The sequence below is a fragment of the Schistocerca nitens genome, chromosome 2, assembly GCF_023898315.1.
Source record: "Schistocerca nitens isolate TAMUIC-IGC-003100 chromosome 2, iqSchNite1.1, whole genome shotgun sequence".
Lineage (NCBI taxonomy): Eukaryota > Metazoa > Arthropoda > Insecta > Orthoptera > Acrididae > Schistocerca > Schistocerca nitens.
Genome location: NC_064615.1, coordinates 974,382,139 through 974,526,317, shown reverse-complemented (window position 1 = coordinate 974,526,317; position 144,179 = coordinate 974,382,139). Strand labels below are relative to the sequence as shown.

General features: G+C 39.6%; 1 protein-coding gene across 1 annotated transcript; it reads right to left on the bottom strand.

Annotated features, from left to right (window-relative positions):
- Positions 1–77,426: 77,426 nt before the first annotated feature.
- Positions 77,427–143,173, bottom strand: LOC126237301 (zinc finger E-box-binding homeobox 1). Its single transcript, XM_049947260.1, has 4 exons — positions 142,735–143,173; positions 141,802–141,960; positions 103,281–103,609; positions 77,427–79,652 (listed from the first exon to the last, which is right to left on the bottom strand). Exons 1-4 carry the CDS (start codon positions 142,867–142,869, stop codon positions 78,623–78,625), a joined length of 1,653 nt encoding a protein of 550 aa, XP_049803217.1. The 5' UTR covers positions 142,870–143,173; the 3' UTR covers positions 77,427–78,622.
- Positions 143,174–144,179: the final 1,006 nt, after the last annotated feature.

Sequence of the window (144,179 nt, the reverse complement as noted above, 5' to 3'; positions counted from 1 at the left end):
CCTCACCTTTTTACCTACTTGATCCTCTGCTGCCTTCACTATTTCATCTCTTAAAGATACCCGTTTTCTTCTACTGTATTTCTTGGCCCCATTCTTGTCAACTGTTTCCTTATGCTCTTTCTGAAACTCTCTACAACCTCTGGTTCTGTCAGTTTATCCAGGTCCCATCTCCTCAAATTCCCACCTTTTTTCAGTTTCTTCATTTTTAATATACAGTTCATAACCAACAGAGTGTGGTCAGAGTCCACATGTGCCCCTGGAAATGTTTTACAATTTAAAACCTGGTTCCTAAAATCTGTCTTACCATTATACAATCTATCTGAAACCCTCTAGTATCTCCAGGCCTCTTCCATGTATACAACCTTCTTTCATGATTCTTGAACCAGGTGTTAGCTATGATTAAGTTACGCTCTGTGCAAAATTCTACCAGGCGGCTTGCTATTTCATTTTTTACCCCCATTCCATATTCGCCTACTACGTTTCCTTCTCTTCCTTTTCCTACTACCGAATTCCAGTCACCCATGACTATTAAATTTTCGTCTCCCTTCATTATCTGAATAATTTCTTTTATCTCATCATACATTTCATCAATCTCTTCATTAGCTCCGGAGCTTGTACTACTGTGGTAGTCGTGGGCTTCGTATCTATCTTGGCTACAATAATGCGTTCACTATGCTGTTTATAGTAGCTTACCCGCATTCCTATTTTTTTATTCATTATAAAGCCTACTCCTGCATTACCACTGTTAGATTTTGTATTTATAACCCTGTATTCACCTGACCAGAAGTCTTGTTCCTCCTGCCACCGAACTTCACTAATTCCCACTATATCCAACTTTAACCTATCCATTTCCCTTTTTAAATTTTCTTACCTACCTCCCTGATTAAGGGGTCTGACATTCCACGCTCCGATCCGTAGAATGCCAGTTTTCTTTCTCCTGATAACGACGTCCTCCTGAGTATTCCCCGCCAGGAGATCCGAAAGGGGGACTATTTTACTCCGGAATATTTTACGCAAGAGGACGCCATCATCATTTAACCATACAGTAAAGCTGCATGCCCCTGGGAAAAATTACGGCGGTAGTTTCCCCTTGCTTTCAACCGTCCGCAGTACCAGCACAGCAAGGCCGTTTTGGTTACTTTTACAAGGCCAGATCAGGCAATCACCCAGACTGTTGCCCCTGCAACTACTGAAAAGGCTGCTGCCCCTCTTCAGGAACCACACGTTTGTCTGGGCTCTCAACAGATACCCCTCCGTTGTGGTTGCAGCTGCGGTACGGCTATCTGTATCGCTGAGGCACGCAAGCCTCCCCACCAAAGGCAAGGTCCATGGTTCATGTGGGGTATAAATTAGTATATACATGGTATGGAACATCTGATTTGCTACTCTAAAAATATTTCAACATGCAAAGATTTCACAAACTTTTTTGATAACAATTACAACATCTGTGTGAACAGCAGTTCGTAATATTTATAGCAAATGACGAATTAAGGTTAACCACACTCCTTTTTACTGGTCAGATTCAGATATGGCTTCTTGTGACACACACTCCTCGCAAATAAGAACACTGGCTGCTGTATGTTCTTTACAGATAGGACTGAAACAATGATGAAAGCGATGCTGTGTGAATCTGTTTATCCTTTTACGGCGTTAGTGACATCTTGTTTTTTCTCTTGATCCATTTTCTTCTTTAGCTGTCGGTAGCTTGCAAATGTGTGCAACACCTTTTATTTCCTCCTTCAAGCGAAATGATATCCGCGGAATCGACATGCGTTTCATCATGTGAGCTTTTGTAAGCTTCATACGCAATTCTATGATGAATCTTCTCCGTGGAATTAAGTCATTTGTATTTACCTTATATATTGTTTGAGCATTTATTGCTTCGATGTTCAAAAAGCTGAAAAACAGTGAAGAGTCAAGTGGTTGCTTATTCTTGAAACCGAATGTTCATTCGACAACATCTACACCTCCTTTTGTGAGATTTGGGTTGTTTTGGGGAAGGAAACCAGACTGCGAGGTCATCGGTCTCATCGGATTACGGAAGGACGGGGAAGGAAGTCGGCCGTGCCCTTTCAAAGGAACCATCCCGGCATTTGCCTGGAGCGATTTAGGGAAATCACGGAAAACCTAAATCAGGATGGCCGGACGCGGGATTGAACCGTCGTCCTCCCGAATGCGAGTCCAGTGAGCTAACCACTGCGCCACCTCGCTCGGTTTTTGTGAGATTGTAAAATGTAATGACATCAGGTTTGTTCGCTTCGTCACTGTCAGCGTCTATAGCATCGTCACCGTGAATGACGAATAACATTAGAACATTCTTTTTCTGTTTCTTTTTTGGCAAATCAAGCAGTTGTTGCTAGGCTTTTCTCCAAATGCGAATATGGTGCTCTTTAGTTGCCTATATCTTACGTCCAGACGTTACGGTGGAATTTCTCTTTTATTCTTCCGAAAAGTATGTATTACTGTGAGTCGACGATTGGCGTACATTTTGTTAACAAATGGTGTAGATGTAAAATAATTGTCCATCGTCACGTCTCTGCCTGTTTTGTCTATCGTTCGAATCAATCGTAACACCACATTCTCGGCATCACTGGGCACTTGATATGGCCCAGTAGGGTGTTTGCCTGCATTTACTTCCATATTTAGCATACAAAACGTTCTGTCATCACAGAGTGCATATACCTTGATGCCATATTTTGCAGGTTTGCTTGCTATATACTGCCTGAATTTGCAACGTCCACGGAATGCTTCTAACATCTCGTCTGTCGTTGTCAATGCACCGGCACTATAGCTCTTCTTGCAAACATACCCAAATTCGTCAATTTTTTCTTTAATAGGTGCCAGATTATCTGTTTCCTTTCTCTGAGCACTCGTAAATTTGTCGTCAAAACGTATAGCTTGGAGAAGTGTGTGGAACGTTCGTTTGCTCATCGATGCAACTCTTCAAAATCTGTCCGTGGGTAGTCTCAAGCACTCCTTGAATAAGATGCTGTCATTCTGTCAGGCTACTCGTTTGTGTATTCCACAATGCCACCAATTACACTATGTGGAAAAAATAATTTACAGCATTCCAAAATTTTCAAACTTTTTGCAACACCCTTCACACCTGGAAGCTGTGTTACAGTATTCTGACAGGCAGTTTTTGCTGGAGGAGCGTGTTTCTTCAGTCATTCTGTTATTCCATCCCTACCAAGAAAGGTTTCACGATCTGTATATTGAGAAACAGCTGTAGCTGAAGTATCAGATTCGCTGACTGACTGATCTGTTGCGGTACTGATCTCCTCATACTCAGAGGGTGCGTCAGTATCTAATGACACTCTATGCAAATATCCTCGTCTAGTGGTTCATCAAGTCACATCATAATCTGTTCCTCTGACATGACTTCTTCCCTGAAAAGTTTTATATATTTTCATATCCGACAGAGAATGTCATGTACTCTGAATAAACAATTGCTTCATTCAGTTCGTAAAACCCAATAAGGATACTTACTTTTCTTATAAAAGACGTAACATACGCTGAACACTTTCAGGAGAAAACAAACGAATACAGCCGCATGTTACAGGTAGAAGAAACAGACTAAAAGTGAAGCAAGGGGGTATTCCACGAAAGGCGTAGTAATTGTTATGTAAAGCCTCCCGTGTTAGAAAAAATCTAACACTGAGCACCACTTCAAATAATGCCACAGCTAGTAAGCTATTGTTGAAATTTGAGTGTCAAATGGTTCAAATGGCTCTGAGCACTACAGGACTTAACATCTGATGTCATCAGTCCCCTAGAACTTAGAACTACTTAAACCTAACTAACCTGAGGACATCACACACATCCATGCCCGAGGCATGATTCGAACCTGCGACCGTAGCAGTCGCGCGGTTCCGGTCTGAAGCGCCTAGAACCGCTCGGCCACAGCGGCCGGCTATTTGAGTGTTGAGTCACAGATTAATTGAAGCACGGAATATGAAAGAAAGCATTTCTAGATCGTCAGTTTATTAGCTTTGAAATGTGCTGGAATATTTAACTAAAATCATAAATATTAGATTGTTTCTAAGAACGCGAGTGATCGTGGGTTAATTATAATAACTCTGTATATATCAATACTTTCCGGAAAAAGTATCTATATATCGATATTTTATCAAGAATCCTACTCGCAAACCACTTAATTCGTTTACGGGAATGGACGTGGGTAAAATTCCAAGGTTAGCCCAACAAGACGGCGTCAGCGTTCTTCACACGGAAGAGACGACCACTCCTACGCTTCCCACTGCGGGTGTTGGGGCAACCCATTCCCCGACTGCCGTGTACGAAATAGTAGCAGTTGTCATGGACTAGTCAGTAACGTTTATGCTTCACACGCGATAGTGGATGACAGCCACGAATTAAATGGTACACGCCTTAATCCCATTATTTGTCAGTAAGGATCTTAATGCCAAGACGAAATTGCAGCTCCATAAGCCGACAACGCAGCCAAAATTTCTGTATGAATATGCAGTGTGGAGGATCAACTGTGATTCCACCATTAAATCCCTACACACAATCCGAAACCGGTGCCAGAGGTGGACGCTGGGGGTGCCACGTTGGACAAGAACACGAGAAATTCACAACGCATTTCATGAACGAAACGTAATGGACAACATAACAAACTATGCCACCAAGTTATTCACCAAGATCGACAAGCCACGATGCTTAGTACGACAGCTACGCCTGGTCAGAACGATACGCCCACAACACTGACATAACGTTCCAACGGCCTTGGTGCGCTGGCGCCCACATTGACTCCGCTCTCATACTGGAAGAAGGACGCTTAAAGTGTGGTCTACTTTCGAATCAATAATCAACATCCTACTGATCTACCACCCGATGTTTTACATTTAGCCATTTTGTGTGCCCCAGTTTCCTTTAAAAGTGAAATTAATAAATAAAGAGAACATTTTGTATCTGTACCTTTCACCCAACAAGAAAAAGCCCTCAGAGAGAGTCAGTCTTGTGTCCGTAGCACACACACGAAAAACGTTATCTCTATTTTAATGCACATTATCCCCCTTTTCCATATGCTAGTCATGTTCTTCTGTCTGTAATATACAAAAATAAAAACTTCAATAACCAAGAACATGTCATAAGACAAATCGGTAAGTCCCACGTCCGGTCAGTAAGGAATAAATTTATAAAACTTCACAAAATTGGAAAAACTCACTCCTTACAGAACACCCTCTTACATTTATATAAAATCTTATATTACTGAAAATATTTCCATTAATTTAATAAGAAAGTCCCACAGTCTCTTAGAAACGCGAAGATGGAAAAAAAACTTGATACAGCAAGACGTGAACCCACTACACATTGTTTCACAACTCCGCACCTCATCTGACTACGCTACGGTGAACTCTGATAACAAACGACATTGTATTATGTGCTACTATCTTCTGAAGGATTTAATCGCCGATATATTATTAATTAACATTTAATTATAACAAATACTATCAAGAACGACTCCTTTTTTATAAATCTACAATGTATGGTTACCTTAAAACAACGTACTTCCATAACACGCGAGCTATAACACGAAACTAGCTAAATACGAAAATTCTTTAACCGCCATTGTGACGTTTCCCGTCATTTTATTACAACAGATCAAACCAATAAATATGCGTTTTCGAGAGATCCTCAGTGGTGCTTAGGAAAAGGATATATTCATAGTCTGTAAGTTATAAAATAAGACCCACAAAATATGGGCTTCAACTGAAAGCGACAAATACAATATGGCTTCAGTGAAGTTCTGCTTGTGACGTAGAGAGCCCTCTTGCCGCTTACTGAGTCAACCTTTGGTCGCACGTTACCGAAACATCGCAGAACCTACTTCATGTTTCACGTGAAGCAATGGCTCCTCAACGTGGCATAACAGGAAGTGGCGTCACAGCTCCAAGTCTCGTGTGAAGACGGCTTTAAGGCTAGGTGCACGCAGCGCAGCGCAGGGAAAACTGAAGATGCAGTAAGATCGCGACTGAGAGAAATTTTCTATTCTAGTCGTCGCGAAAACAGACAGGTCAAGGTCAACTCCCCATCTAATAGAATTGTCAGTTGTAGGTAATTTCAGATGTTAGTAAAAATTCCCGAAAAAATATTGGACATTCTGTTTTTAGCCCAGAATATCATGGAGTGCTCTCCAAAAGAAGATTACTGCCAGTCGTTACGAAAAAAATAAAAATTAACGTTACAAGAAATTTTCGAGAAAAATAATTTTGTTACGTCAACCTATGGAAAAAACAGAACCACTAACATATTTGGACTAAAAATATTTCTGAGCTTTCTCTGACTTTATAGATGCATGTGATACATATTTTATCCAGAAGACATAAAAGTATTCTGAGATAGAAAACAAAATTATGTAAGAGAGGTAAAACTGTTTCGCCTGAGTAACATAAAACGTCATCGCTGATGAATTTGCGTTCTGTTGAACTTCATGGCATCTTCCAGCGAGAAGGTTCTTAAGAATACTATAAACGTAGTTATGGTAACCTTGACATATTACGTTTCAGTTACGAGAGACAAGGTGCGCGCCAGCGCGAGAGTACTTGTAAACCGCCGCCAAGATTACGACCTAGAATATGCACTAGCTTCCAAAAAATTTTTCATTTGCAGCTGTTACAGGCCCTTCCTCACTGCACCCAAAACGTCGATGTACACCATACAGAAGTAACTATAGATGGCCGGCCGAAGTGGCCGTGCGGTTAAAGGCGCTGCAGTCTGGAACCGCAAGACCGCTCCGGTCGCAGGTTCGAATCCTGCCTCGGGCATGGATGTTTGTGATGTCCTTAGGTTAGTTAGGTTTAACTAGTTCTAAGTTCTAGGGGACTAATGACCTCAGCAGTTGAGTCCCATAGTGCTCAGAGCCATTTGAACCATTTAACTATAGATATTTTCAGGCCACTATTTCCGTTGAGGTCGAGAAAAATATGTTTGTTTTATAGCTTTATTTATGCAAGTGTGCCACAACCCTCTTGTCCTTAGCACGCAATAAGTGCATTTTACACAAAAACTTCGTTCTTGCCGCTGCAATGTCTCTGATTTTCATTAAAAATTTTCGTCAATCGTTACACTTTCTGAATATGAAACCAAGTGAGCGAGAAGAAGAAGGACGCATGTCTCTGAGCCAGAATAATTAATTTTTTCACGGAGATCACCCTGTATTTTTCAACCTGCCGGATACTCTCCTCTGTCGTAATGACCCGGTACAGTTCTACGCATTAACTTTTTGTTAAAATCATCAAATTCCACGCATTTCCGTCCTCGTTTGTATCCCTTTCTTGGAGAATCGAAACGCGAGCTCACATCTGGATATTCTGCCGATGTTACTGCACTGTTAATAAGCACACAGTTTGTTCGGAAATACCGTAAGTTTTTTCTGTCAGTTTATGAATAAGCACAAAATTTGTGTTATTCCTGGCCTCTTCACTGTTGGCCAGAGCAGTAAAAAAGCTTCAATACGTTCGACACGACAATTTTAGTTTGTTTTCGAATGTCTAATCATCCTTTATGTACATCGACTGGTGTAGTATTACAAGTAGACCCTTGCTTCTGCATTACGCTCACTAAAAATCCACAGATGACTGAAGCACCCGTGAACACACGATGTCGCACGGGAAACTGAACCCATACACTATGTGATCAAAAGTATCCGGACACCTGGCTGAAAATGACTTACAAGTTCGTGGCGCCCTCTATCGGTAATTCTGGAATTCAATATGGTGTTAGTCCACCCTTAGCCTTGATGACAGCTTCCACTCTCGCAGACATACGTTCAATCGGGTGCTGGAAGGTCCCTTGGGGAATGGCAGCCCATTCTTCATGGAGTGCTGCACTGAGGAGAGGTATCGATGTCGGTCGGTGAGGCCTGGCACGAAGTCTGTGTTCCAAACCAACCCAGAGGTGTTCTGTAGGATTCAGGGCAGGACTCTGTGCAGGCCAGCCCATTACAGGGACGTTATTGTCGTGTAACCAATCCGCCACAGGTAGTGCATTAAGAACAGGTGCTCGATCGTGTAGAAAGATGCAGTCGCCATCCCCGAATTGCTCTTCAACAGTGGGAAGCAAGAAGGTGCTTAAAACATCAATGTAGGCCGGTGCTGTGACAGTGCCACGCAAAACAACAAAGGGTGCAAACCCCCTCCATGAAAGACGCGACCACACCATAACACTACCGCCTTCGAATTTTGCTATTGGCACTACACACGCTGGCAGATGACATTCACCGGGCTTTCCCCATACCCACACCCTGCCATCGGATCGCCACAGTGTGTACCGTGATTCGTCACTCCATACAACGTTTTTCCACTGTCCAATCGTCCAATGTTTACGCTCCTTACACCAAGCGAGGTGTCATTTGGCATATACCGGCGTGATGTGTGGTTTATGAGCAGCCGCTCGACCATGAAATCCAAGTTTTCTCACCTACCGCCAAACTGTCACAGTACTTGCAGTGGACCCTGACACAGTTTGGAATTCCTGTATGATGGTCTGGATAGATGTCTGCCTATTACACATTACGAGCCTCTTCAACTGTCGGTGGTCTCTGTCAGTCAATAGACGAGGTCGGCCTGTACGCTTTCATTCTGTACGTGTCCCTTCACGTTTCCACTTCACTATCACATCGGAAACAGTGGACCTAGGGATGCTTAGGAGTGTGGAAATCTCGCGTACAGACGTATGACACAAGTGACACCCAATCACCTGACCACGTCCGAAGTCGGTGAGTTCCGCGGAGTGCCCCATTCTGCTCTCTCACGATGTCTAATGACTACTGAGGTCGCTGATGTGGAGTACCTGGCAGTAGGCGGCAGCAATATGCACCTAATATGAAAAATGTATGTTTTTGGGGGTGTCCGGATACTTTTGATCACATAGTGTAGCTGTGCAAAGCTGTGAAGCGGACAAATCACAGCACTTCACACCTGAAGATATCATGCAGTGGGTATGACCTTGAGCTGCTTATTTTCGTGAAAGCCACTACTGCACTCAGTTCGGAGTTGGATTCCGATGAGCAAATGGACATCGTTAATGTTATTATGTGACACTGTATAACGGTAAAATTCAGAATGGATTGATGTCTTAAGTTTTCTGATACAAGATTCACTGAATACGTCCATTGACGTCGGAGTCAATTGCCTAAGCCTCATGAGCTTCTGTGGAACTTTATCTTTTGTGAACGTTGTAATGCCGTAATGCCAAGTGGGAACGGAAAATACTGGTTGTTTTCTTGAGATACCTTTAGATTCGAATTATTTTCCTAAGGGAAAAGAAAACAATTACGTCAGTAGCTTGAGCAAATGAAGTAGGAAAGCTGTTGATAATGTTTAAGGTAAAGTCCAGCATCAGGATATCCAGGGAGTAATTAACAAGTGCCAAGTGTGTACTGCTATCTTCTGCAGAGTAATGGAGAACTGTTGCGTCGTAAGGTAAGACTGTTCAGGATTCTTGAACTGGAGGACACTGAATGCTCAGGAGAGAATTTTCAGTTTGCGAAAAGTGCGCACGTTGAAGAGGCGCGGTACTGTACTGTGCTCCGCTGTAAATCAACTCAAGTTGCGGGATCGACAGAAATGTGTGCTAATCATAAAAACACTTCCTGTGCTGCACTGCCCTAGCCTGAGCCCCACTGTGCGTCTGGTCTAATGGAGGCTGCAAAGATTCCTACCACGAGTACGGTGCTGCGGCAGAGGCTCCCGCAAACACCTTCATTAGCGGAGCACGACTGGAAACTTGCCGTTTATAATCTGTGCCACGTAAAGAATATTACGAATAAGGTCGCTTCGATTTTCAAACAGACTAGTGGTATCTAACAAAACGAAGTCTCAGTTTTGATTACATTTTGATTTATTCAATAAATAATCATTTTCGTCTTTATAGTCATCGGGTCTTAAAGAGAGCGGCGACGCAGGGAAAGCGTAGTCCTAGCCGTAAGCAGTTTATGAGTAAGCTTCCTGTGTATCGTTATTCTTTTTAACGTTATCTGTCCAAATAAATCAAAACGTGGTCAAGAATGTCAATTCTTCAGTTTGTTTGGAAGGAATTTTAATGATTACGACTGTGTCAGCGGTATAACAGATACAGGTGTCACGCGATGGAATTAGACTGTCACAAACTTATCGATTCATCTATCTTTACTGCACGGCTGTGAAAGTTAACTTCAGATATCCGATTTCTATTATCCATACGCAGTCAGCACCGAGATCGATTCTGTCTTCCGTTTTCTTTCACAGAAACGCTTCACAACGCTCAGACGATTACTACACTGACATGACAAAGTCATGGGCCAGCGATATACACATATACGGATGGCGGTAATACGGCGTACAAAAGGAATAAAAGGGCAGTGCGTTGGCGGAGCCGACATTCGTGCTCAAGGTGGATGAAAAAATGGTACCAATGGCTCTGAGCACTATGGGAGTAAACATCTGAGGTCAACAGTCCCCTAGAACTTAAATCTACTTAAACCTAACTAACCTAAGGACATCACACACGTCCATGCCCGAGGCAGGATTCGAACCTGCGACCGTAGCGGTCGCGCGGTTCCAGACTGAAGCGCCTAGAACCGCTCGGTCACTGCAGCCGGCCAAGGTGGATGATATAAAAAAGTTACCGACGAGATTATGGCCACACGACGGAAATTAACAGAGTTTGAACGAGGAATAGGAGTTGGAGCTATACGCATAAGACAGTCCATTACGGAAATCGTTAGAGGATTTAATATTCCGAGACCCAGTGTCAAGAATGTGCTGAAAACAGCAAAGTTCACGCATTACCTATCACCACGGACAACGCACAAGCCGATGGTCTTCACTTAACGATCGGGAGCAGCGGCGTTTGTGTAGGGTTGTCAGTGCTAACAGACAACCAACACTGCGTGAAACAACCGCGGAAATCAATGTGGGGCTTACAACGAACATATCCGTTGTGACAGTGCGGCAAAATCCGGCATTAATGGGCTACGGCAGCAGACGACCGACGCGAGTGTCTTTGGTAACAGTACGACATCGCCTGCAGCGCCTCTCCTGGGCTCGTGACCACATCGGCTGGATCCTAGACGCCTGAAAAACCGTGACCTCGTTATATGAGTCCCGATTTCAGTTCGTAAGAGCTGGTAGTAGCGCACACCCCACGAAGCCACAGACCCTAGCTGCCAACAACGCAATGTGCAAGCTGGTCGTGGCTCCGTAATGGTGTGGACAGTGTTTGCAAGGAATAGACGGAGTCTTCTGCTCCATCTGAACCGATAATTCACTGTAAGTTGTTATGTTCGGCTACTTGGAGAGCATTTGAGCCATTCATGGACTTCATGTTCCCAAACAACGATGGAATTTTTGTGAACGGCAATGCGCCATGTCAGCGGACCACAATTGTTCGTGATCGATTTGAAGAACACTCAGGAAAATTCGAGCAATGATTTGGCCACCCTGGTTGTCCGATATGTTACATAATCGAGGGGAGGTGGCGAGGGCACAAGAGAGGGGCCAGGCGGTTGGGATAAACATACACTTACTTGCTACTACAACGACGAAGTTTCGTGTTACATCTACTTCCCATTACCTTATCTACACGTCTTTCAGAAGAACTGTCTATGGAGATAAAAGAATTTGTTATCTCAAAGCAATGTTTCCATTCATATATGTTTAGGTATGCCTACGGTTGTCAATGCCAATACATTTTGAGGGCTTGACTATCCATGATCGAAAACTTGTCTTGTTCTGTATCACAATAATGCTACAGGTACTGACCGAATAAAGGTATTTTTTAATATTTTCCCAGCCAAATAGCTTTGTAGACTGTGGTAAGAAGCCTGCATAATAACGGGTGTTTTTGGGAACAGCTCTAGCGGAGACATCTCCCCATGAAATCTTATAGATGGAATGTAAGATGTGGGTTATTCACGAATTTTCTGCGTACAAATAGTTACGTGAAATAAAATGTTAAAATACTGTATTTCAGTTTAAGTCGTGCCTTGGATGCTTTGAATGAAATCATTTCTAATTCGTGTCAGGTGCAGCACAGACTAATTATTTAAAAACATTCAGTCAACACTACTAGCTTTCGAAACGCGTCTTATAAGCACACCAACGCATTTAAAAGAATTCCATCAAAGAATAATGTACAAGTGTAAAACATTTTCAAAACAAAAAAATAATGGCAAATTTATCAGAAGAGGTACCGAGTAGCGGTGAGAAAACCTAAACAAACGCTCGGCTCTCATACCCATTCACTCGCAGTTATGAAACTATCTGCTGCAAAACGCGTTCACCATTCATTGATTGTAATAAACATTGGTAAGTTAATTCTATTATAATTTTAGCCAATTAAAACAAACAGATTTATACCTTTTCATGCTTCCCTTCATTGAAATGTGACTCGTCCATAAATACACACATCAAAATAAGTTTTGCATCACCCCGGTTCCCAGAACTCCTGAAGACAGACGTTGACTGTGCATATTGTACCACAGACACAGTCCCTTTGACTGTTCAGAGACGTCACTAAACCCGCATAAGATGTAAGCAACCATGCATGAGCAGCGCCTATTAGACGGAGGGGGTCCGACAGCCGATCAGTTCCAGTCAATCCACCAGGAAAGACGTACACGACTCTTGTCTGTAGTTCAATCATGCCTAGACGGTCAGTACCGCGTTTGTATCGCGTCCGCATTGTTACTTTGTGCCAGGAAGGGCTCTCTACAAGGGAAGTGTCCAGGCGTCTCGGAGTGAACCAAAGCGATGTTGTTCGAACATGGAGGAGATATAGGGAGACAGGAACTGTCGATGACATGCCTCGCTCAGGCCGCCCAAGGGCTACTACTGCAGTGGATGACCGCTACCTATGGATTATCGGATTATGGCTCGGAGGAACCCTGACAGCAACCGCCACCATGTTGAATAATGTTTTTCGTGCGGTCACAGGACGTCGTGTTACGACTCAAAATGTGCGCAATAGGCTCCATGATGCGCAACTTCACTCCCAATTTCCATGGCGATATTCATCTTTGCAATCACGACACTATGCAGAGCGGTACAGATGGGGCCAACAACATGCCGAATGGACCGCTCACGGATGACATCACGTTCTCTTCACCGACGAGTGTCGCACATGCCTTCAACCAGACAATCGTCGGAGACGTGTTTGGAGGCAACCCGGTCAGGCTGAACGCCTTAGACACACTGTCCAGCGAGTGCAGCAAGGTGGAGGTTCCCTGCTGTTTTGGGATGGCATTATGTGGTGCCGATGTACACCGTTTGTGGTCATGGAAGGCGCCATAACGGCTGTACGATACGTGAATGCCATCCTCCGACCGATAGTGCAACCATATCGGCAGCATATTGGCGAGGCATTCGTCTTCATGGACGACAATTCGCGCCTCCATCGTGCACATCTTGTGAATGACTTCCTTCAGGATAACGACATCGCTCGACTAGAGTGGCCAGAATATTGTTCAGACATGAACCTTATCGACCACGCCTGGGATAGATTGAAAAGGTCTGTTTATGGACGGCGTGACCCACCAACCACTCTGAGAGATCTACACCGAATTGCCGTTGAGGAGTGGGATAATATGGACCAACAATGCCTTGATGAACTTGTGGATAGTATGCCAAGACGAATACAGGCATACATCAAAGTAAGAAGATGTGTTATTGGGTATTAGAGGTACCGTTGTCCACAGCAATTTGGACCACCACCTCTGAAGGTCTCGCTGTATGGTGGTACAACATGCAATGTGTGGTTTCCATGAGCAATAAAATGGGCGGAAATGATGTTTATGTTGATCTCTATTCCAATTTTCTGTACAGGTTCCGGAACTCACGGAACCGAGGTGATGCAAAACTTTTTTTAAGTGTTTATTATTCTGTATAGCGATTCATTTCAAGTGGCTGGTCGAGAAACAAAATATGTGACATTACAATTGTCTCGAAGTAAAATCTTGATGAATATTATTTATTACATTATTTTGTTTAGTGATTTAAAGAGCCCCACACACGAGCGATGGATCGCACACTGCAACCGGTCGTTCGTGTCAGGTTACGCGAACGCCATCCCGACTTCCAAAAATTAAGCGCTTTTTGTGATTTATTTATTTATTATCATTACATCGTTACAATATAACATCTTTACAACAATACATGAACAAATGGTTCAAATGGCTCTGAGCACTATGGGACTTAACATCTGAGGTCATCAGTCCCCAGAACTTAGAACTACTTAAACCTAACTAACCTAAGGACATCACACACGTCCATGCCCGAGGCATGATTCGAACCTGCGACCGTAGCGGTCGCGCGGTTCCAAACTTAAGCGCCTAGAACCGCTCGGCCACCGCGGCCGTCTACATGAACAGAAATGTAATTGTGAGTAGCAGGTCAATATTAAACAGAATCGAAATCCTTTAAAGAAAACAGAATTAAAAACAAAAACATAAACGATTGAAAAGAGTGACAAATTATTCACAGAGTGCTTTTGGTAACAATCCTTAAAGAAATGTGAATGAGTTGTGAAATTGAAACAAATTGAAATAAGTGTATCATGTAATAAAGTAAAGGAAAATGGAAAAATCTAATGAAAAATGGGAAACAAAATGGATACTTCTAGCGAAGGTATTCACTGCAACTGAAACATCCTCTGATAACCATACAATAACGCAACTGATAAACTGTTGGAAAAATGTTCACTGTACTTCGGTGAACGTCACAGTCATTGATGACTTTCCCACAGGTAGACCATGTACTGCACGGCGTCACTCTGTTGTAACTCAAAAATAGCGTAGGCAGTGTGTCCCAGTAGCCAGGCCAAGGCGTTGCTCTTCGTTCTTTAATGCACTTTAAAGTCAAGAAAGGGAATCCACGTTTGTGTCACACTGGAAGGCGCAGTTTGGTTGATAAGCCCCACCATCAATCGGCATAACTCCCATACTTTCCACACGTAGCGGCACTCTATACGGTGGTCTCTGGCGTCGGCATCTCCACACTGGCTGCATTCGTTCGTTTGACTAAGGTGAATGTCTGCTAGTCGCTGCTTAGTCAGAAAGGTGTCAGTGACTACCCTGTACCACAGCGAACTGAGGTCCGATGGCAGGAACGGGTTGTTAATATTAGCCCATACCTGCTTCCAGACGACCGTTGGCATCCGTATTTCCAGTTTGTGCGCTGGTGGACAGCCTAGGAGAGCTTCAAAGATCCGTCGAGCCGACGTATTCCGATCTGTAGCCGCCTCCAAGACGTAACTGCGTGCAAGGTAAAATTCCCTGACGCAGGACATCTTAAAAGGGATGCCCGCTATTGAAACTGGAGCGCGCTGTGACTGAGGCCGCTATCGGTCCAATATGGCTGCTGTAGTCCCGTCCGGGTGGTCGGTTTGTAGCTTCGCTGTTCGGTCGATGAGGAGTGCTGTGCACTTCCGTCGGAAGTCGATCAATCCCAGTCCTCCAAATGATCGATCGAGGACGCAGGTGGTGGTTCGCACTTTGAAGATGGAGTGTCTCCACAACATCCAGTACACTGCTTTCACAATCGAATTACCCAGAAGTTTCGGGGCAGTCAGTAGCTGGGCGACATACCACGCCTTGACGAGTCTCGTCGTGTTAAATGACCAACACCGCCTGGTGGAGGTTCAGACGCCGGTTGGTATGGCAACAGCACAATCCTCTGACGGTGTTGAGGAGTGGTCTCCACGTGACTGTTTGCATTTTCTGAGGGCAGGCACACACCTGCAGTCCCAGCATTTTGTGCTCGTGGTCGATCTTGTACCATCGACGTTCGTCATCAAGAAGGTGGAGACCGAGTGGAAGCAGGACAGTTTTACGTTGGTTAATTGCAGCTCCAGATGTACGTTCATAGATATTTAACACTTGGCGTGTGGTTTCTACGTCTCTCGTGTCGGCCTGAAAGAGGCCAACGTCGTCCGCGTAGGCGACGCAGCGAAGAGTGATGTTGTGAAGAGGTACTCCAGTGACTGCATTTCCTAAGGCCCTCAATAGCGGGTCGATAGCCAGCACAAAGAAGAACATCTATAAAGGGCATCCCTGACGTACAGAGCGACGTATCGGAATAGAAGGGGTACAAAACGGTTCAAATGGCTCTGAGCACTATGGGACTTAACTTCTAAGGTCATCAGTCCCCTAGAACTTAGAACTACTTAAACCTAACTAACCTAAGGACATCACACACATCCATGCCCGAGGCTGGATTCGAACCTGCGGCCGTAGCGATCACGCGGTTCCAGACTGAAGGGCCTAGGACCGCACGGCCACACCGGCCGGCTCCGTCGGGTCCTGGTGACGTTTTTAAAACAGAGGTGATGTCTTCTGTAGAGAGTTCTTCTACTAATTGCTGACGATCCAAGTCATCGAGGCTACTATGAAGACTGTGCAACAGGTCGCTCGTGGCCGGTGGGTCATCGTCGAGGGCACTGAAGGTCGAGGTAAAATAGTCGGTAAGGTACGTGACAATATCATCTCTTTCAGTGAGTTAGACTCCTGCATCTGTCAGCAGACACTCCACGCGGTTTCGTTTCGCCATCCGCTTTTCCCTAGTGAGGTGGTATACCGAGGCATCTTCATCATTTAACATACTTGTGGGACGACTACATATCAACAGTCCTTTCGCCTGTTCACGGTGGAGACGCAGGACATGGTTTTTGATTTTGTTAAGCCTCAGACGGAGGTGAGCGTAATCTTGAACAGGCGCTACAAATGCATCCATAAGGCACTGTTGATAAAACTCCAGTGTCTTTCTCTTCCAATATGCAGCCTCCCTACAGTACCGTTTCACAGCTGTTCGTAGCTCCGGTTTTGCTACGGCGATCCACCAGGCGAGAGTCAAAGGGTAGGTATTTATATTCTGAAGACACTGCCGCCACACAAATAGTAATTCGTTGCAGAGGTTCGCCGCGTCCAGGTGGGCGGTGTTTAGTTTCCAATAATGCGTAGAGGCCGCCGCCCTTGACCCCGCCACACACATGCTATTTGCCAAGCAAACTTAACCAGTATTACGAACGTCACTGTGTCAAGCAGTTCCGCTACGGAAAACGAACTTCTACGTATCGCAGCAGTGTCAGTTGATCTCCGCAGCTTCACGAATACTTGCAAAAAATAAATCCAAAAGAAACAGGAATCGTGTAATTTATTACAGTTGTTTCGAAACGCGCTTCTTGGAAACTGTAGGTCAATTTACATTTTTCACCGACGCCAACAGGGCTGCGTACATCTTTCGGTTGTGCTAATATAATTCGATTTATGTTTACTAGTCCTCAATTACTTTTTCATTCGTTGTCTTATAGTTTAACGCAAGCAATATTTTGTTGACACCGACTTAAATAGGGAAGAACGATCACAAAGATAAAATAAGGGAAATCATAGCTCGTACGGAAAGATATAGGTGTTCATTCTTCCCGCCCGCTATGAGAGGTTGGAATAATAGAGAATTGTGAAGGCACTTAAATGTGATTTGCAGAGTATCCATGTAGATGTAGATTTCCACGATTTGTTTTGCAATCTCGACGTGTATAGAAATTTTGTCAATAGTAGCACTTCTAATTGCTACTACTCTTATTATAAATTGTATGAGGGAGAATTAGATTATATGAAACTACCATTGCGCCCGCTGCTTCGCTTGTGTAGACTGTATGTCCTGTGCAGATTTTTTTTTCTTTTGGCCGAATTTTTATGTTGTTTACAAAGTGCAGCAACTTATAAATTTCTCACGCTAATTAACACGAAATGAGCATGGACTTTCCTGAATGTACGTCTGACGAAAAAGCGATTCTGATAGCTCGAGTCTAAGATTTCCGTGAATCATGCCTTTTGCGTGGTTGTGGTGAAATCTGCTTAAAAACTTTCATTCCTTAACAGATATTTCTCTATATCTAACCGAGAAGTTAAAATACCAATTTTCATAGTTTTAACTTTAACTTTTTTTAATATAAATAAATATTTTCTTAAAAATTTTCATCCCGTTTCACCTACATAGGGGTTGAATTTCCAGAAACAGTGACATGAACTTTTTTTATTTTAACAAAGAAGCCAAAAACAAATTTTCATAGATTCAGCTTCAAAAATGCTTGCATAACGAAATATTTCCTCGAAGAGTTTCATCCCTTATTTCACCCTCATAGGAACTGAATTTTCAAAAACAGTGACACACAATTATTTCTCTAAACGAAAAGCCAAATGCAAATTTTCATAGATTTAACTTTGAAAATGCGTTCATGATGAAATATTTCATAAGAATTTAAATTCCTGTTTCACTCCCTTAGGGGTTGAATTTCCAAAGACACCGAAACACTTATTTCTTACTTATAACTGAGAAGTCAAATGCCAATTATCACAGATGTAGCTTAAAAAATACTTTAGAAGTTCTTTAGTAATGATTTATTTTCAAAAAAACTTTAGTCCACTGTTTCACCGCCGTTGGGATTAAATTTACAAAAATTCTGAAACACATATTTATTTATTTCTGAACAGGAAACCAAATACTGAAACACATATTTATTTACTTCTGAACAGGAAACCAAACACCAGTTTTCGTCGGTCTGGCTTCAAAATTACCTTAATAGCAACATATTTTTAAAAAAATTCACCCTCACAGGGCTGGAATTTCGAAAATTTCCTTCTTAAACGACGCCAACAGATTAGATAAACACCCTCTCCAAATTTCAAGTTTTTCTGTCCTCAGCGATTTGGACTGGGCGGTGATGAGTCAGTGAGCCAGTCAATCGGGACGTTGCCTATTATGTACAGAGATAGCAAGCTGCTTCAGTACAGCTTTATTACAGATATGACCTGATCAATACTACAGTACATCATTCTATTTATAAATTAAAAACTTTAATAATGAGTGTAATGATTTCGTGAGTAACTCAAAATCATAAGATGGAGCCCAGTGTACTGCGACTATTAATTCTACTTCTAAAGCATTAGCTTCAAAATGCTAGTCACTGCAAAATCGGAGGGTTAAAACGTCCCCTTTGAACAATTATACAAGACTATGCTTAAACTGACACACAATATTTTTAGCGCAACGCAATCTGACTTTCAAAAATCCCTACAAAAGAATGGCCCTGACTAACATTAACCTATACCTTTCACAAATCACTTACCTCACCAAACATCTTCGTTACTCGAACTACTGCAGTACAGCGAGCGCCACTACTGCCAGCTAAATAAAAGATTCAAACTACTGAAGGCACTAACTACTGATAGGCATACTTAGCAAATGAAAGATTTTGATAGAGAACAAACAATGTATTTACCTTAATAGTCATAATATATATAGCACTTCATGATATCCAGTATTACAAATTTCAAAACTCCGCCATCTCTCTCCCCACATCCACCACTGCTGGCGGCTCACCTCCAACTGCGCAACGCTACGCGCTGTTCACATCCAGCTGCCCAACACTACAATGGCAGACAACAATGCAAACTAGCCACAGACTGCACACAGCACAGCCAGTGATTTTCATACAGAGCGCTACGTAACGTTGCCAATAAGAAAACATAAACAGCCTACTTACATAGCCCCCATGCTCACCACAAAAAAATTTTACAAATTGTTTTGGGTAGTGGCCAATAATGATTTGATAAAATTTTTCATAATTACAATAACAAAGATAAATGTTGGTCAAAAGCTAAAATTTTCTCACAGTCCATAAAGACCCTTGATAATAATTATTTTGGTTCCCATATTGTCTGTTTCTCTGATTGTCTCTGTGATAGTCATTACCGCGGAGAGGTGATCTTTCCCTGTAATATTACTACTCTGCCAACGGTTGTCATACGGGTGTTGTCTGTTATGGTCACGATTTACGTTGAAAGAATAGCCTTGTCGTGTATTATTTCTGTCATCGTGGAATTGTGACGGATGTGATCTGTAATTGTTGTGCTCCTGTTTTAGCGTTCCGCGATTGTCAGTGTCAATTTCCAGTTCTTGTAACAGTCCCTGAAAAGCTTCAATGTCGTCTTTGCAACGTCCTGCTAAAATAATATGTCGTAAATGTTCAGGCAGTTTGATTAAGCAAATGCGGATGAGTTCTGAGGGGCTGTATGGGTTTGACAGGTACTGATTCTTGTGCAACATGTCTTCAAAATATTTCACAAGACTGGAAAATTCAGATTGTTCGAAATGTTTCATCATTATGATGCTATGTTTTACTCGGTCTTGTGTAGCTTGAGACCAATATGCTGAGAGGAAGGCATGATAAAAATCTCCTTCACTGTGACAATCGTGAATGACCGATTGCATTCTTACAGCTGGTTCATTCTCCAAGTAGCCACACATAAATTCTAACCTGTGCTCCAATGACCAGTTGAGAGGAAAACAATGAGAGAATTGATGGAGCCACGCTTGTGGATGAATGTCGTTGGCAGAATTCTTAAACGTTTTGAATTTACGTGTAGTAATGAACAGCTTATAGTCAAAATCATCGTGTCGGCGAGTAGCATATCGGTCATTGTTACGTCGTGTCGGCGGTTCCATCTCAAAATTCGGTGCACCTTGCCAATTTCTTTCATAATTTCCGAAATGCCCTGTGTTATTATTTTGTGGCTTTTCCGTATTTCTAAGTTCCTCTTCCCGTGTTGGAGCGCGAGTGTCATCTGAAATATGAAATTTTTGTATTACTTGTGCCAACTGATCTTGTACTTCCCGGATTTCTCTTTTGTATTGCGTATTAATTTGATTCTCATTTTCTTTGAATTTCTTAATTTGTTCATACTCTTCTGTGTCAGTGATGGCTACAGGTCTTGTGTCATTCAGATCATCATCTACCTTTGCAGATAAGTTAGTGAACTGATCCGAAAGTTCGGCTACTTTCTCCGATAGTGTACTTATTTCCTCAGTTTGTTTTTCTGAACCAAGTTTCAGAATGTCCATTTGTGTTGAAATCGTATCTACTGTGTCCTTTAAGTTTTCTTGAGTTTTTGCAAGTTGCGTAACCGAATCGGTAGATGCAACTCAGTCAATTCTAGCTTGCAAGGAGTCATGATTTTCATGAACAATAGTTTGCAGTTGTTTTATGGCTGCTTCGTGATTCTGTATTGCATTTTCATGACGCGAAAAAGTAAGTTGGAAATGCTCACAAATTTGTGTTTTTACGTCATTACAGACTTTTTGACATTTCGATTCGATGTTATGTAACTCAGTAGTTAAATCTTCACGTGTTTGTTCAAGCGTGGTGTCTAACTTTTGAAGCCTTTGTCCCATTTGTTGCATTAACTGTAATAACAATGCATTAGTGTCTGGAATCTGTTCCTCTACGCTTTTCGGCAGTGCATTTGCACCGGCAACATTCACATTTTGACAAGCAGGAAATGTGTCTTGACTTATTTGAGAAAACGGCGAGGACGCAAAACCTGAAACTACAGTATTTGCAAGATTGTGTCCTGTCATTTCGGATTCCTGAGGCGAGCTGTTGCCGACCGATCGATCGATAATGCTTCCCTGTTCACTACCAGTTTCACTGTCTACACCATTATTTGCCGCCCGCTCCATTTCCCTATGAACAGTTACCAAATTACTACTTCGAATGTCTGTTAATTCATTACAAAGTGGTGCTGATAAGCTACGCTCGTCGTCGCTATTATTCCTCAGTTTACTTTGGAGCCTAGTGTTACGTTTCTCACACGCCATTATTGTCACAATATTTCACACGATAACACAGAAAAGTACAATTTGAAGAGCAAAAATAAGAGAACACATTAACATAGCACTGAAAATAATATGTAGTTAATTGCAAGCGCAGCTGCGAAATACTTGGTGCAAATCTACATGCATGCCACAACTGTTTTACTGTACAACCATGAAAGACTGCAACTACAAAGGAGATTCTCTCTACAATTACGCGCTAGCAATAAGCAATAGCTACACTAATTACACAAACTACAAGAAAAAAATCAGAAGATTCCAGTGAGGTATCCTCGGCTAAGGGTCGACATATAGAACGTCCCCTTTGAACAATTATACAAGACTATGCTTAAACTGACACACAATATTTTTAGCGCAACGCAATCTGACTTTCAAAAATCCCTACAAAAGAATGACCCTGACTAACATTAACCTATACCTTTCACAAATCACTTACCTCACCAAACATCTTCGTTACTCGAACTACTGCAATACAGCGAGCGCCACTACTGCCAGCTAAATAAAAGATTCAAACTACTGAAGGCACTAACTACTGATAGGCATACTTAGCAAATGAAAGATTTTGATAGAGAACAAACAATGTATTTACCTTGATATCATCATATACATAGCAGTTCATGACAAATTACAAAAATAATAGTCATAATATATATAGCACTTCATGATATCCAGTATTACAAATTTCGAAACTCCGCCATCTCTCTCCCCACATCCACCACTGCTGGCGGCTCACCTCCAACTGCGTAACGCTACGCGCTGTTCACATCCAGCTGCCCAACACTACAATGGCAGACAACAATGCAAACTAGCCACAGACTGCACACAGCACAGCCAATGATTTTCATACAGAGCGCTACGTAACGTTGCCAATAAGAAAACATAAACAGCCTACTTACAGGGTGTATTTTGTGTTACTTGATATAAATAGCAATTCCGACCTCAGCTTCACTTCCTAGAGTGGTTTCCGGTACCTGAATAACGATAAATTTTAACGTAAAGCCCTCACTCAACGTGGGCAACACGAAACGAAACAAAACTGCATAACCATGTCTAATAACTAAACAAATCGTCACAACCAAGCAACCACACTGGCACACTTTGTGAGCAATTCATGAGATTGCCTGGAATTTCCATGCGATCAGCACCGTATAGCTGCGATTTGTCTACACATGTGCGATCTACGAAGCGATCACATGCCCATGCGACGTATCACTGTGATTCGTCACTCATGCGTCGTGCCCTTAAGAAAGGTCACATGTTTTGGCTCGAACTACCTCAAATCACAAAAACTTCACTAGCTTGAAAGTACTTTGACATTCACTTACCAAGAATGTGCTGTTTTAATAACTGGAAGCTTGATTCAGACGATGTACGGCAATCCCAGACCTCTGTACAGTCAAATAAACCGATTACTTGCTGCAAGATATTCAAAATAAAGAAACCAAGTAAAACTGATGAATTATTACTTACAACAGAATACAAAGTTCTTTCTGTGCAACTCCTCAGTATCAGCACCAAATCATTCTAATGAGACTCTTGAAAATTTCAAGCAGACTTTGTTTTTACATTTATATTGAACCTGTGGAGCACGAAACGCTTTCTCCTTTGCAGGTAGATGCGTGTATATGGACCGTCAGCCTTTTCATGAAAGCACAGAGCAAACAGGAAACACGTGATGTTTCCACACGACACACATAGGTTACAGTATAAACTGTTACCGTTTTTTAACTTCCAGACAGTTAGGGGGATCTACAGGATACAAGCGTACATATATTTGAAAGAAGCATAAACAGGAGGCAGAAGTGTACACGTGTGGGCTAATTACCTATTATTTGTTCTTGTTGTATAATGAGCGTGAGGAGAAAGCCTTCTGAAAGCTCGGTTTCAAAGTTGACTAACACGCATTACCGGAAATCTTGCACTGCTCCAAACCTGTCCATGAGTTATATGTAATAAAGAACAAGATAAACTATTCACTCAGTAGAATTTGAGAATCGCTATATGACTTACAGACGCAAACTTCGTCTTTGTTTCATCATATTTTATACTTTTTGACGTTTTCATTCTTCGCTCAATTTTTGTGTTTTTGTGCCATTTTGTCAAGACAGACTTATCTGAGGATGATCGCAACTGGTCAACTATTAATCACACAAAATATAAAAACTCCTTGCGACTACACACTCACACAAATTCTACAAATCCAAACACTGCATCTCTATACCCATCATTGTGATCACGCCACGTTTCGTCACATAATCAACGTACTCCATGCGCTGGGCTATAGTTTGTGTGAGCGTACATCCCGACTCAGTACTCATCCTCTATCGATTGCTGGTGTGGTATCAATTACTTTACGATGCGTTTTTTTTAGGGCGCAAAAACAAGTGAGGTCACAAGCGCTCATGTCATAGCGTTACATTTCCAATGAGTAAAAAAAAGTTAAAAGTGAATAGACGCTAAGCCCAAGGGAAGAGAGCTAAAAACAAGGACTTCCCCGTGGAGAAAGGTCCACAAAATACGGCGTAGAGACAGCCGAGGTCCCTAACCAAAGATTAAATGACCTTCGCCATATTGCTACGATGGATAATATGTAAAACGCAATCGACAGCCTCCACATCGTTCGCTAAAAAGGCCAATAACTCAGACGGCAAAACACACTGAAACGCAAGCGTTTAAACAAAAGGCAGTAGGTCAGAAAATGTCGACGCGTTAAAGGTTGATGACAATGAGCACAAAGTAGTAGGGCATCACCACTTAACATATGGTGATGGCTAAAAGACAGTGCCCAATTAGCAACCTATTTAAAATTATCTCCTCGCGACGAGAGTGCCAAGAGCAGATCAGTCAAGACGATGGGAGAGGTTTAATTCCCCGGTGCTTGTTCCCATGAAGAGAAGATCAGTGGATGGCATAGTGACACCGTCTGCAGATGGGAATACGGAGATCATCCGAAGGAATGGAAGAACTAGCACACCGAGGTAGGAGGACTGCAGCGTTGGCAGGAGCATCAGCAGCCTCATTTCCCGTCAGACCGACATAACTAGGAACCCACATGAACATCACAGTGACTCCCTCAACAGCGAACAAGTAGAAGCTTTCTTGGACTCGTTGAACTGCGGGAAGGACTGTATGCACACAAAGAGACTCTGAAGGGCACTGATAGAATCGGAGCATATGACAAAATTAAAAAACCTCTGTCGCCAGATGTACTGGGTGGCCTGAAAGAGGGTGAAGAGCTTTGCTGTGACAGCAAAGCAGTGTTCTGGAAGCCAATATCAAAAATGGTCGGTGCCAATGACGAAGGCACACCAAACACCACAGACGGTTTTAGAGCCATCAGTGTACACGAAAGTGGTGTCACTATGTGATGCGAAGGTCGAGAAACTTACAGCGATAGATCGAATCTGGAGTAGTGTACTTGGAAAGCGAATGAAGTCCAAGATGAACACAGATCGCTGCACGAAGCCAAGGCAGTCAGCAGTTCACACCAATTGTGAATGTGGCAGGTAGCATGAAGTTAAGCTACTAGAGAAGATGGGCACACCCCATACTGGCGGTCGGGAGTCATCGGAAAAGGAGCCATAGCATGGGTGGCCGGGCATGGAAGATAAACGGCATGTGTGTCCCCTGAAGAGAACATCACATCGGTATGACAGTGGTAATTTGGCAGCTTCTGCATAGAGACTCTCAACCAGGATAACGTAAAAGGCACCAGTGGTCAAACATATTCCGTGAAGGTGTACACCATAAGATGGACAGATGTACAAATGAATAAACGAATCACTCAGAGTCTAGTTTCGAATGGACAAGGGATCGATATAAATGAAGGACGGTGGTCAGATCCACTTCCCAGGAAGGATATGTACGACAATTGAGGGACCAGGTACAGTATGCAGCCAGGTAAGACACGTGGTAGAACGAAGAAAGTTTCCTAGTTTCGTAGTTTCAACGAATGGAAGAGCAACAGTCCCAAGATGTAAGGACAGTGGAAAAAACCTATTGCGCAGCCAGAAATTCATACAAAAGGTTTTGTCAGTGGAAAATCGAAAGCCATTGCCGATGATCTACGTGTAAAGAGGATCGAGTCATTGCTGAAGACGCCGCTCGAGGAAGCAAGTCACTGGAGAACTACAGTAGATCGCAAAGTCGACGGCGAAAAGGGAACTGGAGGTGCCTGGCGGGAGACAAGCCATAATAGGATTAATGGCTATAGCAAAGAGGACTATGCTCAGGATGAAGTCTTGAAGCACCCCATTCTCCTCGTAAAGGTGTCCGACAAGGCCAAGCCCACAGGAATCTTGAAAACGTGGCCTTTTAAAAATTTCTGAAGGAAACGAGGCAGGCAGTCTCAGAAGCCCCACGTGTAGAGAATTTGGAGGATTCCAGTCCTCCAGCAGGTGTTACAGCCTTTCTCCAAACCCAAAAACATGGCCACAGTCTGGTATTTCTGCAGTAAACAGTTCATGACATGGGTTGATAAAGTGACTAGATGGTCTTCTGCAGAACGGCGCACACGAAATGCACGTTGGACAGTGATTAGTAGACTGCGAAACTCGAGCCACCATACCAGCTGGCCATGAATCATGCTTTCCATTGGCGGTAGATGGAAGCAAGGTGCCTGTCCTTAGCGAGCTTAGGTATGGATCTGACAGTGGCCTCACGCCAGCTCTGGGAAACGTGCTATCAGGCCAAATTCTGTTGTACATATGAAGGAGGAAGTGCTTGCCCACAGGAGAGAGGTTCTGCAACATCTGAATCTGAACATCATCTGGCCCTGGGACGGAAGACGAGGATGAGGTGAGGGCATCATCAATATCCCTCATAGTAAAGGCGGCATTGTAGCAGCCACGATTCTGAGAGAAGAAAGACATCACCTGAGCGTCCTCCACTCGTTTCCAAGAAAGGACGGCGGGGTGATAGTGGGTGGAGCTCTAAATCTCCGCAAAAAACACCCAAGGTGTTGGAGATAGCAGTAGGGTCCACGGTGACACTGAAATAGGTACATACACTGAAAATTGTAAATTTTAACGTATTATCCAAGAGCATAAGTGATATATCGATTACGAAGACGTACATATGAAAGAACACTACGAGTCAGCTATCGCTGAGGCAGAGTATATGTAACAAACAGCTTATGTTACGTCGCAAATAGTGGGCAGTTGTTGCTCGAAAGTAGCAGTAGTAGTGCGCAAGAGGCTGGCAGTGTCTGTTGCGATGCTCCAAAGAGGGCAGTCGCTTAGTATTAAATATTCAGTGTAATATGTTCAGTGTTGTGTATTAATGATTTATGGAAGAAATAAGATTTGAAGTAAAATTAATTAAGAAAATGCTACAAATTACGAGCACAATGCTACAATTACGAGCAACTTAAATTGGAAAGATCACATAGATAATATTGTGGGGAAAGCGAAACAAAGACTGTGCTTTGTTGGAAAAACACTTAGAAGATGCGACAAATCCACTAAAGAGATAGCCTACATTACTCTTGTCTGTCCTTTACTGGAATATTGCTGCACTGTGTGGGATCCTTACCAGGTAGGATTGACGGAGGACATAGAAAAAGTGCAAAGAAGGGCAGCCCGTTTCGTGTTACCGCGCAATAGGGGTGAGAGTGTCACTGATATGATACACGAGTTGGGGTGGCAGCCACTGAAACAAAGTGGAAGTCTGAAATCACCAGGAGAGCTGACCAAATGGGAAAACTAGCACACATATTGTAATTGCTAGCTCCACCGCAGCAGAGCATGTGAGAATTGCCAGCATATATACTACACATTTCTTGCAGCTGTCCTCTGGAGGTGGAGACTATGTCAGGTGACCCTTTGTGCAGCTATGCCATCAACCTGCTGGCGTACTGGAGGCCTGACCACCAGGGACAAGAAGCAGTTCACCATCTACCATTAACAGAGGCAGCCCTGTTGCTGCAGGTTACACTAATGCTGCCAGTCTCTGTCTCCTAACTGGAGGCCTCAGGTTGAACTATACATGGCAGGCTGGACACGTGTCTTTGATGTCAATGAGAGTGCTTTGGTGATCAGCTTGCAGAGCTGCTGTCCATCATTGTCCAGCAAGGGGTGTGTCAGCTATGACACCAAAGTGGACACAGGCTGGCAGTGATGTAATCGCTGTTACACAAGTCATTCACTGCACAACAGTAATACCAGGCAGATGCATCTGCTACTACTGATGGGGTCCGCACATGACTGGCCTGACTGAGCTGCCTGCACCCTGGGACAATAGTCCTGTATTTGTATATGTCACTGTGAATAATGTTTCCTTGGCACTCTCAAGCATAAACAGGTCATCATCACTTCACCCCGTGTGACACATTCCTGATGGCTGTAGGGGTCTTGGACTGGACCCTTATATCTGGTGTCAGCAAGTGGTTACCACTGGTTGATGCCTATGCCTGGTGCCACACCCACACATCTGCAGCAGCAGCTGCCGACATCATATGTGCACCTCTGCTGTAAGCTCAATGGCTATGGATTGCAGACTGCCATGATATGGCATGATGAGAGTATGATATTCATTGGCCTTCTTCCTGTGTCATTTGTAGTGGCCACATTGAGCAGTAGGGACATCCACATTATGTTAAAAGCATTGTTTGTTAGGCTACAAGACAAATCTGTAGAGATTTGTCTTTGTTCTGTGGAAATGCTAGGAAGGTTTACTTGCAGCTTTGAGATGTTTGTACTGTAATTTGTCCAGACATGCCATGCCATTTGTTTAGGCTGTGTTAGCTACATGAAGCATGTGTAGAGGGTTTGGTCATAAGGCACAGCAGTGTACAGAGTCCCATTGAACCATGATATGGTGCAAAGGTTAAGTGCAATTTTGTACTTATTTGTGTATTGGGTGTATTGTTCCCTTAGATTTCTTTTTTTAATTGCAGATGAAGGCTACAAAAATACCAGACATATGGGCAGTGACTTCGAATGAATGGTGGAAGCCCTGAAGGAGCAAATGGCTGCATTATCAGAGGCTCAGTTCCAATTAAAAATATACCTATTCAAAAAAGCAAATAAAAATTCACTTGATGCTGTCATGAGAGACAATCTCCACTCCTTCCAAATTAACAATATACCACAGTAAGTGTAGACCAGGTGTGGCTTGAGTTCAAAGAAATAGTACTGACAACAGTTGAGAGATTTGTACCAAGTAGATTAACAAACGATGTAGCTGATCCCCCTTGGTACACAAAATGGGTCAGAACACTGTTGTAGAAACAATGAAAACAGGGGACCACATTTAAACAAATGCAAAATCTCAAACATTGGCAATGTTGTACAGAAGTGCAAGATTTAGCTCAGACTTCAATGTGAGATGCTTTAATAGTTTCCACAACGAAACTTTGTCTTGAGACCTGGCAGAAAATCCAAAGAAATTCTGGTCATATGTAAAGTATGCTATCGGCAAGACCCAATCAGTGCAATGGAAATACTGTTGATGACAGTGCTGTTAAATCAGAGTTACTAAATACAGTCTTCCTAAATTCCTTCACCAAAGAAGATGAAGAAATATTCCAGAATTCAACTCAAGAATAGTTGCCAACATTAGTAGCTTAGAACTAGATATCCTCTGAGTAATGAAGCAACTTAAAACACTCAATAAAGACTAGTCTTCTGATCCAGACTTTATACCAGTTAGGTTCCTTTCAGAGTATCCTGATGCAATAGCTCCATACGTAACAATCATATACAACCACTCACTCGACAAAAGATCCATACCCAAAGACTGGAAAGTTGCACCGGTCACACCAATAGTCAAGAAAGGAAGAAGCAGAAATCCATTAAATTACAGGCCCATATCATTAACATCGATAGGCAACAGGGTTTTGGAACATATATAGTGTTCAGAAATTATGAATTACATCAAAAGATGTTTGAACAGTCAACACTGATTTAGAAAACATCATTAGTGCTAAACATAACAAGTTCTTTACTCACATGAAATTTTGAGTGTTATTGACAAGGGATTTTGAACTGGTTCCATATTTCTAGATTTTTCAGAAGGCTTTAGACATTGTACCTCACAAGCGGCTTTTAGTCAAATTGCGTGCTTATGGAATGTTGTCCAGAGGTGACAGTTCGTAGTAACTGATCGAAAGTCATTGAGTAAAACAAAATTGATTTATGGTGTTCGAAAGGATAGTATATATGCCCCTTGTTGCCCCTTATCTATGTAAACGATTTAGGAGACAATCTGAGTATCTGTCTTAGGCTGTTTGAGATGATGTTGTCATTTATCATTTAATAAAGTCATTAGAAGGTCGAAACAAATTGCAAAATGATTTGAAAAAGATATCTGTGTGGTGTGATAATTGCTAATTGACCCCAAATAATGAAAAGTGTGAGGGCATCCTCATGAGTGCTATAAGGAATCCGTTAAACTTTGGTTACATGATAAATCAGTCAAATCCAAAGGCTGTAAATTCAACTAAATACCTGGGAATTACAATTATGAAGAACTTAAATGGCAAAGAACATATAGAAAATGTTGTGGGTAAGGCACACCAAAGACTGTCTTTTATTGGCAGAACACTTAGAAGATGCAACAGATCTAATAAAGAAATTGGCTACATTACTCTTGTCTGTCCTCTTTTGGAGTACTGTTGCATGGTGTGGGATCCTTGCCAAATAGGATTAACGGAGTTTATAGAGAAAGTTCAAAGAAGAGTAGCACATTTTGTATTATCAAGAAATAGGGGAGAGTGTGGTACCGACATGATACAGGATTTGGAGTGGACATCATTTAAAAAAAAAAAAAAGGGCATTTTTCAAGGTGGCAGAATCTTCTTACAAAATTTCATTCACCAACATTCTCCTCTGAATGCAAAAATATTTTGTTGACGCTGATCTACATAGGGAGAAATTATCATTATAATAAAATAAGGGAAATCAGAGTTCACACAGAAAGATATAGGTGTTCATTTTTCCCACACGCCGCTCGAGATCGGAGGCACAGAGAATTATTCTGAAGGTAGTTCGATGAACCCTCTGCCAGGCACTTAATTGTTGTTTGCAGTGTGTCCATGTAGATTTTTATGAATGTAAGCAGGACAAGAAGACATTGCATAGTGGGGAATAGGAATGGGAAGCTGCTGTTGGTTTTTCTTTCTGTTTTAGGAGAGACTAAAATACTGTTGAGTGTACCAGCCTCTTCCATCAATCCCACACCAGGTAAACTTATGGGGCTAATTTCAGAAAAATCAACTGTTGGTGTATCTGATTTAAATGCTGATGAAAGTTTGCTGCTGAATTGAAATCATGGTTGGAGGAAACAGTCTTGAATATGGCTAAATTGTCATTAGTAGGTGATGCAAAAAAAGTATGTTACTTACCACTAGACATTTGATTAAGTGGATAATGACCTCATACAGCGTTATAATAAGCAGAACAGTGCTAGACTTTGCAGAGATAAAAATTAAGCAGACCGTCATAGAAACAAAGTTATCAGTAGCATTTATCTCTTGACAAAAATAGGAAACTGAATGTGCAAATGAATGAGCTAATGCACAATGTGGAGGCCATCAGTTGTTCTCTGTGAGGCAGAGAAAAGGGCTCTGGATGTTTTTGTAAGAGGTATTTCTGCTGATACACCAAGGAGAATCAAAATAGAGACTCCAAATGATTTATCTCCTGCCATTAGGATCACCACACAAATGGAGGAAACCAACATTGCTATATGGAGGCAGAGTGACCATGGTGTTTTATCCTCTGAGGTGAAGTGTTAAAGATGTGGGCTTATGGACTGCATCAGGAAGCTATGTTGTCAGCTGGAATGTTATGAATATGGGGAGGTGGCCTCAAGACATGATTGCCAGAAGAAAATGTGGGACAAGCATAATCTGAATAACTGGCTGTTAAACAGGAATGGGGCTGTCTCAATGGTCAGATGGCATTCCCAGTAGAACATGAGAATTCAAAAACAGATACAGAGATGGAATGCTGTTTGTCAGACAAAGTGGATGGTAAGGAACATAAATTCCCAGAGGCTGTGGTGGTTCATGTCAGTTATCAGTCTGTATCACTAGAGCAGAAAGAGACTGCAATGTCCATGGTATAGGTTGCATCAGGTGGGCAATAATGCCATGAGGTCATTAGGGACAACACTGCTCAATTTGAGTGTGGGAATCAAACATTTTTGGGAGAAAGTGAAAATGTTGCCCTGTGTTAGGGAAGGGTACTGTGCAATCCTGGGACTCTACTTTCTTGTTAAACATCATGAAAAAATTGACCTCTCACAGCATACAATTGAACTTGATGGGATATTGTTTCCCCTTTGGCAACAGCTGCAAGTGTTATGATGTCATGAAATTCTGATTTGATTTCATTTGATTTTTTATGGGTCCAGTTTTATCATGTAGCACAAATTGTGCAATTGATATTGGACAGGTCAAAGATAAGTTACAATAGTACATAGTATCATCATAATAGTAGGCAAATTAAAATTAGGTACCTATTACAATTAACTTTGTTAGTTATTCAGAAATTCTCTGACAGAATAGAAACAGTGCTTTATTAGAAATGCCTTTAGTTTAGCTTTAAATATTGGATGAGTAGTATTTTTTATTTCCTCTGGTATCTTATTGTGTAGTATTACACCAATGTTAATTATGCTCCTCTGAAAGGTGGTTGTTCTGTGATATTTTGGATGTATATTTGATTCCCTTCTGGTTCTGTAGCAGTTTGCCTGTTTTCAGGAGGTAGTCCCTAGTGAACAAGATAGTTTCATAAATGAATAAACTTGGAACATTTAGAACACCAAGCTCAGTAAAATGGGTTTCACAGGACTCCATCTTTTTAAGGCCACAAATTATTCTTATAGCTCTTTTTTGTATTCTAAAAACCTTCACACTGTGAGTTGAGTATCCCCAGAAAATGATCCCATATCGGATTAGTGAGTGGAACTGAGCATAGTATGCCTGCAGTACTGTTGGTTTGCTTGTTGTAGCCTTTAAAATTCTTAGGCCATAGCACACAGATGATAGTTTTCTACACAAGTTATTTATATGTGTGTCCCACTCTAAGTCTTGCTCAACCCAAAGACCCAAGAATTTTGTGACACTTACATTTTCTAGGGGATCATTTTTTAATTGGGCTTGAATAGACATTTTATTAGTTGGAGGAATCAAATGAAAATCGACACACACAGTTTTTTCAGTATTTATAATGAGTTTGTTTTTTGTGAACCACTCAGAAAGTCTTTTCATAGAACTTTCTGCTGTGGACCGCAAAGTTTCTGGACTGGATCCAGTGAGCAATATGCTGGTGTCATCAGCAAACAGGATAGTTTTTGTGGGTCTCATATATTCAACTAAGTCCTTGACAGTGTACTTGAATGAGGTCTTCGGCTAGTGAAGTGAAGTGTTCATTGAATTTTGAGCCTTTTAGTGTTAATGATAACATTCTTTTTCTTTGGCACTGAACTACAAGTTTCTTTCTTTATAACTCTCCACATGGAGCTCATTTTGTTAGATGAGTTTCTTATCAAATTGTCATTCCACATTTGACTACTCTACCATAGATTCTTTTGTAGGCTTTTGAATAATCTGTGAATTCTTGGGTTACTCTATATTTCCTACAAGAGTACTGCAGAAATCTGTTTCTCTCACTAGAAATTTTTATGCCTTTAGTTACCCATTGCTTATTATTGTTAGGTTTTACTGTTTTTACTACTTTTGGAAATGCTACATTAAAATAGTGAAGAAAGATGCTCTGAAAACTCATGTACATGCTATCAACATTGTTCTGAGTGGCGATGCTTTCCCAGTTTTCCTTCGCGAGTAAGAGATTAAAAATTCTAATGTTATCTTCAGAAAAGGTTACTTTTTCAACTACTTTTCCAGAACTGCTACTACTTGTTGGCATTTGCATACACAGCAGCTGTGCCTCATGATCACTATAACCCATGCTCAGTACTCTGCTTGTGAATCTGTAAGTTGTTTCTGAGATGAATATTTGGTCAATAATGGAATTTGTGCATTCTGTTAATCTTGTTGGACAGTGTATTTTGGGGATCATATTGAACGTGTTGGTCATATTTATCAAAGCATCTCTGGTGCTGCTTTCTTTTGAAAAATCAATATTGAAATCTCCACAAAGCACTATCTTCATATTTAGTGTACTGATCCTGTTCACCAGAACCTCTAGTTTATTCATAAAGAGTGACAGGTTTCCACTTGGTGCTCTATATATGTTAATAACTGTTTTCAATTGAGTCAATGTAACTTTTACTGACATCACAGAACTTTGTTCTTTAACAAAGATAGCAGAGCCACCATGTTTGGAAAACTCTCGGCTAAAATGACTTGCTAATCTATATCCTGAGATTGAGGTTAATTTTACTTCATCATTTTGCAGCCAATGTTCAGTAATGCAAATTATGTCTATGTTTAGTGCATACTGGAGTAGTGCTTCCAACGTGGAAATTTTACATGTGAGTGACTGAACGTTATGGTGTAGTATAGCAAAATCTGGGTATTTAGTAACTTTAGTTGAAACAGTTTCTGATTCTTTATCTAATGGCATTTCTAATACAGCACTTACCCTAAAAAAATTTCTGTATCTTTCCTGTGTGTGGCTTCTGTTCGCTGGTGGCAATCAGCAGGTGAGTTAACTTCTGGAGCTTGTATAAGTTTTGCTTCATCCACATCTGTCCTCTTTGGTTTGAACCATTTCGTAATTTTCGTTTGGCTGACGACTTGATTGATTGTTTCTTGCCTAATCGGTTTAAACCACGGTAATTTGCGTTTGGCCGATGGCACAGCTTGTAACGCGTATAAAGCACTTCTTAATCCCCGTTTGTTTGTCACTTATACTTTTTTCTTCACTCTTCTTCGAAATGCGAGTACATATTTTTTCGGCTAGTAATTTATTTCCTGGCGTATTTAAATGAAGTCCATGGACTGCATGGAACCTTCGCTCCAATCTGTTTATATCTACAATATCGACATTCTTAATGTTAGTGCATATTTCAGTGATACACACGTTTGCAACATTAATTTCGCGGTTCACACACGACCAGGGTGGTAAATCATGACGATGCGGGATGTTCACAATGAGTACATTTGTGTGGGTTAAATTATTTAAACATTTCCTCATTTCTGTAACCACCTTGTATGTCTCGTTTCTATAGACGTCGTTTGATCCTCCTATTAACACGGCGAAATCGTCTTTATTCAAACTAGCTACGGTACGTCAGTTGATGTTGTTAGGGCTGTTATTTCACTCAATGGAGCCCCTGGCTTTATGAAACCAGATGCCTTGAAACTACTTGTTCTCATCAACACTGCAGAAATTTCAATGCCGTGACTATCACCTAACACACAGATTGTTTTCTGTTTCACACTTTTTGTAATCGGAGGATTTCAGGTTCTTCTTCTCACCTGATTAGTGTTGTTTTTTTTTTTTTTGCCGCACGTAAATGTTCTTCAGTTTGCAGTTTCGCTGGAGATACGTTTTTTAACGTAGTTTCCTTTGTTGCATTGAAGTCTGTGGTAGTGTAGGTGTGCGCACTTATTTTCGGAGTTTTTAGAATATCTCCTGACGCATTATTTTCACTGTTTGACCTTACAACGAGCAACGGTTTGCCTACTTTGTTTTCCAACTTTTCAACTTTTTCCGGCGTGTTCACTGAATCCATGGCAGAAAGCACTTCAAAAGAGTTTTTTGCACTAAATTTTCACTGTCTTTCACATCTTTTACCTTCTGAGTACAACTTCCTTCAGTCATTCTCTTCCATTTTTCCGAGACCGAGTCTTCTTTCTTCATTAGCGTCTCACGTTTTTCAGATTGTAGTTTACTTATTTCCACCTTTTGAGCGTGGTTGTAAACTGTAGACTGGATATCCGTTCGTTCAGCTTCTGTATTTCATTCTTACAACTTGCACACGTTTTCCTTTTACTGGCGAAATTTACGTTTTTTCGTGGAGGCACATTGTACACTTTCAACTTGGACTCCATTTTGAAGAAGGTGATACCAAATAAACTGCAACACAGACTCTAAAGACTAGTTTGCATGATAGAATACAACACAGTGCAGGGAAGTTGATACAGGTTATTACAGGTACAGACTTACACAAAGGTTTATTATGTGTTGTAAGGCCATTGGAAACTAATGAAGAATTGGGTAAGTCACATGGTTCCATATGCAGAAGTATATCATGCATTAGGGATCTTGAAAAAGATTTTATGGTTCCTGTGTGTCTTGATAATCTTGGCGTGGACAAAGTAAGCCTGCTAAAGGGTTTTTTGATTATTAATTTGGATATTTTAGAGGAAGAAGGCATGGATAGGTCAAGTGAAGACCTAGCAAACTGTCAACGCACTTACATTATAAGAAAAAGTAAAACATTTATAAGGAAATGATAGGAATGCAGTGGGAACTTTGTTACTGCTGTTCACAAATTTAGTTAATCTGAGTGGTCCTTTACCACAATGCCAGTCATGCAGCACTATTGTAAAGTATGTAACTGTTAATGGAAGATTTAATCAGTCAACAACTAGTACATGGTATTATTGAACAGACTGTTAGCCTGTAAGCAGCACCTGTCATTTCTGTTCCAAATAAGTCACCAAATGGCGCTAGAAAATACAGATTTAGCTATAACTACTGATACCTTAATGTACAAACCATCACTATGCATACACCATACCTAATGTAACAGAGACTTTGGAGAACTAGGGTCAGTATAAATACTTCTCCACCATTGGCTGATACAGTGGGTACCTTCAATTGGAGATAGCACTGGAGGATTGGCTGAAGACAGGTTTTTCCATCCCCTGGGGCCATTTTCAGTACCATTCAAAGCCATTCAGACTCAAGAATGTACCTGCCACTTTTGAAAGATTATTGAATGGGACACTTAGAGGACTGAAGACGAGAAAGTATATGGTTTATCTCGATGACATCATAGTGGACATTGAAGAATGTGTACAAAGTTGGAGGAAGTGTTCAAAAGATCAAGAACAACATGACTAATTCGAAGCATTGATAAATGTTATTTTGCAGCAACATAACTAAATTATCTTATACATGTGAATAGTTATAAAGGTGTGAGAACAGATCCACTCTGAACTTCAGCAGTTCAGAACTCCTCATTAATACAGACAGTTAAACAGTTGCAATATCTTTTTGGTCTCTGAAATTATCATCATAGATCTTAAGAACTTCTTTAAAACTGCCAAACCTTTAAACCATTTATAACATAAAGGAGAAAAATTTGAATGTCAAACAACGTTTGGTACTTTGAAACAAGCTTTGACATCAAGTCCAGTTTTGATATTTCCAAATTTTGAAAAAGAATTTATTCTGTCTCATGATGCAAGCAACAGAGTGGTTTTTTGTGTCCTTGGTCAGAATATAGATAGTAAAGAACATCCTGTAGCATATGCTTCCTAACAGTTGAACAAAACACAGCAAAATTATTGCACGATTGAGAATTAAATGTTGGCTGTTATCTGTGGTATTTCTTACTTCTGCTGTTATTTAAATGGAAAAAAGTGTAAAGAAATTATGGATTGTGCCACGATAAAATGGTTGCAAGGACTGAAGAGTGACAAGTTGGTCATATGATTGAGCAAATTTTGTTACAAAGAAGTGCACAAGCCAGAGAAGAGGCATACCAATGCAGAGTGTTTGAGTAGGAAAACTGTAGTTGTACAAGAAGTGGACAGGAACATCCTGAATGGCAGAAGACCCAGGCATACTATGCTGACTATTATGTGATCAAGTCGCAATCACAGTTTGTCATGTTTGAAGCAGCTTGCAGAGGAGAACGATAAAGTGAGGACTATGTGTGATAGTGCTCACAGTGTTTCAGAGGGAAATTTTAAGACAGGCATATGACCATCTGTTGGCAGACCATGGTGGATAGAAAGGCAACGTATCGATTGTTGCTAGGAAATTTTGATCAAGGACCATAAAACTACATGGCCAACAATATGTCAAGAGCTGTGTACTGTGTGCATCTTACGTACTGACTGATTCCATCACAAAGACTACCAGAAACATCTCTACTACTTCAAATAATACAGATGTGTATTTTAGGCCGATTTAAAACGACACTAGCAGAAAATAGCTACATACTAACTATAAGAGTCCATTTCTCATGACTCATGATAAATTGTGGTGATTGCAGTCACAGATCGACAAGCAAGTACAGTTGCCCAAGCAATGGTGAACAACTGGTTGCTGACATTTTGTGTTCTTGATACTCTGATCACGTATCATGGTACTAATTTTATCTCAGAACTGATGAAGTAATTGTGTTGACTGTTCCACATTCACCAACCTGTGGACAAGCCCCTTTCACCTTCACACATGATTTTATTTGAATCATTTGATTTATTATTGGTCCTGTAGATCATACAATTTCTACAGCAAAGCACATCATGATATAGGACAAGTCAATTTGAAAAATTATGTTAAGATGGTATGTGATGAGAGATGACAGTAGTGGTACATAACTCACATAGCAGAATACATACAGGATATATAGACAAAATATTAAAAAGGTGGTGTGTGATGAGAGATGACAGTGGCGCATACTGCACATAGCAGAATACATATAAGAGATACAGACAGAGTAGGACTAACAAACAATAATGAAATTATCTTACGAAGTAGAAATATCTACTAGTGAATATACAGCTTATTACAAGTAATTAAAATATTGTGGTACATAGTTCACATAGCAGAATACATATATGAGATACAGACAGAACATGAGTAACAAACAATAGTTAAATTATCTTACTAACAAGGGAACCTCCCCATCGCACCCCCCTCAGATTTAGTTATAAGTTGGCACAGTGGATAGGCCTTGAAAAACGGAACACAGATCAATCGAGAAAACAGGAAGAAGTTGTGTGAAAATATGAAAAAAATAAGCAAAATATACAAACTGAGTAGTCCATGCAGAACATAGGCAACATCAAGGACAGTGTAGGATAAGGAGCGCTGTGGTCCCGTTATACACTTGGCAGGGTAACTGTTCATTTTCTTCTACAATTTCTTGAACATTAACAGAAAACTCCTTAGCAGCTGCAGCATCGGCAGATAGTCCTTCACCGGAAATGGAAACAAATCGGACACCATGACGAGTTTTCCAACGATGCATCCAGCCTACACTGGCAGCAAATTTAGTTTTGGCTTCCAGTATTTTGTGCAAATCTACTGCTTTATCTTTGAGAATTGGCCTGGATATTGGAGTTCCTTTCCTTCTTTCTTGACAAAACCACATCCACAATGCGTTATCAAGTAGTTTCAAGTTTAGGCTTTTTTAATGTTTTGCGAGTCTTCAGAGTGTTTTCACCATCAATCGTTAACTGTATAGGATTCGAAGTCTTTCCGATTCTTCCTCCAATTCTTAATTGTCGCAACACCTATACTCAATTCCTTCGCAATTTTTTGGAGCCATTCTCCTTCGTCCAGCCTTTGTAGCACTGCTAATTTTTCAGTTAGTGAAAGAGTTACATGTTTACGTTTGAATCCAGACATGTTGAAAAATAGACAACTGTACACACAATGAATCTACAGTAATAAGTACTGTAGAGAACACGGAATAAAGTAGTGGTGGGCAGGAAATCGCGTATCTGTTAGAAATCGCAGTGACTGAGAAGTCACAGATATCACAGTAGCAACTTTACAGAATCTAACTGCGATTTCAGTCACAGTTAGCAGTCGCAAGTAGCATTTCACATTCAAAGACGTGAGCCATCTATTGGTCTAATTTAGCACTGCTTTCTGCGATTTCAGTGACAAGTCGCAACTAAGAGTCGCAAGTAGCAACTAAAAAGCGCGGTTAACAGTGGCATCTGTTGGCCGAAGTTCGTACTACGTCCATCTCTGCGGTACGCTATGGAGTCTAACTGCGATTTCCGTGACAAGTCGCAACTAAGAGTCGCAAGTAGCAACTAAAAAGCGCGGTTAACAGTGGCATCTGTTGGCCGAAGTTCGTACTACGTCCATCTCTGCGGTACGCTATGGAGTCTAACTGCGATTTCCGTGACAAGTCGCAACTAAGAGTCGCAAGTAGCAACTAGAAAGCGCGGTTAACAGTGCCATCTGTGGGTCAAAGTTCGTACTACGCCCATCTCTGCGGTACGCTATGGAGTCTAACTGCGATTTCCGTGACCAGTCGCAACTAAGAGTCGCAAGTAGCAACTAAAAAGCGCAGTTAGCACTGCCATCTGTTGAGCAAAGTTCATACTACGCTATTCGCTACCGAGTTAAACTGCGATTTCTGTGACAAATCGCAACTAAGAGTCGCAAGTAGCAACTAAAAAGCGCAGTTAACATACTTTTCCTAGTGTCATCTGTTGACCGACGTACGTACTTCGTTATGAGAGCCTTGTGCCTCACGAGATCGATGTGCTGTGTGTGCATATGAAGGGCTTATTTCAATAGTGGTACAAGTCCATTTTTGTTAATTTTGAGATATAGAGTCGTAAAGTTAAATGAGCGCTGAAAAATCTGCAGTTGAGATACCAGAAATATTCAAGCATATGGCTTCTTGCTAGAGATGAACCTTTATTTATGTTTGTTTGGATCACTAATTTCAGAAGCATTATAGACAGAAAAGTGTAGGTAATGGACTTGTACCACTATTGAAATAAGCCCTTCATATTATATGACGACATGCACATTCAGCATCAGTTATGGTTGGTCAAATACTGCTGTGACTCTGAATGTATTATATTAATAAGAAGCAACATTGCCTTTTTCTCCTGAAAATATCAAGTAACGTAACAGATGTGTTTGATTCTGCTTCCAATATGACAGTTTTGGTTAATACTCCACATGCCTACAGGACTTTGCAATGTTAACACAGCAGAACTCAGACATCTGTATAAGTGTAGAGAAATGAAAACAGTCATATGAATGCCTCACTTTTGTTCAGACACAGTTCAAGACTCGGGAGAAAAGTTTTACACCTGGTGTTCTACATGGCAACTTCACACAGAACTTTTTGCCGACACTACTACCACCTACATAAGTAAGCTTTTCCTGTGTCACTTTCAAGTAATGCACTTAAGCTATTCCTGATTTAACTGGAAGTTCTGTACTTCCCACTTTCATATCAACAGCCTCAAAATGCATATTGTAGACTTCGGGATATGTTACAGGTCAGTGTCACACCAAGATTGTGGAGAAAGGGGGGGGGGGGGCGGCACGTCGGTATCCAACAAGTGTTTACCAATAAATAAGTGGCGGAAAATTACGGGTATAGAACGGCTTAACATGTGGAAAATGAGATTTTTATTATTCACTCAATGTATTTAACATTTGTTATTCCTTTAAAATCGCACAACAACTTCAATAAAACACTTTAATCAGTCACACACTTATTTCATAATTATTTCCCTTTTAAACTGCAAATCCTCTAAGAGCTGTCTTGAATCTTCACGAGTCTCTCTCAACAGTCTTGATGTGGATAGATATGTACAGCAACCAGTAATCAGTCAGAACTGCGTCTGCAAAAACACAAGGATTATTAAACAATTTTTGCTGTCACTAATTACTAGCAATATAATTGACAGAGTAGATTGCTAATATTTGCTATATCACATTTGCTAATATTTGCTATATCACATTCGCAAGAACGATCTCACTGAAGTAATTAAGTCCATCAAAACGCTTAGAAACTAACCTCTCGTCTGACGAAAACGGTCTAAAGATTGGCAATTTCTTCAGATCTGTTGACAATGATATTTTGAATTATCACTTTACTGAGTGACTGAAATGTAGTTCAGGTACCTATGAACATAACAATATGTTAGAATTCATTTTCTAAACACGAACTATTACGGTACTGTGCGGCTACTTACATATTAATTACACTATTAATATTTTCACAGTTGTTTCTTTAATACAAAATTAAAGCCAACGGAAGAATAAACGTAAAACATACTTACCAATGACAGGTTTATTGAGATGCAATTTTCTGTGTGGACAGATGTAACTTTTTCATATGGTGGTACGTCGCAGAAATCGCAGGAGTCACAGAAATCGCAGAAGTAGCAGAAGTAGCAGAAATCCCAGAAGTAGCAGAAATCGCAGAAGTAGCAGAAGTCTCAGAAATCGCGGAAGTAGCAGAAATAGCAGTGGCGGAGGGATACGCGACTTAGGTTCCTTAACTGCGACTCTTAACTGCGACAAGTCACAGTTAAGAATAACAGATACTGAAAAGTAGCATTCACAGAAATCACTGATATCGGAAAATCGCAGTTTAGCACATCACTAGAATAAAGCAAATGACGTTTTTTAATCCCAACAAAGGATAAAACTGCACAATAACGTACAGTTTAACAATATGCACAGCGATAGATACCGCAACAATGGCTCGACAAGTGTCAGTCAGTGACAAGTCGGCACAGGCTCGCGAACCTGAGCATGGTGAATAGTGTTTTATTCGTCTCATAACATACAATTTCTAATCATATGATTAGTGTACAGGAGACAAGTCAAAAAATGGATAACACAACTTAGGCCTAATTCGTACAAAGAATTTTAACATTAATATAAACTTTTATTTTTCTTTCCTCCCTTTTGTGAAGGAGAGCTACATTTACACACAAGACTATATGTAAATTTATCCTTCTCAAATGTTCAGTTCATCTTTCATGAACTCCTCAACAGTGTATTAGCACCGTTTGACAAGTATATCATATAGCTTTGTTTTCAGTGTCTCTAGGTTCATACTCAGAACATTCTTTCCTTTTAGTTTGTTATGAATTTTCATTGCGCATATAGGTTTAAGCGATGAGTGGGGAGCATAAAATTGGTTTCTCGTGTTATATGCGTGATTGAAACAGTTTTTCTCGAATAACTCTAAATTGCTATGTAGAGAGCTGATAATATCATAGATGTATAAGGAGGGAACTGTTAATAACTGTTGTTTTTCAAATAGTGGGCGACATGATGTCCTTGGATGGGCAGTACACATGTTCCTTATTATTCTTTTCTGTAGCTTTAGTACGCGCAATATATTGCTTGAATTTCCCCAAAAAATAATTCCATGCCTTACAACTGATTGAAAGTAGCTGTGGTACGCAATTTTCCTTGTATTCATGTCTGTTGCACCAGCTAATATTTGCATAGCAAATGCAAAGCTACATAATTTGTTTAACAGGTAGTCAACATGTTTATTCCAATTTAAATGTTTATCTAGGTTTAACCCTAAAAACTTTACAGAATCTACTTCTTCTATATCCTGATTTTTATGAGTTATTTTAATTTCTTGGGGCTTTGACTGTTTTGTTCTGAACTGGACCATGTGGGTTTTGGGGATGTTCAATCTTAATCCATTCAGTTGGAACCATGTTTCTAGTTTGTTCATTGTGTTTATTATGTAGAGAGGGATGTTTTCTGGCTCCTGGTTTTCAATTAATACAGATGTGTCATCTGCAAATAAAATCGATGGAGCATTTATATTCTTCGGTAAATCATTAACATAGAACAAAAACAACATAGGTCCTAAAATCGAGCCTTGAGGGACACCTTGGGCTACTGTTTTCCATTTTGAATAGTAATTTGCTGCATTTGATGAGGCAATCACTCTGTTTCCTATTTGATAAGTATGAAGTAAGCCAATTTAGAACATTACCCTTGATCCCATACTTGTCAAGCTTATAGATAAGCAATGCATGATTTACAGAGTCAAAGGCTTTTGTGAGGTCATAAAAGATTCATCCAACTTTATTATGGTTGTCTAATGATGTGCTGATCTTGTCGATAAACTTGTTAATTGAATCAGTAGTACTTTTGCCACGCTGGAAACCAAATTGGTTTTCCGTAATAATATCATATTTCTCGATAAAATTTCGAATCTGCATAGCAGCAGCACTTTCAAAGATTTTTGAAAGGACTGGAAGGAGGGAGATGGGACGATAATTCCCCATATCCTCTCTTGACCCTTTTTTGAGCAACAGTTTTACTTCCGCATACTTCAGCACCTCTGGGAAGCTTCCTTGTTCAAAGGATTGGTTAATTATTTTAGATAGTGGGTATCTTATTATTTTATACACATATTTAAGGGCTTTTGCTGGTATTCCATCCCAACCTGCAGAATTTTTGTTTTTTAGTTTTAATATAATTTTTTCTACATCTATTGTTGAAACTGTTTTGAATTTTGTGACACATTCAGAATTATGATTTAGTCCAAAGGGACATACATTGTTCTCATAATCTGCAACATTAACCTCTGGTTTCACTACATTAATGAAGAACTCATTGAAACATTCTGAAATTTGAGCCGGATTTACAATGGTCTCATCTTCAAGCTTAATTGTACTAATTCCATGTCTAGAGGCTTTGATACCTAATTCGTGTTTTACAACTGACCACACTGCCTTTGATTTATTCTCATGTTTTAAGATTGATTTATTGTTTGTCATTTGCTTTGACAACTTTCTTAAATGTACTTTTGTATAGTTTAACATATTCAATTTTTTTATTTTGTCTTAGTTCCTTATGTAGCTGCCTTTTCTTAGCACTGGAGATTTTTATACCTTTAGTGATCCATTTTAATTTTGTCATTTTATTAAAATAAGTTTTTTGTGGAAACATTTCATTGCAAACACTTAGAAAATCCCTTAGAAATGCTTCAAAATTTGCTGTGCATGAATTATTTTTATCAAAGTGCCATTCTGTCTCCTTGAGCTTATCATGGAATAGAGTCAAAGTTTGTTGGTTGGAGATCCTTTTTACATAAGCTTTTTTACATGGGACTTCTCTACCTGCTCTGGGTAGCTCAATGAATAATGCTCAATGATCAGAAATTCCTAGATCTAGACAAAATTTATATCCATCTTCAAATACGTAATTTGTTAAAATATTGTCAATGCATGTAGCTGCCTGAGCATTTTCTCTTGTAGATTCAGAAAAATTTAATTTGAAGCCATATTTTTTTTATCAAGTCTGTAAATTTTGATACCTCACGTTTCATTCAACACATTGATGTTGAAATCAGCAGCAACCACAATTTTTTTCCTCTTTTCTTTACTGACGTATTCTAACAAACACTGAAATTTACGTAGGAAATGCTCAGTTGTCACCTTCCCTACGAGTCTACAAATTGATATTATAACAACATTTAAGTCTTTAACTCAACACAGCAGCTTTCAAAAATACACTCTTCATTAAAACAATTGAAGTTACATCTTACATGGTAATCTAAATCAGAATGAATGAGTATGCATGAACCACCTCATGACTTATTTATCCTACAAAAGCTGGTAGCTACCTCGAAATTTTATTGAAGATTTTTATGGTATCACTACTAAGCCAGTGCTCATTTAAACAAATTACTTTAACACTTACAAATTCAGATAAAAAAACTTGTAGCTCATCTAACTTAGAGCTTCTGTCACATGAGTATTCAGCACTTAAACCATTTATATTACAATGCATTATATTGTTACTACTAAGATCATCAATTTTATTTTTTAAATACCTAATATTTAATAATGAGCCATCCTCACAAAAGGGTAGGTCTGGATTCTTCTGTAGCAGCCCATCACCTTGCTCACTTGGCTTGTACATTTCTTTGTCACTTTGATATTGTGTACTTACATTCATAGTTACATTCTTGATGGCACCTGGATCTGGATGGTGGTTAAGTGATTTCCCTGGTGCCAGCCATAAAAAAATCACTGTTCCTCTCTGGAGCTTTCCTTGTTCTGGAAGACACACGTACAGCAGCTTGTTTGTCTTCCAGTATTTTTGGAGCTTGCAAAATTTGTGCATTTCTTTTTGGCTTGAACCATTTCGTAATTTGAGTTTTGTTTCCCAGCTTGAATGTTACTTTCTGGCCTATTGGTTTTAAACCATTTCGTGATTTGACACTGATTGATGGCTAACCGGAGTGACAGACCATCCAAGGTCGAATTAGAGGGGTTCTACTGTAATTAAGCCTATATAGCTCCAGCAGTGTTTATATATTCTGGACAATAAATAGCAGAAAGCTATTGTGTTATCGAATTTTTCTATACTTTTTTCCCCATAAAGGCCATCCTCCTAAAATGTGACATCTTTTGACATTTCGAGTATTCTCTACAGTTACTTCGAAGTTTGAAGAATATTACATTCATTGTGCTTAATTTGCAATATTTGTCAATTGCTCTAACACATTCCTTGGTACTTGATCACCTTATTTTTGAAACTAGAAAACAATTTATCTAACTGACCTCTTTTGCCCACCTTTGCTTTGTTTTTCAGTTGGGATGAATGTATTTTTCATATTAACTATTGTTTGGATCTGGAATTCAGAATTATGACAGATGTTCAATGGAAAACTTCAAATTTAAGTTCAGTGGTAATGATTGTGATAGTAGCTGCACTTACTGCAACTGAATAGCACAACTTATCGTCTTAAAGTAACCTCCATTTTCATGTAGCATGAGATGTAGTCACTACAATTACCCATGCAATTGAGTAGTGTGCTTTGCACTGCAGTAGCAAGAAAGTCACATTGTTTCTCATTTGTCTACAATAGCTGTTGAAAATGAACATTCAATCATAAAATACTATCTATTGGGAAATCCATTCTGTAATTTGGCTTTAAGTGGTAAAAAAATCACAAAGCTGTTGACATTCACAGCAAAATTTGAGCCATATACAGACTACATGTAATGACATGTGCATTATGACAACATATTAAACAACATATATGTTCAGGATGAACTGGCCACTTTGGATGTCTCTTTAATGCTGCACCCCCAAATAAGTCCAGGGCATGAACAGTAAATTTTTAAAGTGTAATTCCAGCCATGGGCAGCAGTAAAGGCCGGCTTGGGTGGTGTGCTAATCAAGTAGGCCACTAGACTGTATTGTTGACATTACATCAAAACATTCCAGGCAGACAGAGTTGCTACTCATCACAGCTGAGGTGTGTAGATCCACTAATGCCGCAACTCTGTGTGACCCAAGGATGAAGTACCATTTTGGAACTCAGAACACTTGCATGCTACTGAGGAACTCACACTTTCGAGATTAGCCCCAGCTATCAACCGATGCTTGGATCGGAGTGAGCTTGGAAAAGCTGACACAGAAAGTATATGGCAAACCTGCTCATTTGCTTCCAGTAGGATTACATCAGAAGCATAGCTGTAAAGGTATAAATAATTGAGCTTAAGGTCAGAAGTCATTCAGTTGTGCCGCCATTCTGTCTGGATCTAGAAACGGGAAGAATGACAGGCTTTTGAGTTTCAGAGGAACCATGGCTACCATTTTGGTGATGAAGATTGGCTGGTAACCTGTCCACTCATTAACTCACCAAGTTCCAGCAAAAGGCATGCCATACCTACAGCATGGCAGCTGTGAGACTGGGAGAAATTGCACTGATGTGAGGAACTGATTTCCAGCCAGCCTCTGTACTCTGACCGACAGACTGAAAAGCCATCTACAAATCGGAAGGGGGAGATGCACTCTCATGGCCCCCTAGCTAACTAGCTGTCATCAGCCATCCTGGTGGGGATCCACATGGTGTCGCAGCAGCTACCATCGCGGCCCAGGACAACGGACATCACTAGTTTGATTGGGGCGACTGTGCATTCCATAACTGCTTCTGCATGCTCACATTGAAGCTCTGAAACAGGTGGGAGTGCTATGCAAGGCTACATGAATAAATATCTGCCAATACTATCACTGGCTGACTACACATTCTGGCATGAATCTGACCTCTCCCTCACAATTTCTTTTGTCCAAGCTGCTGCTTAGCATGTCAGAATAGACCAGGTTGGTGCAGTAAAGTTTATTTCATTTATAATATAGACTCATTTATCTTTTGTAAATGGTTCAGGTACACTTCATTATAAAGTGTGTTTCATCACTGAAAACAACGGAATTAACAAAAGGTATCAAAAACAATGGAATTAACAGAAGGTATCAAAATGGAAAGTGCTCAGCATCAACTTTCTGGTATACTACCCAAAGAAATGATTAAGCTATGATTCACCACATTAATGAGTTAAGGCAGTTTCACACAAAAAATTTGACAATGTGCTTCACACTTCCAGAGCAAACTGGCTAAAAACATTGTTCTATCACATTGGGGTTGAATGCAAAAGGCCTGAACAACCACTATTTGCAGTGTGGACCACTGCGAGCTGTGCAGGAAGTGTGTCAATGAGGTTCTGGAAGGCGCCAACAGGGGTGTGGAGGCCTGTCGACTCCAGTGAAACAGCCAGCTACACAAGGTTTCTCAGATCCACGGCGTGAATGGCCCAGTCAATGAGGTCCCACAGGGATTCGCAATTAGATTTAACTCCAGGGAGTTTGGGGGCCAGGGAAGTACTGTAAACTCATCCTGGTACTCTCTGAATCACGCACGTACACTGCAAGCTGTTACATGCTGCATTGTAATGCTGGTAGGTGCCATCATGGTGAGGAAAAACAATCTGCCTTTAGTGGTGCATACAGGGTGTTACAAAAAGCTACAGCCAAACTTTCAGGAAACATTCCTCACACACAAATAAAGAAAAGATGTTATGTGGACATGTGTCCGGAAACGCTTAATTTCCATGTTAGAGTTCATTTTAGTTTCGTCAGTATGTACTGTACTTCCTTGATTCACCGCCAGTTGGCCCAATTGAAGGAAGGTAATGTTGACTTCGGTGCTTGTGTTGACATGCGACTCATTGCTCTACAGTACTCGCATCAAGCACATCAGTACGTAGCATGAACAGGTTAGTTAGTGTTCATCACGAACATGGTTTTGCAGTCAGCGCAATGTTTACAAATGCGGAGTTTGCAGATGCCCATTTGATGTATGGATTAGCACGGGCAATAGCCGTGGCGCAGTACGTTTGTATCGAGACAGATTTCCAGAACGAAGATTTCCCGACAGGAAGACGTTCAAAGCAATTGATCGGCGTCTTATTCCAGCCTATGACTCGCGACTGGGGAAGACCTAGAACGATGAGGACACCTGCAATGGACGAGGCAATTCTTCATGCAGTTGACGATAACCCTAATGTCAGAGTCAGAGAAGTTGCTGCTGTACAAGGTAACGTTGACCACGTCACTGTATGGAGAGTGCTACGGAAGAACCAGTTGTGTCCGTACCATGTACAGCGTGTGCAGGCACTATCAACAGCTGATTGGCCTCCATGGGTACACTTCTGCGAATGGTTCATCCAACGATGTGTCAGTGCAAATGTTCTCTTTACGGATGAGGCTTCATTCCAACATGATCAAATTGTAAATTTTCACAATCAACATGTGTGTGGGCTAACGAGAATCTGCACGCAATTGTGCAATCACGTCATCAACACAGATTTTCTGTGAACATTTGGGCAGGCATTGTTGGTGAAGTCTTGATTGGGCCCCATGTTCTTCCACCTATGCTCAATGGAGCATGTTATCATGATTTCATACGGGATACTCTACCTGTGCTGCTAGAACATGTGCCTTTACAAGTACGACACAACATGTGGTTTATGCACGATGGAGCTCCTGCACATTTCAGTCGAAGTGTTCGTATGCTTCTCAATAACAGATTCAGTGACCGATGGATTGGTAGAGGCGGACCAATTCCATGGCTTCCACACTCTCCTGACCTCAACCCTCTTGACTTTCATTTATGGGGGCATTTGAAAGCTCTTTACTACACAACCCCGGTATCAAATGTAGAGACTCTTCATGCTCGTATTGTGGACGGCTGTGATACAATACGCCATTCTCCAGGGCTGCATCAGCGCATCAGGGATTCCATGCAACGGAGGGTGGATGCATGAATCCTCGCTAACGGAGGACATTTTGAACATTCCCTGTAACAAAGTGTTTGAAGTCACGCTGGTACATTCTGTTGCTGCGTGTTTCCATTTGATGATTAATGTGATTTGAAGAGAAGTAATAAAATGAGCTCTAACATGGAAAGTAAGTGTTTCTGGACACATGTCCACATAACATCTTTTCTTTATTTGTGTGTGAGGAATGTTTCCTGAAAGTTTGGCCGTACCTTTTTGTAACACCCTGTATAGTCCCAAAGGATAGATGGATACTTGTGATGATCCATTGTGCCTTCCAGAATGAGCAGATCACCCTGTGAATCCCACACACATTCCAAGACTGTAATGTTCCCTCCTCCAGCCTGTACTCTTTGAATGATTGTTGCAGAGCATCTGCTTTCAGACGTTTCACACGATTCATCTGGAAAGGCCACCTGTCGCCACACGGTGGATATCCAACTGCGGTACTGGCATGCTATTCGAGCTTTCATCACTGGTGAACAGCACTCACATGGGTGCATGAACCAGGCACCTGTGGTGGAGGCCCATAAGCAGCAACACTCGCTGAATAGTCATTGACAACATACTGTAGGTAGCCCTTCAGTTCATGTGAACACGTCAGTTGCTCAACAACTGCATGCTTATTCGACCACACACATATCTGCAACCATTTTTCAACCCTGTTATCTATGGCCTATGGTGCACTGCAGTTTCCTCGGTGCTTGTTTTGCGTAGCACCATTTGGCCATGCACAGTATGCTTTAACCACAGTGGCGCACACACACAGTTTGCAAACTTAATAATTTCAGAAATGCTTCTACCCTTGGCCTGAAATCAAATGGTCACGTCCTTTCGTGATGTCAGATAGATCACTCCATTTCCACATTAGAACAAGTTTTCCATACCCTCAACAGGCTTTATATACTCTCCCCACTGCTAGTAGTTATCTGTGAGTAGTTATTGCACATTGATGTTGACCACTGGTGGTGGTCACAATGTGACCGGACTGTGTATTTATGTAGATTGATCACAATGGAATGAAAAACAAAACTGTATGAACCATGTACTGTACCTTCTGGAAACAATATTCTTATGAAAATTGCAATCAACTTGTCACACAGTGATTGGCACTGTTGCGGAAGGTATCAAACGACAACATCAAGGCTATCTAGAAATTATACGTATCTTGGCAAGAAAACAAATCTACGAGTTCTCTCAGAGTTGGCACCTGGAGTGCCAAGTTCTGGCCAAGTACTAATAATGAAGCATCCAGTTATTAGGAATCAGGTCCCAGCATTCTTACTCTGAAGTATGTTGAAGATTCAAGACAATGCCATTCTTGAACCTACAGTGAAGGCTGCTCAATGTACAAAGTGAGTCATTTACAAACATTTAGGATTACCTAATGTTATTTTATCTCAGAAAATGGCTAGTAATAAGAGCAAATTGAGAAATATAGTAATCTAAAATTCTTACCAAAGAATTAGCACGAGATTAGATATGTTTTCCTTCGAACAACCAGAAACTACAATTTATCAGTTTCTAGAAAAAAAGTAGTGATTGTTGAAGGAAGTAATGGTAGTAATAAAGCTAGAGCACAACGCAGGTTTCATGCTACATCCATCACTCAAGAGCGTCAGTAACAAAACAACATAAAGCATTTACTTGACAGAGAAAACATTATGATCATGATACAACTGCCTGAATAATAAATATAATAATAAATAAATAACAATAATAAATATAATAATCATAATAACAATAATAATAAATAAAAGCTTGCAGCCACTTATTGACACTGTGTGGAGGGAAAGACTGATGTCAAACTTTACTGAAATCAGCCCGTGTCAAAATCCTGCATTTCTAGTGATCACCACGCTCTGCGACAAGTGCTAGTAAATGGGCAAGCTAGCACATGGAGTATACTAAAGAATGATCTACCTTAGGAAGCACTCCCAGTCCCTATTCTATTTTAACCTATATCCATGACATGCCTGACATGAACACAAAATTCCAGTATCCAGACGACTTAGTATTAGTCTCCCGAGCAATGATATTATGCACTGTGAGAATACACTAACAAATGATCTGAGGAAACTGAGCAATTACTTCCACACATGCACACTTTAGTGTAACCGAATAAAGTTGATGTTACTGCATTCCTCCTAAATAATAAAGAAGTCCATAGGAAGCAATATGTGACTTTTAATGGAATTGAAGTACTCCATAATTACAATACATTTAGGAACAATTCTAGTTTGGTCCTTTTTTTAAAGAAACATGGGTCAACCTACTTCACATGATTGCCAGAAGCAACTGGAATGCAGACACCAATAGTATACATTCTGCTGCACACAGAGCTGTGCTTTCTGCTTGTGGATATTGTGTCCCTGTGTGGGAAAACAGTACCCACACATGTTATAAAATTCATCTATAGGTAATGATGCCACGAGAGTTATTGACGATACTTTACATTCAGTGGCTACTTGGTCTATCTAATATGAACAACTCTCCCTTGTATGATGCTCCACGAGATCCACCAATAACTTATCTGAAATGATGCAAACCACCCTGGATTGATTCAGAAAAGTATCAGTTCTTGTGATGTGACCTTTATGTGGTGACAAACTAAAATGGACCTCCACCCACCAGTGCTCACCTGGTTCAAGACTCCACTAAGATCGTTGGATCCAAACTGCTTCGTCAAACCTGGTTTGAAACTGAACTGCATTGGATCAGGTAGACATAGGTATAATTACACCTTGAGAAAGTCTGATTTCCATACATCTGCTCACTGAAGAGCAAACAATGTAACATGTTGTTAATTAGCGCCCATTTCCAGCTTTGATGATGATCTGAAGATGCTACATCTAGTAACTCACAGTGCTCTAGAGTGGTTGTCAAATTTGACATTTCCAGTGTATTGTAGATACTTTCGTGTACTTGTCAAAACACACACACACACACACACACACACACACACACACACACACACACACACACACACACACAATCTAGGGGTAACAGATTACATAATGATCAGGGGGAACAAATTTTGTTACAGACAAAATGTGTGTCGACATTAAGAAAGCTTGTATTATTATTATTCATGCAGGCATAGATATTCTGCAGTGCGTCTCTGCAATGTGTGTGGCCTAACATCCAGTATCTGCTCCCCAAGAAAAAGGTTAGGCCGATCAAAATTACAGTTCCTGATTTGCTTCTAAAATATCTTTCTCTACTAAGAGATACTGGTTTTAATATTTTCTTGTTGAAAATGATTCTCAAATTACTGGAAAGTAGTATGCAGATGCAGCACACCTCGTTATTAGATCCTTGTAGTTCGGTGAAATCTCATCGTCCCAGGGCTGGCAAATTCAATAAAGGGATGCCTAGCTTTGCCGGGAAGTCAGCCAATGTTCAGTCTCTTATAAAAGTTGTTCCCCACGACATAATTTCTCACTTCATGGACATCTGATGTGAAACATCTTGTATGTATACACTGAGGTGGCTAAAGTCATGGGATAGCATTATGTGCAAATACAGTTTGCAGTAGTCATCTGTACACAAGGTATAAAAGGGCAGTGCATTGGTAGAGCTGTAATTTGTATCAGGTGATTCATGTGAAACGGTTTCTGATGTGAAACTTCCTGGCAGATTAAAACTGTGTGCCCGACCGAGACTCGAACTCGGGACCTTTGCCTTTCGCGGGCAAGTGCTCTACCATCTGAGCTACCGAAGCACGACTCATGCCCGGTACTCACAGCTTTACTTCTGCCAGTATCTCGTCTCCTACCTTCCAAACTTTACAGAAGCTCTCCTTGCAGAACTAGCACTCCTCAAAGAAAGGATATAGCGGAGACGTGGCTTAGCCACAGCCTGGGGGAGTGCTAGTTCTGCAATGTTCGCATGAGAGCTTCTGTAAAGTTTGGAAGGTAAGAGACGAGATACTGGCAGACGTAAAGCTGAGAGTACCGGGCGTGAGTCGTGCTTCGGTAGCTCAGATGGTAGAGCACTTGCCCGCGAAAGGCAAAGGTCCCGAGTTCGAGTCTCGGTCGGGCACACAGTTTTAATCTGCCAGGAAGTTTCTTATCAGCGCACACTCTGCTGCAGAGTGAAAATCTCATTCTGGTTTCTGATGTGATCATGGCTGCACGATGGGAATTAATGGACATTGAACACGGAATGGTAACTGGAGCTAAATGCATGCAACATGCCATTTTGAAAACTGTAACATAATTCAATATTCCGACATCCACAGTGTACAGTGTCAAGAGTATGCTGAGAACACCATATTCCAGGGATTACCTCTCACCACGAACACAGTGGCTGACAGCCTTTGCTTAACAACCGAGAGCAGCGGTGTTTGAATAGTTGTCAGTGCTACACTCAAGCAACACTGCGTGAAATAGCTGCAGAAATCAATTTGGGCTTCTGAATATAGCAGGTGAACTAAATAGAAACCTAGTCCCAACAGGGAATCATATAGCGCTCGTAGAAAAAAGTGTTCCGAGACTGTTACCTGAAATGCTCCTCCATGATACTGACAAGAGGGAGATTGAGTTAATAATTAAATCACTAAAGACCAAGAACTCTCATGGATATGACAGGCTATCTAGCAGAATACTGAAGTATTGTTCTATGTATGTTAGCCCAGTACTTAGCCATATCTGTAACTTTTCCTTTAGGAGTGGTCGGTTTCCTGACCGATTAAAGTACTCGGTAGTGAAGCCCCTTTATAAAAAGGGAGACAGGGATAATATTGACAATTATAGACCTATTTCTATGCCATCAGTGTTTGCTCAAGTTATCGAGAGGGTTGTATATACAAAGTTACTGGAGCATTTAAATTCACATAATTTGCTGTCAAATGTACTGTTTGGTTTTAGAAATGGTTTAACAACTGAAAATGCTACATTCCCTTTTCTCTGAGGTTTTGGATGGATTAAATAAAAGGTTGCGAACGCTAGGTGTTTTCTTTGATTTAACGAAGGCTTTTGACTGTGTTGACCACAAAATATTACTGCAGAAGTTGGACCATTATGGAGTAAGGGGAGTAGCATAAAATTGGTTCGCCTATTTAAGAACAGAAAGCAGAAGGTAATTCTCCGCAATATTGAAAGTGGTGGTTATGTTCAGTCCCAATGGGGCACTGTTAAGTGGGGCGTTCCCCAAGGGTCGGTGCTGGGGCCACTGCTGTTTCTTATTTATATAAATGATATGCCTTCTAGTATTACAGGTGATTCAAAAATATTTCTGTTTGCTGATGACACCAGCTTGGTAGTGAAGGATCTTGTGTGTAATATTGAAACAGTATCAAGTAATGTAGTTCATGAAATAAGTTCGTGGCTTGTGGAAAATTATTTGATGCTAAATCACAGTAAGACTCAGTTTTTACAGTTTCTAACTCACAATTCAACAAGAACCGATATTTTGATCAGACAGAATGGGCATATTATAAGCGAGATGGAACAGTTGAAGTTCCTAGGTGTTTGGATAGATAGTAAGCTGTTGTGGAAAGCCGATGTTCAGGATCTTGTTCAGAAACTAAATGCTGCTTTATTTACCATTAGAACAGTATCTGAAATAAGTGACAGTTCAACACGAAAAGTAGTCTACTTCGCATGTTTTCATATGCTTATGTCACTTGGTATTATTTTTTGGGGTAATTCTTCCGATTCAAAAAGGGTATTTTTGGCTCAAAAACGGGCTGTTCGAGCTGTGTGTGGTGTTAAGTTCAAGAACCTCTTGTCGACCACTATTCAATAGTCTGGGAATTCTTACATTGCCCTCACATTATATATTTTCTTTAATGTCATTTGTTGTTAGCAATATTAGCTTATTTCCAAGAGTTAGCACCTTTCACTCAGTTAATACTAGACAGAAATCAAATCTGTATGTGGAATGCACTTCCTTGACTCTTGTGCAGAAAGGAGTGCAGTATTCTGCTGCATCCATTTTCAATAACCTACCACAAGAACTCAAAAATCTCAGCAGTAGCCCAAACACTTTTAAGTCTAAACTGAAGAGTTTCCTCATGGCTCACTCCTTCTATTCTGTCAAGGAGCTCCTGGAAGAGCTGAAAAATTAAGCAAATTCAAGTGTTACATTGTTGATTTTCTTTATTTAAACTTATGAATTGTCGCCTGAATATGTGACTTATATTTCATTTTATCTGTTTCTACTATCGTGTTATAATTTCATGTATTGACTCGTCCCATGACCATGGAGACTTCTGCTTAATTTGGTCCCACGGAACAATAAATAAACTAACATATCTGTTACAACAGTGTAGTGAAATTTGGCATTAATGAGCTATGGCAGCAGATGACCGAAGCCCGTGCCTTTACTAACAGCTTGACACCGTCTGCAGTGCCTCTCCTGGGCTTGTGACCGTATTGGTTGGACCAGAGATGACTGGAAAACCATGGCCTAGTCAGAAAGTCTCAACTGCAGTTGGTATGAGATGATGGTTGGCTTTGAGTGTGGCATAGATGTCATCAATTCGTGGATCCAAACTGTCAACAAGACACTGTGCAATCTGCTGGAGGCTCCATAATAGTGTGGGCTGTGTTTACATTGAATGGCCCGGATCCTCTTGTACAACTGAACTGATCATTGACTGGAAATGGTTATGTTCGGCTGCTTTGAGACCAAATTTGCAGCCTTTCAAGGACTTTGTGTTTCCAAATAATGATGGATATTTTATGAATGACAATGCGCCACGTCACAGGGCCACAACTGGTTTGAGGAACATTCTGGACAATTCGAGCAAATGTTTTGCCACCCAGATCACCCATCATGAATCGCAATGAATGTTTATGGAACTTAACTGTACACAAAATCCCATGACTTTTGTCACTCCAGTGTATAGAGAGGATTAGTTTTACTGCAGAAAACAGCATTCAAATGTTGCATTTGAAGTAACATTATACAATGGATCTTACTTTATGTTGCTTTATCCTCGGTCCATAAATAAAAGTTCTCTCGTGTCACAACAATATGACTTACAACATTCACAACCTTCAATTTCTATGCTTTCTGTAGCAAGTGTTTTGATATCTGTCTATAAGGCAATATGCTGAAGTTTTACTGCACAGGATAGTGCATTAAATATGAAGCTAGTGCTTTGTGATGATTTCAACATCGATTTTTCAGAAGACACGAATGAGGGAGTTGCTTTTATACACATGACCAACTGATTCACTGTAAACCCCACAAGACATTATCCAACAATATCAATAGAGTGTACAAATTCCATCATTGACCAAATACTCATCAATACACAAGCTGCTAATTCACAGGCAGTTTACTGAGCATGGGTTATAGCTACTATGTATACAGATGGGAACATATAGTATTGCTCTGAATGTTCCATGTTTATTCTTTTATGGAACTATCTTATTCGCCTCTTGAAGACATGAAAATTGCTGCAGAACAAGAATGTACGCAACTACTGTACCACGGGCAATTGTGTATGCATCAAAAATATTCCTAATCATCTCCTATCACAGAAGCATAATTAACTTTATTGTCATACTACACAATAAGATACCAAAGGAAATAAAAATGCTACACATCCAATTTTTAAAACAAAACTGAAGTCATTTCTGATAAAGCACTGATTCTATTCTTACAAGAATTTCTGCACATGTAAAAATAAATATTACTGAAACAATTACTGATAAATTTAGATTGTAAGAGTGAGCATGTAATTTTAATTTTCCTATTGTTTTATTGGTGCTACATATTGCTGTATCCTTATTTTGACCTGTTCTTAAACTATTACTGATAAATTCTAATTTATATACAGTGAAACATCTATATAACGTTTTTCAAGGGACCACAAATTCTGAACACTGTATAGAGGAAAACACTATAAAGAGGAAGGCTTCCAAATAATAACTATAGGGCATTACTGAAGATCGGGATATCACTAATCAGCTTTGACAAATGGTGCCATAGATGACATTTTAAATTTTCACAACACTGTAATATGATATTCATTTCAAATGATCAATGTATCAAATGATTAGTTTTTTGTAATTAAAACATGGGGCTCAGTAGGTGGATGGGTGAAAGTAAATGGCGCCAAAAAGATCGCAAGCAGAATGTGTGTCACATCACGAGACCAGGTTCTTCCGCTGACATATGAAACACGCTGAGCATGGGCTTTCCGAGCCGGTGCAAACTGTGAATCCACAGAATGGAAAACGATGCGTCTACATCCAGTCACTTAAACGTTATAAAGAGGTAAATAATTGACCAGAGTTCCAAAAGTATGAGCATTACATGGAGGAAATTGTAACATAGAGGAAACACAGTAAAGAGGAAAATTTAACAATGGTTATATGGGCTTTTAGTCGGGACCGAAAAAAACAGATGTAACATAGAGGAAAACATTATATGGAGGAAAGTTATAAAGAGGTTTCACTGTATACACTTTCATGCCCTTTTTGCTGATACTAAATGTAACTGCATGCTTATTTTAGCCTGCCCAATATCAACTGTACAATTTGTGCTGAATGATAAAAGCAGACCAATAAAAATCCAATTCAAATTAACTCTCAGCTGGCACACCTCAAGCACATGACTGCTACCAATAGCCTCTGTGTAAAGACTGTTCAATAGTCTAACCAGATCTGCCAGAAATCGCAGTTGTCTGCGTGAGTCATGCCTGCATTTTTGAGTGTGTGTGTGTGTGCGCGTGTTTTTGCCTTTCTTTCCTGAACGAGGCTTTGGTTGAAAACTCAAAGTGCAACAATCTTTTTGTTGCGCTTGTCTACAATTCAATGTGTCATCTTTAATGTGAGTAGCAATGTAACCTACTCATAATTGTTAACACACAATTTATTCACATACATGTTTCCATAATTAAGTCTCTAAAAGTCCCTGTCTTCTGATGCCCAGCTACTGTCTCACTTGACATGAAAAAAATTTAACTATCTGTATTTCACCAGACAAAGTGTTGGTTCAACACTGAAGACCCAATAGATGATTATTGGCCTTGAATGTTAATGAATCTCAGGAGTATATGTAGTTAATGAATTATATATACCAAAAAGCAAGCAGTATCACTTGTATGTTAAATGAATGCAATTCTTTTTGATTTCTTCATTGGTGTTTGGTAAAAATTAACAAAAAGGAAGATTAAATTAAAGAGTAGTTTATTTTTCATTCTGAGTGCACCACTTGTTTTAGACCTGACAAAACTTTATGAGAGGTGTCCTGCTTATTAATATGTACAAGAAAACGGAAGCAGGTTCGCAAGAATGTGGCCATCACAGGCATAGTAAATGCTCTGAAAGGAGAAGAATGGAAAAGGAAATTTCAGTGTTCTCTTCAAAGGAACTGTATCAACATAAATCTTCAAAGATTTCAAAAAACCCAAAATCTAGATGATCTGCAGGTGATTTGAATCTATTCTTCCCAAATGCAAGTCAGCCATCTCACTTGAATATCGAAGAACAAGCCTCATTACAATTTAAGGACATATTTTTGCAGCACAAAATAAAAGAACAAGAATCAAGCCATACTTAAGGGAAATATGTGATGCTCGTTCAAAGATTGTTTAAGAGATTTTGACTCATTGAGATCTTGTTTCTATATGCTCCAAAGATTTTTCCTGAAAATTAGTTTAGCACTTTTGAGTCTTAAAAGTCATGTGCTTGTCTTTCATACTCACTTTTGATATCAGCATTTGATCTTTGCTTTCCAATCCACTCTTTAATATAGGGATGTCTTGTTTCGATCCATAAATGTTGTAGCTAAACTGTAACAATGCCATTGGAATGGGCAGTTGTTTTCATGGTTGCAAAAAACCAATGAGTATGTTTGTATTTACTGTTTTTGTAGATACCTCCAATACTCAATTCTTGCTGAAGCTGATCATTTCGCTAAGAATCAGACAGAACCCCTTTAAAGATATCATGGACAAGCAAATTTTGAGAAATAAAGGCAATTGTGGCTATAAAGGAAGATATGTGGGGAATAATTTTCCACAATTCTTCCACAGATGAAAGGCCATTACATGGGTCTCTCTGAAGCTGGTGATACATCAAGATGCAAGTTTAACACAACAAAAGTGAGATGAGTCCTAGTCACATACATATAGTTTTCCTACAGCTGAAAATGGTGCAATAAAGCCCAACCTGCCGAAAGATTGTTTTTCCATGGGCAGACACAAAATCCAATGACTTGGAATCTACCAAAAACTCTTCTTGTAGGTATGTAGACATTTAAACAGGTGCTCATGATGATAATCTCGCCTGTAACTGTGGAAATACGTAAGTATTAAAAGCAATAAAAATTAGGGATCATTTCTGATGAGAATATAGTCTTGGGTCTTTGTCACTCTGATTAACTGCAGATTGCATAATGGTGAAATGTTTCTGACAGACATGGCGAAGTATGCAAGACAGGTGATTAGATTATGTTAAAGAAAGCCACAAGATACACTAGATGCAAAACACAAACTGTATGCTGCAGACAGCTTTTAATCATCTGTAAGCTTTAAAAGGCACCTCTTTTTTTTAATGGCATTTTCCCAGGACCAACATCTTTTATTAGAATTGTCCTTTTTTCTCCACAACTATTAAAGACAAAATAGTGAAATTGTGGATGCTTCTAAACTGTAGGCATCCTCAACTATGGAACCCAACAGAAAATGAAATTTCCCTTTAGTTTCTCCTCAATTACAAATTAATAAAATAAGGTGTCAATTCCTGATCCTTCATATCTAACACAGCACTTTTTTTTAAATTATGCAACTTGAACAACATATTTCAGGTTCAGTATAATACCTAATCCACTACAGACAACAGAAATAATATTGCTATGTATTCAATACGCTTTTTACACATGGGGCAAATATTTAATGTAAAATTAGTGTGGTCTGTAAAGAGAAATACACATCATGTATTCTAATGGTGAGGAACTAAGAAGGCTTATGTATGAAGAATTCTGCACAGTGAAGGATGGAGTATACTTCGAGACAGCAGGGCTAGTGTGCTCTTTGTCCTATTCCACACCACATGTTCCAGCCACTGCCTATCCTGATAATTGGCAATGCTGGGGTAAGTGCCACACCAGGTTTCTGCTTATGACTCTCCCTAGAACACTTTATATGCTAATAAAACTATCACTGTCACTTCTTAAAGTAATACTTCTTGTCTGGTTTATGCCCCCCCCCCCCCCACATATTTAACACTACAGTGACCGAATGCCCTTACCATACATGAAGACTGTCATGAAAATCACACTGTCTTATGCACACCCTGAAGCAAAACCTACAGACCTGGCAGAACAACAATGTTGACTAGTGTGTGTCACGTGGTACAGTGCTCCTTGATAAAGTTCATTGACCTGTCACCCAACTTTTTTGTGCACGTCACTACTATGGTAGGTGTTAATGTTGCCAAGCAAAAAGGACAAATATTCCTCTCCAATGTGTATTTGCACAATCCTTTGTGTTTACCTTCAGTACCTTTTTTATCCTGAGATAAACCAAATAAGGCAGAATACTAACTTAGCTTTGATGGAAAATTTTGGAAAGTCATCTATTCCACATAATAATTATATTTGTTACATTTATTCTACAACAGTAAAAAAAATTCTGAATGAGAATTATTATTATGCTTTACAATACAAATACAAAAACAGCAATTGCATAAGAAATATGAGAATACTGCACTGATTTTGAACATGTAATGATCATCATCATCTGACAAATTGTGTACCCAAACCTTGCACTGCTACTGACAGTAACTGATGTAAGGCTTTGCCTTACACAGGACGGATACTGTATTTCTGTTATATAACTGTATATAATACCTAATAAATAAATACTGAAAAAGTATGTATGTTACACACCGAAGAAAAATAATCTCTAGGTGAAAAATAAATTTTCAATTTCTGCTTGCAGTGCATAGGTAGCATCGTAAAGACACAAACATTTCCAGTCTCTCACATCATTGCAGGTGGAACATTTTACCAACACATGCTATTTATTTTCCATTATGAACTACGATAAAGATGAAACCTGTCCTCTAACATAAGCCTCTAGGAAACTACAGAGCTTCATCAAGTTTAAGAATGAATGAAGGACACATCACAAAAAATAAGCTTATGATTAAGAGTATATTTTCATTAGAAATATGACAATCAATAAGGACATATTAATATGCTACCTGTACATGGGGGTGATTAATACAACCACAATCATACAATGAACAGAGTACTCTCAACAAAATCAACAAACACAAATACACAATTTGTACTACATTTTCTTCAGAGGCAAATGACATTCCTGAGACACTATTTTCGGTACAGTGGGTACACGGTTTCAAGGCCATATATCTTAGACATTTACGTAAGAAACTGAACTGTTCTAGAAACCACACTCTAATACTACACAAATATTCTTAACATGTTTATGATCTCTCTCTTCTCTCTCTCCACACACACACGGCAGAATACAATAACAAAGATAAAGGTACCTTCAATGATAAAATACATAAAAAAGACATATATAAAATGTAAATACAACTGTCTACATTGTGTGCAATAGATCGTACCCTACTTGCCAACCAATGAAAATAGCACACAGGTTGAGCAGTAAAAGCTTGAGAACAAACCAATAATTCATGAACCAAATGACTTTTCTTACAGAACTTAAAGGGGGGGGGGGGGGGTAGGAACATAGTAAACCAGTACACAGAACCTCGTACTCCTGTAACTGTTTCCCGAGCAATGTAGAACGTCAAGGCTTCAGTATAAAGATATGATTTGATTTTACATCGATAGCAGGGAGTTATTAAGATATTTGTACAACCCTGGAGATTACAATATAAACGAATAGGTGGTCACACATGCTATTCTACCTCTTCTATTTATAATACAGAACAGGTCTTACACAGAATTAATTTCTATGTTCATGTTCGCCAATACAAGGAATATGTCAGTCAGATGACTTCTGCTGTAGGTGAGCAATTTTATAACCTCACCATTAAATCAAAAACAAAGCTTGATCTTCCACTGCATCAGAGCACAAAGGAGTGAGATCTGTAACTCAAATCAACTTTCAAACTTCATCCGATTACACTTTCTATCTTTCTCACTAGTTGTCTTGTTAGATAATGATCATTAATGACTCTATGAAGCAGGTATCTTTCAGCAGAGTCACACAAGAAAAGGTGGACACTAATTCTGGTGACAAAGAGAACAATTGTCTAAGGATAAATAAATAAATGACTGTCTTGGGGATGATCCAACTGTGTATAACTTTCGCTGCATACTTATTATACTTATTAAAGCAGCTTCTCATTTTGCATTACATGACTGAGCAGATCTTGTTCCAGTGGCAATGAGTGGAATGTTTTCATCCAAATGTTTGCTTGTAATCCAAAAAACCTAATTAAAGTATCTGCTGCTTAGAATATTTTGAATGTGTGGTGGATGTTCTTATAAGTCGGTCAACAAACACAGTGCTGCAATCACTGGATGCAGATAGTCACACATCAATTTTACAGCTTCCTGTATCCTGATTCAGCATGTGACATCTCATATCTGCCATCTTTGACAAAATGACACTATTGTGTGTACATAAAGGGCATTATGAAATCTCTGAATGAAGTATTTCCTGAATATGACATCACCAACATAGAAAAAAATCCTATCTGTTCATTCAACTGGTCATATTGCTTGTAACTGGATTATTTGTGCTGCTTAATAAGAACATTTTATAACAAAAATACATCAGAGTTGACAGCCCAAAGAACGTATCTACTGAGATTAACACAACACTAGAATACAATATTACTATAGGTTATTTTACACTTCAAAATAATGTTACAAAAGTATGACACACAAAGGACATCATTCTCAGAAAGATATATTAACAATTAATTTGTCCTTTTGCACCTGTGAGTGGTCTCAACAACATTCATACAGCTATTTATATAAAAAAAATTATAACAAGGGAGTCGACAGATCTTTTAGTCAGATCTTGGGGACTATCACTAACAGTGGAATATAAACTTCTATCTTAAAATTTCAGAAAGGTCTATAGCCTAAAATATCAATTACACATTCATCATGACAGCAGAGTCCCACTGTTGCTTGGAAAAATTTGACAATAATCACTAGGAGAAAATATTGTTTTATTTTCTGCAGCATTTTGTTTTCTTAGTAGCCTCTGTGGTGAACTTCACAGAAATGCCTGAACCTCGCTGCACAAGTTCTTTTGCATTTTGGTCAGGCTCTTGATACCCCCAAAGTCCAAGTGCCGTATTTTTATTGTATTACATCATAATGCTGATCTTATGAAACTTCAGTTGCATATGTAAATACCCCTTTCCAATATCACAGTAATGCACCTGCTGTATTATTTTTGATCCTATACAAAACTTTACAAAGTATAAACAAATAGCCACAAAAGCATTTTATTAAGTCTTGTAGGTCAGCACTCTTGTTCATTTGCACGTTTACTGACTATCATTTCTAACCCCTGACGATCTTCTTATCAATGACACATCACTGCCTATTAAAGAATTTGAAATTGCATCACTGGATTCCAATGTTTACGTTAATTTCCCCTTTCCTTCACCATGTCTTCTTCATTTGGGTTTCTAATTTTTTTTTTTTAGATCTCTCCCTCGTCATCTCTGCCACATATCATTTTCTACGTCATTAACCCTCAAGTTGGTGCATCTCTGTATAACATGTGCTCATCGCAAGTAACATTATCTTGTACCATTCCATTGCTTTACGTTTTGAGACTATAGCTATTCCTTCATCATTGCTTCAGTTAACACAATGATTAGTTGCATTTTCACACGTCCAAGTGAGCAGAAGTAATACAAAATAAACAGTGAGCTAGATGAGGAAAAAAATGCATGATCTGTACAAGAAAATGACCAGATTCTGAGCTAGCAGTACAATCCCACAATGATCCAGTTATCTAAGAGACAATTAGTAATCAAATAAGATGTTGGCATGAATATGATGCAACTGCACTTTTTAATGCTTCGAGTGGGTCATTACTATTAAGTAAAAAACACTTGATGTGGCAGCAGAGTGATGTAATTAAAATTTATTTTATTATTTTTTAATCAAGCAGTGATTTAGCTTATATAATGGTTTATTTAATCACTGTTTAGTTAAACTAAGATTATTTTATGATTTTGCTCAGACATACTTAATTTAGCAAAATGAAGGCAGCTATTCATCAAATGTACAAAGTACACTGTGCACCTACTCGAGGGTTAACAAAAAATCAAATTGTCACAGTTACAAATTAGCCTCAGAATTACATCAAAATGTGTCACTACATATTGAAGTATAAACGGGAAAAAAATCTTATATTACAAAAAACACAACACATCACAGACTCCACAACTGCTCATAAGTACCTATTACTACTCTAACTTGTTAAACATTGCCATCAATTCACATAGAAAGCTAATATTAATACAATCCAACTTATGAATTTATTTTAAGGCAAATCCACAATAAACATTCGCACAACTGATATATGAATCTGTAATGAATCATGTCTGCTCCAATACACATACAACTTTTCTGTACACTTTCTCTCTTCAGTCAAATACAAACGAACTCCAGAACTCTAGCACACAAAGTAAGTAACATTCAACACATGTAAAGCATCTGTCACCTAAAATAAAGAAATCTACTGCCTTCAAAATGATTACTTTTAATCTGCAGGAGAAAAAAAAAAAAAAAAAGAGAAAAAAAAAATCACAAAGTCTTCCTATGAATTCACAACTAAATCTTGGTTTTTCAAAAATATTCGTTTATAAGTTGAAGGATACTGTGCTTAACAATTCAAATTAGTTTTATATTTTACACACAACTATCACCGGTAAATACATTACGACTTACACTAACCATACCTGAAACTTGATGCCTGACGGTGAATCACAAACTTCCGGTTTTCGATAGTAGCATTACTTCAGTGAAATATTTTGTATAATAGATTCATAGGTCACAATAATAATAATAATAATAATAATAATAATAATAACAACAACGACTTATTATAAGAGAGCAATCAAAAAGTTTTCATACGAGAGCATTGCTGCAACGTATGTATAACATAGTACAACACCATTGTGGATATATAAGCACCAACATGCAGCCAAAGGATTAGTGTGGCATTCATGTCTTTCTGACACACGTGTACTAAATGCGTAAACTTGACATATGGTAATGTTATTACCAAATGAATCCAACTGTTTTATTGGCTGGTGAATGACAAATACCAGCAGACATCCTCCACAGAATGAAGAATGTGTAAAAACCAACTGTGACAACTGGTGCTGCTGCTTGATGATAACACACATCCACATATCTCAAATGTCATTAATGTAGAAGTTGTACCAACTGAAATGGGAGACTCTCGAGTGCTCGTCCTATAGACCTGATCTCTCCCCACGCGATCATAATGCCATCAGTCCCTTAAGAGGGGCCTTGAACAGTTGACACTTCCTGTCGAGGAGGATGTGCAACAGGCAGTTATCAACTTCTTTATGCAGCAGGACACGAAGTTTTACCAATCAGGTGTCTTCAATCTTGCGCCATCAGTGGGATGATTGTCTCAATGTTCACAATGATTTGTACATTATCAGCATACCGATTCTGGAGTATACGGCCATCAAATGGAAACTTTTTCATCCCCCTTTACGTTTTCCAAGAGTTTGTGATTTCCAATACAGAGGACTCCTGTGATAAACAATACAACTGATAATGACTCACGCTTGGCCTAAGTGAAGATTCTGAGTAAGTTTTTTAGGAGCACCACCCTATTTGAAGTATCAAACCTTAAAGCTGCCGAGCTAAATTTAGATACACACTCTCTTCAAGTCTTTCTTCCCAATATCAGGTACACTTTCAGATTTCAAATTTTAAACACTGTGATTAATGTAAGCAATGGAAACGAAGACTAGATTTATTAGTATGACACTTTTGGATGATTAAGTGTGTCGAGCACAACTAACAAAATTCAGACATCGAAGTGTATTTCACTATCTGGCACAAAGTCCTTGGTTGCTGATATGAAAGCAATATTAGCATAAACTCTACATTTAATAAATTATTTCATCTAAAATAATTATTTTTCAGCAATAAGTCATTACAATAGTGAACGGTTTTAATACTGTTATTAACTTGAATTTAACTATATCTGAGATTCATATAAACTATCAAATTTTCCCAAAAGACAGAGGCTTAATTTGCACAGATATACTGTGATGTTAAAAAACCACAAACCCTAATATATTTGAGCACAGTTCGCAAGTGAAAGGTATACCATTTCAAAATTTATAAACCAATGTTCACTTTACTTTTTTTTAAAAAAAAAAAGAGAGAGAAAGAAGAACTCACAAATGGCAGACGTTGAACAACAGTTGTCCAAAATGACAACAACTGTCAAAAAAATGATAGGATTGGCAGCGTAAACCTTCATCTGCGGCGCGCGTGCGTGCCCTCACACACACACACACACACACACACACACACACACACACAGAGAGAGAGAGAGAGAGAGAGAGAGAGAGAGAGAGAGAGAGAGAGAGTTATACTGTAAACAAAACTGCAAGACTTTCATTGTTGGAAGACAAACAGGTTTACAAAATACCTCACTGGAGAACACACTCTGTAACTCAGATGGAGGGGAAGCAATGCAGATCAAATCAATTTCTATGATCAAAGACTGGGGAACGTTCATATGTAGTAAACTGATCTGACACACTGTCTGTATGATGTACCAAATCAGATGAAGGAATTGTGTAAATGCAAATGAACATAATTTATGTTCATATCATCTTTGAAAATACCTACAGTACTGAGTGAATAGGCAGCATACAATCAGAAGTGATGGGGAGTAGTTATAATGCAATAGTGTAGTAGATGTTAAATTAATTAGCTTTATAGACTGTGACAACTATTGTAACACGCATGCAACTGCAAATGAATTGTAGATTAAGCTCGTATTTCGTGTAGGAAAGTTAATCTGTGCATTAATATTAGACAGATCATAAATCCAATACAACTGCCTTCACTTCTCAGTCACATTAATTGGGCGATGTTTCAGACAATGTAACTACTGGGGTTTAGCATTAGTAATTTCAATTAGAGATTTTTATACACAAGAAGCTAGCAACAGTGAGGAGCATATACCTAACATGTTAATGTTATGAAGTTGATGAGAGATATATTACCAGGAATTAGTTAAAACAGGTAAACTAACACAATAACATTGGAAGGGCTGTTAGCAGTGAGAATTAAGAGGAAAATGTATAACAACGAAATGAGATAAAAGTACAGAATATATGTTTTGCTCTAAAAAAGCACCAAAGATCAGATAATGAAGAGTGAAAGAAACTACAATAAAAAAAAACCTATCCTGTAGATACATTTAAAATACAATGAACATTTAAATGTATACAGGTGTTTAGAGTAACTAATTATGAAATCAAAGCACTACTAACACAACACTTGTTCACCAAATACATGGAACATGCACATGGCACTGGGGAGCACTACTGCCAGATTGCTTTAACAGCCACTGCAGATGTAAAACCTGACCAAGGTTGCCACAAGTTTCCCCCTGACAAATTTTGAAATCTCAAGGGTAAGTTAAGACACTGACCATCTGTCTTTGGAGCTACAGTACAAGAAGCAATAGTGCAAATACCTATAAAAAGCTTGCAAGCAGATGGTGTTTCCTAATGTGAGCAAAAATCTTCAGTATTAACATCAACATCTTCTGTGACGAACTGTTTTTATATGGAGAAAGCAAGCCAAATGGTACATCTGTTTCATTATGACCATTGATGATATTTTATTTCAATAAAACCAAACACATCTGGTGATAAAAATACACATTTCCTTGGAGTTGCAAGACAGATTTGAAATACCTTCACTGTTTTCAGAAATAGCCTCAGATAAAAGTAGGCCTCTTGAACGAAGTGTATAAGGCGGGGAAGAACAGTGTAAACCAAAACTGTACGTGACTGCTAATAAAATGTTGGTTCTATTACGTTCGTTATTGTCGGTGTTTAGCCGCTGTGTTACATCCATTATTTGCAGGTCTTTTGTGATGTTTCTTTCAGGAAATATATGAGTACCCAGTGTATAAACCACTACAAACTGCCAGCGGCTGACACAATTTTCTTCTTCTTATTGTGCAAACCTTCGAACATATAAACTACTTTTTAAGTGCCAAAGTGTACTAGAACAAATAAAATGTCTATAAAACGCCACACTGCCCGTGTACTTGTGATGAGGCAGTTGCAATTCCTGAAACCCACTGCCTCTGGCCTGCTGAGGGGCACCACAGTCCTGGGTCCATGGATAAACCATGAAAATCTGCTGCATTACGCCACACATAAACAGACCCGGCCTGCGGGCAGATTGACGACACTAGATCTGACAGGCAGGGCCTGCACATTATTGGGAACCAAATGGCTTCTGATCGGCAGGCACAATCCATTACAGATACTCACAGAAACGGCCTGTGGTTTTGGCCCGTCATGGAAATCCAATCGTGTGGCCAGCTATTCATGTGCCACAGACATGTTGATGAAATGATACCACAGTTATCAATCCATGCAACAGATAATATTCTGAGAACCAATAATAAAGAGGATAAGGAACAACTCACTGTAAAGATGATTGCTGAGCTGCAGACAGGCACATAGAAGAGGCAATCACATTCTCACAACTAAATTTTCACCAATTGCTTTTGTCAGAAAATGAGAGCACATACACATTCGCACAATCAATCGGACCCAACTCATGCACACATGATCACCGTCTCTGGCTGCTGCGGCTAGGCTACAGTCTCTGAAAATCAGATCCTAACAAACCACTTCTCATGCCTCCCTGCCTCTCGTCGGCAGTGGCAAGAAGTGGTGTCAGCACTGACTGCAAGCTGAGGAGAGTGGTAGGAAGGGGGAAAACAGTAGTAATGATGGGAGTAGGGAAGCGGAGCACGTACTCAGCTGCACTCAGCCAGCGACAATGCATGACCACTCAGTAAAAAAACCATTTCATCTACTGAGACAAAAATGAGATTTTTCCAGTGGGTTCGGGGGAAGAGAATCAAACAAGGATGTCACTGGTCCCATCAGATTAGGGAAGGGCCATGCCATTCTACAGGAACCGTCCCAGCATTTACCTGAAATGATTTCGGGAACTCACGAAAAAACTAAATCAGGATGGCCAGATGCGGGTTTGAACTATCATCCTCCCATATGCGAGTCCTATGTGTTAACCATTGCGTCACCTCATTCAGTGACACATTACTGGCTGAAAACACAAAGTATTGCACAGAAACTTTAAAGTGGCAGTTATAGGCAGGGAGCGTTTTACTCCACTTCACTTTGGCTTGTGCATTTTTCATTGTTTTCTTATTTTGAAGTGAGTGAAAGAGCCTAATTCTTGTACAGTAAGGGTTTCGTTGACGACTCGCACAACACCAGAAGGGATCAGGTATCTGTATGATCTTAAGTCAGTTCTTTGACTCCTTACTATGCTTGTGTGTGTATATTGCTTGGAGTTAATAAATTGCATTGTTACAATATTATGAAAAGGGAAGTTGCTACTCATCATATAGCGGAGACACCGGCTCACAGATAGGCACAACAAAAAGACTGTCACAAATAAAGCTTTCTGCCAGTGAAGCCTTCATCAAAAGTAGATGACACACACACACACACACACACACACACACACACACACACACACAACTGCAGTTTCGGGTAACTGAAACCACACTCTTGTGGTGTGGTTCAAGTTACCTGAGACTGCAGTTGTGTGTATGAGTGTGCGTCTCTGTCATCTATTTTTGATGAAGGCTTTACTGGCCAAAAGCTTTATTTGTGACAGTATTTTTTTTGTGCTTATTTGCGACTCAGCATCTCCACTATCGGGTGAGTAGCAACTTTCCTTTTCATAATATTGTTACAGTCTATACTGGATTTTCCATTGTTTGAAAATGCATCGTTACACAGTCAAGTCACAAATGGACCATCATAGACATGTTCTGTGGATAGAGAGAACCGAGAGTGAGCTGTCATCATGGCAGATGTCAAGGTCGCCACAAATGTCCCTCCTACAATACCTATATCTCAACTTTTGTCAAAAATTCCACCCCTATTGCAAGAGTCTTTTTTAATAGATGGCAAGAAGATTTTAGTAGAAGATGCAGGTAATAAATTATTCACAAGTACTTTTAACGGTTTCATCATTCGTGCCAACAAAGTGTATCTTACTATGTTTACACTTTTTATGAAGTTTAGATGCCACATGTCTTGAGTATGTGCATCTACTGCAATGTTTGGCATCTGTGGAGTCAAACAGCACTGACTCGAATGCACTCGAGCAACACAGTGCTCCTGTACAACTGCCACAATAACATGTCGACACAACACTTTGCAAGGAGAGACAGTTTCCAAGTACTTTTCTGTATCTTCAATTCTTATACACAATACGCACATTCAACCTTTCAGACTATGGCTGTTTCAATTTCGTTCTTCAAAGCAGACTAGCACTACAAATAGTAGATATTAGTTACAAAAATCGATTACAGAGAAATATAGACTCATCTGCCCCTCCTTCCTCCCTTCCCCTAAATCACCCAACTTGGGGAATCTATTACACTATAGTTCAGTAAAGAGCCAACAGGTACCTGCTGTCTTAATTCTTCCTTGAAAGATATCACCTTATGTTCAAAATTAGTTAATTCATTCCTATTCATGTTCCCGCAGATCATCATCTCTCTATTTCCATTTACAACTCTTCAAGGCTACTTTTCGCTTCTTAAAACAGGTGCCATAAGCACATCACAAAATTTCATTATTGCACGAAACTTACATTATTTTTACAGAATTAAAGTATGTAATGACAGGAACAACCAATCGAAGTTCATCATCTGTTTAATGTTACATAGACAAAATGGTCATGTCGCAATACAAGGTCTCTCTCTCTCTCTCTCTCTCTCTCTCTCTCTCTCTCTCTCTCTCTCACACACACACACACACACACACACACACACACACACACACACTTTTCCGTACTTCGCACATTACTTGAATGCAAACTGTAGAAGTACTTTCCAATAATTCCACTCCAGCAGCCAAGAATGCTGCAGTTTCTCATTATTGGATATGACAAAAGGGGTACACAGAAAGAGCCACACTGGATGAAACAGATATTGTATGAACAAGACAAATCACACACTCTAGTTCAAAATTGTATGTATAATATGGCACTGTATCTTCAAAACAAATACGAAATAAGGTTGTCAGCATGTACTTTTACACCATAAACTAATGGAAAATTATGGTCCAAGCTGAAATTCATTTTAAATCTACAGTAAACTGAGCAGTGGTACTCAGAAAAAGTGATTAGACTGCTTGGTAATCTCTTTCTAGTTTTAATTGTACATTGCTCAAAATTAATAAGCGCATCCTATGATTATATGAGGTAGATGCTAGACTTGTTGATTTTAGTCATTAGTATTTTCAGGTATTCAAATTGACAAAAGTTTTGACTAACCGAGAGAATACATACATTTGATTTTCAATTTATGAAAATTTGTTCTTATCATTACTTTTCAGATTTATCTTATTTCAGTTTATTCATGAAATTATGAAAACACAGAGTAGGTAAAAATGTATTGATGTAACACACACACACACACACACACACACACACACACACACACACAAAACTCGAAATGACTGTCGACACCTAATCAATATATTATCTTTACTCTACTTCAACTGCTGATGCCTCATGTTACATGAATTATACGTATTTGTTATGATAGTTGAAAATATACATTGGGACCAGATTCAAATGTGGACTTTCCGCTTTTCATGCACAGCTGCTTTATCTTTCAGTTTTTCTAGCATACCATCTGGCCAGACACAAATTATATTTGTCAGTCCAGAAGGTGCGCTTCGGGGAGTCTAATGATATGTTGATTGTTAACAAAAAGCAGGAAATCCAAGTTCAAGTCTTCGCATAAATATTCATTCATCACAACAGATAAGACATAGATATCGATGGGGTTACTGTGACAAGTAGCTAGTTTAATTTCACATAAATTTTTCATTTCATATTTTCGTGTGTGTGTGTGCGTGTGGGACACACACACACACACACACACACACACACACACACACACAGAGAGAGAGAGAGAGAGAGAGAGAGAGAGAGAGAGGGAGGGAGAGAGAGAGAGAGAGAGAGAGAGAGAGAGAGAGAGAGAGAGAGAGTGAGTGAGTGAGTGTTTTCTAGATGCAAGTAACATGGGTCGACGCAAAAATTTAAGTGTTACCTAACACATTCCTATTAAAATCAACAGTAACAATAAAACACTGCAAGAGATTCCATGACAGTCAAAGTTTGTCCCTGTTAAGACAGTATTACTAGGAAACCAAGATAACCAGGTAAACCATTTACAAGACATGACTGTGACAGAAATGTTAGTAGATGTTTACGGAATCAAGTTACCAGGAATTTTGCCTTCTAACATACTGTGTTCCTCAGGTTCAAAACTACAAACTCTATGCATCAGCAAGATGAATGTTTAGGGTTCTCAATCCATTCATTTATAACGGCATCACCTTATATTTGAAGTAAATTAGTCAGTTATCAAGTTGACATTTGTTTAGTATTAAACATAATTCAAACACACAATTTTCACACAGTGTACCACTTCAAAGGCATATTATTGATGAAAAAACCTGTCACACATTACTGTTAGTTACAGTAAAAGAGAATTTTTAACATTAGCTACCTTTAGTACAATTTTGGGTATAATAAAAATCATTTTCAATGTCTCAATAAATTATGCTTCAGACTTCGTTTAAGAAATTTTACTTAGATCATATACTATGGACAAAATACAAATTAATTCTACTTTCTTGAGATTCAGTATTCACTTTCAATTATGAGTAGGGCCTTTCACTGTTTCTCTTGCATTATGATAAAAACTGTCCATCTTCAGACACAAATTCTAACATGTGTATCAAAACATGCCCACATTATATAAACAATAATTTACCCCTGGTACCCATGTACATTCAAATGGAACAGACAGTAATTGTTAACATAGGAGTTAAACTTGAAACAATTATAATATGTGTGTATTGTTAAGCATATTTTGAGTATTTTAGTTTTCCATGGATTGGAAAACAATATGCAAACAACTAAAACCAGGGCAAACTAGTATTCAACTGAAAGGTTTCTTAACCACTGGGAGATTAACCAATGTTCCATCTTTTTCACATTGTAAGTACATGTACAGCTGTTTGTGACTTGACAGGGCAGTTACTAAATCAACCAGCAGTAATGTCAGCAAAAAGATTAAGTGTTTTATTTGTAATAATGTAAGAATAAGTAATTTCGCAGAACAACCAAACAAAATTGTGTGCTTTAATAAGCCACTGGAGAGGCTGAAGGCTTTACTTCAACAAAATTTGTATATGAAGACTAGAGTGACCATCACGAAATTAAGCCACCTCAAGGTTTCACCCGCTGTCTGCAGTCCGCAGAATTTAAAAGCTGTTATTCGCCCACCTCACCTCATAGCTTCGTTGCCACACTGCTAGCTGTGCAGCAGGTCAGTATTAGCTGAATGTTATGTTTTTCCGTCGATACTGTGTGTTAAACGTGTGGTTTCAGTCTTCCATGAAATGGTGCACTGACGTGTGTAGTAGTGAAAAAAATGCAGAAGCAATGTTGAATGCACTGAAGTTGTTTACTGATCCTACTAACAGTGAAGAAACTAGAAATAACACAAATTTTGCACAAGTTCATAAAATGACGGAAAACCTTGTGGTATTTTGGAATCAACTCTATGCAATGTGAAGAGTGTAGTAGCCTTGGAATAGTCTCTAAGTGTGAGCATGTGTTTTGATTCTCCAAGAAAAGGATATAAAAGAAAATGGAAATGAACATTTTTTTACGATTTTGACAAAAAAAGTTGGTGTATAGAACTACACTCGGATACCGCAATTGATCAGAGTATCCAACAGCTAGAAAACTGCAGAGTGATCTTGGTGGTGGTGGTGGTGGTGGTGGTGGTGGTGGTTGGGGGGGGGGGGGGGGGGGGAATATTCTGGCTCAGAGGCCTCCATTGTTTATCTTCTCCACTCACTCAGGTTTTTTTTTTTTTCTCTCTTTTCTTTTCAGAAAGTGTAAGGTTGGATGAAAATTGTTAATGGAATTTAGAGATACTGCAGCTGCAATAATGAAGCTCTGAGTACAACATACTTATTGCTTGCTGGAGACAATTGAGTATACTGTGATAAAACTTCTATTTCACATAATCATACGGAAAAAAAAGTATTTTTGTTCAAATGGTTCTGAGCACTATGGGACTTAACATCTATGGTCATCAGTCCCCTAGAACTTAGAACTACTTAAACCTAACTAACCTAAGGACATCACACAACACCCAATCATCACGAGGCAGAGAAAATCCCTAACCCCACCGGGAATCGAACCCGGGGAAGCGAGAACACTACCGCATGACCATGAGCTTTGGAAAAAAAAAAATGTATTTTGCTCGACTTCAACAGAAGTAGTGGTCTGCAAGTACTTAAAGTTACTTTTTCTGTAGTGTGTATCAGCAAACTGGGTGACGATTTGTTGCGGTGAACGGTCAGTAAGAGATAAAAATAAAAAAAAATTCAGATGGTAGGGAATACTCTTGGCATATTAAGGTGAGCCGCCTGAACAAAAATCCCGGCAGCGGCACTCAAATACTCGCGCACTGAGTCTCTTAAGTCAAATCATACAACAATGATGTCTCCAAGGTTACCAAAATTAATTTTATAGTTTTCTTAGGGGAAGTTTCTACTAAGTCCAACAGAACACAAATTCACGAGTGATGACATTTTTCGTTACATGGGCGGAACAGTTTCACACCTATGAATACTTTTATATTTTCATTATAAAATTTGTACCACATGCATCTCTAATCTTTCAGAATTTCATATATTTTTCAGTCCAAAAATGTCAGTGGTTCTGTCTTATCAACAGGCTGAACTAAAAATTATTTTTCTTTAAAATTTCTTATAATATTAGTGTGTTTTTTCTGTAGCAGCTGGAAAGAATTTTCTTTTATAATCTACTGCATCATGTTCTAGATCAAAAACAGAGATGTCAGTCTATTTTTTTTTCAATTTTTACTAACATTTGAAATTATCTCTAACTGGCAACAGTGAAAGACAGTGAGATGACCTTGATGTGCCTATTTTCGTGACAGCCACTATAGTTCAAATATGTTAAACTGAATAAAAACAGTCGTAGACTATACAAATTGATATATGTGTGGAAACAGCAGCAGGCTTGATTTAAATATTACACAAGAATACGTCTATAGGTATAAAAGATGAAATAAATAAAACGAAGTTTAACATCCTGCTCTGGTGGATCTAGAAACATAAATTATCTAATACATAATCTGAAGACCTATGATGTCTGCTTGGCTTTATGGCCATAATGGGTAAGCATGAGAGTATGTGCACTACTAACAAGTATTCTGCACCTTTACTTCCATGTGTGGATTAGGTGTACTCAACAAGAAGATTAGCAGCAATCTCCATAAGTTGTTATTAAGAGGGGGCAAAAAAAGCAGATATATGTTTTAGCTATCACAAAATTTGACAGGAAATGATGACTGGCACAAAACATTAGTTAACAGGAGCAAAGCAACTGCATTACAGCCTGAAATAAGGTAAATTAACACGTATTATCAACACATTATGATACTTCCAACAATAACAATAATAATAACAACAATAACTTACACTACTCCACAAAAAAAGCCCAACAAATAGACTGCTGGAAGTCAAATATCACTGAATCAACAATAATCATCATCACCAGACAGACAGCTGTCAGCTGTACACAGACACTGCCCACCTGAAGCTGAATCGTTAAGTCACTATCAACTATGATAGGAACACGAAAGGGAGAAACAAATCCTCAGATCCCGCAGTTCTCCAGACATACATACAAAACCAATGCCAGATCATTTTACATTTCAAATTATATTTCTTTTGACACAGTGCATTACAGCCAAGAAAAACTGTTTTTTAAAAAGAGATGATTGTTATCCACTTCAGTTATATCTTAGGGTATACATAGATTCCACCTACAACACCTCAGGGGTCAAGAATGCGGTACTGATTTCTTTACTTTACTTGCTGCTTCTTCCCAATGATGAAGGCAGTGAGTATATTTCATATCAGAAAGATAAGTTTCAGATGACAGTGACAGAAAAATGCTAGCACAAACTTTCAATGGTAAATCAAATCATGCCATCAGCCATTACATTTCACAGCAGTGCTCTCAATAAAGATCTGTGTATGTTGATCGCTCAGGAAAATTATCTGAAGGCAGTTAAAATTTCTATCATGTTGTTTTAAAGTATGCAATATTGGAAATGTATAGCCTCATATAATTGGATTAGTGTTTACATTACACATGACAATAGAATGAAGCTTTACATTAGGGATAAAGTTCGAATGTGCTGTAAGAGGAATCATCTGTTAATAAATCAACAACGAAAATTTTAAGTCACAGATAGTTAAATAATGATCAATATTTGTCAAGTCCTTGAGGTTGTGGCATATCTGAAGCAGGAAAATGTATAATTCTAAAAACTGCAAACAAAATTGTATGTAAGAAAGCTATTCTTAGCTGCAAAAATTAAGAGAAACTGATGTTCAGTTAAGAGAAAACTCTGAAGTGATATGTCACATAACGATAAAACACACACGCAATAGAATGTCACTGCAAAGAAAATTCTGCAGTACACCTGCCATATACCTCATAAAATAATAATTTTTTTTACTAAACATAGCCTTCTAAAAAAATTGTAAAGAAAAACAATGCAACATCTTTTCAGTCTTTGTAATTAATCACTCTTTTTCAAGTAAGTAACTAAATAACTATGTAGTATCTATAATTTTTGACTCAAGTATACAACTTATCTGAGAAGGAACACATTTACACAATAAAGTGTATAAAAAATACAACACAATAAAACATTCAAATAAAGATAAAGATAACTAATATCCACAACACAATAAAATTAAATACATAAAACTGCACGTTACAGGAACAAGCACCAGAGTGAGGAAGACTGTTACATGCACTGGAAAAAAACCATTTCCAAGTAGCAACACATCGTCGTACACACAATTTAATAGAAATAAATAAGGAAAGAAGTTATTCACAGATATTAGTCCTTATTCTGATCAAAGTCTTCTGCAGTTTCATTGAACAACAGAAGTATAATTGCTGGTCTACTGAAAAATAGTACGTGTTGTAATAGTACATTCACGCACTTTACAACTTACCATGGAATCAATTATGTTCCCAATGCTGTTAGGTATCCAATTCAAAGCTTTCATCCATTACATTGTTTAAATCCAATTTTACCCTGTGTTGGTACAACATCTGTATAAAGGATGATTTGTTAACAAATCTGTAACCAACATACTATTGTCCAGTTTTTGATCAATGACTAAGTTTCAGAGATTACTAAACCATATTGATTGTCTTATTGAAACCAGTTTTCAAACTTTATAGCGGAAAGATTTTTGTAAGGTGTACTCATCGCGTTGATATGTATTACATTACGGAAATACTCTCTTGTTCTCAGGGCCTTACTATTACACCAACTATAAAATTAGGTGTATCAACACTTTTTCAAAACTTAAAATTCGAAGATTTTCATAGCCAACTAGTTTCTAAAAGACACCAACACGCAACCACGCTGCAACTTTAACTACAATGTAATTATAAAAAAGATATATGTAACCACATCACAGCAAATGCCACTCAAAAAAACTGAAGCAATTAATCAATTCAGGAGATTGTAGGAACAATGACCGGATAACTAGTATAAAAATAAGATAGCTCAAAAAGTCTTATCATAAAAACCTGTCAATCATTTAGCCAACTGAATTTCCTGCAACATAATTAGGGCCACGACAATTACCCACAGCACACAGAAAATGCTATAAAACAACTATGACTTATTAGTATACATTCCACATGACATAAAAAATAGTGTCCTTCATAAAAAGACAGTATACATTGCACTAAATATCTGCAAACAATACAAAATTTTCCATTGTAAAAATAGTATGTAATTACATATATTTAACGTTCAAGTGCACAGACCAGATCCATCCACAAGATTACTCTTGCCAAGCATGTCAAACTCTGGTGGCTTCCCTTCAACAAAATGAGTACGCACATGGAACATAAAATCAGTCTTATTCGTGAAGTCTTGGCGACATACTAAGCAAAAATGCCTTTCTGGTGCACTAGCACCATATGGTTGCACATGGTGTGGTACATGAGGGGAAAAATAAGGAGCTGGTGGTGCAGGCACTGATGTGGGGACTACAACACCACTGCTACACGGATTTCCATTGCTAAGATGCTGTTGTGGATGATGCATGTTACTAATCATTTTGTCGTCTAGATGACTTTTTGCATGTGCCATCCAATCATCTCGAGTTGAGAACATACGACCACAAAGTTCACAGCTCCAACTAATGTTCTGCTGTTGTGGTGGAGGTAGAGGAAGACCTCTAGGTATATCATCATCTTCACATTTCACTGATAATGATTTCTTATCTGTAACAAGTGACTGTTGTGGTGACTGTTGCTGCTGAGGTTGCTGGTGTGGTGGGGGCTGAGGCTGTGGTTGCTGCTGCGACTGTGATGGCTGCTGTTGTTGCTGCTGTTGTTGCTGCTGCTGGTGCTGTTGTTGCATCAACATACCATTCTTGTCAGGTACTATTGAACGTTTGCCTAAAGGGGCTATGTTGGTTGGTGTTCTATGTTTCATTTTGTTCATATGAATCACTAGTTTGTCACGGCGAGCAAATGCCTTATTACACACTTCACAAATATATGGTTTCTCACCGGTATGGATGCGCATATGAATAACTAATTTGTCCTTACGAGCTAATCCCTTACCACAGACTGTACAGGCAAAGCTCTTACTGGAAGAACTGTTAGCACCATCACCTTTTGAAGCTCCTTTGCTTCGGTTAGTTGTGGAGGGAGATACTTTCCTTTGAGGACCATAACTACCATTACTGACACTATTTGCTACTTCCCCATAGTGCTGTTCTGGTACATGTAGCATTCCAGTACGGCCCAAACTGTTAGTGTAATCAGGTGACCTAGAAACATACATCATCATTTATCCTCAATGAGCAATTACAATTTGTCAGTGATGTGTGTAAGAATAGATTCAGCAATATAACCACATACAGCAGAATTTTGTGCCTATAAATTTATAACTATTAAAGATGCATTAAAATCGGTTTTCTTTTTGTAACTGAAACATTAATCTTTATTTTAATTATGTTTGACATAATCTGACTGCAATATTCTATCTAATCATTTCACAAAATCATGTATATGAAGCTCACTGCCTAAAAAAGACCTGTACTCACCAAGTGAGCAGTAATCACCTGCTGATGCATTACAAAATGTTAAAGAGTAGACAAAAGTATACAACTGTTAGTACACTGACTGAATCAAACAAAAATCATTAGAAAACTTTTTCACATCAGTAAGTTATTTGGCCACTAATTTATTATCCATTCAGACAGTGGGGTACGGACATCTAATGCCAAAATATTTTTCAGCTAGTGTTGTGCAATGTTCATAAACGAAAAAGCAATGTTAATAAATGAAAGAAGGTCTCAACTCGGGAAGACAGATTGAACTTTCTAGAGTATATTTTTTTTATTTGACTGAGTATTTTTAAGTTTTACAAATATAGTGAAAAGCTGTAGAAATTAATTCTATGACAATGGCTCCTCCACATGTCACATGATTTCTAAATTCAAGATAGTGGTATTCTAATTGCGTAAATGGTATCCTAATTCCCTGAGACCAAAAACAATGAACATAAAATATACAAAACTACCAGCTCCTAATATTACATTGTGATCAACTACACTGCATTAATACTGCTAACATATTAATGGAATAACAAACCCAAACGGCAAAATCCACACAATCTATTTCACCTAAAGAAACTCTTATCTAACATGGGAGGAGGGCAGGTGAGGAGGGGAGGGGGATAGGGGATGTACAAAAAGTAAAGAACACATCATGTAAATCAATTACTTAACCTAATACAAAATGATAAACCAACGTCTTTTTGCTCAAACAAAAAGTTTTATCTGTACATGTAAGTGCTTCCATCATTGTCATCCCCTAGATTCTCACATTGTTCTTGTACCTCTGTACACAGAAACAACACTGTGTCCACTCTGCTTCCGTGTAATTATGTGTATCATATTTATAGTACAAACTGCACACAGGATATGTACTGTGGACACGAAATTTAGCATTTCTTCCCCATTTTTTTCTCTGTGGTTGTTTTAGAAGACAGGCCATGTTCAGAATCAGCATTGCATGAAGTTCAGGAAATGGTATGAATTTTTGTATACTGTCACTTCCTGTGAGTGTTCCTCACTGGGAATTGTTCGCTTACAGGAATGGGCAGCATTTTATCTTCCTCTGAGGACTGATTAACATCAGAAACTGGTTTATTGGAGACTGAAGACAGTGCTAGGACCTCCAAAGGAATTGCACCTCTGTTAAAAGGGTGGTGGTGGTGGTTAGTGTTTAACGTCCCGTCGACAACGAGGTCATTAGAGACGGAGCGCAAGCTCGGGTTAGGGAAGGATTGGGAAGGAAATCGGCCGTGCCCTTTCAAAGGAACCATCCCGGCATTTGCCTGAAACGATTTAGGGAAATCACGGAAAACCTAAATCAGGATGGCCGGAGACGGGATTGAACCGTCGTCCTCCCGAATGCGAGTCCAGTGTGCTAACCACTGCGCCACCTCGCTCGGTTGTTAAAAGGGTGTACCCCAATCTTCTTGAACCCAGTATTAATTATACGAGGACAGAGGGAGTTCTCATAGCATGCGTTGACGAATGCATGAAAATCATACCTACTTGGTGCCTTTCCAGGATTCCTCCTCACATGTTAATCGAGTTCAACTTTCCTGGAAAATTTTAATGAATGCAGATATTGATATCTACCTGTTGCAGTAGATGAGTCGTACGTGATGTAAAGGTAAGTAATATGATGTCACTTTTTCAGTGCTTCCAGAGACAAATGCAGACCATGAGACTCCATTAACAGGAGGACAGGTCTAGCACAGGGGAAGTGTTCTGATAAAATGTTGCATCCATTTCACAAAAATGTCATCGCTTATTCAACCTTCTGGAGTAACTAGTACAATGGCACCACAGTGGGCATGAACTTATACCCAATTCAGGGAATTCCTCAAACTGTGGATTGTTTTCACAAACATCAACATCTACAAAAACAAAATTTTCTGAAAACACATTTTATTTAATTTCTTTAACTGTACACACTGCTGATGTCTCATGAAATTATATTTCAAAAATGATCTCTTCATACATAAAACAACGGTGCAAAAACATTTCTACTGTTTTTCAGTTACAAATAAAATTTAAAACTGAACATGTATAGATTAATTATTTTATAGCAGTAATGTTCTAGTTTACTTTAACCTACTGAATAGACAATAACTTAATAAATTGTTTCCTTAGGGAACTGCAGCTGCACTTTCGGCTCAAAAGAGAACATTCAAATGACGACAGTCAAAAGTCAGTAGCAATTTGTCTTCTGTAAAAATATCAATACCTGAAGCGTACACCAACTATCTCCGTCATACCTTAACAAAAGATCTTGCCAAGAGCCAGAGAAAATTCTTGTCCCACATAAACTCGCTAAGTGGGTCAAAGGCTTCTATCCAGTCACTTGTTGACCAGTCTGGTGTGCCAGTAAAAGATAGCAAAAGGAAAGCTGAAGTTAAATTTCACATCTAAGAAACCATTAACAAAGAATTGTATGAATATACCACTATCTGGTCATCACACACAGACTCCCTTACGGAGGACACAGTAGTAAGTATCCCTGGCGTACAGAAACAACTGAACTAAGCTGCCATGTCTCGATGGAATTCCAATTAGATTTTTCACCAAGAGTACTCTATGTCAATCGCTACCTACGTAGCTTACATTTATTGTGAATATCTCGCCCAGTGCAAAGTCACAAGCGACTCGAGGAAAGTGCAGGGACTCCTGTATACAAGAAGAATAAAAGACTGGACTCACAAAATTACAGATCAATATCCTTGTCATCAGTCTGCTGCAGAATTCCTGAAAATATTCTTAGTTCCAATACAATAATTTTCCTTGAGACAGAAAAGCTTCTGTCCACATATCAGCACAATTTCAGAAAGCATTGCTTGTGCGAAGCCCAGCTGGCTCTTTTCTAACATGATATCCTGTGACACTATTATGGAAAGGATAGCTGCTACTCACCATGTAGCGGAGATGCTGAGTCGCAGATAGGCACAACAATAAGACTGTCAAAAATAAATCTTTCAGCCATTAAGGCCTTCGTCAACAATACACACACACACACACACACACACACACACACACACACACACACACACACACACACACACACACACACACACACAGAGTCAGGAGAGCCCCAGGTAAGTGTTGGTAAGACTGCTGTTATTTTCTATAAACATAAATGATCTGCTGGACAGGACGAGCAGCAGTCTGCGACTTTTTGCTGATTACAGTGTACAGAACGGTGTTGTCACTGAGTGACCTTAGGAGAACAGATGATTTACACAGAATTTCTAGTTGGTGTGATGAGCTAGCTCTAAACACAGAAAAATGGAAGTTAATGCAAGCCCGAAATCTTTTTGAACATCAGGGGATGTTCAAAAAGATTTCGGGCTTGCAGCCGGTCGCCGTAAACTTCATTGCACAATATTTCAGCTGGACAACTGCCAGCCATCTTCAGGTGAGCCGAACAAGGACTGACGAAGACATTCTCCGCTTCAGCTTATATAGTGCGCTGATAGTACTGCCGCGCATGCGTTGCAGTCGTGGAGACAGAAGGGCCACACCACACAGCGACAGCGCCCTCGCTGGTGGAACTGCAATACTCAGCTGCTGTCGGTATTGTCGCTGGCCACAGCTGTCAAAGTCTTCTGGCATCTTCCGTCTCGAGCAAATTTCGGAAATGACGGGATTCCATGAGTTATTCAATTGGTAACCACTGTCACGGTTCATTAGATTTCCCGCAATGCGTATTTCAACAGATTCTTTGCTAATGGAGCCCCAAAAAGTTGTTGCTGTGGCCAAAATCAAAATTTTGACATACTCCATTGAATGTCGGTTAGAAATATAATGTTCTGCAACTGCAGACTTAACTGGGTTGCAGTAGGCGAGAGCAACGTTGATGTTCTGTACAACGCTCTTCCACTGTACATGTTGTCTGTCCTATATAGGCCATACCACATTGACATGGTATTTTGTAAATTCCCACATTCCGCAGTATAAAATCATCCTTCATTGACCCCAGCAAATCCAAAATCTTAGAAAGCAGACGAAAAACCACTTTCACATGAAAATTATTAAGAATCCTTCCTATCTTGAAGGAGATATTTCCAACGAAGGGAAGAAAAGCTAGGGACTTGGCTGGCGCATTCTCCTCTTTATCCCCTTCCTGGTTCCTGGCTCTAGGTGAGAAGGCCCTGTTAATTTGCCGGGTCGAGTACCCATTGTCTCTGAACACCGTCCTCAAATGTGCAAGTTCCGTAGGCAAATTCTCTGCATCCAAAACCGTTTGTGTCCTGTGCACAAGGATTTTAAGTACACTCATCGTCTGGGATGAGTGATGGCAACTTGAAGAATGCAAATACAAATTAGTGTGAGTGGGCTTACAATAGACAGAATGGAGTATGACAAAACTTTGATTTTGGCCATAGCAACAACTTTTTGGGACTCCATTATCAAAGAATCCGTTGAAATATGCATTTCGGGAAATATAATGAACAGTGACAGTGGTTACCAATTGAATAACGCATGGAATCCCGTCACCTCTGAAATTTGCTCGAGACCAAGACGGCAGAAGACTTCGATAGCTGTGGCCAGCGACAATACCGACAGCAGCTGAGTATTGCAGTTCCACCAGCGAGGGCGCTGTCGCTGGGTGGTTTGGCCCTTCTTTCTCCGCGACTGTAATGCATGTGCAGCAGTACTATCAGCGCACTATATAAGCTGGAGCGAAGAACGTGTTCATCAGTACTCGTTCGGCTCACCTGAAGATGGCTGGCAGTTGTCCAGCCGAAATATTGTGCAATGAAGTTTATGATGACTGGCTGCAAGCCCGAAATCATTTTGAACAGTTGGTTCGCCGGGAAAATTTCAAATTTTACAAACCCCCTGATGTTCAAATACAACATTAATAGTGTGCTGCTTGACAGTCAAATCAATTAAATATCTGGGTATAATGCAGCAAAGCAATATGAAATTGAATGAGCATGTAAGGACTGCAGTGGGGAAAGTGAAGGATAGACTTGGTTTATTGGAAGAATTGCAGGAAAGTGTGGTACATCTGTAAAGGTGAGCACATGTAGGACACCAGTGCGACCCATTCCCGAGTACTGCTTACGTGTTTGGAATTAAATGAAAACTTCAAAGCAATTTAGAGGCAGGCTGCTAGATTTGTTACTGGTAGGTTCGAACAACGCGCAACTGTTATGGAGATGCTGCGAGTACTCAAATGGGACTCCCTGGAGGAAAGGCGATATTCTTTTCTAGGAACACTACTGAGAAAATTTAGAGACCCGGCATTTGAAGCTGACTGCAGGATGTTTCTACTGCCGCCAATGTACATTGCAAGTCTCTTACAGAGGCAAATTGACAAGTCACATTTTCCTCGCTCAATTTGTGTGTGGAACAGGAAAGGAAATGACCTATAGAGGTACAGGGTAACCATCACCATGCTTGTGGCATACATATGTCGATGTGGTTCACTGTCATGTTCACAGCAACACTCTAGGGGCCTTCTTACTGAACTCTCAGGTTTATTCTAATGATGGATCAAAAAAATCTCTCTAGTTTCTTTACATTGTCATGTTTTTTGACACACATGGTTTCTAGATTTTATTACAGCAAACTGACCAATGTCTTTGAAACTATCGTTGTTAGTTTTCTTCCATTTCAACAATGAACAAAGAGGAAAAGTATGTTGTTTCAACTTTGCAGATGGCACTTCCTTTGTTCATTTTTTTTATATAGATATCTAATGTCTGTTATGTCAGACATGTTTAACAGAACACATGCCACTGCTGGTGCAGCAGCTGAAACTAACTATATTATGAGAAATCAGGACTCCAGTCGCCTACAGGCACTGAAATAATCAGTGGTGAAGGCTGAAAATTTGTGGCAGCTCCCCAGATGCTCCGCTTATCTCGATTAACTGCCTTGGCCATCCAGACACGCTCTCCATCAAACTCAACTTCTCAACCTGTTATGCGCAAGTAGCGCCCCCTTCCATTACCCCCACCACACAATGTTCACCACGTCCCACAGGGGTTCGAAACATATGGTGCATCTACGCTGAAAGTATCTAGAGCCATCCTCACTCATACTTATATATTAGCAGAGACCACTCTAGTTAGTTTCATTGGGAGGCACCACATCTTCCAAACCTCTGTGGGACTCAGCGAATGCTATGAGCAGTGTGGTTAATCGAAGGGGGCGCTACTTGCACGCATGTCCGGAAGGCCGAAGCAGTTAAGGCCATCTTTTCTAGACAAGTAGAGCATCCAGGTTTGAGTCATGGCCTGGCAAAATTTTCAGCCTTCACCATTTATTTATTTCAATGCCTGTAGGGAATTGAAGTCCTGACTTCTTGTAATATAGGTGTTTTTAAAAAAATAAATAAAATAAAAAAATAAGAAATTTGTCTTCAGCCACTTTGAATGGTAGCTCCTCTTTTTTTGATATATTGGCTGTGGACTTGAAAACCTACACATGCCAGTCTATGCCCGCAATCATACTGGCACCAAGGGGGCTCAGAAACTCTAGATCTTCTGATGGTAAAGTTATGGTTTCAAGTTTTCTCACGCCACAAATGGCAGGTAAATGGGACTCTTGATTGGGAAGTAGTGAGCTACTCTGTCGAAAAACTAACAATAAATGTCTAACACAAACTGTAAATGCTCATTTACTGCAAAACTCGTTTTTTTGTATATGCCTAGTTCAGACAAATTTGACTGACAGGGAAATAGAAAGTCTTCATAAATCCATGTACTGGTTAATTAAGAGGCGATGTTGCAGAAAATGCAAAAATGAAGTATGAAACAGGAAAGCTGTTTCAGTATGGTGTGATCACGAGATTATAATAATCACATGCATTGATTTCCTAAAGTTTAGCTATGTTACCAACCATTATTTTTGCACTGATATTTATCTCTCATTTCAATATTTCTTCTCCAGAGCTCACAAAGAACATAAAGTATCTACCATTTCACTTATATTCATTGCTCAATAGGAGCCATGTTCATCTCCTCCCCCAACGAATGCTGGGATGTATAGTACGGGAAAGTAGGTGACTTGAGTTACCTGCTGGATTCTTCAGAAAATTTAACTCGTGGAGCCTAGCACTGTGGCAGACTGCTGTACCCAAGTATCAGGGATATCAGAGAATACCAAAGAATTGAGCATTATTACCCTAATCATTTAGATCTCCGAGACAGCGAACGGGCAATGCACACTCAATGATTAATGGCCACGATAGGTTATATTGATACAAAAAAAATGTACTGTCACATGATAAATGCACTCTTAATGGCTAATGGAAATGAAATCTTACACAAAAAAGTAGATATTGTCACATGCTATTCAACAGTACTGTATGGCATGTAGCATGTATGATGCTGAGGGATGATGATGATGATGATGATGATGATGATGATGAAGCAGAAGAAGAAGAAGAAGAAGAAGAAGAAGAAGAAGGTGTAGGAATGGTGTGAGAGATGTTCCATAATGTTTAAGAGAAACATTTTGTTTCCTGAATCGTCAAGAAACAATGAAGTTCTAAATGAAAATCAATAAATTGAAAACTGAAGATAGTCAGCTTATAGTGATGAAATATTTAATTCTTTCACTGCCTAAAATCGCACAATACGAGCTAGAAAATTGACCTATTGTGGTTTATTGTGTGCATTTCAGATAAAACTCTCTCTGTATCTAGTAGTTCCATGCTTTAGTTACTTCTAGTGTATAGTTCTGCCATTTGTATTGTGAGAGTCATTTGTTTCCCTGTGCACAGGCAGTTAGTCATACAACTTGTCAACTGGGCGGCAGCTTCACTCTCTGCAGCAGCACATCACAGTACAGGATTTAGCTTGTGAGTTGTAATGAGCTTCTGGTAAGAAGTGACTTACTTTGATTTCTTTTGTGCAGTTTAAATTCTTAAATTTCCTGCACATTTGTGTAGCCACATTTCCATGTTTTAATTACTGTCTAGTGTATAATTCCACCTTTAGTACGGATAGCGACTGTGATTGCTGCATTCAAACGCGAGCAGACCCCACACTCACAGTGCCAGGCAGTGCTGGCTTTGGTCACAGAGCTTGAGGCTGTTACCAAAGGCCATCACTGTGTGGAACCAAATCCATATGATGTTCAGCAGGTCCCACATATACCCCAATCCGTCCACTGCTGTGACCACCATGGTTACTGCCTCCACTGAGGGTGATTCCTCACCCATGGTCAAGTCAGAGGTCACTTGAGGTGTGATAGGCAGTGGAAGACCTTCTGCATGGGGAGGGGGGTTAGGGATCGAAAAGCCTTCCTGGTTAGTCTGACAAACAGATTTCAGGCGCTACTTGTGGCTGATAAAAGGTCCTGAGCCACATGCAGTCACTTCTGTTTCAGAGGAAGCCTCACAGCCTCAAGATCTGGGCATTCACTGAGGGCAGGATTATTGTTAATTTGGAGGGGCAATATTAGGCACGTAATGCGCGCCCTTAGTGATATAGTTGCCACAATACAGATATGGAACAGGTGCTTCGGATTGCCAAGAAGAGCACAGGGTGCAGCAAACTGCAGGTGATAGTTCCCTTCAGAACTAAAGATGTATGCTGCTTTGGAGTGAGTTTCTCTACAGTTTCAGGTAGCTGTCTCATATGGTAAAGACTTCTTGTTAGCAAGATGATGGCTGAGCTCACCATGTGTAGCATCCTTGACAGGACTGATTGTGGACCTTCAGTACAAAGCCAAACGGAGGGTCTGAATCAGGGGCTCAGGTGGTTCTGCAGCTGTGTAGGCTGTAGATTCCTCGACTTGTGCTATAGGGTGGTGCGGTTTCGGGTTCCGCCTAACATCTCATAGGCCAACTACATACAGGAGGTGGCTAAATGGATAGCGGGGGCTGTGTGGAATGGATAAGGCCATATTTTAGGTCAGGGGTCTCGAGGAATTACAGAAAGTACTACAGACCCAGAGAACGCAGGGCAAGAGTAGCCACTGAAAGGATCAGTACTGTAGTTGTAAACTGTCGTAGCTATTGGGAAAGAACCAGAGCTCCAAACATTCATAGAGAGCACTGAAGCTCAAACTGCCATACTTACCAAGAAATGGCTAAAGCCGTAAACAAGGTCCGTCAAAATTTTTACAAAGACCTGGCAATGTTCAGGAAGGATACATTTAGTTTATTTTGTAGAAAAATTTAAGTAGGTAGTACCTATGAGTTATTAAGGGTAGAGGTGACCACAAGGTCGTTATAGTGACACTGCGCACTGAAAGATCCAAATTTTCCCAAAATAAATGTAAAATATATCTACTTAAAAAAGCAAATAAAAATTCGATTTTCACCTTTCATTCGAAGAAATAGTGTTGGTGACACTATTGTAGGAAGAAAAAAGAAGCATGCCAAATTCAAAAGAACACAAAATTTCCAAGGTTTGCAATTGTTTACTTAAGCTTGAAACTCCGCATGGACTTAAACACAAGATGATTTAATAGCTCCCACAACGAAACACCGTCTCAAAATCTGGCAACAAATCAAAAGAGCTTCAAGTCATATGGTAAGAACACCAGCAGTAAGACACAATCAATGCCTTCACTGCAAAATACCAATGGTAATATTGCTGATGCCAGTGCCACTAAAGCAGCATTACTAAAAAGGTAAATCGATTTCTGATCCAAATTATACACCAATTACACATCTTTCTGAGTATGCTGACAGCAGCTCCACACTTAGAAATCATCTACAACTGCTCACTCCACAAAAGATCTGTACCTAAAAGCTGGAAAGTTGCGCAGGTCACATCACTAGTCAAGGAAGTAAGTTAGAGTAATCCACTGAATTACGGAGCCATAACACTGAGGTCCATCTGCAGTAGGATTTCGGAGTATATACCGTGTTCGAAAATTATGCATTACCTTGGAGAAAACAATCTACAGACATAGTCAGTACAGATTCAGAAAATATCTGTTCTTGTGAAACACAATTAGCTCTTTATTCACAAGAAGTAGTTAGTGCTATTGACATGGGATCTCAGACTGAGTTCATAATCATAGATCAAAACCAACTGCAAAATGACTGACACTGTATCTGTATGGTCCAAAAAGTGGTCATTGCCTCTGAATAAGGAAAAGTGTGGGGTCATACACATGAGTACTATGAAGAAACTATTAAATTTCGGTTACACGATAAATACACACATCTAAAGGCTGTTAATTCAACTAAAAACTTAGGACTACAATTATGAACAACTTGAACTAGCCTATGTCAATAACACAAATAATGTTGCGGGTAAGGCAAACCAAAGATTGCATTATATTGGCAGAACACTTAAAAAATGCAACAAGTCCACAATGAGGACTGTCTACACAACATCTGTCTGTACTCTGCTAGTGTATTGCTGTGTAGTATGGGATCCTTGCCAGATAGGATTGACAGAGAACATTGAATAAATCCAAAGAAGGGCAGCTCATTCTGTATCACCGCAAAACAGGGGCGAGAGTGTCACGGATGTGACAAGCAAGTTGGGATGGCAATCTTTAAAATAAAGGTGTTTTTCATTACTGTAGTCCTTTTCACAAAATTTCAATCAACTTTCTCCACGAAATGCAAAAATATTTTATTAAAACCGGCCTATTGGGTGGTTGTAATAAAACTGGCCATGTTCCGAGTGCTGCAGCGCGGGCTGTATACATTGCAGGACACTGAATCATAGTAGGTACGTTCATTAATCAACGTGCTCGCGGAGTACGCTGAAAAAATTATGGTTCCACTTTCACACACAGGTGAAAATATGATGCTGTAAGCAGTCAGAATTTGGTGTGGGTGCAGGAAAAGGGAGGAATGATCAAACACATGGCAATGGTAATTCTGGCACATTTATTGGATATGGACTAAATTACCTTCAGATAAGGTTACTGCAAGTCCAGATACATCCCTAATAGAAAAAATCTTTCACATATCCCCACAACCAGAAGAAACATGGATTTAGGTCGGGAGATCTGGAAGGCCATACATCTTGATATTGCCTAGAGGTGATTCAGACATTAGCAAAGACTTCTCGAAGCAAATCTTTCACTTGGCAAGTGACATGTGGTGTCCATGTGTTCTTACGAAACTGAAAGCATGTGTTGCACAAGGAGGTCCTTGTAATGTGCAGATTTCACTGTAAACCAAAGAAGCCCGTGAAGTATCCACTCGAAGAAAAATGGACCAGAATGAAGCAGCTTGTGAAAACACATCACACACTTACATAAGCTGAGTGCAGTGGATGTTCCTGCACAATATATAGTGAGGCAGAACCCCATATGCAACAGTTCTGTGCATTCACAGCACTGTGCAGAGTAAAATGTGCTTCACCGGTCCAAAGAATATTGCCTGGCTGCATGCCCTCCACTTCCAAGCATGCCAAAAAACAAAGGGCAAAGTCATGGTGTTGTAACCATCTTGGGGCTTCATTTGGTACACATTCCAAATCTGCCGGCCGCGGTGGTCTAGCGGTTCTAGGCGCTCAGTCAGGAACCCCGCGACTGCTACGGTTGCAGGTTCGAATCCTGCCTCGGGCATGGATGTGTGTGATGTCCTTAGGTTAGTTCGGTTTAAGTAGTTCTAAGTTCTAGGGGACTTATGACCACAGATGTTGAGTCCCATAGTGCTCAGAGCCATTTAAAACATTCCAAATCTTGTTGGGATAACAATGTAAAATGCACCACAAAATCTTTTGAACAGTTGACTAGGGTAGACACATTGCTCGAGCACTTCCTGCAGCAGCTCAAGCACTTCCTGCTGAATTTGAGATGTGCTGCACTATCAGCTACAGCATTTCCACCAATAACTGCCAAAGGAATGGGCCATCTTCCTGTCCCTGCTGCACCACCTAATTGTATGTTTCTTCCAATTTATTCATCATACTCTTTAGCCCATTTAATGACATGGGCCTCTTCGCAACTGTATCTGTTGGTGGCATTCCTGAAATGTAGTGATGCTGTTGCTGCCATTTTGATGAAACAACTTTACCAGCAGGGCATTGTCTTTCTTCTCAGCGGCCCTTATGTTTCGTAAAATTTTTAACCCTCTTAACCTTTACTCCAACAGTCACTTCACAAAAGCAGTCAACATGTGTTGATAAGCAACAAACAGGGTATGAAGTCAAAACAGGAGACATTACACATTACGACTGCTTACAGCACCATATCTTCACCTGATGGCAGGAAGTTTTTTCAGCATATTCCGCAGATGCACAAGTAATGAACATACCTATGATGTTTCAGCATCCTGCAATGTATACAGTCTGCACTGCAGAGCTCATAAAACTATCAGTTTAGTTATAACCACCTGATGCTTAGGAAGAAATGATCATCATAATAAAATAACAGAAATGAGTGTTCATTTTTCCACACATGCTGTTCAAGAGTTGAAACAGTACAGAAATAGTCCAAATGTGGTTCAATCAGGTACTTAAGAGTGAATTGCCAAGTAGTTATGTAAATGTGTAGATGTAGAATTCATCCTTATGGTTGTCACATGCAGCAGAAAAGCACTACACCTGACAGAGCACCTTTCAATTTGTTTGGAGTCTGCATCAGTTATGTAAAAGAACTGGTCTTCTAGCAGTAGTATATTGTGTATCTCCAAAGCAACTCGTGCGATCGACTCAGGTCAATTTCAGAGTATAATGTCACAAGAAAAAACTATGTACTTGACGAGTTCTAGAAAATGTTTTGTGACAGTGTATGAATAACTATTCCAAAACTCCTCTGGTAGTGATCAATATGAATATACCACCACACACTGACTGAAATTCAGTTTGAAATATTATATATGGTTACAGCATGTCACAATTCACACTCGCTGTGTTCAATGAGATTGCTATGCAGTAAAGGTCTTGACCTCCAATACAGTTCTGCACTGTCGTCTAATGGAAGTTGGGGAGTAAGGGAGTGGGACACACACACACACACACACACACACACACACACACACACACACACACACACACACACACATTCTCTGACTATATCAAAGAAATCAGGTATGAGTGTTAATAACCATGTTGCTGATCACTAGAACAAACATAATTACTGATACAATCATCAAGAGAGATTTCAAGTAAAATAGCAAGAGAAATCTAGGTGAATGAAAGGCTCATTCCAAACAAATCATCTTACGACAGTGTAAGCCATCCATGTGGTGTGTTGTCATGAAAACTTTAGTGTGCCCAATTAAACTGCATTATTTATCAATCTGAGACTCTTACTATGCCTGAATCGTAGAAGAGAGATACGATTCAGAACAAAACTATGCAATTCACGAGATTTTGTTTAATGAGACAGTTCCACAAAAATGCTTAACAAAATTTTGTGGAAGATGGTATGAGGAAAACACTGAGCACCACAGAATGGCAGACAAACTAATTTAACAAGGTTAGTGCCCAAGACTGATGAGCAATATTTAAGAATCATTCAAAAGGTGTTTCGTGACTCACGTCTTTCATGGATGAATTAAATTTCTTTAATATTCTTGTAATTAGTCCCAGTCAGGCACCTGCTCTTCCTACAACTTGTTTTATGCAATCATTCCACTCTGCTCACTTTGGATGAATACCTGTAGAAATTTTACGTGGTTCTTATTGTTTACTTATTACCAACAACAGAATCAAACAGTAATTGATCTCTTCACTTAATAAGTGCAATTTCAAGGTAATAATCCTGAACTGTGTACTTCAGTCATATATTTGCAGCAGGTATTTGTTCCAGAACACATATCATTAACAGTTCTTAAAATCTTAAAGAGAAGGTGGAACACTTGGGGAAAAAAAGAATGCTTCAGTGACACATTTGATGAATGAAAAACCTTTTCTTCTGATCTGATTTCCATAAAAAGTAAGGGTATCAAGTTGGTAATGGTCTTCTTTCACGGTATTCCTGGTAGTAGACCTGGCAACTTTTATAGTAAATGAAACCAATTAATTTTATTTACACATCATGGACAATCTTCAAAAAACAGTGAATTCTCTGTAATCAAAGCAAAAAGATATGATCTGACAAATTCTGTTCCAACTATACTCATGGCTCCGGTGGAAAGCAAGTGACAACAGTCACTTACTTTTCTAGATGTATGTATTTTTGTGCCCTCAACTTTACTACACGATTATGTTCTAATTGCATTTTGCATTACCGATCAGGGTGCTCTGGTTCACTTACAATTATGAAGACTGTTAACTATAAATTGGGATAAACATTGGTAAAGTCCTTATGCACACCAAAGTGAAATTTATTCACATTAAAAGCTTTTTCCTGACAAAAGCTTATTGTGGTCTTAACAATTTATTGTATCCGAAGTGAGTAGGTTTTTATGTCAGCCACTGTTATTCAAGGGCAAAGATAGTCGTCTCCACAGTCGTGGAACCACAGCATGCAGTACTATTGGTAAGAAAGCTCTTTCGGTGTCAGCACCTGTTGCATTGCATGCTGATATTGGTAATAACTCGCATGATGAATAATGCAAACTGAATACAGTGAATCGTGATTCAACTGCCGGTAGAAAATCAGAAAGCTTGCTGAACATTTTTTATGGTTCATATGTAAGATTAGAGTATTTTGTGGTATTAGGTTAGAATTTAATGAGAATGTTACAATTTTTGGCATTATCGGAAAAGAAAGAGATGGAAGTAGGCTATTGCAACGACAAATGTACAATCGGGCTACACTAAAGATTAGTCTATAATGACAATCTAATTGTAGCCAATTAGAAGCAAACTATCATATTCTGATTTAACCTATACATCAAGTTATGCTACTTGTCAATCTGTCAGCATATCTAGTTCCCTTCCATCCACATATATTGGTTTCACCAACTCTCAATCAAACTTTCACAATCCAACCTAACACAGGTTCAAATGGCTCTGAGCACTATGGGACTTAACTGCTGACATCATCAGTCCCCTAGAACTTAGAACAACTTAAACCTAACGAATCTAAGGACATCACATACATCCATGCCTGAGGCAAGATTCGAACCTGCGACCATAGCGGCCGCCCAGTTCCAGACTGTAGCTGGCCCTAACACAGGCCTCGGGCTATGCTACAGGGCAATCAATCCATCAGTTTATGTAATTTTCTTCATTCAGCAAATAAAAACAAAAACCAGTAACCAATCTTAAAATTCAAAATAACCAGATCAGTAATAGTTATCCTGGCACTCTCCAGATTCAAAAAGCAAGTAACAACTCATACCTTATGCTGAAAGAAATCATTAAATTCAATGATTTTCACTGGCTCCCATATATCTCTCAATAGGCTACGACCAACATCTATGAACTGCCAGCCTCAGCACACAACACAAGAGCCACTGACATGGTAAGTGCACTTTAGCTAGTACTACCTGTAGTGGATGCAACACATTAAAGCTATAGGATCAACTGAACTGAGGAGAAATCCAGTTTATGTTGTCTGATAACCAGCTTCACCGATTGAGTAATGCAACACAGGAGCAGCACAAACATTGACCAATGGGTAACCACAGACATGCTTCAAGTGCAAAATCAAACAATGTAAAGTGTGTGGTAGAAAGGATAGAGTGCTACTCACCATAAAGATGACACGCTAAGTTGCAGATAGGCACAATGAAAAGACTGTTACACCTTAAGCTATCGGCCAAACATCAGAAAAGAAAAACATACACACATTCACATGAGGAAGCACAGGCCACACTGGCCTAAGCAGCCAGAAATAGTGGTCATGCATATGTGAAGCATGGTTGCTTGTGTGATTGCATGTGTGTTTTTCTTTTCTGGTGAAGGCTTGGCCGAAAGCTGAATGTGTAACAGTATTTTCATTGTGCCTGTCTGCAACTCAATTTGTCATCTTTACAGTGAGTAGTAATCTATCCTTTCCAGAAGTGTTGAGATAGGAAAGGCAGACAAAAAGACAGGTGAAAAAACAAATCAAGAACTTGCAGTATGTTGATGATAGTTCTAGAAACGTACATGTAGACGAGTCCAACAGGAGCAGTGTTTAAGAAAGAAATGGGGTTTTGTTTCATCTAGCTCTAAAAGCAAGACACCAGGAAAAATACACAAACGCGAAAGTGCACAGTTCATGCAAAATACTACGTGTGAAAGGTACCAGAAATTAATGAACACACCGTAATGTGTTACAGCCGTTTCATGACTTACCATATAAGGAAGAATTACTAATCATTATCAACTGTACAAGAAACAGTATTATTTTAAGAACCATGCCAATGCTACATAGGGCACAACTAAAATACCACTGAACCAAGAAAACACAACAAGAAATAAACACAGTCAAAAAGATTGCAGTTGCCAATGGTTACAATGTTTCCATGGTTGACACAATCCTAGACAAAGTGGAGAAGGACCCAGGTGCAAATTGCACCACAGAAGAAAAAAAAGAGGAAAACAAATGTATATCTAGTATCCCATACACTGGCAATGTATCACAGAAGATTGCGAATATTTTCAAAAATCACAAAGGAAAAATTGGATTTTCTACATCTAATGCACTGCAACAAAAACTGAAACATGATATAAAGGCTATCATGATCCGTATTTAGACTCTAAGAATATACAAGGTAACATGCCAGGAATGCTTCATGTTCTACCTATGACAAACAAGCCCAAATTTGAACACCAGGTACATAGAGCACATTAAAGCCTGCACACACAACACACATACTACATCAGCCATACCAACACACATACATAATACATCCATTTGGAAAAAATAGAGCGAAATATCAAACTACTCCATTAACTAAATAAAGAACATAAAATGGATTTGCTAGCGATGTTTAAATTGTACAGCAAGTCGTGTGTGATGTTCAAAAGTGTGTGCAAGACTCTACACAAATAGACCATAACAAAACTGTAAGTACAAATTCTTCTAAATTTTGTCACTAATAACACAAAAAGACCGATAACCAACTAAAAATTGCACATTTCTTATATATTGCAGTTAAGTCCAAAAAATGAAGCAGACTCTCACACATCGAAAACATCACATAGAAATGGTGTAATACACACAAAAAATGAACTTGAAATTGGGATTTATTTCCCGAAATGTGTCATTTGAAGAGTAAATAAATAAAACCATGACTGGTAGCAGAAGAATTATTTACAAACAAAACTGCAATTTTTACGGTTACTGTAATTAGTTTTCATGATGAAAAACTTCAAACAACATGAATCATTGTTGCTGATCTCAAATAAAATCAGTATAGTGCACGGCACGGTGCTCGGTAACTTGATGATGGTAGGCAGATTACACACCAATAACTCAGCAACATTGTTGGTAGCAGCTTAAGTGTTAAACTAACAGTTGACCTTTTTTAGCATTCTGTTAAACATTTTTGTGATTATTATTATTATTATTATTATTATTATTTTACTGAAATGTCATTTTCCTCAGCTCATATAATGTGGGCAGGGTGGGGGTTGGGGCAGTAATATGTAAAACAAAGTTTGACCAAAAGGTTTAATGGTATTTCAAAAGAAGTTATATTTTAAAATTATGTTCAAAAATATTACAATGACAACTAATTTTACTTCTGACATAACAGCACCAACAGCAGCTAAGGATCAGATCTGTTCTACAGTTATTAGCCATGACACTTATACACAAATTACATGACAACTTCAAAACTTTTAGAAAATTGTAAATTTATTTGCTATTTTCTAAATATACAGGGTGGTCCATTCATAGTGACCAGGCCAAATATCTCACGAAATAAGCATCAAACGAAAAAACTACGAAGAATGAAATTCATCTAGCTTGAAGGGGCAAACCAGATGGCGCTATGGTTGGCCCGCTAGATGGCGATGCCATATGTCAAACGGATATCAACTGCGTTTTTTAAAATAAGAACCCCCACTTTTTATTATGTATTCGTGTAGTACGTAAAGAAATATGAATGTTTTAGTTGGACCACTTTTTTCGCTTTCTGATAGATGGCGCTGTAATAGTCACAAACGTATAAGTATGCGCTATCACGTAACATTCCGCCAGTGCAGATGGTATTTGCTTCTTGATACATTACCCGTGTTAAAATGGACCGTTTACCAATTGCGGAAAAGGTCAATATCGTGTTGATGTATGGCTATGGTGATCAGAATGCCCAACGGGCGTGTGCTATGTAAGTTGCTCTTTAGCTGCTGTCACGGCTAATCCACACATCAATAGCAGACAAATTGCGTGAAAATCGGGAATCTCAAAAACATTGGTGTTGAGAATGCTACATCAACATCGATTGCACCCGTACCATATTTCTATGCACTAGGAATTGCATGGTGACGACTTTGAACGTCATGTACAGTTCTGCCATTGGGCACAAGAGAAATTACGGGACGACGGCAGATTTTTTGCACGCGTTCTATGTAGGGACCAAGCGTCATTCACCAACAGCAGTAACATAAACTGGCATAATACGCACTATTGGGCAACAGAAAAGCCACGATGGCTGCGACAAGTGGAACATCAGCGACCTTGGAGGGTTAATGTATGGTGAGGCATTACGAGAGGAAGGGTAACTGACCCCCATTTTATCGATGGCAATCTAAATGGCGCAATGGATGCTGATTTCCTACGTAATGTTCTACCGATGTTACTACAAGTTGTTTTACTGCAAGACAGAATGGCGATGTACTTCCAACATGATGGATGTCCGGCACATAGCTCGCGTGCAGTTGAAGCAGTATTGAGTAGCATATTTCATGACAGGTGGATTGGTCGTCGAAGCACCATACCATGGGCCGCACGTTCACCGGATCTGACGTCCCCAGATTTCTTTCTGTGGGGAAGTTGAAGGATATTTGCTATCATGATCCACCGACAACACCTGACAACATGCATCAGCGCATTGTCAATGCATGTGCGAACATTACGGAAGGCGAACTATTCGCTGTTGACAGGAATGTTGTTACACATATTGCCAAATGCATTGAGGTTGACGGACACCATTTTGAGCATTTATTGCATTAATGTGGTATTCACAGGTAATCACGCTGTAACAGCATTCGTTCTCAGAAATGATAAGTTCACAAAGGTACATCTATCACATTGGAACAACCGAAATAAAATGTTCAAACGTACTTACGTTCTGTATTTTATTTTAAAAAACCTACCTGTTACCAACTGTTCGTCTAAAATTGTGAGGCATATGTTTGTGACTATCACAGCGCCATCAATCACAAAGCGAAAAAAGTGGTCCAACTAAAACATTCATATTTCTTTACGTACTACACAAATATGTAATAAAAAAATGGGGGTTCTCATTTAAAAAACGCAGTTGATATCCGTATGACCTATGGCAGCACCATCCAGTGGGCCAACCATAGCACCATCTGGTTTCCCCCTTCAAGCTAGACAAGTTTCGTTCTTTGTAGTTTTTTCGTTTGACGCTATTTCGTGAGGTATTTGGCCCGGTCACTATCAATGGACCACCCTGTATATATTCTCAGATTAGCAATAAATCATCTAAAATTAGAAGTCGTATTCCATAGCAAATCATTTTTTTCTATCATATGAGCATACAAAGCTGTGTATTATTTTTGTAATCATCTTTAACTAAAATATGATGCATCAGAAAACAATGATGAAGTTCACCAAACATACACTCTCACATTTATTTTCTGAGTGTCATTACTTACACCAAGTAGAAAAATAAAGGAAACAAATATTATAAATCTTGACTACAATATGGTTTACGAAATTCAGCACATAAAAAAAGGTTAAAGTGCACTTCCAGTGTCAATGGCTCTTCCGCTGTGTGCTGCTGTTGGCAATTCACTTCTGTTAGTAGTAGCTCAAATGGTTTAAATGGCTCTGACAAGGGAACCTCCCCAGCGCACCCCCGTCAGATTTAGTTACAAGATGGCACAGTGGATAGGCCTTGAAAAACTGAACACAAATCAATCAAGAAAACAGGAAGAATCTGTGTGGAACTATGAAAAAAATAAGCAAAATATACAAACTGAGTAGTCCATGCGAAAGATAGGCAACATCAAGGACAACGTCAGCTCGGGTGCGCCGTGGTCCCGTGGTTAGCGTGTGCAGCTGCGGAACGAGAGGTCCTTGGTTCAAGTCTTCCCTCGAGTGAAAAATTTACTTTTTTTATTTTCGCGAAGTTATGATCTCTCCGTTCGTTCATTGAAGTCTCTGTTCAGTGTAATAAGTTTAGTGTCTGTTTTGCGACTGCACCGCAAAACTGTGCCATTAGTAGACGAAAGGACGTGCCTCTCCAATGGGAACCGAAAACATCTGATCGCAAGGTCATAGGTCAACCGATTCCTCCACAGGAAAACACGTCTGATATATTCTATACGACACTGGTGACGCCATGTGCGTCACATGACAGGAATATGTTGTCGACCCACCTAACTTGTACAGTTGGTGAATGGGCAAAAAGATTCTTCTACCTTGCCCGATTTAGGTTTTCTTGTGGATGTGATAATCACTACCAAAAAAGTGATGAAAACATAAGAGTTTGTCAGATAAACTGCAACAAATGAATGCAGCAGTTTCACAGTCGCACAGTTTTCTCTGTGCTCTATCAAAACATATTTTTTTAACATTTTCAAATTTTTCCGTGTGTAGACCGTCAAATCCTGCATATGTCCGAGCAAATCTGAACATTTCCTGGAATTTTGGAGAGCGAAGTTGATCATGTGTGAGTGCCTGAACTTTGATAATTGTCTGACAATAAAAAATTAAACTTTTCACTCGAGGGAAGACTTGAACCAGGGACTTCTCTCGTTCCGCAGTTCCTCACGATAACCACGGGACCACGGCGCTCGCGAGCTCACACTATCCTTGATGTTGCCTATGTTGCGCATGGACTACTCAGTTTGTATATTTTGCTTATTTTTTTCATAGTTCCACACAACTTCTTCCTGTTTTCTCGATTGATCTGTGTTCAGTTTTTCCAAGGCCTATCCACTGTGCCAACTTATAACTAAATCTGAGGGGGGTGCGATGGGGAGGTGGTGGTGGCGGTTAGTGTTTAACGTCCCGTCGACAACGAGGTCATTAGAGACGGAGCGCAAGCTCGGGTTAGGGAAGGATTGGAAAGGAAATCGGCCGTGCACTTTCAAAGGAAACATCCCGGGATTTGCCTGAAACGATTTAGGGAAATCACGGAAAACCTAAATCGGGATGGCCGGAGACGGGATTGAACCGTCGTCGTCCTGAATGCGAGTCCAGTGTGCTAACCACTGCGCCACCTCGCTCGGTGCGATGGGGAGGTTCCCTTCTGAGCATTATGGGACTTAACATCTGTGGTCATCAGTCCCCTACAACTTAGAACTACTTAAACCAACTAACCTAAGGACATCACACACATCCATGCCCGAGGCAGGATTCGAACCTGCGACCGTAGCAGTCACGCGGTTCCAGACTGAAGCGCCTAGAACCGCATGGCCACACCGGCCGGCATTAGTAGTAGCCAGTTGGGTGATAGTAAACAGTAACCAATGAGATTTGCTGAATATGACGACTTATTTTGGCAGTTTCTCGGAATATGACAGGATATTGTTTTGCATACCAATGTTATAGTTTAGTTGAGAGTTGGCAAAGTGAACCAATTTGACTGGAGGAAATTTAGTTGTGGTGACCTACTAGTCTCCAGCATAGTCCAATGATCATTTTGTAAACTTTGTGGGGTGCCATTCAAAAAATTCCAATTTCCGTGGTTTCAGTTATGCAGGAAGCCAAGAGTACAGTTTAAATTCTTTTTTATATGACGACTCTGCACAATATATTCAGTATACCATTTCATATAATGACGTTGATCTAACTATTTTCTCATTGGTTCCGCAACCTTGTCTAATCATCTGGCATCATTCGTGGTGTTCACTTGCCATCATTCACTGCACTAAAAGTTGCCACCTGCAGCACACATTGCAAAAGCCACCAGTACCAAGAACTCGTGTTTGTTAATGCAACGCTGTTTGTTTCCTTTAAACTATGCAATTAACTATATGATGGTAAAATAGTCATCACCATACAGAAAGAAGTAGAAGTAATGTTCCGGACCCCATTACATTTTTCATTATGGCAGAGATGTAAATATTAGGCTTTGCTACCAAGTCAATTTGTTAACACAACCAAATTTTCTGCTTTCACATTTGTGGGCTTTGCAAACTCATAACTAAAATGTACCTTCCCACCTAATCTAGATCTTGAGCTCAACTACAGATCAGTGTCACCACAATCAACAGACATTACAGTGAGCATCAGGCAACAGGAAACTACTGCAATTGACTACCAGCTGGCTCCTATCACTCGACTCACGAAACACTGATATCACCAAGTTATCTGAATTGGAGTATACCTGCCTGCCTTCGTAACGCTCAAGACCTGACTAAACATAATTTTGTGGCACTAGTAAACTTTGCACTATCGCGATAATGCAATGACTGAAAATATATATTAACCAACACTCAACAGTGGCAGTTTTGCTGTAACAGTTGAGGAGTTTTGGGATAAAATATAGTTATTGACAAAAGTACTGCTTCAAAACCCATCACCATTTAAGGCTGTCAACAATCTAAAAACTATTTTAAGAAGACCCAGCAATGTGCAAGTAAGCCTATAATGGTTTTTTAGTCATTTAACATCAGCTAAGTCACTAAAAACTGGCAGTTGTTCAGATGAGCAACAAATTTTATCACCATTAGGCTAATTCAATATTTGTGCTTTTATCTGTATTCAAAAGAAAAAACTTGTGTGAAAGAGCACAAGTCTGAAATCATGCCAAGGAAACACACACACACAATTCTGGCTACCGTTTGCTAACCATTTTTTTCATTTAAATACAAGTCTGAAAGGTTGATTTTCCTCCATAATTCTCCAATCTCTGTCAATTCAAATTTGGCTGGAATTTCTAATATACAGCTCCTTCTATCACATAGCTCAAGAAACATAATGTGTAAATACAGATCATGTATGTCTCCAACTTGTTTTTCCTCAACAACAGTGTCAAAGTCACGAATTATAACAAATATCCTTCAGAAATAATTAACTGACACGCTCTTACTATACACGCTTTTGATTAATGCTGATACTATATTTTTGAAGTACTAACTAATTATGTAAGACAGAAGTGACACACTTTGATAACATGTAGTAACACTTAAGACGATTAGTTCCAATTTGGTATTCGCACTTCACCTTAACAAAAATTACATCTTCGTCAAAACTAAGGGAATATATATGAAACGTTTCTATTATCTTCATTTACATCGGGTTCTTATTATTCATTCTTTGTTGGGCAAATTACTTTTCTAAATACATTTTATGTGGCGAAGCTTGTTGTTAATACACGAGCTCCTAATTACAAATGTTAAAAATAACTAGTCACACAGAATACTATGAATAAAAATTACTTACCATGTACCCAAAGCTCTGAGAACTCTAACGCCGTCATCGAATCCCAAACCGTCGTCGGGAATAACAAACGTCGGTTCAGATGCTTGTTTACTGCCATAAATATCTGGATTTGGTTGAGAAACCTGCGGAACTTTAAGTGTTGTTGGGTACTCAGGCAAGCGGGTACCGTTCTGACAATTTGGATTTTTCTGTCCGGCATTTCTGTCGGAAGACTTATCATCTTGCTGAGGTTTACAATGCATTGCATTTATCTGCGCCATATGCTGCTGCATTGCTTCTGTGTAAGTAGATTTCTGCACTTCTTCCATTTTTTCAGACTTTACTTGCACCTGAGAAAAAAACATGTTCTTGAAAGACGACAGTATCATAAAAAATTAAACATGGCGCAACTTCTGCGAAAAAAAATTCGCCGGTTAGAGAGAAGGCGGACAGGCGGAAGTATTGTGTTTTCACCACAATAATGTAGCAAACAGTCGATAATTTGAAGAAATATTGCCGATTTGCGCTTTATGACTAAACTAGATTGCCCCTCAAAAAAATCTCCCATTTCGTCGCAAAACCCTTAACGGCTACATCAACATTCTTAAGGGAATCAATACTACTTCGACCAATGCACATTCCGAAAGACATCGAGATATCGAGTTAAGAAATATTCGATGACTGTCCTACTAAATCTATGAAAAACACGTAGCTGAAGTTGAGTGAACAGTTGCGTTGTATCACTAGCGTTGGCGGATGTCAACACATTGCTCTGAAATCACAATAAAAACTGATCGATTGCGTAGAAAGGCATGCGGATCGCTAGAAAACACATTCATAACTTGGCAACTTTTATAAAAATCAGGGTTCTAAGTTAGCACGTCATTTACCACAATAGTTTAACGCGCCCTTATTATAGACACCAACTTCTCTTGGTGGCTGAATTTAAAATGACGCAAGTCATAAGCCACCTTACTGAAACGATTTTTACCGCACATTTCATACTATAAACTGGACGCCAAACTGAAGTAATTAAACAGGACGCCAAGCAACAAAGTTCTGTAGCAATTACACCAAATGTTCGTTAAAAAAACGTATGTCAATATGCATCATGTAATCTTTAGTAGAGTTTCAATATAACAAAATATCAGTGCTACACACAACATGTGACAGAAAAAATATAAGTTATTGTTACTAACTTCAGAATGCAGTGTATGGGAAGAGATGCATGACATTTTGAAAAATTTTCATCATAGTATATCAGTTTAATGCTTACATACAGTTGCCAAGAAAGTTACACAAACATTTCAGTATGTAGGGAAAAAAACTGATAATTCAGTGAATACAATATACAAAATGAATATAAAAAGTGTAGTTGTCAGGTAAAAGCTGTGAGATTACAGTTTGCTTCGTCTCTCATAAATTTGAAAGAGAACACATGCCAAGTATTACACTTACAACAATCATTGGAGGTAGCTCTGAAGGAACATAACCGAAGTCTTGTCTTGCACAAAATCATTTATTGTTCTCAAATTTAGATTAAATTCTTAAATTGCCCATTTCTAATTCCTCCTTGTCTTCTTCTTCTTCTTCTTCTTCTTCATCAACCTCCTACACTGCACAGTGGCAGTCCTCCATCAAACAGACTTTCTAAGTCCTTTTGACAGAAAGTGAACAGTGCTCCTCTCTTGAGTGCATAGGTAAATTAAAACATCCTATTAATGTCAGATATACCTTCTCAAAGTGTCACAGCTAGGTTCTTTTTAATTACTGCCTCTTCTGTTGATCTACCATGGCATACACACAATGTCTGCTTCAATTTCATATAGAAAGTAATGAACAAAACTGTGTATTAAGACAAAGGAATAGCAGAACAAATACTTGTTCAGGTGATCTTCCTCACAAATACAAAGCATTCCTTTCCATAAAATAAAAATTTCAATTAGGCTACTCCTGATTCGCAACTTAGTATGTGTATTTTTAACAGTGAATACACAGAGAAAAAGAATTAATTTCTATTCAGCTTACTTTCCAAGCCCCAGCTGTCCTGATTATTATGTGACTACGACTGTGAGAGGCAGGGGTAGCTCCTCCAAAATTCCATTAGATATGATTCACGATAGAGATAGTTGCAATTTCTCCGGCTTCTTGGAACATTCTCTCGTATTTTGCTTTTCTATCTCCATACAACTATTAGTCAGTCCAGCTGATACTGTGTTATGTGCTACAAAAAAATGGCTCTGAGCACTATGGGACTTAACATCTGTGGTCATCAGTCTCCTACAACTTAGAACTACTTAAACCTAACTAACCTAAGGACATCACACACATCCATGCCCGAGGCAGGATTCGAACCTGTGACCGTAGCGTATGTGCTACAGCCTTTTCTGATTTGAAAAGGGTGTTCACCATGAGCAGTTTAAATCTATCACAGAATTCCAAAAACATCGTCCTTGCTCATCCCCCATCCCTTCTTCCCAGTCCATAATCTCCAATAAGCATGTACGGTAATATTTTCTCTCTTGGTCACTGTTGAAAATTCCCAAGAAAAAGAAATTTTCTTCTCACTTCACACATTTCACCACTTCCCTAATGCCGCCATCACCACCACCATTGTAAAATAGTAGCTGACTTTAGCTTCACATCAATAATGAGAAAGGTAATTTGGTTACTGCTAACTCTACTATAAATCACTATCACCCACCCTTTTTTCCACGACCATGTTAACACACACTGTAGCATTTACTGACAATGTTGCTACTACTTAAGTGGTCACTTCACCAGAAGCACTTGTCCTCCTTTTAATCCATGTTACTAATAACTATTGATTTCATACAATTCACCTTTCTCTATTAGTTCTTTCCCCCCCCCCCCCCCCACACACACACACACTTACAAAAGTAAATAAATAGAAGATTCTAACATTCCATACAATGATTTGTTGACGGTTAGCATCATTCAGTCATCTGTTAGATACTCACCACTGCTTGATTTCAAGTTAGAAATGTGAAACAGCACCTAGTTTGTCTCTGTAATTATTCTTCGAGACAAATGATAATTATCAGATTAGTGCATGTCTTCTAGATCCACATTTGTCAGTGTAATTCAGTGGTTTATGTTGTCTAAAGCACTGACATATTAGTGATCAATATTGATTCGTCTGTCTTTGGATGCAATTTCTTTTCCTACTGGCCGAAGGTGTATATGTTAACTGCTCTTCAAAACTTTTGAAGAGTAAATGACTAAATATACAGCACTTCTATGTATGCAGTGTCATAACACTATTGAACACAACATAAGTAGATAAACATGAGGACAATCAATCAGTCTGACATTCCACAACTGAGGACCTTTTTTTTCTTCAGAACTCACTTTCTGCAAAATTGGCCAAAATGTTTTCTTTTATGGCATACACTACTTGAGATAGCTGCCTTTCTTATTCAGAACAAAACCCAATTACTTCCATGGTTAGAAGCTACCAAATGTCTTCCAAAACTTGCTTTCACGACAAAATTTATATAGCAAAATTCCCTTTCTAAGAGCCAATTTTGGTAGTGTGAATAGTCCTTTTATTTTTAATATTGCCATTTTCAATGAGAGTTCTATGAATTTTCTACGATTCATGCATTTCACAAAACAAGAACAGTATTTCAACAGCAACTTTATCAAGATTCCAGGAAAAATCCAAAGACTTTCTAACACAGGAGCACAGCTATATGCCTCCCGATTGGGCATTTGGCAAGGTGGAAAAAGTACAGAGAGAAAGAAGAAATTAAGTCACCTAAGCAGCATCATGAGATTCTCAGAATCCAGGGTGATAAAGTATTGCTCGATGATTGGAATGTGAAAGGTCTCAAATAGGTGTTGCAGTATTTTGAAGTAAAAATTGCCATTCAGCTTTGCTAAAGGTCGAGTTATTCAGTACAAAGAGCATTCCAACTTCAAGGATCAAATTTGTATTAGATATACATATTGTGGGAGTCAACTGTAGTAGGGATCCTCAAGGACTGAAATCCGTGAGAGCCGTGGCTGCAGCCCCCCCCCCCCCCCCCAAAAAAAAAAAAAAAAAAAAAAAAAAAACAAGAAGAGAAGAAGAAGAAGAAGGAAAAAAGTCGAGATATGGCAGAGTTGATCAAGTTCACTGAAATACCCAACAATGTCAGGGAGTCCTATTAAAATACACTCCTGGAAATTGAAATAAGAACACCGTGAATTCATTGTCCCAGGAACTGGAAACTTTATTGACACATTCCTGGGGTCAGATACATCACATGATCACACTGACAGAACCACAGGCACATAGACACAGGCAACAGAGCATGCACAATGTCGGCACTAGTACAGTGTATATCCACATTTCGCAGCAATGCAGGCTGCTATTCTCCCATGGAGACGATCGTAGAGATGCTGGATATAGTCCTGTGGAACGGCTTGCCATGCCATTTCCACCTGGCGCCTCAGTTGGACCAGCGTCCGTGCTGGACGTGCAGACCGCGTGAGACGACGCTTCATCCAGTCCCAAACATGCTCAATGGGGGACAGATCCGGAGATCTTGCTGGCCAAGGTAGTTGACTTACACCTTCTAGAGCACGTTGGGTGGCACGGGATACATGCGGACGTGCATTGTCCTGTTGGAACAGCAAGTTCCCTTGCCGGTCTAGGAATGGTAGAACGATGGGTTCGATGACGGTTTGGATGTACCGTGCACTATTCAGTGTCCCCTCGACGATCACCAGTGGTGTACGGCCAGTGTAGGAGATCGCTCCCCACACCATGATGCCGGGTGTTGGCCCTGTGTGCCTCGGTCGTATGCAGTCCTGATTGTGGCGCTCACCTGCACGGCGCCAAACACGCATACGACCATCATTGCCACCAAGGCAGAAGCGACTCTCATCGTTGAAGACGACACGTCTCCATTCGTCCCTCCATTCACGCCTGTCGCGACACCACTGGAGGCGGGCTGCACGATGTTGGGGCGTGAGCGGAAGACGGCCTAACGGTGTGCGGGACCGTAGCCCAGCTTCATGGAGACGGTTGCGAATGGTCCTCGCCGATACCCCAGGAGCAACAGTGTCCCTAATTTGCTGGGAAGTGGCGGTGCGGTCCCCTACGGCACTGCGTAGGATCCTACGGTCTTGGCGTGCATCCGTGCGTCGCTGCGGTCCGGTCCCAGGTCGACGGGCACGTGCACCTTCCGCCGACCACTGGCGACAACATCGATGTACTGTGGAGACCTCACGCCCCACGTGTTGAGCAATTCGGCGGTACGTCCACCCGGCCTCCCGCATGCCCACTATACGCCCTCGCTCAAAGTCCGTCAACTGCACATACGGTTCACGTCCACGCTGTCGCGGCATGCTACCAGTGTTAAAGACTGCGATGGAGCTCCGTATGCCACGGCAAACTGGCTGACACTGACGGCGGCGGTGCACAAATGCTGCGCAGCTAGCGCCATTCGACGGCCAACACCGCGGTTCCTGGTGTGTCCGCTATGCCGTGCGTGTGATCATTGCTTGTACAGCCCTCTCGCAGTGTCCGGAGCAAGTATGGTGGGTCTGACACACCGGTGTCAATGTGTTCTTTTTTCCATTTCCAGGAGTGTATGTTGTAGGAGAAAGATGCTTTGGATAGTGCAAATACAAGTGATATGATGGAAAATTTAGATGTTGAGGGAACAGAGTGACACACTGGACTACAAACATGTTAACTGGATTGACTTGAAATATTTAATTGCTTGACTTAATGTAGTTACTGTATTCTACATCATTAATACTTTACAAAATTCTATGTTGTATATTTATTGTGTCCTTAGTAAATGGACAATAAGGAAGAAAGTCATACATCAGTAAGTTATGCAGAAAGTAAGTTTTGGTGCAATTTGATATTTTCGTGGCCTTTTTTTAAATTTATGTATGAAAATTTTTCTTTTGATTTATGGATGTATGAATTGCTCTTTACAAATTAACAGAAAGGATGGACATTTTTAGAACAGCTAGTATTCAGGCTCAGGCGGTTTAAATGTGGGGAATGATGTGGTAATGTGATCGGTAGCTCCTGCCATTTTGTTTCGTCAAGGTCATGGAGCCGTGGACTGTGCAACGTCATGTGTTTAGCTACAGCAGTGCAGCATGAGCTTCACAGCCATTTCAATCTCGCTAGAAATGATAGTGTTCCCACTCTTAACAACATTTTATGTTGGCTAGAATCATTTCAAACACGAGGAACAGTTATGAACAAAAAACTACCAGGAGCTCCTTGCTCAGTTTGGACACAAGAAAATGTGGAAAGAGCTCGGCAAGCCACACACTGTAGTCCTGGTCGATCTACTAGAAGACACTTGGCTGAGCTGCACCTCAGTAATCGCTCGTTAAGGCGTATTTCGCATACTAACTTACAATTTCATCGCTACAAAATGGTCATTGTGCAAAAATTAAACCCATGAGATTATAAACAGCAGCTAAATTTTGCCCAAGAAATGGAGGCTATATTTGAGCAAAATGACAACATTATTTTGCTTATGAGTGGTGAAGCTCATTTCCATTTGAATGGAATGGTAGATCAGCAGAACTGTCATTATTGGGCCAGTGAAAACTCAGAACTACTGCATGAGAAACCATTACATAGTCCCAAGGTGACACTCTGTTGTGCTGTGACAGGTACAGATGTTATTGGTCCATACTTTTTCCAAGATGAAAACAGGAACACTGTAACTGTAACCTCTGAACGATATATAGAGAGAGATGATCACTGAATCCTTCCTACCTGAATTAAAAAGATAACATATTCCTATCCGGTCAGTGTGGTTTCAGCAGAATGGAGCGAAGCTCACACGGCAAGATTGACTACGGAAGCAATTAAGATTGTTTTTCGTGGTAGAATTATTTCCCAGTTAGGGGACATTCATTGGCCTCCTCGTTCCCCTGACCTATCCATGTGTGACTACTTTTTGTGGGGCTGCCTCAAACCACGTGTGTACATGAATAAGCCACGTACACTTGAAGAATTGAAGGAAGCTGTTAGAGTGGAAATCGTCCAAATAGACAGAGGCATGTTGCAGAGAGTTGAAGCCAGCTTCCGAGAGCGCCTTGATAAGTGCGTCTCCTGGGACATCAGGTTTTCAAGCATTACTTTTGTTAAATGGCAACATTATTTGAGTGTTATTCTGCAATTAAATTTTTTGAAGCACTCCTAATGATGTATTGTTCATTTGAAAACCATTCATCCTTTATGCCTCGCCCTGTACATTACAAGTGAATTTTGCAAAATTCTCATCCATATACAAATCCTGTAACAGTCTTTTGTCTTTCCTGAAATATTACAATTTTACAGAAAGTGAGTTATGAAAAAACAGTCATCAGTTGTAAGTGGAATAAGACAATATGCAGTGAGATAGACAGGTGGAATTAAAGAGGTACAAGACAAATGGCTGTGGCTTCAGAAAAGGTCAGATCCACTCCTGAGACTTAATTTTGAACTTCAACATATTAATGGAAAAAGGAAAAGAGAAAGACTACAAAACCTTTCTATGAACAGTTAATACAGGAAAAAAGCCTGACAGTGCGAGGTGAAATTACATGTACAAAAACCCAGAAAGAACAGTGTAAAATACAGAATACAACAACATCATTTTTTTTTAATTTGCATCTTAAGAAAGTAAAGGACCAGCTGAAATAAAGTTAAAGAAAAAAATGAAAGAACAGGTCACACTCATACCAATGTTAATATATTCAGAGGCAACACCATCTGCTGGCCAAACACAGAAGGGCATAGAAGATCTGCTGAATGGAATGGACAGGATTTGCATTAGGGTTAAACAAAACAAAGACAAAAATGATGATGAGTAGCAGAGAGCAGAGCAGTGAATTACTCAACGTCAAAACTGGCAAAGCCACAGGAGAACAGTGACGGAACTCAACCGCTTAAGCAACAACATTCAATCACGTGACCCAACTTAGGATGACATAAGATGGAGGAGGTGGGGAAGAAATATTTATTCAATAAAATATGCTTTTTGATATCAAATATCAGCACGAAGTCTACAACCAAAATGTGCTGGAAAGTTTAGATGATATATAAAAACTCAATTGCCAAATGAAGGAAAATGTTAGTATATGGGTGGTAACAGATGCAGGAAAAGTTAACCTGTCATAGAAAGGAAGAGGAGGAGCAGCAGCAGCAGGTATAACCAAATGTTTAGTGTAAATTGGAAACAAACTGTAAAGTGCTCACAGACTGGAAATCACTTCTAGTCACAGCCAATATAATGTAAACAGAATGCGTCATTCATTTATAGCGGACTTATAAAAAGTCTAACAGAAATAAGGCTTTTGTATGTGTGTGTGTGTGTGTGGGGGGGGGTTATATATTACTGACACCAAGTTCCCATATGCACACGTTCATGTGTTCAAAAATCCTTAGTTTCAGAACTATGAAAAAATACTTTTATGTAGTTCTCTGCACAGAAACTTTGAACAAATGTTCATAATGTCCCCCACTCTTTACATCATCACAAAGCATCACTGCCTTTCAAACACCTACACATGGTATTGAATAGTTTGCTCACTTCCGTGATGAGTCGGTCAAGCGTCTCTGCATCACAAATGTTTGTTGTATAAATTTATTGTTACAGGTAACTCCACAGATAATACAAATGACTTACATCAGCAGAAATGCAGGCCACACAACCAGTCATCTCCTACCTACCTGTCCACCTGCCTGTCAGACCTTTGAACCACATAAATACAACAACAGAAGGAATGGTAAACGATGTTCTCAAAAGTATCGACTGGTTTTCTGCGAATGGTCTCACTCTCAGTCTTAAACAGACACGACATATTTAGTTCTCTACACTAATACTGGTAAGTGTAATACGTGGTGAGGAAACAAAAAAGTTTCAAAATTCTTAGGTGTCTGTGTTGTTGAGAATTTATACCAGAAAAAGCAAATTTGCACTTAGAAGCATTGCAAATCTTTGGGAGAGACAAATCAGTAAGTTGACATATTTTGCAGAGTTTCATACAATGGCATCATATAGAATAATGTTCTGGGGTAACTTATCTTTGAGAGAGTAAGTATTTATTGTAAAAACATGCTGTAAGAATATGTGGTGCTCACCCACAATCATCTTGTGGACATCTGTTTCAGGGGTCAGGCATTTGACTACTGCTTCACAGTATATTTATTCACTTGTGACATTTGTTGTAAATAATCCACTGAAGTTAAAAAAAAACTATGATGTACATAACTAAAATACCAGAAGAAAAAGGACATTCATTACACCACATTAAGGATGTCTTTAGCACAAAAAGGGGTGCGCAATGCTGCAACCAGTTACCTAGTGATACAAAATATCTGCCAGACAGCAAATTAAAATCTGAAAGCAAACTGAAAATGTTACTCCTTAACAACTCCTTTTGTTCTGTAGAAAATTTTCTATTAACATCACCATCACCACCACCACCACCACCACCACCACCACCACCACCTTCCCTCAGATTACTGCCTTTTTTTCTTGATCTCAAGAAATCTAAGAATGAAATTCCTTAAATCAGCCTTCCATTTCAGGCACACTGGCAGCTAGTTTCTGAAAACACAGTTTTTGATTTCTGTCTTAAACTATACTAAAAATAAAAACTCAGCAAGCGATTCTATGAGCTGCTGTCAATTTGTATTATTTTCTTTTCAAGCTGAAATTTAGACATTGTGATACTCTCTTCAATTAGATTTTCATGCCTGCTTTCGGAGTTAAGCTACTAAGTTCTTCCATTTGCTGTTGAAGTTATTTCTGCAATAGAGCCATATAGTATGTCATAGCACAACAAAGACAGTTCAGCATCTGCCATCCTTCTGTTGTTCAGTTTGAGTGTCCCATAATTCCTCTAACAATAACTCTTATTATTATTATTATTATTATTATTATTATTATTATTATTATAAGAGTTTTGGTGATCTTGAATTTTGTTCATTCTCTCACTACCATTTTAGTTCTAAATTTCTCATTATAATGACGAAGTCTTACGGAAGCTGTGGCATGATTGTCTTCAGTGTACTAACATGGTCGAATCAATGACTTGTTTCTAAAGGACTTACATGTTAGTACAGAGGAAGCTGAAACTTTCATAGCTTTGAGAAAGCTATGAATCCCAGGTGCAGTGATAATTTGTACTCATTGTTCCATTCTACACTACTGGCAATTAAAATTGCTACACCAAGAAGAAATGCAGATGATAAACTGGTATTCATTGGACAAGTATATTATACTAGAATTGACATGTGATTACATTTTCATGCAATTTGGGTGCACAGATCCTGAGAAATCAGTACCCAGAACAACCACCTCTGTCCGTAATAACAGCCGTGATATGCCTGGGCATTGAGTCAAACAGAGCTTGGATGGCGTGTACAGGTACAGTTGCCCATGCAGCTTCAACACGATACCACAGTTAATCAAGAGTAGTGACTGGCGTATTTTGAAGAGCCAGTTGGTCGGCCACCACTGACCAGACGTTTTCAATTGGTGAGAGATCTGGGGAATGTGCTGGCCAGGGCAGCAGTCGAACACTTTCTGTATCCAGAAAGGCCCGTACAGGACCTGCAACATGCGGTCATGCATTATCCTGCTGAAATGTAGGGTTTTGCAGGGATCAAATGAAGGGTAGAGCCATGTGTCTTAACACATCTGAAATGTAACATGCACTGTTCGAAGTGCCATCAATGCAAACAAGAGGTGACGGAGACGTGTAACCAATGGCACCCCAAACCATCATGCCAGGTGTTACGCCAGTATGGCGATGACGAATACACACTTCCAATGTGCGTTCACCGCGATGTCGCCAAACACAGATGCGACCATCATGATGCTGTAAACAGAACCAGGATTCGTCCGAAAAAATGACATTTTGCCATTTGTGCAGCCAGGTTCGTTGTTGAGTACACCATCGCAGGCGCTCCTGTCTGTGATGCAGCGTCAAGGGTAACTGCAGCCATGGTCTCCGAGCCGATAGTCCATGCTGCTGCAAATGTCGTCGAACTGTTCGTGCAGATGGTTGTTGCCTTGCAAACATCCCCATCTGTTGACTCAAGGATCGAAATGTGGCTGCACGATACATTACAGCCATGCGGATAAGATGCCTGTCATCTCGACTGCTAGTGATACGAGGCCGTTGGGATCGAGCACGGCGTTCCATATTACCCTCCTGAGCCCACCAATTCCATATTCTGCTAACAGTCATTGGATCTTGACCAACGCAAGCAGCAATGTCGCGATACAATAAACCGCAATCGCGATAGGCTACAATCCGACCTTTATCAAAGTCAGAAACATGATGGTACGCATTTCTCCTTCTTACACGAGGCATCACTACAACGTTTCACCAGGCAACACCGGTAAACTGCTGTTTGTGTATGAGAAATTAGTTGGAAACTTTCCTCATGTCAGCACGTTGTAGGTGTCGCCACCGGCGCCAACCTTGTGTGAATGCTCTGAAAAGCTAATCATTTGCGTATCACAGCATCTTCTTCCTGTCGGTTAAATTTAGCGTCTGTAGCATGTCATCTTCGTGGTGTAGCAATTTTAATGGCCAGTAGTGTATAATTTCAACAATAACTTGCTAAGTACCCATTGCGCTGTATCCACTTCTAAAGCCTGCTTGTTCCATTTTATAAAAACCCAAATGTATTCTAATTGGCTATTGACAATTTTTGTGAATATATTTTATATTAGGGTGAGGTGGGTAATAGATCTGCACCTTTTTTACCGCATGTGTGCGTTCTTTCTTGTGAAGCAGTGCACTTTACACATTATTCTAATTTTGGGGAGTTTTCATCCTCCACAGACATTCTGCAAATAATTTTTCAAGTTACTTTTGTGTTACTTTTTCTCCAGTTTTATCAATTTCTATTGAAACACCATCATCAGGCACCTATCCTTCCCTTACACCTTTGTACATAACATCTGGTATTACTTCTGGACCCTTAATTTTCATCTGTAATTCTAATGCTTGTCTTGAAATATAAAAGTATTTAGTGAAATCTTTGAAGGCCTGTGAAATTTCCTCTTTTGTTAGCCTTCTTAATTAATGAAATGTTATGTCTTGTCAATGTTGCTTTTGTTCTGTATTCATACTCTTATTGCTTTCACTTCTAGTCAAATTTTCAATAGGTCTCTGTTCACACCTTCTCAAAAATATATATTGATAGTTCTGTTTAATTCAACATGTTGTATAATGTATCTAATAACCATTCATCTATGTCAATACAATCTTCATTTTTTTAAGATGCCAAAATTGCTGCTTAATCTGATTTAGTATATGTCCCTATTCCTACATAAATATAATAGAGGGAAACATTCCACATAGGAAAAATATATGTAAAAACAAAGATGATGTGACTTACCAAACGAAAGCGTTGGCAGGTCGATAGACACACAAACAAACACAAACATACACACAAAATTCTAGCTTTCGCAACCAACGGTTGCCTCGTCAGGAAAGAGGGAAGGAGAGGGAAAGACGAAAGGATGTGGGTTTTAAGGGAGAGGGTAAGGAGTCATTCCAATCCCGGGAGCAGAAAGACTTACCTTAGGGGGAAAAAGGGACAGGTATACACTCGCGCGCGCACACACACACACATATCCATCCACACATATACAGACACAAGCAGGCATATTCAAAGACATACATTCTCATATCTGTATTTCAATTTTCTGACCACTTAATTTTTTTCCAGTTTTGTGTATATTTTTACTCTGCATCTTACCAGAATATAATCAATGGATCCTTAAAGGTTTAGGACCATCACATCCTGCACAGTTTCTCTGTAGTTTGATAAATTATAGTGCATTTCATTTTTAGTGTCATTTGGCCCTTTTGAAGCTCATTTCCTATTTGGTTTCTACTGGAAGGATGTATTAAATACAAATATGTTCCTCTTCGGAAATTACATAAATTTATGACCTCTGTAATTTCTGATATTATACAGTGAAGAATTCTAATTCTTCATTATGGAATTTTCTATCAGTAGTGTCAGTAACACTGTAAAGGTTGTCTACCTTCTGATCACAACATCAGCACATCGTCACAACTTCCATCAGTTCTATAGAACATCTTTTGCCAATTTATAAAGAAAGTTTTGTTGGTTTTTTTTTTAAAGATTCCTTTGATATTTGCAATAATGTTTTTGATCTTCCAAACAGCCTATTTCTTAATTTCCTCCCTGCTCTGTTCCTTTGTAATAAAAACATATGTCCTCATTTTATTTTCTCTTCATTTCCCATTGTGATTCCCATAACTGAATAGCATCCCATTTAATCCTACTTAACTCTTCTTCCAAACCTACTAATGGACCTAAGGTTCTAAAGTTCTGCAAAATGCTAGAAGCATTGGTATGGTAAGATCCATATTACTGTTTAGTCTAATTTAGAGCAGTTAAGTTGCTGGCAAAGTAGTAGCTGGGTGTATCCCATGCTTAAAGTCACTGAATGGAATCCATCAGTCCACTACTTCCAATGTTCCTTCACCAAGATGGTGATGTAGATGTCCCAGGATCTTGAACATGGCAGCAGAGCCTCGAGGACCATCTGACACCAGCCTGCCTGGGTCCAAAAAGGATAAGTACCACTTTGCATGATGATCTCACACAAGCAGAGCCAGCTGCACGGTACGACCATCTGGAGTGGGATCTACTCTGGTCATTACCTTAATCTGCAATAAGATGTAAATAGCATTTTTCCCGATTCTTAGCAGTACGTTTTGCAAAGGTACAGACTATGACTCGACTAGTGTTCTGAATTAAGTCATCCTATACAGTACCTGTATGAGATTCTGGGGAAATATACAAATCCACCAGACAATCACCACCTATTCCAGGCAGCACATAAATCTTAGACTGCTGCTAGTGTATAACCTTAATTGAACCATGAGGAATTTCATCAGTTCACAAATTTTGATTTTGAAAATTAGCTATTCCATCTGAACTGTTGTCTCATCTGTAAACGAACTGAAGATACAAACCAACAAACCATGGGCTAAAGTTCTTTCATTGTCAGTGCTTGGCAGATGAAAGACCCTGCATGCTTCGAAGATGATATGAACACACTAACTGTGACCTATGCAAAACTACCATATGTTCAGCATGCTACAGTAGTATCCGGTGTGCTAATACCCCAACTGTTCTGGTGTATCAACAAGCACTGGCACGAAGACTAAAAACGCAAGACCAGAGAACGCAGTAAGACGATGTCAGCCAATAGCGTGCTGACCAGGACATCCCCATGATAGGAGCAGCATCTAGACGAAGTGAATATAATTGTCACTCCTGCCAGCCTCGGCCAGACGCTAGTGGCACAGTACTAGGAGAGCACTACGATAGCAGTGACTTGTGACCCATATGAATTGCTTAAATGGACCTTGTATACAGCAAAGGACTTTGATTGTTTGCATGTAGCCCATTGCTTGCAACACCATTGTAAATTCAAAGTTAAGTATTGTCAATCTTCTTATTTGTAATAAAAACTATTAATATGATTTTGCTTGAATTGATGTATAGGACTCCTTTAGGCATCCTATACGAGATGAGTGGGCATGACCCCACATGTGGCAACGACATCTTACAACCGAACTCCGCGCTTCACAGCCTCCGAATTTGTTTTTTTTTGCTGGCACCTTAATTCTCTCCTGTCTTTTCTTTGCAGGGGCACTTATTTGCTTCAACAGTTTCGCGTCATATTTGCTAATTAGTGTTTTTAGGTGGGCATTGCAGAAAATTTCTTTGCTTGCTTGCCTTGTCTGCCTGTTGCATTTGTGTCTTCCAACACGCCCACCCCACCTATCCCGCCCCCTGCTCAGACGCCACAGCCGCAAGCGTTAGATACCACACAGCTAATGCTGATGTATAAGTTCCAGACGCAGTAGATTTCTGCACTACTCAACACGGTGCAGCAGCTACCAGCCAATGCTGCGAGGCCGACAGAACAAGCAACACCTACTGCTATATCGCCTTTTCGACAGTTTAGTGAACAAGATGAGGAATGGCTCAAGTGGTTATCCCAGTCTGAAGCGCACGTCATCATTCACAATGTACCAGGTACTGTGAAACGTCAATATCTATTTTCAATGGTAGGAAGTGCAGTGTTCGCCTCATCACAAAACTTTTTCCTAGTGCCAATCTGAGTGAACTTTTTTACGGCCAAGTGGTTGATAAACTAACCAACTATTATGACAAACAAGTGAATATGTTAGCAGCTAGGTATCTTTAACTGCAAAAAACGGTCAGAACAAACTTATCACAAGTAGGTAACAGATTTGCTGGGTATGACAAGGAAATGCAAATTTAAATGTGCTTGCAGTGCTTTATATTCAGATGTTATGTTGCATGAAGCAATCATGTACAATGTACCTGATGTCAAACTCAGAGAACAGATTTTGAAACAGTCCGATCCATCATTTCAGAAGGTAGTGCAAATACTAGATCAGTATGATTCCAGTGCCTTGTCGGTTCATACATTTGAACAGCTAGCTATTGGTCAGGTTGAGCCCCTTGCTTGTGATCGCCCCAATCCGCAAAGCAGCTTGCGCTAGCCAAAGTAAACAACGCTGCATGCCGCATAAGCAGTTCGCTAAACAGGGGCTACACAGGCGAAATCTTGCCCTCTGTGTTATTCGCAGCACAAATGCCAAGACTGCCCCTCCCGACAAGCTCAGTGTTACGCTTGTGGTAGGAAAGGACATGTCCAATCTGAATGTTTGCAACGGAACAAACATAAGAAGTCGGCCCACTCACAAAATTCTAGTCACAAGACCCACATCATTAATGCAGTATATTCAGTATTCAACAGGCATTAGCAAACCTAGCAAGCATGCAGTTTCTTCAGTGATACACTAGTCGAACAAACTTTTTGTTCATTTACTTATTTGTGGGAAACATGGGAAATTTCAGTTGGGCATGGGTGCCTCTGTCACTTTGCTCAATTGTCACACATAGGAACTGTTACGTTCCCCACACCTGCCAAAAACTAGCATGCAACTGATGGCTTATAATGGACTAGACATTCCTGTTCTAAGAACATGTACATTGCCTGCCATGTATCGCTCACATACGCAAACAGTGACTTTTACAGTGCTACAATCACGCGAGTGTGAGAACATATTTGGTCTTGATTCTTTTGATTCGTTTGACTTTAACATTCAGGACAAGGTGTTGTCAGTGTCTGCGTTCAATGCAAAAGACAGTGTAGCTAGCTTGCTAAAACAATTCCTGGAACTCTTTGAAGGTTTAGGCAAAGTTAACAATTTTGTTGCACATATTAAGCTGAAAGGTAATGCTCAGCCATAATTTTGTCAAGGCAGAACTGTTCCCATTGCATTATGGGGCAAAGTCGCTGCTGAACTTAAAGAATTGCAAGATAGCGGAGTTATTACGTCCATGTCAGCTAGTCGATGGGTAAGTCCACTGGTTTTGTTTCCCGAACCTTCAGGTTGCATTTGTCTCTGTGTTGACTAAGTCTACAGTCAAGCCACAAACTGTCATTGATACTTCTCAATTGCCATGCCCAGAGGATCTCATGGACAAATTAGGCAGTGGATGCTATTTTTCAAAAACTGATTTGCACAACGCGATCTTCAAATACTGTACCACTTGACGAAGAATATCAAAAAGTGTGTGTAGTGAATACTCACTTGGGCTTGTTTAAATATTTGTGTTAGTCTTTTGGCAGTGCCTCCGCACCCACCATTTCCAATGGTATTTGGAACAGCTGGCTGCGCAAGTACCAAACCGTTCAAACTATTTGGGCAATATTGTCGTAGCAGGTTGTACACCTGAAGAACATATTGGAAATTTACGTCCTTTTTTCATGTGTTATCTGAGGCAGGACAAGTGTGATTTTTTTAAACCCAAGTTGTAGTATCTTGGTCATGTCATGAACAGTTAAGGTGTACATCCTCTTCAGTTGCATTTGTTAGCCATACGAGGCTTGCCAGTTCCTCACAATACCACACAGAATTGCAGTCAGTTTTAGGGAAAATGAACTATTACATTCGGTTCATACCGAATGCTGAAAAAAAAAAAAAAAAATCACAGCTCCACTGCGTCAGTTGTGTCGCAAGAATGTCCCCTTTGTTTGGCCAGATGAATGCCAAATGGCTTTTCAAAAACTTAACAACGCATTGCTCAGTGATCAATGCTTAGTTCACTTTGATCCTAACAAACCAGTTGTACTGAAAGTTGACACTTCCTCTTACGGAATCGGTGCAGTACTTTTGCACAGAATTCGTGATAAAGACAGGCCTATTGCTTTCGCATCAAAAATGTTGTCCAAAGCTCAGTGTAACTATTCACAAATTGGGAAAGAGGCTTTGGTTACTGTGTATGGTGTCACCAAATTTCACCACTATTTGTACGACAGAAAATTCTACTTAGCAACAGATCACAAGGCTTTGCAGTCTGACAGCTAACATGGTAATGCAGACACACTTTCACGCCTTCCAGTCAGCCATGATACAGACTTTGACATTTCTGCTGCATGTTGTTGTCACATCGATGCTCAGAATTCTGAATTGCTTCAGTCTTTTCCACTGAACTATAAGAAAATTGCACAGGCCATGGAAGCTGATCCAGATTTGTACATTCTGCTAAAATATATTTACAAATCTCAGCCCCACTCATTGAACAGCATAAAGAACTCTGTAGTGCGTCCATACTTTGCACACTGGCATAGCCTCGCTGCACAGAAAGGTGTAATTTTTGTTCAAAATAACAGTGGACAGTCATATGTTGATCCCTAACACATTGCAAAAAGAAGTGTTGCAGTTATTTCACCAAGGACACTGGGGGATTGTTCATACAAAACAGTTAGCACATCGACACTGTACTTGGCAGAGTATGGATGCCCAAATATAGACTTTGCAGAACACTTTTGGAACACTCGGTTGATTGTGGTTGACTCATATAGTAAGTTTCCTTTTGCTGTGCCAATGTACTTGACAACGTCATACAGCACAATTCAAGTAATGTCATCGATATTTTGCCCAGAAGGTTTACCTGAAGTAATAATGTCAGACAATGGCCCTCAGTTCATGTCAAATGAATTTCAAACATTCTGTAAACACAATAGCATACGGCATCTAACTAGTGCCCCATTCCATCCACAGTCCAACAGCGAAGCAGAAAGTTTTGTCAGCACCTTCAAGCAGCAAATGGCCAAACTTCACTCCGCACACACCAGGGATCAAGCACTGCAACTGTTTCTAACCTCATATCACTTGCACACATGAAATGGACCATCGCCAGCGGAATTACTTCACGGCCACCACCATCGGACACTGCTCCACTCTCCTCAGTATCATTTCACGCCACATTATATCATCTTTTACAGGGTTTTTAGTGGCTGCAGACAGTGGGCACAAGGTGGGATCATCCGTCGACTTGGTGCTTGCATATATCTTATTTTGGGTCCAGATGCTTGCAGCGCTGCCATCAAAATCAATTTTGCCTTTGTCATGTACACGATGATCTTACAATCTCTCTTCCCCCAGATTCATGGATCCGGAGGACAGTGCAGCCACAGCAGCCGCCAGAGGGTGTCCTCACAACACTGACGGCGAGATGAACCCATGGAGACGGAGCCACCTCCATCCTACCGATGGAGGTGGACCCGCCCGCACCGCAGCAGTTATCGCGTTCCCCTTCTGGTCATTTTCCAGGGGAGGTTTCTGCCAGAGTGCAGGCTGAATGGTGAGGTATGGCCGGAAGCTAGAAATCCCCTGGAGCCACAGCTTCCAGCCTGGCTTTGTGTCCACACTCCTACCTCCCCCACCGTGTTCGCACTCTCTACACGACAACGGTCCATCGCTTTGGGGGGAGGAATGTTCTGGTGTATAGACAAGTGCTGGCACGAAGACTAAGAATGCACGACCAGAGAAGGTGGTGAGATGACGTCAGCCAATAGCGCGCTGACCAGGATGTCACCGTGACAGGAGCAGCAGCTAGACGAAGTGAATATAAACGCCTCTCCTGCCAGCCTTGGCCGGACATTTCTGGCACAGTACTAGGAGAGCACTACGATAGCAGTGGCATGTGATCCATATCAACTGCTTACATGGACCTTGTATACAGCAAAGGACTTTGATTGATTGCATGTCGCCCATTGCTTACAACACCATTGTAAATTCTAAGTTAAGTATTGTCAATCTTCTTATTTGTAACAAAACTATTAATGTGATTTTGCTTGAATTATTGTATAGCATTCTGAGAACAAAGCATCCTTCAGGTACCCTATATGAGATGAGTGGGCAGGACCACACACCAACTGCCTTCAACAGCCTTCCTGGTCTACCTCAATCCATCATTTGTGTTGCTACAGGTCCTGTGCCATCAAAACAACAAAAGGCAGCTGCAATGACTAGATGACTACACTGTCCTCTGCTTAGAAATCCATTATGGTACAGCTGCACAGCCGTATTTCCAGTATCATGTGCACAGCTGTACACAAAAATTATTGTCTGGTCATGAAATGATTATTTTGTCATGGTCAAACAGAATATTTATCAGCTTCAAGACAGACTAGCCTTACATGCACACAAATGTCAAACGTAAAGTCTGTGTAGTGACACATCAGCAGGACAAAACAATGAATGTACCAGCAGTTTGACTTGCACCAGTAGTAACAAAATCAATTTCTATTTTTGGTTATAATCTTCAGTTGGATTTTACCTTGAAGTATACTGAATATAAACTTTGAGTAATAGCTCAATAATGAAGGATTTTCAGATACAAATTTATATCAACTATTTTCCTTGTTTTGGTGTGTACAATTATTCTTATGAAAATTTGAAAAACTAATTTTGACCATACTGAACACAATACAATAGAAACAACATCTACCTTTCAGAACTTTCATTTTCCTCCAGAGAGGAAAGAAGAATAGGTTGTGGACAAGGAGAAGAAGACAGTTCACTATGGTCTGAGATTGATAGAAACCCCACTGTGGTGAGCACAAGGGAGAGAAAGGTGAAGGGAGTTGTGCAAAAAAACAGGAAGAGGTCAAATGCATTACAAAGGTAAGCATTGTGTCAGTTTCTGTTTAGAAACAATAGGGAGGACAGATTGAGAAGTCCTGTTGAATTAAGAAGAAAGGAAATGAGAATACAATGAGAGAACAATGATGATAAAACAGTAATAGAATAACTTACTGAGTAGAAAAAATTAGTACTAATTTAAAAAATCTACTTATGGGAAAAATTGGGGAGTTATTAACAAAGGTCAAGTGCAGGTGGGTGATATGGGATACAAAAACAGTTGGAGAAAACATTCCTATCTCCAATGTTAAGGTAAATTGGTACTGGGTGGCAGGATCCAATGGCCCACATGGTGTAGCAGTCATCTAGATCCTTTGAGTCATGCTGCAGAGCATGCTCCATAACTGGGTGCTTGAAGTCCCTGAGGAAGGTTAATGCGTCCATTCATGCACTCAGCCACTTTACTGATGGTAACTGAGCACTTCTAAAATGGTAAATAACATGAGTCTTCCTAAGTGTTTCATATGAAGGACTGATAGAATATGCAGGCATGTTCTTCTGCAGCTGTGATGTATGTGGGTCCTGGAAAGGCGACAGACTCCTTCCCTTTTCTAAACACTGGATTTGGACAAAAATATGCAAACACCACAAAAAAATGAATGCTTCAACATCAATGCAGATATTAGCCAAGCCTGCATGTTGTGCTGTTGGATTGTCCAGCAACAACACCTGTGCAATTTCTCAATATATTGCAAGTGTCAGTCGTGGTCAGAACAGAGTTCTGTCTAGTTGTGAGCATATTATACCAGTGAATTCAATATGGGAAAATCGTTGGTGCTTGTATAGTGGGTGCTTCCATAACCAAGGTAGCTGAAGTGTTTGGTATTCCAAGAGACACCATACTGAAGATTTATACTACATACAGTTAAAGCGGAAAAACAATGTGCACTAAGTCACAATGTGAACGAAAGTGTGTGTTGAGTGGTTGTTACAGACTGTAATTTATGAGGACTGTGATTAAAAGAGGACAATGCCTGCATAAATCACTGCAGAACTGAATGCCACTCTCACGAATCCTGTCAGCACCAAAATAACACTAAGGCAGCTCTATAAGCTGGGAATTTTAGTGCATGGTGGAATTTGAAAAGCGCACATCGGTGATGTAAATGACTATAAAAGGTAAAAGATGGAGCCAAAGTCATAAAACCTGGGCTATGGAGCAATGGGAGAATCACTGGTCAAATGAGTCTTTTTTTCATATTATTTCCAATTCCTGGCCTAGTTGACATCCAAAGAGTCAAACATGATATGATTTCAGTGATAATTTAGGCAGCCATATCACAGAATTCCAAGGGCCCCATGCTCACTCTCCACAGTTACAGTACTGCCCAGGATTACATAATCATTCTGGCTGATCAGATCCATCCTATGGTACAATGTCTGTTCCCCCATGGTGATAGTGTGTTCCAAGATGGCAGGGCATCTGTTCACGCACCTTGCTATCTCCAGGACTGGTTTTGTGAGCATGATGATGAATTGTCGCATCCCCCTTAGCCACAAGTCACCAGATCTCAATAGCTGACCCTTTGTGGTCTGCTTTGGAGGGAAGGGTGTATGATCACTATCCACCTTCATCTTCATTACCTGCCACTATTTTTGAAGAAGAATGGTATAAAATTTTCTTGAAAATTGTACAGGACCCAATTTTACCCATTCTAGATGACTAGAAGCTGTTTTGAATGCCAATGGTTTTCCTATACCGTATTAGGCATAGTACTGTGTTGTGGTTTTGGTGTTTTCATATTTTTGTACACCCCTCTAATACACACAGTGTTTAGAGAGGCCAATGGTATGGAAAAAGTGACAAAACAATAGCAAAAAATAATACAATAAAATCTTGGCACAAAGAAACACAGGAATTGACAATAGTACTGGTTGCAAAATACATGCAAATTAATTAGACAATGGATAGACAGATACTGCAACTACAGAATGAAGGCAATGTATGCAGAATGGTGCTGCTTGTAGGAAGCACAACTGTGATGACAGAATGCCGCAGATGGAAAAACTTAGGTGATAAAACAATCATCTTTCTTCCATGTAACCCTAGCAGTGCACCTGTCAATTCTCTCTCTCTCTCTCTCTCTCTCTCTCTCTCTCTCTCTCTCTCACACACACACACACACACACACACACACACACACACACACACTTGTGAATAATTTTGGGAACAAAACTGCTGAGCACACTACTTGAATAATATAAATTATTTATACAATAATGCTAAGCCTAAGACACACTTTGTACAAGTGTATACAAATGCCATTGCAATTGCCGTGTTCTGTTATATTCATTATATTTGCTTTAATACTCTTTGTAAAGTTACTTCCCTGATTTATAATTCATCATTATTGAGGAATCAATGGGCAGTTAGAAAATTTTACTACTAACAGTGATACAAAAGTGGGAAGTAGGTAAAAAATGTTGACTATCCTAGCACTAGACAAACAAATGGTGCTTAAGGAAATGATCACAGCAGAAACTGATATTTACTCAGTAACTGTTATAATAAAACAAGTCTCTAGAGAAGAGAAAAAAGGTTATTGGGCCACTTGTTAACAAGTGAATTGCTTGCTTTAATGACGAGTAAGTTGAATGTATATTTCAGTAACTAGCTAAATCACAACACATTTTTTCAAAAATCGCTGGTTTCTCTCTCTATTTTTTCCAACCTGTGAGTACTTCATCATTGACAGGGGCAAAGACAGGTGAAAAAGTAGCAAGTTAGGTACCAAGATATAATAAATATTTTGTGAAGATTTGGTTCTCCCCCCCCCCCCTCCCCCCTCAACAAATCAGCTTTGTGGCGTAGTATTGTATATATTTTACAATATTTTGATACTGGTATGTGTAAGTCTTCAATGGGTCACAATATTTACAAAGAGAAAACATAAATGGAGTTGTAACTACACGCCCCAGATGCTATCACCATTCTGTAACTTTAAGATGTCCTTAGCACAACAGCACAAATGGTCCATCAAATTTGTGGCCAAGAAAATTTAACAACAGGTGTAAACCAACTAAAAAACATTTTATGGAGAAAAAGGTGTAACATCCGCAAATATGACGTGCCTTAAAGCCAAAAATGGCCATTCTGAAGATTACAAAATAGGAATAAAACATTATTGTGGTCATGTTAATCCCTCTCACTGGTAGCACAGCCATAAAAATTGACAGGATAATACAGACAGTTAACACTAAGTGTATATTTCAGCTGCCACACAAGACACCTTCCTTATAGAGTTCTGTGAAGCATGACCTACACCTCCATTCCAATGTGAGTAAATGCATGCAGGTCAGGCGATCATGGCAACAGAAGAGAGATGCGTAAAAGCACTGATACTACACAGACCTTAAACAGCCACCAAAACACATTCTTGAACTGTACTGTAACAGAATAAATGAAAATCAAATATATGAAAAGCTTCTCAAAATTCAGAACTAGGGCCTGCCCAAAGCTGAATGCCAGTCAGTCGCAAGTTCTGAACTCTAAATACCTATTGAAGGCTAAATCCACACCAAGTGAGCTCAGAAAGCAGCATGGCAACATAGTGATTGAGGAACGATGTTTACATAATGAAGTACATAATAACAGTGCTCTTCTCTCTCAACTTAACACAGGAGCATGTGGGGGGGGGGGGGGGGATGATAGAAGAGCTGCTGAAAACTAGAGTCAGCTAGTTTTGCTGTAAGAATACTAACCAACTTTCAGGACACAAAAACTAGTCAGTTTTTGCACATTTTCAGTGACTGATGTCGTATGCGTTAAGATTGCCGAAGCATTTACAATGAAGTCCCTGAATTTACTGTCCTCCAGGAAGCTGTAGTACACAAATAATACATGGAATGGAGACGTGGAAGAAACCTGAAGTAGAAAGATCCAAAATATTTACCAAGGCTCGGAACATATATGAAAAAGATAAGTTCTATACCGTAGAAGGTGGGACTGTTCATTGCAGTTGACAAAAAATATAAAGTCTATGAATGTCAAAACCAAGTCTCGCTGCAAAATTACCTGGATGTGAGTAAGTGGCCTAGGTGAACTCAAAGTAATCACTGGATGTTTCTACCAGCCACCCCATTCAACCATAACTGTTGCAGAATCATTCAAAGAAAGTTTAACATCAGTAGACGGAAGTACTCAGATCACAGACTGACACATATACAGGTATGTATTCACTGCAGGTGGCACGGACAGTCTTGCGTAGTAGTTCAGAACACATTTTCCGAAAAATGTCTTGAGCAGCAAATTCAAAAACCCACACTCAATGTACAAATTTTAGCCTTTGTAACTACAAACAGGCCTGATCTTATAGACCGTGTCAGTACAGAGAAAGGAACTAGTGATCATGGTATCATAGCGACAATTGTTAAGCTAATAAATTAATCAAGAAGACTACGAGAATTTTTATGTTGGAGAGAGCAGAAAAGCAGTTATTGGCAAGATGTTATTTATTTCCAATATAATGGATGTGGAGGATTTTTGGGTGAGGTTTAAACTGTAAACAGTGTTCTGCAGAAGTACATGCCGAGTAATTTTATTAACAATGGAAAATAAACACTGTAGTTTAATTACAAAACTCAGAAAATACTGAGGAAACAAGAGATTATTGCACCCTCGAATGGTAAAATGTTGATAGGTGAAAGATAGTAGAAATTTGTGTGTGTATAAAAAGACTGGGGCACAAAGCATACAAGAATTTCCACCATGATTAATTAGCAAAAGATCTTACTGAGAACCCAAGCAAATTCTAGTCCTATGAAGTGTATCCAGAAAGTAAGTGCCATTTCATTCTGCCGCCTCTGCAGCACTAGGATCGGTTCTGCACATTCTCACTCATCTCTCTGGTTCACTGGCTTTCTACTGACATCACTACAGCCAGATTGTGATATGTTTGCATATTTTTAGTGACCATTCAAAATGTTCAAGGCAATCTCTGAGTTTAACAACTGTGAGTGTGTTCTGTAATACAGTTTTTGAATGTAATGAATGTTAAGCTAGCTGAAAATCATTAAGAACTCTTAGAGAGTTTACAGTGAAAATTTAATGATTGATGGAATATGCGGTACAAACTGGTGAAGCAAGAGTGGGTGCCCTTCTGTTGTCAGTGATGGTTTGGTTGAAAATGTGTGAGAAAATTAGTGAAAATATTTGATTCACAGTAAGAATGCTTTGTGATAAGGTTCCCCAAATTTTAAAATCTGTTTTATGCAAGACTGTCACAAATCGCTTAAATTTTCACAAATTGTGTTCTCACTGGGTTCTGAAAATGCTTATGGATGTCCACAAAACAAAGTGAATTGGCAGTGATTTGACATTTCTTACCTGATACAGTGATGAAGATGAATGCTTAAACAGAATTGTGAGTAGTGATGAAACTTAAGTTTGCCATGTCACTCAAGAATCAAAACAACAGATGGAGTGGAGGCAGTCAAGTTCCATCCCGCCCCCCAAAAAAGAATAAAGATTCAAAGCAATGCTGTCAGCACAAGAAAATCAGGTGCGCTGTGTTCTCGGACAGAATGGGCATTCTGGTTGACTTGTTCCCAGAGGCGAAACTGTCAATGTGCAACACTGGGAAAACTTCGGTGCTCAATTAAAAAAAAATAATAAAATAAAAATAGGTGTGGAATGCTCAGTCAAGGTATTGTGTTGCTTGATGTCAACCATGTCCCTATTCTACTGATGTCACTCAAAATCTTATTTAACAATTCATTTGGGAGGAGTTTGATTACCCACCACACAGCCCTGATCTCGCTTTCTTCCGACAGACTCGTTCTTGAACTCAAGCATGATATAGAAGAGGGCACTGACAGTGATGATTACACAAAAGACAGTGTTCTGCATTGGCTGGTGGCATGTTTCTAGAAAGAGTGAATAGAAAAATTGGTTTCCCACTACAAGAAATGTGTGAACAACGGTGGAAACTGTAGAAAAATAGTTTAAAAATGTGTTTCTAGTAAAAATGAATTTTGGTTTCAAAAAGTGTTTTTATGAAGCTTTTTTCCAAAACAATTACTTTCTGGACATGCATCATATGTAAAATCACTCACACGATCGAAGACTTCTACTCAGCCACTCGGCAACAAGTCTAGTGTGGCAATAAAAGACAGTAAAAGGGAAGCTGAGCTGAAATTGAAATTTCAAGTTTTAAAACTCACTGATGCAGGAGAAACATACAGACATACCATCATCTGACCATTGCACAGACGCCTGTATGGGGGACACAGAAATGGGTATCCCTGGCACTGAAAAGCAACTGGAAGAGTTGAAAACAAATAAGTAACCAGGTCCAGATGGAATGCCAATTCAGTTTCTTCCACACTGGCCCCATATTTGATTTGCATTTATCATAAATCTCCTGCCCAGTGCAAAATAACAAGTGATAAGAAAAAAAGTGCAACTGACATCTGTATAGAGGAAGGGTAGAAGATTCTTACTACAAAATTACAGACCAACAGACCTACCTTTACCATCTGTTTTCTGCTGAACTCTTGTGCATACCCTCTGCCAAGCACTTGACCGTGGTTTGCAAAATATAGATGTAGATTCTAAGTTCAAATATAACAAATTTCTTTGAGACAAAGTTTCTGCCCACATATCAGCATAGATTTAAGAAGTATCTTTCATGTGAAATTCAAGCTTGCCCCTTTCTTGCATGATATCCTACAAATAATGGATGAGGGGGCTAATGAAGGTCTGAGCATACGGAACATGTTCTCAGATATATGACGGGGTCCTTGAGCACTGCTTGAGCATTTGGGATCCCCACTAGGACAGGTTAAAGGAAGACATTGGTGCAATTCAAAGGATTGCTGCTAGGTTTGTAGCAGGTAGATTTGTTTGACATGCAAGAATTATAAAACTGCTTCATGAACTCAAATGGGAATCCATGGAGGGAAGACTACAATCTTTTCATGAAACATTACTGACAAAGAACAGAAAAATGCCTTTTCCTCCTGACTGCAGAACAACTCTACTCTCACCAATGCATATCTCTGTAAGGACTGCAAAGACAAGATAAGTAATTTTAGAGTTTGTATGGAAGCATCTAGGCAAATGTTCCTCTGTCACTCCATTTGCAAATGGAACAGGGAACGGAATGAGTAGTACTCTTCGCCATGGACTGTACAGTGGCTTGCACAATATTTATGTACAAGGGGAGATCAAATAGGAACTGAGATTGTTTTTTGTAAACTTTACTGAATCAAAAGAAAGATACTGAATCAAAACAAAGATACACTCACCTCATTTTTCTACATAGCCCGGTCACTTTGCTACTCATTTTTGCCATCAAACTGGCAACTTTTTGATGCCTTCCTCAAAGAAACACAAGGGACATGGGCGCAGCCAAGTCCGTACAGAAAATTGGCTGCCAACACTTCCATAGCTTAGTCATATCACCTAAGAAATTTCAGAAAATCTTCTGCAATAAGATCCTATACAGCATAACTGTTATCCGATATGATGCTGATCTGTGGCCATCTTTGGTGGGATACATTTTCCACAGCTACCTATCCTGACACAGATGTTTTACTGTACGCCATTAACACACTTGAGTCTTCGAATGAGTTTCTTCCCAAAATTGTTCAAGGAACCATCTCAAAACTTCTGCAGGTTTGGTGCCTTCTTTTGCAAAACACTTAATTATTATGAGCTGCACACCGCACCTGTGCATCTCTTGTTCACATAGTGGTCTGACTCTGCCAGTCATGTCACAGAAACTGCAGCATCACAACGCTATTCCCAACATCCCCACCAACATTCTGTCAAGATCACACTTATTTCCGTCTTACCACAGCTGTCAGATTTAAATTCTGGATAAGATTTGATACATCCTCACAGGTGCAGATTTTGGAGTAAGCCTTCATGCAAAAGGGACCACTCCACATTTTAAAGCAATTACAATTATGTGTAGAGTTCGCGAAAACTGCTGCCTAGCCCTCTATTGACTAATTTTGGCACAGAAAGTAGTAAAATACAGCTAAAGAAATATGATTATCTATTCACAGAAATAAAATCTCTGAAAGAAGTATTTTCAAGTAAGCAAAATTGTTTCTCCTAAGCCAATCTTTCTATACCATAACAAACTTTTTAATAGAAATAATTAGTACTTATGAACCTATAAATCAGCAGCATGTAAACATAAAAGTATATTTTTGTAAAAAGTATGTAAAATTTTTCTGACAGTAGTTCTTTCCGTGCACCATTCATAAATGGTTTAGAGAAGGGGGGGGGGGGGGGTAATGACAGCTGGAGTATCCTCTGCCACACATCATAACAAAGTTTAAGGAGTGTGGGAGGAGGTGACTGGTATTAGTTAGTCAACACACTACAAATGTAAGCAATATAAATTTTTGTCCTTACTCTTCATTCGAACAAACATTCTAAAGTTTAACACAACACCTGTTAAAATGGCATCATCAAATATTACAAAACCACTCCAATAAATGTATTTTGGATAGAGTTTTTGAGTATAGTTCATGACCAACTATGCAAGTATTTATGACACTATGTTACTGCAGAGCATAGTTTGTGAGCCAGTTTACATTTCAAAATACTAACTGCATCTTCGAAGTCTAAATTCTCTTAACATTAAGAGACAAAATATTAGGCACGGGAACATGCCTAAGATCACGGCCGAGTGCCCATACAGTAAAAATCACCAAGGATGTGAAGACTGTCTTGAAAACTTGCACTGAATAATCAAATACTCCACAATACCTCAACATTAGCAAACATGATGTCAAGTGTGAATAGTCAGTCAAACTGCTTGACAAATAAAAGTAAAGTTTGTATAAGTAAGTGCTGTATGTGTAAAAATGCCAACATGTATAATGACAGAGTGTGTTTAACTTGCACTATAATATCAAAAGTTGTGGAAAAGCGACATTTAGAATTGGACAAATCTGACAGTGTAGCAGCAGCATCTTACAAGTGAAGTGTAACATCAAGTCGAAAAGTTTCAAAACTTTGCTGTAGGGAAATTGCGTGCATCGAAAATAAAACTAACATAATCATTGTTTGAAAATACAATATAATACTGATACAGCAAAAGTCTACTCACCAACTGGTGGCAGAAGAAAACGTGTAAGATATGGAAATGCATAAGCTTTCAGAGCTAGTGGCTCCTCTTCATAGCAGAAGAGTTGAAATGAAAGGAATAGGGATGAATGAAAAAGATTGGTAAGGTTTAGAAAATGGAGAGTGTTATGGAAAAGTCATCTAGAACCCAAAGTCAGGGAGACTAATTGGATGGGGAGGGAAGATTGATTATTGGTGCCTGCAACAGACAAGATTTGAGTACCTGAGAACATAGAGATGGAAAATGAGGTAATAAACAAGAAAGAGACACGGAGCTTTCATTCAAGAGTCAATGAGAGTGGAAAGCTAAGTGTATTGTATATAGGTAAGGCGTGCAGGGAAAAACAGTCAGTTCAGAAAAGAAAAGGGGAACAAAGAAAAGAAATAGTTACTGAAAAGAATTTCTGAGGCCACATAAATTAACACAAATTTAATCCTGGTGAGTGGCGAGAACCCAATCTAAAACCTTTCAAGCAGCAAATCTGACACTGAATCCTGCCTTTAAGAGTTCTGACCACATCCCAACTTGAATCACACCACTACCTCAAAATTACCTCTTCCATGCTTTCCAAGAATTCCTAATGTGTAGCACTGCTTCGTCACCCTTTCTCAGGTCCCTACAACATGACCCTACTCTGTTATATATGGAATTTTAGACACTTCCTTTCCTAAAATCTAATGATTCCATCATCATGCACCCAACATGCATAGGATCCACCACTGCAGTGTTGTATTGTATTGAACTGGGGACCTAAAAACGACGGAGAGGCTTCGTCCCCACCGTAGCCCTCAGTGGTTCACAACTCCACAACACGCTACAGCAGTCCACTGTCGCCCCACACCAAACCCAGGGTTATTGTGCGGTTTGGCCCTCAGTGGACCCCTCCCAGGAATGACTTACACTAGACGAGTTTAACCCCAATGTTTGCATGGTAGAGCAATATGGTGTACGCTTTTGTGGAGACAGTGTTTGCGCAGCAATCGCAGACATAGTGTAACTTAGGCAGAATAACGGGAACCAGCCCGCATTTGCCAAGGCAGATAGAAAACCACCTTAAAAACCATCCACAGACTGGCCGACACATCGGACCTCGACATTAATCCACTGGGAGGATTCATGCCAGGGACCAGCATTCTGAGGCCACATAAACTAACACAAATTTAATCCTGGTGAGTGGCGAGAACCCAAAAAAAAAACAAAAAACTTTGGAATTCAGCTCGTCATTAGTACTATTCTGGTCTTCAATGTATTTATCAGTTACTTCAACAGAGCTATGACTACCTAAAACTATGCCCTGAAATGACATCCATTTCATGTGACATTTTACCCTCCACACCTAGGATAGCTTTTTGTACCTGCCCAATCTCCACAATAACCCAGTCATACCCTATGCTCCTCCCCCATTCATTTCACTACCCAATGGCTCCTACCACTATGACTGTCCCCACAATAGGACTTGCCGATGCACCATCCTACAATCATATATAAAAGCCCTGCCACCGGAAAAACATATACTATCAAGTGAGAGTCACCTACCATGTCGTGCAGCAACTGTTATGTAACAACTGTTCAGCCTTTTACAATGGTATGACTACCAGCAAGTTATCAGTCAGGATGAATGCGCTCGTACAAAGGGTGCATAAAGGCAACACACATCATCATCTTGCAGAGCAGGCTCTACAGCACGACAGTCGTGATTTTGGTACCTGTCTCATCACTTGCCAGCTGGATTCTCCCTCCTGGCACCAGTTTCTCTGAACTCCACCAGTGGGGACTACCTTTACAACATGTGCTTGTTCCTTGCCACCCATGTGGCCTAAACGTATCTTAGTTTCTGTGCTCTCAGCATTTATTTTTAGTAACTATTCCTTTTCTTTGCTCCCTTCTATTTTTCTATATTTTATTTTCTGACTTGCCTATTTTTCCAGAATGAGATTTTCACTCTGCAGCGGAATGTGCGCTGATATGAAACTTCCTGGCAGATTGAAACTGTGTGCCCGACCGAGACTCGAACTCGGGACCTTTGCCTTTCGCGGGCAAGTGCTCTACCATCTGAGCTACCGAAGCACGACTCACGCCCGGTCCTCACAGCTTTACTTCTGCCAGTATCTCGTCTCCTACCTTCCAAACTTTACAGAAGCTCTCCTGCGAACCTTGCAGGACTAGCACTCCTGAAAGAAAGGATATTGCGGAGACATGGCTTAGCCACAGCCTGGGGGATGTTTCCAGAATGAGATTTTCACTCTGCCAGGAAGTTTCATATCAGTGCACTCTCCGCTGCAGAGTGAAAATCTCATTCTGGAAACATCCCCCAGGCTGTGGCTAAGCCATGTCTCCGCAATATCCTTTCTTTCAAGAGTGCTAGTCCTGCAAGGTTCGCAGGAGAGCTTCTGTAAAGTTTGGAAGGTAGGAGACGAGATACTGGCAGAAGTAAAGCTGTGAGGACTGGGCGTGGGTCGTGCTTCGGTAGCTCAGATGGTAGAGCACTTGCCCGCGAAAGGCAAAGGACCCGAGTTCGAGTCTCGGTCGGGCACACAGTTTTAATCTGCCAGGAAGTTTCGTTGCCTATTTTTCCTCACCCTCCTCAACTATCTATAATGTATGAATATAATAGAGGGAAACATTCCACGTGGGAAACATATATCTAAAAACACAGATGATGTGACTTACCGAACGAAAGTGCTGGCATGTCGATAGACACACAAACAAACACAAACACACACACGAAATTCAAGCTTTCGCAACAAACTGTTGCCTCATCAGGAAAGAGGGAAGGAGAGGGAAAGACGAAGGGATGTGGGTTTTAAGGGAGAGGGTAAGGAGTCATTCCAATCCCGGGAGCGGAAAGACTTACCTTAGGGGGAAGAAAGGACAGGTATACACTCGCACGCGCACACACACACACACACACACACACACACACACACACACACACACACACACACACAAGCAGACATTTCTTACTGACACTTGCACATTTTTCCCCAGTAATCTCTGTCTTGCTTATCATCCTAACTTCCACTGTAAGTTCTCACGTGTTCAAATTTCATCTGGTATAGGCACCAACAATGTCTTCTCTTTTTACCCCATCCAGTAAGTCTCCCCTGAGTGGCAACTTTACATAACTCTTTTCTATTTGCTAAACCTTTCCTGTCTTTTTCCTTTATCCCACTTCCATTCCACTCAACTCTTCTGCAGGAGGAAGGAGATACTGGCTCTGAAAGCTTGCGCATTTCCATATCTTTTATATGTATTTTCTCCTGTGCCATTTGGTGAGTACATTTCTTTACCAGTCCATATTAAATTAAATGCAAAATGGCGTTTCATTTTGATTGTGCAAATGTGAACTTAAAACAAAAGTTCTGGTTGTGAATGGAAGATAAACCAAGACGAAATCTGAGTAACAATGACTGTACTTACCACATAAGCTATGTGCTCATGATGAAGTTAAAGACTTAAAAAGTAAAACTTTCACAACAGAAGCTAAAATGACAGTGAAATATGCAGAGAGAAAAACATTTGGTGCTAAATCATGCAAAGGCTACAGCTTTATAAATGAAACCTTTGCAACAACAAAACAACATACTATCCAAAAAATGTTTAAAGCTCTGAAAAGATTCGTGAACAGTTTGTTGTTAATTACATTCAATAGCAATTACATAAGAGATATAATGTGAAACGGAAAGACTGATACCACAGAGGAGGGGACTTTGTGTGAAAGCTTAAATTAAAATTTTGAATAGTCTCTTCATTGTGCCTTTTGCAACTCAATGCCTCCTCTACATGGCAAGTAGCAAGTTATCCCTTCCACATTGCTGTTATTCAATCCTGGACATTCTAACATTTAAATGTAGTCAATACTATCACTACAGTAACAAAATCCACATGTAGCAGAATAGATCACATTATGCTTAGTAAACAAATAAAGGCAGTGTTGGGTGCATGAATGTGGATTTTATTTTTTGCTACTCTGACCACAGTTAGCTAGTGTACTGTGTAAACCAAGCATGCCAAAAATAACAAAATTTGTGGGGAATAAGTAAACGTAAAGCATTATGAGATCAAAGCTCTACAAAATGAATTAGCTACTTAGGATTGTAATCTGGTTTACCAGTGTAAAGTGTCAGAAAGCAAACAGGCGAATATTGTAATAGTATGCTGAGACATTTGGACTCTGTTTTTACTAATCCATAACCAAGGTGCAAAAAACACCAAACTTTCACTTCCAACAAAAATGATCAAACACACACAAAATATTCAGTAACTGCACCTGCTAAAGTTGCCAACAAAGCTGCAGATTTTCAAGACAAGTACAACGAAGCACAACTATTATAAAAATGTATTATGTATGTATGGATGTATGTATGTATGTATGTATGTATTTACATTCCACACCTCCAAAACCACTGGACTGATTTCAACCAAACCTGATATACGTATCATTTACCATCTGGAAATTGTCGATATGTGGTTAAGAGCCATCTACCTCTCAAAGGTGTGGGGATGATAAAGCAGTGTAGCCCACAAATCGCGAATACACATACTTTAGTCATACAGTATTTGCGAATAAGAGCACTCACAGACCTGCAACGAACTTTATATGTAACTTCAAAGCTGTAGGAAATTTTCTCTTGCTAAGGACCCATAAAATGACAAAAAGATAGAAGCTTAACACTTACCACATTTTCACTGTTCATGTACTAAAGCTTCCATATGGGGCACGATGTTTTAATTTGTAACTTCTTTATTACTAACTATATTCATACCGCCAAAAATTATATCATCGTATGGCATGTAGTTCGGGAGACATTAAATCACAAACAGAGATGTGCGAAAAACTGCGGCGCTATGCAAGTCATTTAAATTCATTACTTGGTCGCCACTACCTCCATTCACAACACCTTTTGCAGACAGGATCCACATCTGACTGTACGTACTTTCAAAAATTTATCATTGTACAACAAATGTTGTTGTTGTTGTGGTCTTCAGTCCAGAGACTGGTGTGATGCAGCTCTCCATGCTACTCTATCCTGTGCAAGCTTCTTCATCTCCCAGTACCTACTGCAACCTACATCCTTCTGAATCTGTTTAGTGTATTCATCTCTTGGTCTCCCTCTAAGATTTTTACCCCCCACGCTGCCCTCCAATTGGTGATCCATTGATGCCTCAGAATATGTACAACACATAGTTCAGGAAAAATGACATCATAAAAACTGAGCTGGGTCGAAGTTGAGTGACTGCAGGAGGGTACAAGATGACTTAGAGAAAATTTCTAGTTGATGTGATAATGGCCGTTTGCTCTAAATGTCGAAAAATGTAAGCTATTGCAGATGAGTTGAAAAACAAACCTATAGTGTTCGGATACAGCATTAGTGGTGTCCTGCTTGACACAGTCACGTCATTTAAATATCTGGGCAGAACATTCCAAAGTGATATGGAATGGAACGAGCATACGAGGATTGTGGTAGGAAGGGCGACAGGTTGTCTTTGATTTATTGAGAGAATTCCGTAAAGGAGACCACATGTAGGACACTAGTGCAGCCTATTCTTGAGTACTGCTCGGGTGTTTGAGATCAGTACCAGGTCGGATTTTAGGTAGACATCAAAGCAATTCAGAGATTTGTTACTGTTATGTTCAAACAATATTTAAGTCTTATGGATATGCTTTGGAACCCAAATGGGAATCCTTGGGGGGGAGGGGGGGGGGGGCAGACAATGTTCTTTCCGAGGAATACTACTGAGATAATTTAGAGAACTGGCATCTGAAGCTGACTGCAGAACAATTCTGTTGCCTCCAAATACACTGTGCGTAAGGACCACAAAGATTATATACGAGAAATTAGGGCTCATACAGAGGGATATAGACAGTCATTTTTCCCATGTTCTGTTTGCATGTAGAACAGGAAAGAAAATGACTATCAGTGATACTGGGTACGCTCTGCCACGGGCCTTAAAGTGGATTGAAGAGTATCGATGTAGATGTAGGGCGGCTTGAAAGTGAAACTGCTGGGCGAAATTCACTAGACTTACAAATTAAATGTGTGTACAAGCACATGAAATATGTTAACTATATGTGAAATATATATGAGATGTGCATATGCAGTCAGAGTCAAGGGTTGAAAGAACCATTTCAATCAAATCTGGTATTAATTATTTATAATATTTATTAGTTATGATCTGTAAAGAAATTCAGTAGTGGCGGGAACCACCAGCCTCCTACTCAAGTAAGGGCGATGAAGTGGAGAATGAAAGGGGTGGAGGAGATGGGGACGTATAAGAGGAGGAGGAGGAGGAGGAGGAGGAGGAGGAGGAGAGGGTCACAGAGAAGAGGCCAGAGGAGATGTACAGATATGGATGAAGGAGGCAATGAAATAGCTCTTAATCAGCCAATATAGCCAAGTCTTCATGGAACATAATAAACTTTTCAAGTCATCCCAAAGCCAGAGCCTGAAATTGTAAAATCAGACACGAAGGAAAAATAATTACAGATATTAATAAGATTGGCAACATTTTTAATAAATAATATTTGCAGCTCCAATCCCGGTAATATCACAAATGAGAGTGGAAGGTAAAGCTCTGCCCCATACAAGAGCCACCCCTTAAATTCAAATAAGTGAATGAAAAGGAAATAGGCAGGATAATAAGTAACCTATGGAATAACTACTCATCAAGTTGGGAATGTTTCTGTAATGTTGTGATTTAAAAAAATAAAGAATTAGCTATTATAGTTACCCATCTGATTAACCAGAGTATCAGAGAACACACTTTTCCAAATGCATTGCAGTGGAGCACAGTGCATAAAAACGATCCAAGGAAGAGGTTCCAGACTTTAGTCCCATTTCATTAATACTCATCTTCAATACAGTATTTGCTACCCACCCATGATGATATTGCACTTGGCCTGCCACAATTGTTACCGGAAACATGCAGTGATGCTACTGTAAACAAAAACCATATCAATTTTTTCAACTGTCATATACACTGTGGAAGTCTGAACAGCTTTACAAGCAAGTTGTCTGGTTGTTAGAACAGCAGAACATGTTATGTTGGGTTTCAAACGCACAGGTAAACACACCAGCTGACCGAAAAACCCCCACTCCCAGGTGCAATAACACTGTTGTTGACTAATGCTTGTATTGCCGACACGACTTAATGGCTATTTCTTGAAAAAGAAGTTAGGAAATACGGAAGCGTCCGATCCCGCCCGTCTGCTTTGACCCATGACGTCACAAATATGGCAGAAACAAAAACAAACACACACACTTTCCACAAGAAGCCTAATGACACTAACGGGACAAGCGCGGGAAATGGGGTGTTTTGGGTGGGGGGCAAACTAAATATAAACAAATTTAGACGCCTTGCGTAGCTACAACGTGTAAGTGAAGAAAGCCATGCATGAATACCCACCCACCTCCCCAGGGGTCGTAACCCCTGCAACCCATAGAAGATAAAGATGCTTCAGTAGCTGATTAGTGTTTTTTGTCTTTTTTTAAAAAAAAAAATCTCTCACGGGATAGAACGAACAGATCAGAAAGATAAATATAATAAACTAAAACAGAAATTGGAGGAAACAGATAATTAAAATACGTAATAAGTGTTTTTAAATGAATAAAAAAAATCTCACGAGATAGAACGAACAGATCAGAAAAGTAAATAAAATAAGATAAAACAGAACTGGAGACAGCCACACTCAAACCAAACTCCGCGACGTCATGACGTCACACACGACAACACCCTTACGTCACGGGTCAAAGCCGATGCGTGGGATCGGACGCTTCTGTCGACCCAGAAGTTACTAACAGGAAGACAGCACAGCTTCCGAAAGGATCAACACTGTAACAGCAATCATAACTTGTGTGGTGCCCAACAGCAAGCCACATTTCAAGACCTCACTAAAGACTTTGATTCAGTAAACTATGAGTTATTCTTAAATAAACTTGATCATTCAATATAAATGCCATATTCATGTAACTGCTTACTCAAAACCTAATTAATTGTAAGCCTTATAAAAAGCTGACTTGCAAAAACTATGATCTTGTCATGAGTTTCCAATCCAGATACGAAACAGTCACACAAGGTGTAACCCAGTGATCAGTTGTTAGCACTTCACGTATCCTAGTGTAAATAAATAAATAAATGCTATATAGAGCCACCTTTTAACTCCCAATCGGTAAGCTATGCGGACATCTTGCTGCTATTTGTTGACAAACAAAATGATGAACTATGTATCTCCAGGATCAAAATTTGAAGGTTATTATAAGTAAATCTTAGTTACTGTCACTGAAACTTCCAAATTCACACCAAACCTCTATCAATAATATAGGTGGAACTAACAAGACAGACACAGATGGATGCAGATTTCTACGTACTGATGTATACCTAGATGAAAATCTATGATGAGTAAACCATACAAATTTTATATGAAATAAAATCTGTATTTCACTGCACCTAATCGGCCATTTGTCAAAAGTAATCTCCAATATGACACAAAAAAAGTGTTTCTTATGGACAATTCCTGCACAGATTAATTATGTGATAGACATATGAGCTGTGCTGCTGATACACATATGAACAGAGAATATTATCCCTGTAGACTAGGATACAGACTCCTACTGGGAAAATCTTTGTACACCATGAACACCTCACAGTTTGACAAAATTTAACAATATTATGAAAATGATAGTTGCTACTCACCATATAGCAGAGATGGTGAGTCGCAGATAGACACAACAAAAGTACTTTCAGAAAGTGAGCTTTCAGCCAACTAGGCCTTCATCGGAAATAGACAACAAACACAAAAACACACACCCACGCACACGACCACAGTTTAAGGCTATGGAAGCCATCAATTCAGTTTCAGAATATTAAAAAAAAAAAAAAAAAAAAAAAAAAAAAAAAAAAATGAACAAATAGAATGTGAACCACACACACACACACACACACACACACACACACACACACACACACACACACACACAAAAGAGAGAGAGAGAGAGAGAGAATCAAAAATATTCCAGATCTAAAACAGTACACAACAATAACAAATACTTGTTCACATAACTTTTAATACATTATGCCATTTACAATTAGTTTCCTATCCAACACTTGTAACTGTCAAGTTTGCAAATGTGGCACCACACTCTCCCATCTATGAACATAGGTGACTCTTGACCCTTCAACTTCTATGATTATAAATGGCAAAACACATTTAAAAATATCAACTATTTTGTTGTGTGTAACACACTTTGTAATAAATTACTAGTGCTCAGACCAATGTGTTACATGTTAATCCATTAACATACAGTATTCACAGTAACCTAAAATTGAATTATTATTATTATTTTTAACTCTTCCCCTCCCATAAATACCAGAAAGCACCAAACCTCATCTCTCTGTCCATTCTCGACAGGTAATTGCTTCTCTGTTACATTCTTCAACATGTTCTCAGAATTCAGGCAACTCAATCGGAACTCGTAGAACATGTCCAGCTTGTATGCACAGCGGTAACATATTTTCTTTGGAAGGGTATCTTCCTTTGATATCTGAAATCAAATACATTGACATTCAATGTACAAATCAGTTCTAAAATGTTTGGTGGTAGCCCTATCTTTAACAGATTTGATAATTTGTAACCTTCTTTCTCAGTAGGCCTAACAGTAACTGAAAAACCATGAAGCTATATTAACTGAGCCACATATTTTATACATACATAGCCTAATTTCGTTTGTATCAGCAACTGTAGCTTATGTGTAAATCTGCTGTATGAGCATTGCATGAGGCTTCTAAATACAACAGAAAATGGCAGTGCTGTAAATTTAAAGTGAAATCAAAGTGATACAAGTGGGCATTAGCTAAAACGTCAGGTACATGCCATCCATCACTATGCTTCAAGACTTATCTGCTTCCTTGTAGCCACTTATAAAAGAAAGCAGAAAGACAACACTGAATTGTAGGCGTCTAATGATTGTATAGCTGTGTGCTGAAACTGATAACTTGTTTTAAATAGTTCACATGTTGGACTGTTATTCAAAACAATGAAAATAATCAAGAGACAAGTTACTTGAAATTACGATATATTCCGTTACTAGTTAACTGAATTTAATAGCAGGTGCCCAAAGCCAGCTCCTGTAGCTACTCTTTTTCATACCTAAAGGTCTTTCATCACTAACTTCTCTATGCGGGATTTATGGGTGTATCGCCAGTAAACGCCTTCAATATCATGCTGAGCCCTATCACATACACATGTAGTTAGCATCCAACTGTAAAGGCATTTTCGCGTATTTCCCTATTTTTCCCTAAAGAGCGTAAATACTCACCATGATAGGTAAGCACGATTTAATTTTGAAGAGCAGCTGTCTTTGTTCCCCTTCCTTGTCAAATATGTGCATCCTCAGCCCACCGCCAGTCGTGCATAAACGACAAACTTCCGAAGAATTATACCCGGCGCTCATTTTGCATACACCAATTTCCACGACAAGCTATGTTACATAATTTTCGAAGTGCAAACAATTAAACCTAACACACAATCCCCATTGTTCATTACACCACACAACACCTACTACTACCACAACCCACTGCCACCATTTTAAGTCAGTGATGAAAACACTGCACTAAAAAATCGCCGGCTGTCGGCGCAATCCGGTGTCACGACGAACATTTTTTGTGTGTAAAGAAATACAGTAAATAGCTTCCAGTACAACCCTAAGAAGGATTTGAAAGTATTCAGAAAAATGGAAAACAACATGTGCCAATAAGAAAGGTGACCTTTGCGGTGAGGACTAATGAGGATGTGAAAAACATTAATTTTTTACGACTCGTCCATAATAGTTAGGTTTACAATAGAATCCCAGAAAATGCTGAGATAACTGTAAACAGTAGGTTGCTGTTACTATGTCTCTAGTATGGCAACTTTACGAATAGTTCTCGAATATTTTAGTTAGTTGCAATTGTGGGCTGGTTGATACCTAAAATAATTATACAGCATAGGTCTTATGTAGGCTTAATCAAATCATATGACAAATCCTATTTGATAATGCTCCTACAATACGGTATGGAAGTTACCAAAGACTCGAAATTATTTTGAAACATCCATGCTACAATATTTAAATAGTTTAAAAACTTACAGCTTAGTATAGCAGAGATCTGCTCACTTACAATAACCCAGTTCTCTTGTTCATCGAATGAAAATCTGTCAATATTTACGACAAAACGTAAAGTGCTATTACAACTTTACCGTTCGAAGTATGGCATTTTCTATTATCGTTTTGTGAGAACTGTCCCCCATGCAATAAAGAAAATGTTTCGGCGTGGTAACAGCGCATTCAGCGCTGATTAAGATGCAGTTCTACACAAGTTTCTTACATCTTCCGCAACAGTGTAATATTTCATATTCCTTGACCTGAAAAGTTTCTATTTTGTAACTACAATGAGGTAACCCGACTATCTTGTTTCTATGAGAGATGGTGCATTTATCCTAGTACCGATATGTTATTTCCATCAAAGAATTTTCTGAAAACTGCTTTGTAGATTTTATTGTAATAGAAATTTCATTTTATTGAAGTTACCAAATAGGCCCTATCTATTTAGGCAGTACACACAAACGAGACTCATGTTTCGTAAATAAGTTCCAACAACCCCTTCTGACAACTGTTCGTCAGAATTACAATTGATCATTTTTACTGTTTTATCAACAGTACAACTACGAAAAAGAATTACATCTATGACTCGATGTCACGTGAACATCAACAAATACAATTTATAA

What these genes read in the sequence shown, in the direction of transcription:
- LOC126237301 (XM_049947260.1), bottom strand. Translation starts at nt 142,869, where the DNA reads ATGAGCGCCGGGTATAATTCTTCGGAAGTTTGTCGTTTATGCACGACT. An exon ending in AATCGTGCTTACCTATCATG is followed by an intron (nt 141,961 to 142,734) that starts GTGAGTATTTAC and finishes ATTTGATTTCAG; the next exon opens with ATATCAAAGGAAGATACCCT. An exon ending in AGAATGGACAGAGAGATGAG is followed by an intron (nt 103,610 to 141,801) that starts GTTTGGTGCTTT and finishes TTTTTTTCTCAG; the next exon opens with GTGCAAGTAAAGTCTGAAAA.